This window comes from Camellia sinensis, chromosome 14 (assembly GCF_055761805.1).
Source record: "Camellia sinensis isolate YWXY chromosome 14, ASM5576180v1, whole genome shotgun sequence".
Lineage (NCBI taxonomy): Eukaryota > Viridiplantae > Streptophyta > Magnoliopsida > Ericales > Theaceae > Camellia > Camellia sinensis.
In genome coordinates, this window is record NC_138974.1 from 1,704,924 (window position 1) to 1,849,102 (window position 144,179).

Below are 144,179 nucleotides of genomic sequence, written 5' to 3' on the forward strand. Positions count from 1 at the left end.
AGTGCATGAACTGACTTACCATGCTGACTGCAAAGGCAATATCAGGCCGCGTATGAGACAAGTAAATCAATTTCCCTACAAGTCGCTGATATTGTTCCCTCTCTTTGACTTCTTCAGCCTTAGCAGCTTGTAACTTCAAGTTAGGCTCGATCGGAGTCTCCACCGTCTTACAACCAAGCATACCTGTTTCTCCAAGGAGATCAACAACATATTTTCTCTGATTAATGAATATACATTCCTTGGATCTTGCAAATTCCATTCCGAGGAAATACTTGAGGGCTCCCAGATCCTTAATGTGAAATTCTTTTGCGAGTTTCTCTTTGAGGGCTGCTAACTCTGCTTCATCATTACCAGTTAAAATGATGTCATCAACATAAACAATCAAAATTGCAATTTTACTGTTTTTTGAATGTTTATAAAATATTGTGTGATCTGCTTGACTCTGCGAGAAGCCACAACTGATAACTGCCTTCCCAAAGCGTTCAAACCACGCTCTAGGTGATTGTTTGAGTCCGTATAATGACTTATTCAATCTGCATACTCTATCGCTTCCAAGTCTCTGCTCAAATCCCGGCGGTAGGCTCATGAACACCTCCTCTTCAAGATCACCATTGAGAAATGCATTTTTAATGTCAAGTTGATGTAGAGGCCAATCTGAATTTACTGCAAGAGATAACAGTACTCTGATGGAATTTATTTTAGCAACAGGAGCAAACGTCTCCTGATAGTCGATCCCATAAGTTTGAGTGAAGCCTTTAGCCACCAGTCTCGCCTTGTATCTCTCAACGCTTCCATCTGCGTTACATTTTATTGTAAACACCCATTTACACCCAACTGTTTTCTTGTCTTTGGGTAGATCAACTATCTCCCAAGTACCACTTCTCCTTAAAGCATTCATCTCCTCCATGACTGCTAATTTTCAATTCGGATCATCCAATGCTTCCTGTATATTCCTTGGGACAAACAAGTGTGAAATCCTAGATGTGAAAGCTCTATGGTTTTTAGACAGTCTTTGATAGGAGAGGTAATTTGCAATAGGATGTTTAATGCAATTTCGGACACCTTTCCTAATTGCTATAGGAACATCAAGGTCGGAAATAGAAGGAATAAGATTACCTAAAATTTCGATGCCAGAACTCGGGTGGACATTCGGGTCATTAGGATGGACATTCGGGTCATTATTCCTCAGATGAAATCGCTTCCTAGTATAAACCTGAAGCTCAGGATTTAGATCATTTTGTAGTACTTCTTCCCCTAAACAAGAATCTTCTTGACTAGGCACCATAGAACTTGGTTCTCCTAAGTGATCATTATCAGACAGATGTGGTTTTTGTGTAGGATAAATGACATTGGGGAGCGGGATAGAAATATCCCAAAAACGGTCTTCTACTCCACTTGTCTCCCCCTGAAGAGAAGTGTTAGGGAAATAGGATTTGTTTCCACAAATGACACATCCATACTCACATGAAATTTCTTGGTTTGAGGATCGAAACACTTATACCCCTTTTTGTTTGAGGAATAACCCAAAAAAACACATTTTATAGCACGGGGGTCAAGTTTTGAACGAAATTGACTGGGAACATGAACATAGGCAGTACATCCAAAAACTTTGGCGGGTAAATCAGAAAACAACCTCGTGTCAGGAAAAAAAGTTTTGAAACAATCAAAAGGTGTTTTTGTATGTTAACACCTTTGTAGGCATCCTGTTTATCAAATAAGAGGCTGTTAAAATTGCTTCACCCCATAAATATTTAGGAACATGCATGTAAAACATTATAGCACGTGCTACTTCAAGTAGATGTTTATTTTTTCGTTCTGCAATGCCATTTTGTTGAGGGGTATCCCGACATGTAGATTGATGAAAAATCCCCTTTTTTTCCAAAAACTCACCCAACTGCTCATTGAAATATTCTGTTTCATTATCAGAATGTAAAATACCAATTTTGGTTTGAAATTGGTTTTCAATCATATTGTAAAAATTTGTGAATAAATTTTTCACGTCAGATTTTTTATTCATCAAATAAATCCAACATAAGCGGGTATGGTCATCAATAAATGTAACAAACCATCTTTTACCAGAAAGAGTAGTGATTTTAGAAGGGCCCCAAACATCACTATGAATCAAATAAAAAGGTTTGGAAGCCTGGTAAGGTTTTGGCAAATAAGTAGAGCGATGAAATTTTGCAAAAATGCAACTTTCACAATAAAAAGAAGAACAATCAATCCCTTTAAATAATTCTGGAAATAAATGTTTCAGATAAAGAAAACTAGGATGTCCTAGCCTATAGTGCCATAGCATTATTTTTTCTCGAACAGAGATTGAACTAGTACTATTAAAGCTCTGAGCTTTTTTATTACTAACAGGTACTTCATCAAAGTAGTAAAGACCTTCAAGCATCCTAGCACACCCAATCATCATCCCCGAGTTCTGGTCCTGAAATTCACAATGGGATTCAAAAAATGTAACACGACAATTAGAATCCTTAGATAGTTTACTGACAGACAAAAGGTTACAGGTTAAGTTGGGGACGTGAAGAACAGCATTGAGATTAATTTTCTCAGTTAGTTTAATAAATCCTTTTCCTGCAATAGGTGAAAAACTACCATCGGCTATTCTGATTTTGTCATGACCAGAACAAGGGAAATAGGTACTAAATAAATGGGAAAAACTAGTCATGTGATCGGAGGCACCGGAATCTATGATCCACGGAGAGAAGTTTAGGCAAGAGAAGGCTTTAGGATTTCTACTTGTTTGTGCCAACAAAACACTAGGAGTACCGGATGAGGAGTTGGATTTTATCAGCTTTAAGAGTTGATCAATCTGCTCTTTGTTGAAGGGACCTGAATCGGCTTCATTAGCGGTAGGAAAGCCACGATTCTTCTCTCCTTGTTTGCTGCTTTTCCAGTTGACAGGTTTGCCATGGATCTTCCAACACGTTTCGCGTGTATGGCGAGGCTTGTTGCAAAAATCACACCAGACCCGTGGCTTATCATCAAACCTGCGCTGGTAATTTGCAGCCTTGTTGGCCGCAGCATCGCTAATTAAAGCAGAAATTTCAATTGATTCACCAGTACCTTTTTTCTTAAGCATGACGCTCCTTCGGCTCTCTTCCCTTCTGACTTCGGCAAATACTTCGCCAATGGGTGGGAGAGGAGGTCTGCCAATAATTCTTCCTCGCACTTCATCGAACTCAATGTTGAGGCCGGCAAGAAACTTGTAAATACGGCTGTCTTCCACAGTTTTCTTGTGGTGGTTGCAGTTGTCAACCGATTTCCATTCATATGTGTTGAAGATGTCAAGATCCTGCCACAACCTTTTCAACGAATTGAAATATTTGGTGACGGAATCATCTCCTTGACGAATCTCTCCCAATTTCAAAGTTAATTCGAAAACTTGAGATTGATTTCCTAGGTCAGAATACATCTGACTAACATTATCCCACAATTCTTGTGCAGTAGTATAGCACATGTAATTAGAGCTTATATCCTCCTCCATGGAATTGACCAACCATGTCATAACCATGGAGTTTTCAGCGTCCCAACTGTCGAACAGCGGATCATTAACAGCAGGAGCCTTCTTGTCACCAGTGATGTAACCGATCTTTCCTTGCCCACGGATATACATCCGGACAGATTGTGACCAGCGGAGAAAATTATCACCATTTAGGCGGATGGTGGTGATTTGGACAGAGTGAGAGTTGGACGTTTTCACCGGAATGGCAGCGGCAGGGGTTGAAGTGGTTTCGGACGTGACTTCCGACATGGCTATGACGGTTTTAGGGCTGCTGTGTTTTTTGTGGCTCTGATACCAACTTAGAAAATATGAGGAAGAAGAACTCCGAAAAATATGAGGAGGAAGGAATATATTGCTGTTATATTCAAAATTTCTTATCTTACAAGACCAAATGACACTCCTTATATAGGAGATATTACAAACATCATTATAACCCATTATATGCCACTTACATATTATATATTACCACTATCTACCACTATCATATTATATACATGCCACCAACACCACTATCATATTCTATACATGCCACCAACACCACTATCATATTCTATACATGCCACTATCTTATTATATACATTAACACAAATTTTCAGCAATAATTTAAGTTTGCTTTATAGCAAAACTAGTGGAGCCCACATTGAAGTGCATGTTCGGTCACACAATGCGAAACAATTTACATAACTTCGGTGTTGTAACACCGGAATAAATTGGTTTGTCCAGCGTTTTGTTGCTATACATTTACAGAGCCACTTCCTTCCAAATAATGTGGTAATAATTTCTGCTGGGCCTGTTCGATAATAAATGGCTAATGAATTTCAATTATTCCAGTGTTGTGTTACCAGACAAATTATTTTTCCCAACATTATGTTGTCGTACAATTGGATAATTTCAATTTGCTCCACAACAAAGTCAGTGGAGCCCACTGTGAAGTGTTTGTTCGGTCACACGGTATTAGACAATATACATTTTTCTGGTGTTATGTTGCTGGAAAAAATAGGTTTGTCTAGCGTTTTCCGCAGATAATCTGCCAACAAATTGTTGGCATATTATAATCACCGAAAGTCACTTAGTATTTTATTAGCCGAAAGGCACTAGGGTCTGTAATCATTGTTATGCCCTCAGGGATCATCTTGTAATTGTCTTGTTTGTAAACCCTAATCTTCATTTATAAATAAGGGGTGATATCTCATCATACCCTAAGCTGATTATTCGAGCTTCATGGTATCAGAGCTGAACCTATAGGGTTTCGGCTCACCCTCGTTGGTAGACCTTTTCACCAACAACACTCTAGGGTTCGAAGCTTACCTGGGTGGATCTTCCTCAGCCGTCTTCCTCAGTCGATCTTCCTCAGTCGATCTCCTCAGCCATCTTCCTCAGTCGATCTCCTCATCCCCTCAGCTCGTCTTCCTCAGCCGTCTTCCTCGTCGACCTCCTCTGTCGATCGTCACTCGGCCGACAGCACCGCAGCTCGGCGACCTCCTCCAGCCATTTCGTCGCTCGTCTTCTTCGTCGTCCTCAGCCTCTGATCTCACTGTGGTATATAAATATATATATATACCTATATATCCTGATATATATATATATATATATATAAATAGAGACGGATATATATATAGTTATATATAAAGACATGTATAAATAAATCAACTTAGAATAAAAAAAAATAAAAATAAAAATAAAAAATAAATAAATAAATAAATAAATAAATAAAATAAAATGAAATAAAAAAATATATATATATATATATATATATATTCAAAAAAAAAAATCATTTCTTAATTTTTGTTATGTCTTTATAGTGGTCATTGTGCCTGTTATCTCACTACCACCTTCCGGGTTTGTGATTTCTACTAGTTTGTTGTGGGTTTGGTAGTATTGTATCCATGACAGATTCCACTAGTGTGTCCTCTTCGTCTCAAACACCAAAGAGTGAGAGTCTCATTCTACCTACTACCATGACTGAGAATCCCAACCCTAGTCTGAAAATCACCACCTCTCTATTTAATGGTCAGAACTACCTAGCATGGTCTCAAAGTTTGACTTTGTTTTTGAAAAACAGAGGAAAAATGGGGTATGTTGATGGCAGGATACAGGCACCTAGTACCACTGACTCAGGTTATGACCAATGGGAGATTACCAACTCTTTGATTATGAGTTGGCTTATCCATTCGATGGTTCCAGAACTTGGTGAGGGCTACTTGTCTATGGAGACTGCCCAGGACATTTGGGAGGCTGTGGCTGTTACCTATTCCCGCAAAGGAAATTTTTCACAGGCCTTTGAGTTGCGTCGCTCTATTGAGAGCACACTTCAGGGGGAGCAGACTGTTCTTCAGTACTTCACTTTCCTCACCAACGGCTGGAAACGCCTTGACCACCTGGAAGACTATAAGCCCGTTTGCCCTACTGATTCTGTCGGGTACAAGAAGTTCATTGCTCGGGAACGGGTCTTTAAATTTTTGGTCGGCCTAAATATGGAGTATGATCCAGTTAGGGGTCGAGTTCTGAGTATGGACACCCTTCCTTCACTACATGAGGCATTTGCCTATGTACAAAATGAGGAGAGTCGTCGGTCAGCTATGATGTCCCCTGTCTCTACTGACCGTTCCGCATTACTGTCTACTCCTCGAGATGGCCTCAGCCTGCCTCCTCCGTCTGCTGCTAAGGAGTCTGTATTCTGTGATTATTGCAAGAAGCCGCGGCATACTCGTGAGACATGTTGGAAGCTTCATGGGACTCCATCTGGGGGTCGAGGTGATCGGTCAGGTTCTCGAGGAGGTCGGTCAGGCCACTCTCGAGGACGTGGTTCCTATTCCCGGGCTCATCAGACTAGTGCCGTTGATACCCTTGATTCTAATTCTACTTCTGTTACCCAAGCTTCTGATACTGAGCTGGAGGATGCTTTGCGCCAATTGTTGGACCGCCGATCTTCTACTACTCTCAGTACCGCTTCCTCGTCCTTTGCCCGCTCAGGTAACTTAGCATCTGTTCCTTGTGCTTTCCTGTGTCATACATCTTTGCCTTGGATTATTGATTCTGGTGCCTCAGATCATATGTCTGGCTCCACTGATCTTTTCTCTGCCTATAAGCCCTCTTCAGGTCAGGACAAAGTTAGGATTGCCGATGGAACTGTTTCTTCCATTTCTGGAAAAGGTTTAGTCCAAGTCACTCCTACCATGCATCTATCTTCTGTTCTCCATGTTCCCAAGTTTTCTGTTAATCTGTTATCCTTAAGTCGTCTTACCCAGGATTTGAATTGTTGTGTGACGTTTTTTCCTGATCATTGTCTTTTTCAGGACCTTGTCACGGGGAGGACGATTGGCAGTGGTAGTGCAGAAAATGGTCTCTACTTCCTAGATCAACCGGACAAACTTGCTTATTCTTCCACCACGTCTTCTACTACCCCCGCTGATGTATGGTTGTGGCATCGGCGTCTTGGGCATCCCTCATTTCATTTACTTAAGCATTTATTTCCTTCTAGTTTCGCAAATCATCATGTGTCTGACTTTCTTTGTGAGTCTTGTCAACTTGGAAAACAACATAGAGCTTCTTTTGCTCCCAGTTTGAATAAAAGCTTAGTTCCTTTTTCATTAATACATTCTGATGTTTGGGGTCCCTCTCGTGTTCTGTCTGTGAAAGGTCATCGCTGGTTTGTTACATTTATTGATGATTTTTCTCGTGCTACTTGGGTGTATCTCATGAAAGATAAGAGTGAAGTTTTTTCTGTGTTTCGCACTTTTCATAAGATGATTTGTACTCAGTTTGGGGTCACTATCAAAATATTTCGTTCTGATAATGGCGGGGAATACATAGATTCTGGGTTAGGACAATATTTCTCTACTCATGGCATTATCCATCAGACCTCTTGCACCAATACCCCTCAACAAAATGGGGTGGCCGAACGCAAGAATCGGCATCTTCTTGACATGGCTCGGTGCATGTGTTTTTTTATGAACGTGCCTCAACCCTATTGGGGCGACGCTGTTCTCACCGCTGCCCATCTTATTAATCGTCTCCCTACCCAGGTCTTGGACAAACAGGCTCCGCTTCACGTCCTCCTCGGTTCTCAGTCCTTGTTTTCTATTCCTCCCAAAATATTTGGTTGTGTCTGTTTTGTCCATAATCACTCTCCCTCTCGTGGTAAGTTGGACCCTCGCTCCCTCAAGTGTGTTTTCCTTGGTTATTCTCCTACTCAAAAGGGGTATAAATGTTACCACCCTTCTTCTCGTAAGTGGTTTGTGTCCATGGATGTCACTTTCTTTGAGTCCCAGTCCTATTTCTTGTCCTCTCCGGTGTCACCGTCCTTATTTCTGGGGGAGCCTTGGTGTGAAGTGAGTCCTGTGTCTCCTATGGTAGAAGTGAGTCCTGTGCCTCCTATGGTCGAACCAGTTGTTCTTGCACCCCCCTCTTCTACTGGAACTATAGAACCCACTGTCATCCAGAATAAGGATGGGCATGTTTATGTCCGAGACATCGACAGAAAACAAGTTAACTGGATACAAGGGACCGTTTCTGCTACTCCACTGCCATCTCCTGCTTCTGATGAGAATCTAGGTAACTTTGAATCTCGTGAGTCCATTGATCTTGATGTTCCTATTGCCAAAAGGAAGGGTGTGAGATCTTGTACTCAACATCCTATCTCCCAGTTTGTATCATACTCTCATTTGTCATCCTCATATAGAGCGTTTGTGTCCAATATTTCCTCTGTTAGCATTCCTAACCATTTTCAGGATGCTCTTGCTATCTCTGAGTGGAAACTAGCCATGATTGAGGAAATGAAAGCACTTAGGAAGAATGGCACTTGGGAATTGACTGAGTTACCTACGGGCAAACGACCTGTGGGCTGTAAATGGGTATATACTGTGAAACACAAAGCAGATGGGTCTATTGAGCGTTACAAGGCAAGACTTGTGGCAAAAGGGTTTACTCAGACATATGGCATTGATTATCAGGAGACCTTCGCACCCGTGGCTAAAATGAATTCAGTCAGAGTACTTCTCTCTCTAGCAGCTAATCTAGATTGGCCGCTTTATCAGTTTGATGTCAAGAATGCTTTTGTCCATGGTGACCTCGAAGAAGAAGTATATATGGACATTCCTCCGGGTTTTGAGGATCATCAAACAGAAGGGAAAGTATGCAAACTTCGGAAGTCATTATATGGTCTCAAACAGTCTCCAAGGGCTTGGTTTGAAAGATTCACTCGGGCTATGTTTAAATATGGTTTCAAACAAAGTCAGGCAGATCACACATTGTTTGTGAAACATTCCTCATGCGGTAAGACTACAACACTTATTGTTTATGTAGATGACATAGTTCTTACAGGCAATGATAGTGGGGAAATACCTCTGTTGAAGAAATACTTAGCCAAAGAGTTTGAAATCAAAGACTTGGGAAGCTTGAAGTATTTTCTGGGAATTGAAGTTGCTCGCTCTAAGGATGGGATATTGTTAAAATTTACCATCACCTACCACCAATTTACCATCACCTACCACCACCTACTCCTCACCTACTCCTCACCTACTACACTCACCCTCTCCTATATAATGAGCCACTCACCATTTGTAATATATACAACAATCAATACATCAATCAATAATATACATCAATTTTAACATGGTATCAGAGCGGGTTTAGAACCTAGTATTTTCGCTTCACCGGCGGGCGGCAACCCGCCCGCCGGACCTCAACCTATTCCGCTGTCATCTCTATCAACCTATTACGCAAGGAATTACTTAGCCGATCTACTCGAGACCTGTGTTCGCAGAGTTATATACTGACTCTGATCTCGTAGTCGTCGACGATATCTGAAAGCTCTGGAGTACAAGCTTGGGAGGTAAGACCATCGGAGCTCCGGAGTACTGTCACGCCAACTTCAGCAAGTATTACGGCGAGTTTTTGGTCTGACAATCGGTTTTCCGGCACGTTCGCCGGCCAGAGCCCTTGCTACTTCAACACTGGAGTGATGGTGATGGATCTGGAGAAGTGGAGGCGGTTCGGGTACACGAAGCGGATCGAGAGGTGGATGCAGATCCAGAAGAGTGGTCGGATCTACGAGCTCGGCTCGCTCCCGCCGTTCCTGCTAGTCTTCGCTGGACACGTGGCGGCCATCGAGCACCGGTGGAATCAACACGGCTTGGGCGGAGATAACTTGAGAGGTAGTTGTCGTGACCTACACGCCGGTCCGGTGAGCCTCCTTCACTGGAGCGGGAGTGGCAAGCCATGGCTCAGGCTCGACTCCAAACAATCGTGCCTATTGGTCCTCTTTACTCTCTTCCGATTTCTCCCAATTCCCCCTCACTCTCTCTCTCTCTCGGGTTAGGGAGGGAGAGGGCCATACACACCCATTTTCAGAGACATCCATCCACACCACACCACAGACTCATTATTACGCATCACACTATCCCTTTTATTTATTTTATTTTATCTTTCTTCTTTCGTACCAAAAAAAAAAAAAAAAAAAAAAGCACCGCCCATTTCAGCAATCATGCTGTCCTTATCTCCTTTCACTTTCTTTATTTATTTGTTTTTTTAACAGCACCTTTTGCCCACACCATTTCACACTTTTCTTTTATTTTTCTATATTACCATCATGCACCCTACAATCAACACCATGTGCTGGTTCCACCCACTTTCCTTTTATTATTATTATTATTATTATTATTATTATTATTATTATTATTATTATTCTTATTAAAACAAAAAAAAAATAAAAATAAAAATAAAAAAAAAATACCAAACCCCATTGCACCCATTTTACAAATTTGCCCAACCAACCATATTTTATTCATCTCAGGGATCAACCCTGATTACACTTTTACACAAAAAAAAAAAAAAAACAACAACAACAACAACAACAAACAAACACATCCACAGGCGGGATTTGTTTTTCTTATCTACTCTGCCGCCGGTCTCTTCTTCTTGCCTCCGTCCTGGGTGGCCCTTGACGGTGCTGCCTCCGTGTTTCCTACGCCGCCGAGCACGTTCACTCCTCCATACTCCTCCACTGCAGCATATGGAGGACCTCCGAATCGGAACATCACGGTGGCCTTCCGCTTCAGCTCCTTGTTTTCTGCCTTTAGCACACTTATCTCTGCTCGCGCATCCTTATACATGCGTTGGAGCAGAGCCAGCTGGGAGTTTAACTGTTGCACCTCATTTGTCCTGCTCTGCAGCCGGTGCGACAAATTTGTGACCGCAGTCATGGTTTCCACGCATGACTTCAGAGTATACTGATTGGCCTCAATATCAGTTTGCACCGCCATTTTTTGCTCCACCGACCGCATCGGAAAGTTCAACGGAGCAAACACAGAGGTGTTTGGTTGAGGTTCACTGGCCACCGCACCAGTTATTTCTCTTGTGGACTCGTTAAGGTCTAGAAAGAGAGTGAGCAGACCACGGGAAGATGAAGCCATTTTCTGGACAACAGAGTGTTACAGAGTGTCTCTCTCAGGAATCTCTCTCAGAAAACAGAGTGTTACAGAGTATCTCTCTCAGAAATCTCTCTCAGAAAATGAAGAGTTTTTCAGAGTTTTTCTAGCAGGTTTTTTGTCTCTGCTTCCAAGCCTCAGCCTCCGCTTCGGTTTATAAAGACCATGACAAAGAGGCCGACACGCGTTCTGTCGATCACGTGCATCGCCGCGTGTCTGGCGCACCTTTTGATGGCACGCCTTTTGATGGAACGCCTTTTTATGGATTGGGCACACCTTTTGAGGGTGCGACTTTTTAGGGGTCCGACAAGACTCTGTAAACTGTCCCGACATTGATTCCGGTTAGCTCCTTCAAGGGTCCGACAAGACTCAGTAAACTGTCCCGACATTGATTCCGGTTCGCTCCTTCAAAGGGTCCAACAAGACTCTGTAAACTGTCCCGACATTGATTCCGGTTAGTTTCTACAAGGGTCCAGCAAGACTCCGTAAACTGTCACAACAGTGTCTGTTACAACGGTCCGACATGACCCCGTAAACTGTCTTCTACATCGGTCCGACATGACCCCATAAACTGTCTTCTACATCGGTCTAACACGATCACACAGTGTCTGCTACAACGGTCCGACATGACCCCATAAACTGTCTTCTACATCGGTCTGACACCGCCATCCAGTGTCCTCTACAACGTTATGACACCCCCATACAGTGTCCTCTACAACGTTAGGACACCACCATCCAGTGTCTTCACCAATGGTCTGACACGACCATACAGTGTCTCCTATCCTCTTTTATTTTTATGTATTTTCTTGTTTTGTTACTCTCTCCAAACTCAAGTTGGTTAGTTTCTATCCTCCTTGAGTTTGCGGGGGGCTGTTAAAATTTACCATCACCTACCACCAATTTACCATCACCTACCACCACCTACTCCTCATCTACTCCTCACCTACTACACTCACCCTCTCCTATATAATGAGCCACTCACCATTTGTAATATATACAACAATCAATACATCAATCAATAATATACATCAATTTTAACAGATATTTATCTCACAGAGAAAATATGTGCTTGACCTGTTGAAGGAAACTGGGATGCTTGGCTGCAAGGCATGTGCCACCCTACTGGAACCCAATCAAAAATTGGGAGATGATGAAGGAGGAGAAGTTGTGGATAGGGGGAGCTATCAACGATTAGTGGGTAAGCTCATTTACCTATCTCACTCCCGTCCTGATATTGCTGTTGCTGTCAGTGTAGTTAGTCAGTTTATGCATGCTCCTCATCAGATTCACTTTGAGGCTGTCATGAGAATCTTGAGGTATTTGAAGTCTGCTCCTGGTAAGGGTCTGTATTTTTCAAAGTATGATCATCTTCGTGTAGAAGCCTATACAGATGCTGACTGGGCTGGGTCAATAACTGATAAGAGATCAACTTCAGGGTATTGCACATTTGTCGGCGGCAACCTAGTTACTTAGAGGAGTAAGAAACAAAATGTGGTTGCCAGGTCAAGTGCAGAAGCTGAGTTTAGAGCTATGGCACAAGGTGTGTGTGAACTTTTATGGATCAAATTATTGTTGAGTGATCTAGGTATTGCTCAGACGGACTCCATGCGGTTATATTGTGATAATAAGGCCGCCATCAACATTGCTCACTATCTAGTTCAACATGACAGGACAAAACATGTTGAGATTGATCGCCACTTCATTAAGGAGAAACTCACTAGTGGTACCATTTGTACTCCTTTTGTTCAGTCTGGTGAACAACTTGCTGACATTCTCACCAAGGGAATTGGGAATAAACCGTTTCATGACATATTAGGCAAGCTGGGCATGAGAGATATCTTCGCACCAGCTTGAGGGGGAGTGTTAGCATATTATAATCACCGAAAGTCACTTAGTATTTTATTAGCCGAAAGGCACTAGGGTCTGTAATCATTGTTATGCCCTCAGGGATCATCTTGTAATTGTCTTGTTTGTAAACCCTAATCTTCATTTATAAATAAGGGGTGATATCTCATCATACCCTAAGCTGATTATTCGAGCTTCACAAATGAGTGCACTTCAAGATGTTCAACAAATGGATGATTGTGCACTCCACATAAGACATGCAACATCCACTCAGCATTTGTATGTAATTTTTCCCCCCTTAATAGAAATGGACATCCACACTTTTTAGAACCTATCAACCTCAATCGTTCCCTCTTGATCTTCCTATTGTCTCTATAGTAACCACTTCTTTTAGAAGCAAGGGTAAGTCTTGGTTTTCTATCATTACCTCTCGCATTTGATGTCTTTATAACAATAACAAATCTAGTCTTCTTCCCAACGTCAGAAGCCCATTTAATTTATGCTTAACGAGTACTAAAAATCTAAACATAATAAATATATTTATACGTCAAATTATTAATAAAATCAATACAAATTAAAAATAAAAAAATTTGTATTCGTAAAAGTCTGTAATGAATTCATGACTAGAGTGCACTAATAATGTAGTACTTGCATTGTTGCAATGAGTATAAGTATAATCCTTCCAAGAAAAAAAATAAAAAATATAAAAAAAAAAAAAACTAAAAATACATGGTAATGAGTAGTCGAAAAAATTTAAAAAATCCGGCCTTATATTACCGAAAATGCATCTTTTATTCGGCAGCTACTAGAGTTATATTTTTTGTTCGGCATTGTGATGTCGGGCTATGTTATTTTGTTCGATTTCGAAACACCGAACAAAAGTCAAAGACCAGCCCAGAAAATTGAAACAAAAACCTACCAAACAAATAAAAATACTCACCATTTCACTTTTTTTATGGTTCTTCACCACCGTTTCTTCATCCATTGCTTTCTTTGATGATCAAAACACTATGATTCTCACTTTTTAAAAAGAGATGTGTAAGAGAAAAGAAAAGTTGAGAAAGGAAAAAGAGGAGTAGAGAGTGAAGACCCAAGGAGTGTAAGGAGATAATAAAATATATTTAATTTTAATGTTTTGTCCTTAAAAGTAATTTCACACATGGACAAAATTGGAAGGAAAAAAAAAAAGAGTGATTCTACTTATACCACTATTTAACCTCTTTACATCCTCCATATGAGTGTATTTTTTTTTTCCCAATTTTATCCGTGTATGAAATTACCTTTAAGGACAAAACACTAAAATTAAATATATTTTGTTATCTCCTTACACCACTTGTTCTTCAATCCCCACTCCTCTTTTTCCTTTCTTAATTTTTCTTTTCTCTTACACATCTCTTTTCAAAAAGTGAGAATCATAGTGTTTTGATCATTAAAGAAAGCAATGGATGAAGAAACAATGGTGAAGAACCATCAAAAAAGAGAAATGGTGAGTTTTTTTATTTATTTAGTAGGTTTTTGTTTCGTTTTTTTAGATTGGTGTTCAACTTTCGTTTGGTGGTTCGAAATCGAACAAAATAAAATAGTCTGGCATCACATTGCCGAACAAAAAATATAAGTCTGGTAACCAACTATCAAATAAAAGATAAATTTTCGGTAACCCCAAACCGAATTTTTTTAATTTGTTCAACTTCTCATTACCATGTATTTTCAGTTTCACTTTTTTATATTTTTGCCTGGAAGGATTATACTTATACTCATTATAACAACGCAAGTACTACAATATTAGTGGATTCTAGTCATGAATTCATTACAGATGAGGTTTGTTAAGTTTTTTCTTATGAATATGATTTTTTCTTATTTTTAATTTGTATTGAGTTTTATTAATAATTTGACATATAAATGTATTTATTATCTTTAGATTTGTAGTAGTCATGAAGCATTAATTAAATGGATTTCTGATGTTGGGAAGAAGACTAGATTTGTCATTGTTATAAAGACATCAGATGCAAGAGGCAATGGCAGAAAACCAAGACTTACACTTGCTTGTGAAAGAAGTGGTTACTATAGAGACAACAAAAAGATCAATGGGAAACGATTGAGGTTGACAAGTTCTAAAAAGTGTGGATGTCTATTTCTATTAAGGGAGGAAAAATTACGTACAAATTACCCAAACAAATTGTGATAACATGTTTAATTGATAGATGCAAACAATAACATATTTTATGGATATTTTTTATGTATGATTTTATGGATGTGTATTTGATTTATGAATTTTTTTTTTTTTTTATGGATGCTTCAAGGAAAAAATAAATCTTTCAATGTATAGCAACGGAGGCCTAAACAATTCTATTGTAGTTTGGCAACATGACACTAGAGTAATCACATTTGTATAACAATGTATCATTGAACAGGCATTTCACAAATGACTCAAATTAATTTATTGTTATCATCCAATTGGACGGCAACATAATGCTGAGAAAAAAATATTGTCTGGTAACATAGCACTGGAGTAATTCAAATTAATTAGCGTTATATTACTGAACATGCCCACCACAAATTAAAAAATCATTGTTTTTAAGAAAGTGGCTCTGTAAATGTATAGCAACAAGATGCTGGGGGATCTATTTTTTTCGATAGCATAACACCGGAATAATGTAAATTGTTCAGCACTGTGTTACCAAAATTAGTGGTGTAGAGAGATGAAATAGTTAATTTAAGGTTAGTTTTGGTAATATATTAGAGGTGTAATGAGAATTACATTTTTTTTAATGGTGTAATGAGATGGAGGGTGTAAAGAGGTTAAATAGTGGTGTAAGTAGAATCACCCAAAAAAAATCTCATATAGATGGTGTAATTAGATAAAGTAGTGGTGTAAGTAGAATCACCCTAGTTTAGTGAGAAATCCTTTTATTGGTTTTAAGAACATTTTGTTTTCAATTTTTCCCTTCACTTTTTTTATCTGTTTGACTTTTTTTTGACTAACTGTTCAAATTTATATCTATCTCTTTAAATTTTTTTTATCTGTTCAAATTTTTTAATTATCTGTTCAAATTTATATCTATTTGTTTAAAAAATTTTCCCCTATCTGTTCAATATATATATATATATATATATTTGTTCAAATTTTTTGACTATCTGTTTAATTTTTTTTCCCTTTATATGTCCAAATTTTATTATCTATTGAATTTTTGCATTTATCTGTTTAAATCTATTTATTCCAATTTTATTATCTGTTCAACAACAATAACAAATCTATTTGTTGAAAATCTAACAACAATAAAAAAATCTATATTGAAAACTATATCCCTTCCTATTATCTATTTGTTCAAAATCAACAATTCTAGTCGGTCTTTCCTCGCGGAAACACCACCTGTTGTCTGTTCAAAACAAATATATGGATCTACAATAAGTTTTATCATCACCAACAACAACAACTGCTACACATCATCATCAACAACAACTACCAATAAAAAATAAAAAATAAAAAAAAGAGAGGAGGATCTGGATGATTATTGTACACACACGGAGATTATCCTTTACCAAATTTGAACTCAAATCTTTAAAAGAAAAGGAAAAAAAAAAAAAAAGATCTGAAAAAATCATATTCATATGTATATATATATAAGCATATATATATATATATATATATATTTCTCATATCTGATTTCGAAAAGTATATATAAACACAAATCTCAAGGATGATGAAACAAATCTATTTTTGAGCTTTGAAGATGATGATGATGACTCATATAGATCTGTTTTTGAGCTTTGAAGATGGTGATTGTCACACCCCAAATCCGGGCATGACCGGCCGTGGCCCACAGGGACTTAGCCCAAGGCACACGTAAGCCTAAACACGAATCCAATCACATTGAACAACTGAACAATAGTCCAATAATAAATAACCAAAACTCAATCCAGACATGCCACAATTATGAACGGCAAAATCAACCGTAATCAAAAGCCATCCAAACTTATGGGATATAAACAACCCACATATCAAAAATAATCCTAAATGAACTTCGATAAGAATAAATATAAATATGCACAAACTTGACATAACACTCTAAACTAAAGGAATGCCCTAGAGGTCCATGCAATTGAGTCCCCGCTACGCCATGAGTTCACTCTAAGTCCTTCTAACACCTGGAAATGGTAAACAACTAAGTCAGCTGATAGCTCAGTGAGTAGCAACATGGATAGTAAATACAGTTTTGAAAACAGGGTTCAATTCCAAAATAAGATATATATCACAGAAACTAGATTGGCATACAGTTTGGTAAATACAATCTGTTTCAAAAAGAAGGTTCCACAATTCAACACTTGAAATACTCATGTCTCGCAAGAACATGATAAACGACATTTTTCACTTAAAACAGATTATGAAATGAACACCAATAATTTTCTGGGTACCAATAAAAACAAATAATCTGCCACACATTTCTCAGGCTATAAGCCCCGTTGGATCCAATACTGAACTAAGAGTCATCCTCAGGGTGGCACCTGGGCCTTTTCTCAAAGACGATCCGATTGAAGGTCACCTAGTTGTTTTTAAAGGTCTGTTCCTTACAATCGTTGAGCACTAGAGTCATCACGGCCCAACCCGGATCTGTTCCCTAGTGGCCAGAGTCACCACACACAGTGGAATAATTTCCCTGGACTAAATACACACATGGTCCCAATAATCAATACACATCAGTTTCGCAAAACATGGTAGTTCATCATTATAAACATGAGACCAAAACAAATAGTTTACAGTATGCCAAGTTCACACATGTTTCAGAAATAATTTGATTCAATTGAGAATATAATAATTTATCAAAACAGTTTAATCATGAAACAACAATTTAATTTTTCCAACAGTTCAGGGTAGGGGAACATTTATAAAAATATGTAGCATGAAACTACTCACCTGAAACGCAATAATATAATCCTCAAATAGAGTGTAAAAGTCCAACTAGTGGCCTGAACCAAGTATAAAAACTACGCGTCACAACTAATTTAAAAATACTAAAAAAAAAATAGGAACTAAGTAACCTCAAACTAAAGCGCACTAACACGGCTCAACCCAACTCACCTTTACTCTTAAATATTACCTAAGTTCATATTCTTCAAGGTCTAAATTCACCCAAGACATAGATTCCGATCGAAACTTAACTAAAAATAACTTTAAGATGAAACAGTGTTTTAAACAAGTTTTCCCAATCAATTCGCTAACTTTGAAAATTACAAAACCCACTCCACGCTATTCGAAAAATTCCAATAACATCCAGATATGATCTAATATATCCAAAGTTTCAAACCCAATTGGTTTCACTTGATTTGCTTATCAAAATAATTTTCTACAATTCATTGTATCTAAACAGGTTGTTTTCTGCAGCACTTTAAAGAAATTGACGGTTCTCTTAATATACACGAGCAATCAATGCAAGGACAAAAACATACGAAACTAGTCTCGTAACCGGTTCTAATGACACTAATTTGATAATTTTTGGATTTATACCCAAAGAGAACAACAATCCCGAATTTACTATTTCGGACTGGTTTCCTGGACAGATTTGAATACCTCAATTTATATGGATTTCGACTCCCAAAAATTATGAAAAAATTCAGATATGCAATTCAATGTGTAATTGATCTACTGTAAAAATTTCAGATTAAAATTCATCCGTTTGATATGGTTTCTTGATTTTTAAAGTTAGCGATTATGTGCAGAATTTTTTTGGACTAAGATTCACACCGATTCTTTATACATGAATTTAACTCCTTAGATTTCTTAACAGCATATATATATATACACAAAATACATACACCTACAATCTCTCCATCAATGAATTAAATAACAATATTATTAGGATAAAGAACAAAGAAAGAAGAGAAGAAAACCTAGGAAGCCACACAGCACAACACACCCAAAGCTCTCCTTCTTGGCTATAACAATAATCTTGATGATTGAAAAACCCCTCTCTTTTCTTCATAAACCCACTGCTGCTAGGGCTGCTAGTGTTGTGGAAAACAATTATAACAAGAGTTAGGGTTTGTGTTTATTTTATTTTATACTAGTGGTGGGCACACTTAGGTCAAATAGATAGATAAATATACAAAATACATATATAAGTTACATGCAATTCAAATGGTAAGAGTCTAACTTATTAATTTTGTGGTCTAGAGTTCAAGTCACGCCCTCTTCTCTATTTTTTTTTTTTAATAATAAATCTTGCTTCTCAATCAATGACTTTCACCATAAATTTATTTTAGGTTTAAAATTAATTAAGAGATCCTCCAATAATATTTAATTTGCACTTAAAGATTCATAATAAAATATTTGAGATTTGTAAAATTATTATGTAATTATTTACTTAATTTTTATATTCGGGTTCTCACATTGATGATGACTTATAGCACTCTTTGACTGCACGATGACGAAATAGAGAGGCGGTGAGAGGATTTGAGAGCTGATAGGCGCAATGGCACCGTTGTTTCAGCCGCAGCAAAAGGACCGTGGACGGCGGCAAGATATACGGTTGGCGAGATCATCATGGAGCGTATCTTGAGTCCCGACTAGCTACTTCGGCCGTGGCAAGAGGATGGTGGACGGCGGCGATATTGTCGTCAGAGAGATCTGAGTGAGAGAGGGTTTGGGACTGTCAATGGATAAGAGACAGAGAGAGAGAGCTGTGAGAGATGGTTTGGGAGTTTGGGAGTTTGGGACTGTGGTGTATACTATATATAAGAAAGGGTATTTGAGTCATTTCGTTTGAACTGGTCCTTTTGGACAAAGTGTTTCAGCGCCTGGACCTTTGGGCGAATAAAATTGAAATTTGGACTTTTGAACCAAATGCCCTTAAAATAAAATAAAATAATAAAAATAAATTTGATAATAAGTATTAAAGACAAAAGTAATATTTCTCCATGGTGCACCCACGTTTGGCATCACAATCAGGTATAGTGAATCACTTTATATGATCCAGCATTTTGAAACGCTTGGGTAGATAAGGTATTTTGAGGTCTTGAAAATATGCAAAACTTGGAATTAATTTGATTGCCACATTGACCCCTGAATCAAATGGTATGGATGTTGAAGCCCCTCTCTAAGGGATACGGATGTTGAAACTGGAGTAAAGAAATGAAACAGGTAGAAGAAAGGGGAAAAAAAAGCTCTCTTAGAGATTTAATTCCCTGTTATTGGTGTACAGTGTCTTGTTCCTTCCCCTTCAAAATGTTGCTGACCTGCAAATTTCTGCGTGGGTGCCATAAAACCCACCATTTACGGATGAACCGTGAATAAATTAATCTCTTCTAGGAAATGGTCACATAGCATGCTTCAATTCAGTTGGTGTTGGAGAAGGGTTAGGAAAAGATTTTGGTCAAGCAATGCTGCCTCATGCTTCCCATAAATCCTTACTAAGAAGCTATTTGGGCACGTAATGCTCGACATCTTTCCTCCACAACTCTTTGGAGTTCGGCATTATATTGATCAATTAGGTATCGGACTTCACAAATCATGTTTTTAATAGGCTAATGAAACACTTTTTATATAATATTTTTTAATTACATTAAAAACCATGAAACTTCATTTTTATCCTTGGTAAGTAGTATGAAGCATATATGCAAATAAAGTGGCTTATTGCCAAAAGGCTTCTATGAAAAGTGGCAGTTAATTCTCCCAACCTGTGCATGTATTACTATATCTATATGAACTTGATGCATTAAGATGTGCAGAAATATAATTTATCAAAAAAAAAAAAAAAAAGATGTGCAGAAATATAAATACATAGATACACATTTACCTAATGATAGCTGTTCAGCCACAACCTGGTTTTTTCTTCTTTCAAAATGTGCGGTCTCCCCAGTTCCATTAATTGGTGCAGAATTTCTTTAAATCACTTTATTAATTAGCTCATATAATAGTATTCTTATAGCCACATAAGTCTATACATGCTTGTTGGGAGTTTGCTTTCAATATATGGAGACTGTTGCTAACATTGAGGTTGTGTGAGGTTTAATGTCACCCGCTAGCAGACATTCATATGTGTGCATACTCGTGTGGATGAAATATCTTTCCCTAGGATATAGGATCATGGTATTTAGGTTTTGTAAAGGTTCAATCTGTCTTCCAGCCCGATCCACATGCTGTAAAATTGACAGGAGGATACTCTTGATCACTGAACTAGAATTATCAGCCAAGGAAGCTGCTTCAAAGCACTAAAGCATAAAAGAAGTCATGCTCAAGACCCAAGCTTTGAAATCCCAATCCTAGAAGAGCACAGGCGCATAAAATCTGGATTTTCTGTTTAAGAGGATCGCATATCCCTGAACAAGGTGCAATAACAACAAAATGTAAGATAATGTACCTAAAATTTCATAATTTCATGGAAACCATTAGATGTTAATTGGATGCTAGAATTTCATACTTTTGCTAGAAATTAGTGTTAATTGAACGTTGCTTGCGAAACAGTTAACTTAGTTTTGTGGTAAAAACATATAGTAGGGAGAAAAAAAAGACATAGAGAATCAGTTAAGTGAGCTTCAGAATTCTCACCTGTGCTCTTTGTTTTTCCTTGTGATTGAAAAATGGACATTGCAAGATCCACTTGATTTGCTTTGTCCACTTGCAAACTTTGGTGTTGCAACTTCCCAGCTTCAGAGTATTGAGAAGAGACATGCACTTCTTCCTCTTCACTGTCTTTACCAATTTCAGTGGGTACCTTTTGATGAGGTGATTTTAGCTCTGATCTTGAGATGGAAACACCAAAATCTTCTATTACATCAGTGATACTTCCACTGGCATCTGATGCAGAATGAGTGCTGGCCCAACTGTTTTTTAACATCAGAGCCTCTGAAGATTGTTTTTCATATGCTATCAGTTCCATTGTCATTCTGTTAACTTCACGTTCACCTTTTTTCTTCTTAACAACACACCACGTATCAGGTGGTGTAAAAATACTACAAACATATTCCTCAATTGAAAAGTCATCTACCTCACGTTCTGCTTGTATCATTAATATGCCATCAATTGTGTGAATTGGAGAATTAGAGTTGGATGTAGAGTATTTATTGCTGAAATCTTTGAGCACTGTCGGCATAAAATCAGCCACCTCTTTTGATCTGGACCTTCCAACAGCTCCGTCAGTCAGTTTCTTCAGTTCATCATGCTTGATCTTTTCTTTGAAAGATTGTAATCATATACCTCATCATGTAATTGTTCCAGTAGTCTTTGTTGATAACTCTTATTGTTCTTCTCTGGTTTAGGGATTGCTAGAACTGGCTTATTCCATTGAGTGTAACTACTAGTACCATATGCATTCTTATGTAAATTGAGGAAATTTTCAACATTAATTAATTTTGGGAAATTAAATTGGTGCGAAAATGACCTTTTTTATATCAAATTCAGATTTGACTTGGCTGCCTTCTGTTTCATTGTCTGAACCACATTTCAATTTTGAACCAACCAGGCAGCTAGTTCTGGAAATACTGCTCTCTGAGTTGTATTCTGTCATACCTGTTATAGGTAAAGCAACAAATCTTCTCATTCTTGCAGGCACTCGGTCTGTTTCTTCTGAAGTTTGGTGATCTACTCCAGATTTTCTTGTTCTGCAAATGGTGGACCTCATAAATCTTGGTAACGTTGATGAGGGAGCCACTGTGACATTTCCGATCTTTTTTCCAATTTCTTAGATTGTGGTGTACTTCAAGTTCAAAAGATAGATGGGAATCCTCCAGTTTCTTGCTGGAAGATGGTGGTATCCTCGTAAGATCTTCTAATTTTCATTTAACTTATTAATTTCTTGTATAGCTTTATGATGCTTATCTTCAATGCATTTCATGCTGTGCTGCAGACTGGTCATTTCAACTTCTTTTTGCACCTTTGTCTCCTGCTTTTCAGCAGTTCATCTCATTGTCAGTATTGTGTATAAGTTATAAGGAGTGATGGAAAAAAATGGAAAATATAATTGAGGGAAGCAATGACGCACGGACACGGACAAGATATGGATACGCGGACACGCAAATTTTCAAAAAACAGGGGGATCCGACACGCTGAGGATACGTTCAATATAAAGAATTTTATTTATTTAATATATGTATAAAAAAAATTTAAAAAATTAATATATGTTTAAAATTAATAAAAACAGTACCCACAAGATTTTAATAAAATTTGATTTTTTTTATAAAAAAAAAAATAAGCATACCAAAAAAATAGAAAGGAAAAAAAAAGGCTACTAAAATAAAAAGAAAGGAAAAAAAAAAAAAGAAGAGAGAGAAACTAAATCAGAAATATAAAAGAAGAAAAGAAAAAGGGAAAGAAGAGAAAAACAAAAGAGAAGAAGAAAAGAAGAAAATGAAGAGAAGAAGAATAAAAGAAGAAAACGAAGAATAGAAGAGAAGAAGAGAAGAAGAAATGAAGAAGAGAGTTTCTGCTTCTTTTTTTTTATTTTCTCAGGATGTTTCTGCTTTCTGGTATCGACATCACCTCTTCCTGGTGTCGTCGACACCGCTTGACCTGAGTGTTTTGGGTGCAACACTGTTTTCTAGTGTCGACACCTGGGCTTTGTGGTGTCGACACCCCTCCTTGAGATGTCGACACTTGACAGAAACTTAGAAATTTCAGCTGCGTTTTTGGCCTAAATTTTTTGGATTTTTTACTTCTATTTTAATTGACTTTTGGGGCTAATAACCACTATTGTCCTAGGACTATAAATAGACCCTCAAACACTCTCTTTCCTCACTTTTTCTTTCTCTCTCCCTCTTTCTCTCTCTCTTTTCTTCCTTTACTTCGTAACCCACCTTTTCTCTCTCTCAAACTCTAGCTTTTCGCACAAAACTCTCTGATCTACTCACTCCAAATCATCCCCTCACCTTGCTCCTTTGAGTTAGATTGTAGAGCTTGTTGAGGGCCATTCTAATCTAAGCAGATCGTTGTTTTGCCACAGTCGACTTTTGGGGTTTTTCCCTCCTCTAGTTGAGGTAGGGATTTATATTACTCTAGTGTGTTCATATTCTCATGGATATGTGGTATTTTGTAGCTATGGATTTTGGGATTCATTAGGGCTTTGGTAAAGCTATATAGTATTAAACCTAGGGCTTGTTCTCCTTGTTTTAAAATATTGAAGTTCATATTCTAATTAGCGAATGGTATCTTGATTTCAAAGGTTTGACTTGTAAAATGAGAAAACCCTAAATTTTGTGAAAACCCGAAAAATGGGAAATTTGGGTTTTTGGTTGTATATTGAAATTTGGTTTGAGAAATGTGAATTTGTATTGGAAATGGAGAATCTTCATGGAAAACGGAATATTGTTGAGTTATTGAAACTGTTTGAAATTCATGAATTGTTGGGAGTTGTTGATATGTATTGATGAAAATGATTTTGTTTTTGTCATTTATGAAATACTTCGATAAGATAACTATTTTTGGCAATCGGCGGAGGATTGCATGATTGTTGTAGAAATGAATTGGAAACTAGGAAAAGTTGAAACTGTTACAACTCATACATCACATTGGCATTGCATATTTTTCTCATGTGTTTTTGTTGGACATCTTTTGAGAAATCGTCTTTGGGACTCTCTCGGGAGACAATTGGAAAATGTTCATTAATTGAAGTAAATAACTTGGTTAAATCCAAAATGTGTAGAAAATGTTTGTAAATTGATTAAGTTGGCTTGAGGTCCTCGGTGGAAGTCCGGAAACCAACACAGAGTCGAGTGTCCAATTGCCCTTCTGGTTAATAGCTAGTAAATGTGAATTTTTGGTAGTTCTGAATAGACTATTTGCAGACACATCGCCTAGGGATTTCCATAATGTTATTTGTGATTTAATAATTGGTTTATGAATTGTTCAGAACTTGATTTATTTTGGAGGGAATGCATTATCGCATTTACGAGCAAGGAAAACATTTTGACATGAAATGACATCACTTGCATTCATGATCATATACATGCTAAGCTCAAGAAGGCTCCTGTTTTGTTGTTCATTTTTTGTAAAGAATTTGAGCTAAACTGTATGGGTTGAGACCCTCTTTTTGTAACAAGGTTTCAACCTTAAAAGATGTAAGCCAATAGGGCATTTTACTTGCTATTTACATTGTTGTATTAGCTATTCACATGGAATAGAATCAAGATAAGAATATTTTGAATGTATTAATGCATGTGAATCTTTTGGAAATTATCATATTTCAAATGATGAAATGTAATGGAAAGGGAGTTTGTTTTGGATTATGATGAGAGTGTTGAGCAATTAGGTATTACATTGTTTTTGGCACATATATATAATGGGTATCTACTAAAGGAGTGATTAGGAATTTAATTAATGTTATTCAAGGTTATGAACTTTTGGGGTGTTTCAATATGAGTGTTGCTATTAGCATCCCATTTATTAGTTTGGACCCCTTATTTTTTGATTTTTTTTTATTACAATAATAATCTTAAATGAAATTACTAAAGAGGACATTAATCATTTTGGGACACCCTATCTCACAATTGGGCCTACACACCCACTAAATCATGAGATAAGGTTTATGAGAGCACCCACCTCCATCACCACCCATCCATCTTTCCAAATCCTACCCTCAAAACGTTGAAAACTCTCCGGCAGTGACATTCCGGCGACAACGATGGAAACCATTCGACTACACACACTTCTCTAGCAGTGGCAATGAGTGAAAATTTTTCCAGCAATCACAACTTCATGGGACGAGAGGAGTACAACAATGTAAGTTTGGAAGAGGTTCATAGGTTTGATAGTGTTCTCAGCTCGAAGGAGGTTGGCCTTGTAAGGATAAGTTTCTTGAAAAACACATCAACAGTTGTAAAACTGTTCTTGTTTTTTTGGTACTGAACTCCTGAATATATGACCAAAATTCAGGAACACAAACCTGAACATTGGTTATTTGTTCGGGAACACAAGTTCGAACATGGAAATTTGATACACTTTGAAGGGTTAAAATTGTTCATATTTGTAGGAGTTTTTGTTTTATCAAGTTTGGGAACACAAGCCCAAACATTAGTTATTTGTTCAGGAGCACATGCCCGAACATAGCTTATTTATTCAGAAACACAGGTCCGAACATTCTCAGTGAAAGAGAGAGGAGAGAGACTTCGGAGGATAGGGGAGGAGCGAGAACTATACATACACATATATATATATATATATGTATTTATATCCATTGTTTTTAGGGTTTAGGGTTGATCAAAGAAATGGATGGATTTGGAGGAAGACATATGCACCCAATGCAAAGAAAAAGTGAAGATCATAGAGAACACATTCCTTTCACCGATCAATTCACTTTAGAAATAATTTTCTTCCACCTTCTTGAGAGAGAGAATGGGTTTTGGGGAGGTTTTTTTTTTTTTTCTTTGGGGGGGGGGGGGATGTTTAAGAGATAATGGTTTTTAGGGGTGTGGGGTTGTGCATTTGAGGGGAGATGAAATGTTCACAAAGATAATTTGGTATTATTTGGGGTTCATGATGATGGTAGATCTAGTCATGTGGTTTTGCTGGGTAATTGTCGATCTCCATGGAAATCGATATCTCACATTTTTCCTCTTTTGGCTAGATTTATCTCACTAAGGGTGCAAATTGGGGAGTCTATTCGATTTTGGAAGGATATTTGGGCTAGAAATTCTTCTTTTGCTACAGATTTCCCGGGTCATTATAGGGTTGCAGATTCTCATGGTTTCTCCATTTCATCGTTGGCTTACTCTAGTTTGGCTCCAATTGCATGGAATCTAAGATTTGCTAGAAATCTCACTGATAGAGATTTTGGGGATTTAACCTCCTTGTTGTCTCACATTGATCATTTGTCTTTGGATTCTTCCTCGAGAGATAAATTGGGGATTTAACCTTCTTGTTTTAAGATTTCCCAAGCGTCTCAAGAATATTTTGCACCAATTATCCTAGGAAAAATAGTTTTGCTTACCCCTTGTTGTATGTTGAGTGACGTCTTTGCATCTTTCTTGTTATTCTCTTTGTACTCCTTTGTTTGCCTTGTGTCCACGATGCTAATGTTTCATGATCTCCTAGAACAAGGAAATCTTTCTCCACTATCTCTCATAGATCTTGAGAAATAAAGAGAGTCTTCATTTGAATACTCCAATAACGATAATTTTCCCCATCAAAAATGGGTATTTGATTGGAAGTATAGTTGAAGGTAGTGGTGTTTGAGTTTGATGCCATGGACAAGGTTTAAAGTAGAGTATGAACAAAAAAGGGTTTGGCTTTGATACCAAAAATATGGTGGGTGCAAAGTGTATTGTGTGAATTATGGCGGGACCACAAATCTAGAGAGAGATATTGCAAGACCTGAAAATATAAAGAGAGATTTTTAGAGTTAGAGAGAGACAGAGAAAGAGAGAGAGAGAGAGAGCTTTGTATTGCTTGCTCTGTTGGTGTGATTTCAAACAATGCATACATGCCTTTATATAGGCTTGGTTGCCAACCAATGAAACACAGCCACATAACGGGTAGGCTTATACATGAATCTGATACAGAAGCATGTACAGAGGCAAGTTGGGCCATGCAAGTTGGGCAACTTGCAAACATATTTACAAATTAACCCAAAACAAAAACTTTATTACATATTAGTTTTTATTTTTTATTTTTATAACAGTTTTTCTCTCATTTTATTTCTCTTTTAAAATTCTCTTTTCCTTTGCATGTTGCCCTTCTTCATGATCTTCTGGCTCAGCATTTTCAGTTGCCATGAAAGAAAAAATGTGGTCTTTGATTGGGGTTCATTGTTCTGGAAAAAATATTCTTGCTTCTCCTCAAAATTCAAGAGAACCATGCATGGCACCTTCGTGCCTTCGTCCGGTGCTTTCATTCTTATGTTACAACTGAATCTGTTGGTAACATCTTACAGCTTAAAAATGAAGTTGAGATATTGTTTCAACGGCTTAATACATTTGACATCTGTGATAGAATTTGGTTAATTACTAAGTATCAGCTGTTGCAGTTGCTTGTGTAGTATTAGAGGATAGTACAAAGGAATTTGCTAAGGCAGGTTCATGACCTCCTTGATAGATATGAGGGTGGATTATTTGATTTTCCTTCAGACAGTGGATCATCATAGGTTTGTTGTTATGTACCTACGTACTTGTGCCTATTTTATGGATAACTGTATCTTTTGGTAGAGGACATGTTATAGCTACAACACTTTTCACTTCCTTGAATAATGCTTTATTTTATTATTTATTCTATATTTTTCAGCAATTGATTTATTTTATTTATTGTAAACAAGATTGGAAGATTTTTTCACAACCTAAATGTTTATTGTCACGAGTTTTGATTGGCAAATGTTGTCAATCTTCACCTTTTCACTATGTTAACCCTTCTAGTAATGCCTCGTGGGGATGGAAAAGCATTTTGTGGGGTAGAGATCTTACTTGTTCTAGTTTACGTTGGGTGGTGGGTGATGGCCAATCCATAAATCCCTTAGAAGCCAGTGGATTCCTTCGATGTCAACCCCTATAAGTGGACGTAATCTGTCCACCTTGTTTCCTTCTCTATATCCCTATCTCATTTTATCGATCATTATTCCCACTATTGGTGATTGAGTTTTCCTTCGGAATGTGATAATACCCATATGGGGTTTTACCCGCAATGGGAAATATTCTGGCAAGTCCGGCTATATTCGTGCTTTAGAGCTGGGTCGTATGGAAGGGGCCCCAACTGTTGTCGTTGTTCCACATAATGTGTGGATTTGGCCTCGGAAATTAAACATCCCTTCAAAATGTTTTTTTTTTTTTTTCTTTGGAAATGTCTTCATAATATTCTTCCGGTTAAATGAAATTCGCTGCAAAGGGTAATTGATTTGGATCGTTGTTGTTCATAGTGCTCAAAGGACGCTGAAATGCTAGAACACATTTTCTTTCAATGTCCTGATTCTCAAAGAATCTGGCGTGCTAGCCCTCTGGGCTTAGATTTTACATGTGATAATCCAGTCAGCTTCATTGATTGGTTTAGAAAGTGAGTTGAGATTGTTCCTGATAAGGAGGTGATCATTCATTCCATTGCTTCGTTGTGGGTGATTTGGAAGTAGAGGAATAGTGTGTTATTCCAAAACCTTAAGATTCCTACCTGTCTTGCTGTGAGTCATGCACAAGAATTAATTGCTTCAACATAATCCAAAAACATGGACGACACTGGCTTGGTGGTTCAGGCAAGAGTTGACTCTATTGCTGTGTTATTTTCAATTCTTTGCATAAAATTGATGATTTTCAGGTATGAACGTTCTTTGTCGCTGGTTCTTCGCGAATGGAGGGTCACAAGGCAGGTTCTGCGTGGGTTTGCTACAATCACAACCAGGAGCAGATTGCCCAGAGTGAAAAACCACTTCACCTTCCATCCCCCTTCCTTTCCGAAGCTAGAGCATGTTTGGATGCCTTACAGTGGGCTTGGGAACAGGGGATGCGGTGCATATCTATCTTTACAAACTCAAAAAGTGTCCGTCAATGTTCTTAATGGCATATCTTATCCGAATTGGACTGTTGCGACTGTTATCATGGATATAAAGAATTGTGGTAGTTCATTTCTTTTTGTAGATATATCCAAGGTGCACAGGTCTATTGTCCAACCTGCACACAAAACCTGCTAAAAAAAAAGAAAAGGTTCCCTAATTTCTAATACATCTGTTTATCTTTGTTCTCAAAAAAATAAAAAATATAAAAAGATTTTGTTTCCTGTCAAATAAGATTTGTTCAATAATTTTTTTTTTCTTTGTAAAATTAAAATTTATTTAATCCGCCAACCCTATTCGTATCGACCAGCCAATCCACCGCTCAATCCACAGAGTCAATTTCGAAACCTCAGCAGATTGGCTATGAATGGAATTTTTCTCAACCTAAACCCCATTCCATCGGGTGACATGATTTGGAATCATGTCACCCACACGAACCCTCCTTATTTTTTATTAAGATATTGTTGTTCAGTAAAAATGCTTTTAATTCATATTATACTATTGCCCAGTTAGAGCATTCGGGCTTCAAATGATTTTTATTTGGACTGGAAGTTTAAGTATCAAGCTCATCTGTTAATGTATTTCTCAAGCACAGTGGCTAGCAATAAGCAACCTTAGTTAGGCCAACCAAACTTATCCATAAAAAATCTTCACTAATCCAAATGCAACATAATATGTCAAAAAACGTCTTTAGAACTAAAAGACGAGTATTTCATTTATTTTGTATGCATATTACAAGAACAAAATTCATACAAACGAAACACTTGTGCAGAGCCATTGATAATGGAAAAGTAAACTGACAGAAAAAAAATCAAACAGGTATGCCTAATTCTGAAATCTTCATTATCCTTTTGTTTATAGCAATCCTCTGTTGTTGGAGAAGTGATGCCGTAGAAGCAACCTGATCACACACACACAAACACTGTTGAATACAATGAAGTCAAGAATATATATGTGTGTGAGAATGGCATTGTTGTACTTGCCTCTGCTCGAAGCCTCAAAGCCTCCCTACCAGGAATTTCTCGCAATCCTTCCATCAATTCTACAGGAAAAAAAATTAAAAAAAAAGAAAAAAGAAAAGAAGTGACACGAGATCAATTTTGTACCAATTGGGAATAAAAATTTAAAAAAAAAAGATGCAAATGATATTCAATGATAATTGAGAGGGGTAAAGTGTTAATTAAACCTAATGCAAATCAACCCCACCCCTTGGAAAAACTAGAAAAAATGAAATCAAATGACAATGACAAGCATGCACAAGTAAAATAAAATATACATTAGAAACAAAACAATCAAACATTATGAACAAGGAAAGATTAGGAGATATGTACCTTACATTCGTGATTAGGCCATACCAATAACATGCTGCAACAGAGTTTCTCCCACATCTCTGCCTTTGTTTATGAACGTGCATTTGTGTGTGCATACATTTCTTCACCCCCCCCCCCCCCCCCCCCCCCCTTTTTCTCTTTCTGCGTAAACTATCAATTAGTCCCTCTCTCAACCAACTTTGTTATAATTTTCAATGTCCCTCAAACTTTTTTTTTATTTATTTAAGCCCTCCCTTTTACTTTTCAATGCAACCTTTGAACATTTTAATGTAAACCTCAGACTACTATTTTTTTTTTTTTTTTTTTAATTTTATTTAAGCCTTCCAACTTTCATAATTAAGTCAATGTAGTCCAATCCACTATTTGGATTAAAAAAAATATATCATTTTATAGCACATGCTTCCTATGACCTAATTTTAGGGTTTACACTAAGAAAATGATAAATAAATGAGAAAAAGATTAATCAAAATTATGGAGGCAAAATCGCAAACAAATGAGTTCCCTATTTAGGGTAAATTATAATTCTGTCCTGAAATATAAATAATTTAATCCAAAACTGTTAATAGTTTCCACTGCATGTTTTTTTCTCCTCACATTTAAACTATCATATTCTTAATTTAAATCTTATCTTAAAATTAAACAAATTAGGAAGCAAACAATAGTTTTTCCACACTAGGTTTTAAAAACCAAACCGGACCGGACTGGCCAATTCAATTAGTTGAATTTGTGATTAGTCTAAGTTCCGGTCCAAATAACCCATAAAAACCGTTCTAGATTGAAAACCAGAGTATTTTTGCAAAACTGTTCAAACTACAGGTTTAATCGGTAAACCTACTGAACCAATACTGGGTCATCTTAACTAGCCAATATGATGTCCCCTACAATTTTTTTCCAAAATTAGAGCTCTCATCTCACTTTTACATTTCTATCTCTCCTCTCATTCTATCATTGGCAAACAACGTGAAGGTTCAATCTCTCATCTTGTAGCTGTCAGGCTCTCTTCTCTCAGTCTCATCCACAACCAGCAGCGGCGACACAATCCCAACATTCGGCAAGCAAAGCGCTCTCTCTCTCTCTCTCCCCAGTGATCGAGGCTCTCTTGCGATCATCTCCTGCTGTCTTGTGTCTCTGGTCGTCAAGTCCAGCTCCAGCCTCCACCATGGTACCCACTCTCCTCTCACCCTCCCCCTCACCCTCCCCCTCCCCCTCCCCCTCCCATCCTCCTCTTCCCCATTGTCTCTGGTTCCCCTATCCTTCTACCTCTGTATTTCATGTTTCAGAGATAACATATAACAAATCTATATTTTTTATGTATTATTCTAAATTTTAAGTAGGTATATAAATGGGATTAAGGTTTGTTTAAAACAGGTCCATGGTGTTGGACTGGATCTCTTTATGTGTCATTACATTTGTCCAATTTGTAAGAAGGAAAGTTTACACTACTTTACGTTTGGCCTGACAGCATCAACCGTCATTCTTTACTTCTTTCATGTTTCTCCAATACATGAATTTGTTGGTTTGACATGTAAGGCTGGTCCGAACTCAAGGTTGTTAATATTGATACAAAATCTCGGAGCTGCTTTTAAAGTTCTTAAAATCCAAGAGTTGCATTCTGATGTGCTAAATAGATTAGTTTTATTTTAAATTTATAAATGAATATATACTGTAAAAGTGCAAATCCGATGCTACTTGTATTTAATTTGATTTTGTTATAAAATTGTATAATGGTTGAAGCAAATAAACTTATTAACCAATGTGGTTACCTACTTTAGCTTTAAAAATTGTTACCAATATCTTAGGCTATGAAGCACGGTTACTCCGAAAATATTGTCGTACTTCTGTGGCACTTGGGTACTTCGTGGGTACGGGTTGGGTACATCAAGGGTACACCAAGCTATGAGACATTGGTGAAGACATGTTTAATTTATTAAAGAATTCTTATTTATTTTAAATTGCAAATCCTTTACTTAATGTGCTAGAGATGAAAAATGTATTTTTTTTTTTTTTTGATACATCGGAAATAAATAAATAAAAAATGTATTATTCAATGATGATATTAATGGAAGTGAAAATTAAAATTTCAAGTTTCTAAATTTTGCTTAACTTGCTTTTGAAATGAAACTTTATTTTGTAATTTCTCCTATTTAATGGCCATTAAAATAGCTTATAGACTTTGTTTTGGTATTCATATTGTTAAACTATAATTTCTCTTTTAATTTTGTAATTTCTTCTTTTAGTTTTGGTATTACACTTTGATTTGTAGGTTGAATCCCAAACTATAAATTATAAAAAAATAAAAAATTTATTGAAGTACTCCAGTCGTGCCCGTATCTTATTTTTTTTTAGGTCTTGCTGTATTAGTGTACCCATACTAATATCCGTACCAGCACTCATGCTTCATAGATCATAGGAAATGTTTTACATATTTTATATTTATATATAATTTTTAAATATGTATTATGTAATTTCAAAGTCGTGATTCAATTGCGGTCTGACTCCGGTTGACCTAACAATTGAACTATTAACCCATGACACGGTCACATTTCCAGTTCTCTTAATGAACAGGAACTTACAACATTGTTCCCACATCTATCAATAGACTAGATTATTAAAATTGGAGGTCACATAGAAAAATTAAGAGTTTAAGGGGGTCCAATGAATCTCGAGCAAAGTTGGAGGGCTTAAATGGAAAAATTAAACATTTGAGGGTCATATCAAAAACTAGACCAAAGTTGGTGGGATAAATTGATAGTTTACCCTTTTTCTTGTTTTTATTCTTTTTGTTGTTTATTTATTTTTTTTTAGGGATGGTGACACAATCTTTCATGCAACACAAGCTCCAATAGATTTTAATTGTTTCCTTTTAATTTTCTTCTATCTTTTTGCTAAATAAAAAAATTGAACTTCATAATGCTACAATAGACAAAGAAAACCTTTGCAATCTCCTATGTTATCGTAGTTGGCAACAGAACATCTAGTTTTAATATTCTTCATTCTCCTATTGTACAACATCCTCCATTTTGATACTAACACAAGTATAAGAAGTCCATTGAATTATGATTAGGCTTGACAATACTCCACAGAGCAAACCACAGCACAAACCACTGCCTATGGCAAAAGGAATGGCCCAAAGACCAAGTAAAGACCCTAACATCATCATACCAGCCAGCAAAAATGTTATTAAAAGAAAGATATACATACCAGAAGTATGGACTTCAACGTTGGTAACAGATTTCGCAAGACGTTGGATCTGAGTTCCAGCATTCCTATCAATATTACAAAAAACAATCAGGTACAAATAATTGTACAAATATGGCTACACGTGCATTAAATATGATCAGAAACAATTTCTACATTAGATCAGATTGGCCATGTTTCATATCCTTTTCAGCAAGGGCAGCCCTTTCAAGCAGTTTTCTACTCTCTTTCTTCATTAAATCAACTGAAAGGTTCAACTCTTTCACATTCTTCTCAGCTCTAAGAAACCGCGCCTGCAATATATTTGTAGCTTTAATTTGTGAGCTGAATGCTTAATTGGATTATGACAATATGACCCAATTTATCAATGCACATAAAGCCAAGAAGCTGAATACTTGTTCTTGTGCAACATACAAGTGTCGATGAAAACTGAATTCCTAAAACTAAGAGCATCAATTTCTTAATTTCACTAACAAAACTTCAAGACAATTGAGGAGAATACCTCATCACTTTGAAGTCGACCAAATGTATGACGAAACAGAAACCTTCTTGAGCCTACAGACAAAACGGGTCTGAGATATCAGGAATTAAGAATAATTTTGTAGAAAGACAATCAACAGCATTAGTAGATGTGTGCTTGATTCTCGATTAAATGCTTGACAAAGAGGATAACAAAGTCTAACTGATCAAAATAAAGATGTACATAACAAAGTCTAACCGATAAAAAGATGTACATAAGACATGAACTACAAGAAGATGCTGAAACCAAATTATGAATGGGTTCCACAACCAACACCCCATGCAAAACTAGCTATTCTGAACAATTTAATATTGACTACGTAACTTTACCCTTTTTTTATGTTAACCAAATATATTATTAAAAAAAGGCACAAGGGGGTTCACAACCCATGTACAAAAGAAGACCTATAACAGGACATCAAAAACCTTATCAAAAGCTCTCTGCAAGAACCAAAAATCGGTCTGCGGATGGGTTAACCTCCCCCGTGGACCAACTATGAGCATTGCTATTTAAGCCCAAAAATTAGACCCATTTTTCAAGCCCAATAACATGGCAATCAATTAGGATTATCTAAGGCAACACACTCTCTCATACATTCCCTAACCATCAACCAATCATATCACTTACACATTATTGGGTCTAGAAAATAGGTCTAGAAAGTGGGCTTATATATATCATTTTCTGACCAACTGTACAAGAAAGACAAGACTCGACTCTTAATTTTAATAATAGGTCCCTGAACACAATTGAAAGATTTTATGTTACACTTGCACCAAACCCCAAACCTTCCTCCGTTTACCCACCCGACCTACACTCCAACGAAAAAAAAATCCTTCACCTTTGTTGGAAACACCCAAGTAACACCAAACAAAAGGAGGACCAACAACCACAATTCCCAAGCCACCTCACAATAAAGAAGCAAGTGCTCTACCGTCTCTGATCATGCTTGCACATGCAACACTAGTTCACATGTGCTTGCCTTCTAATAAAAAAAGGTGAGCATTTTATGATAAACCACACACCAAACCAAAACAAAAAGGCATTTTTGATCGAGCCTTAATACCCCACACCACTCTCCCAGGGAAAGTAGAACCACAATGGCCCAAAAACACCTCATAATAGGACTTCACACTAAAAAGGCCTGAATTGTTCCTCATCCATTGGGCATCACCCCCATCTACAGTACGGATGGCATATAAACGCCACTTCAGATCCAAAAGCTCCCCCAATGCAACACCCCAAAGGATGCCACGTGCTATAATTATATTATTACCTATCCTTGAATACCCTAAGTCAAATTTACCATCTTACCACACAAATATTTAAGGAAAAGCTTAAAAATGAGTAGTTAGGTAACTTTGAACATGAGAATCCCACTATCAACTGTTAAGACTTAGGAACTAATCACCCTTTTGAGCATAGCAAGCTTACATCAAAAGTATTTTTACATGACATAACCAAATACTTACCTTAATTTAATCACCTTACTATACCCTAGAGATAGATATATGAATTGATAAGATGAAACCTTAGAAGATGAATACAATTGGCCAGAAATTTAAAAGTGAAAAACATGCCTTGATGAGACAAACTTAAGAATAGAAACACTTGAAGATTATTAAGAGTTAGGGGATACCTTAAGTTTAGAATTTGTGCCTACTAGGATGTGCCTATGCACTAATCGAGGAGCTTAAAGATCTTAGACTAATGTACTTGTCATTTTAATACTATACGTCATTTTGCTAATCAGGAGCAGTGTTAATTAAGTAGGATTAGTGAACCCTAATTGAGATTAATTAAGCTAAGAAAGATTAAGTTGAATCTTAATTAACTAAAGACTAATTATAACCAAAATTGATTAACTAAGCTGAGCAAGTGAAATTAGAAAAATTGGTGAAGCATACACATAGGTGAAACACTCATCTCTTCTTTTGTACAAATGTCCAACTTTGTCCTACCTAGCTTTTGTCTTACCTTTAAATAAGCCAAATGCGGGGAGTGAAATCAGATTTCACTAGAAAGAGGGAGAAGAAAAGATAAAAATAGAAGAGAAGAGAAGAGAAGGAAGAAGAAAGAAGAGGAGAAAGAAAGAGGGGAGAAGAAACCTTGAAGAATCAACCAAAAATCCATCTTTTAATCATCCTAAGGTAAGATTTCAAGCCTAATTCTTGTAGTAATCCTACCTATTGTCGAAGATTGAAAAGAAACTAAGATTTAATTAAGTTATTAGTGAAGAAATAAGGAAAAGAACGAAGAGAAGTAGGACAGGTTGAAGAACAAGCTACATAGTCACAGTGTTGTGAAAAGCGCGCCTAGGCACAAGGCGCAGCGAGGCGCAAGGAGTGCACCTGAAGGGGACCAAGGCGAGGCGCATTTGATGAGTCGTGCACCTTCGACGCCACTTGGACCAAGCACAACGAAGCTCAAGGCGCGAGCCTAAGGGGTTTTATTCTGATCTAACGGTTGTGATCTGTGTGGGAGAGGCTCCAACCACATAGGATTACAACTCATATAATACAACACAACCCAACCCAAATCAGTATACGACTCAAATCCCTAATCTATCGAAGAAGAAATCTGTGTCGTCTCTTCCTCTGGGCTCATCTCTCGACTTCGACTTCGATTCATCAGGTCAGCGCTTCTTCATCTTCTTCTTCGCTGGTTGCTTTTTTTTTTTTTTCTGCTTCACTATCAACTTGCTCTCTTTTTTCTTTTTTTGTTTGACTTTGGCTTTGACTCTCTCTGCTTCTTCTTCTTCTTCTTCTTTCCTCTCTCTCTTTGAGTTGAGTCTCTATTAGAAGAAAAATAAATAAATAAATAAAACTTATATTAGTCTCTGTTAGTATTTTTTTTTTTTTGTTTTTTTTTTTTCCCTTTGCTGTGATGTTGGTCAGTTATTTTTCCTTTCTTTGTTTGGGAAAAAAAATTACAAATAATTAATTAATCACACATTACAATACACTGAAATTATTTTCCATTTATTAAATTTGTTGTGTAGAAAATAACATCTGAAAGTAATAGAAAAGATTCGGTGTGGCAACATGCCCATTTGGTAGAGCCTAATAATTTAAACTAGTTTTGAGCGTAATTTTTGTGGTAAAGTATCAAATAGAGGTGTTTATCGGGTGAAACAACACCTCGTGGGAGGTTATAAGAATGTCACTGCTTGCCCGGAGTGTCCAGCTCATGTAAGAGAAGAGATTAGAGAGTTCATGTCAAAAAAGAAGACGCAAAAAGAAGAAATAAACATGTTGCTTGATTTCGATGACATGGACATAGAAGATGAGGATGAAGATGATGTTGTTGAGATCAATGTCAATCAACGCCGTAAGTTGACAAGTAGCAGCCAAGGTTCATCCAAATCCAAATCCAAATAAAAAATGGCAAAGAGAAAAAGGCCTATGGATGTTTACTTCACACCCAATCCTGAATCAGTGGTAAAAAATCAAAGAGTCCAAGCAAAAGGGAAGCAAACACAAATTGATGAGAATGATCCTTGCAGAAAAGAAATGAGAGCTCAGGCAATACAAAGATTTGCAAGGTGGATGTATGATGCTGGTATCCCTTTCAATGTTGTAAGTTATAAGAGTTTTGGACCAATGATTGAAGCCATTGGGCAATATGGTCCTGGTATGAAGCCACCAACTTATCATGAAGTGCGGGTTACCCAACTCAAAAAAGAGGTGAAACATACTGAAGATTTGATGAAGAATCATAAAGAGGATTGTGCAAAATACAGGTGTTCCGTAATGGCTGATGGCTAGACTGATTAGAGAGGGAGGACATTGATTAACTTTTTGGTAAATTGTCCAAGAGGAACAATGTTTGTTGAGTCAGTTGATACTTCGAGCTATTCAAAGGATGGGCAGAAAGCTATTTGAGTTACTAGACAAGTTTATGGAAAAAGTTGGAAAAGAGAATGTAGTGCAAGTTATCACTAATAGTGTTACAGCTAATGTGTTGGTAGGTAAGAATCTTTCCTCCTTCCTTACTTCAAAATTGTTTACTCATAATTTGTTTTGTAGTTAAAATTTAAAAACTTGAAAATAATAATTCTTTTTAATTGTTACATTATAGAGAGGTTTTTTAAAGCCAAGTATGAACACTTGTATTGGACACCATGTGCTGCTCATTGCTTGGACTAAATGTTAGAAGACATTTTCAAGATACCCCGACTGAAAAAGACATTTGAAAGGGGTATTGCAGTACATGGTTACATTTACAATCGGCCTACGTTGCTAGACATGATGAGGCACTATACAAATATGAAGAATTTGATCAAGCCTGCAAAAACTAGATTTGCAACCGCCTTTCTGACTTTGTCTAGGATGCATTAACAAAAAAACAATTTGAGAAAGATGATCACCTCCGAAGATTAGACCTCAAGCAAATGGGCAAAGGAGCCACAAGGTAAAGGAATGGCACATACTTTGTTGATGCCTTCATTTTGGAATAATGTTGTGTTGGCCCATAAGGTCTCAGGTCCTCTCGTCCAAGCGCTTAGATTGGTTGATACCGAGAAGAAACCTCTCATGAGATACATTTATGAGGCAATGGATAGGGCAAAAGAATGCACTGCAAGTTCGTTTAATCATAAAGAAGAGAAATATGATGAATCTTCGAAATCATCGACAAAAGGTGCGATATCCAATTGCATCGGCCTTTACATTCAGCTGCACACTTTCTTAACCAAAGATTCTTTTACCTAAAAGCGTAGAGGTGCAAAAAGATCATGAAGTGATGAATGGATTTTATGAATGCATGCAAAGGTTTGTCCCGGATGTCACTATTCAAGATTTGATCACTAATGAGATGAGTATTTATACGAGGGCAGAGAGCCTTTTTGGCAAGCCTGTTGCGATTAGGCAAAGAAATACAAAGGCACCAGGTAAAATATTATAGACTCGTAGAGTTTATTCTTAGTAATACTTTTAGTAAAACTCAATATTTGGCAAAAATTATTTCTAACTAGTGATTATTGTAGTTGATTGGTGGGCATCATATGGTTCAAAAACCCCAAACTTGTGATTAAAAAAATATTGTCTTAATACTATAAATGATTAGTCTATGTTAATTTATCTATTTTTTACTAAGACCCGCACCTCGCCTTGCGCCTAGGCCCCGAGAGACCTTTAGCGCCTTGAGCCTTTAAAAACACTTGGTAGTCATGATTCCCACCATTTTCGATCTTGATTTTGGTGTTCTTGATGCATAAGAAGCTTCATCTTCATGTTTTCATATGATTTCTATGAGCCTTGCAAGCTTAATTTCTGTTTTCAAAAGGTAGAAGAGAAGGGTTTGAATAAAGAATTGAACTTAATAAAATCTCATGTCTAGATCCATGAACCTCCAAATTAAACCATGTTTTGATGTTATTGTTTTGAAAGGAGTCTTGTCTCTGTGTTTTTCTATGAGTTTTGCATGTTGTTCAATAAGTTTTCAAAGTCCCAAGTCAAGGAAATGAGAAGAGGAAAGCAAGAACAAAAGGGAAATTTCGAACTGCACTGGAACAGCCATACCCGCACGACGTGCGGTTGTGGCTCCTGCACGGCCCAATTTTTTGAGCACCAAAAACCATTCTGAAATAACCCCACATGCGGCCCCTAAGCCCCGCACGCGCAGGACCCCTGCATAAACCCATTTCAATGTTTTTCAAGCCTTGTTTGCTTATTAGGACATTCCCATGCTTGCATTTGACATTTGTTATGCACTTGTTTAGAACTTGAATTAAGCTTAGGTAAGCCTTGAATAGTCTAAGGGATTAAGAAAAACTAAATTAAGTTAGAGCATTCAAATTGATTTAAGTACTTACAAGTAAAGTTGCTTTCAATGCTTTATTCATGTTTTGTGTAGGACAAGCACGTTTGAGAAGACACGCTTATAATGTACATGCTTGCAAGTTAAGCTTTGTTTTGTCTTAACAAAATTATATTATGTTTGAAACATGATCTTGTGCTTGGTTTTATTAAAAATCATTCATTTACCACTTTATTGCATTACTATTCACTGGGCAATGGCTCACTCCTCTCACACCACTTATGTCTCCAAAACTTCACATACTCCCCACTGTCCACCATAAACTGAATGTGACGGGAAAAGCAATCACATCCCCTCCGAATGGCTTTCCATAACACCTATACTCACACTCCCATCTCTTTCCTCCAATACCTCTCCCTTTCACAAACCTCCACAACCAATTCCCTAATGGCGCCTAATTAAAAATGGGAAGTTAAGAACACCTAAGACCCTTTCCACGAACGGCGTGCACACAATATCCCAATCTACCAAATGATTACTTGAACTCTTCCCCGATCCCTCCCCAAGGGAAGTCTCATTGTGATTCTCCAACCTCTTTCACAACTAAAATTGGGATAATGAACAAGGACATAAATTAAGTGGGGAGGTTGGACAAGGTACTTTTAATCAAATTCAATATTGCATCTTTAGATAATTAGTGCACTTCCAACCTGCCAAAAGTCTCTAAAATCTCTATCATCGAATCCCAAACTAACCTTGCTTTAAAAGAGAAATCTAGCATACAACCAAAATAGGAAGAAGGAAAGAAATCAACCTTGTAACCAAGAATATCACCCAAAGCTTCCACGTGAGCCACCTCCCCAGACGGAATAAGAATAGATTCCACCAAATTCACTTTTAAGCATTAAATTGCCTCAAAACAAGCAACACATTGCAAAGATACCCCAAAATCAACATAGAGAAGATGGGAGACCACGATAGGGAAGCTCTCAAGTTGATTGACCTCAACGCCTCTCTCCACAATTTTGCAAAGAACCTCTATAATCAAAATAAACAGCAAAGGAGATAAAAAGGTCACCTTGACATATACCTCTCGATTGCCAAAAGAAACCCAGCCAGAGAACATACACCAAAACCGATAACCTAACAAAGGAAATGCAAAATCTTATTCAATCTCTCCATTTTTGCCCAAACCCCATTTGCTCCAAACAATGATGGAGGAAATCCCAACTGACATGGTCATGCACTTTCTCAATATCGTACTTATAAATAATCCCTAGCTGACAACTCCTCAATCTAGAATCTAGCACCTCATTAGCAACCAAGACCATATCCAAAATCTCCTTCCCCCCAATTGCTTCCCTCCCACCCACAAAAGCATTATGAGACTCTACACCACTGAAGACAACAAATCTTTGAGACATGTGGCTCAGGCTTTAGCTAGCAACTTTTAAACCTCACCAAGCAAGTTGATGGGCCTTAAATCTTCAATATCCTACACAAGCCCTTTCTTAGGAATCACAGCGATAAATGGACCATTAAGGCTCTTCTCAAAAATGGCCAATGTAATAAATACTTTGACCATTCCCATAACCACCTCCTTGACTACATCCCGACAGTGCTAAAAGGAGTCATCCCATCAGGTCCCGAAACTTTTTTCACCACTCAAATAAATTTTGAAGCACAAAACACCTCAGAAAAAGGTCTCTCCAACCGACATGGCTCAACACCAAAAAATTGGAAAAGCCAGAACCCATCACAAGAGTACAACAATATCCCTGATTATCCTGACCATCTAACCTAGAGGGTTAATATTAACCAATGAGGCAATGCAACCAGCTCAGATGATTCCTTTGAAACTGACTGATGCCCATTGCGCAAGTGTGGTACCCAGAATAAAGGAGTAGTAGTATTTCATAAGCTTAGGTGTAAGGCTGGATGTGATGTCTTATGCTTGTACTTAAAAAAGCAACAGAATGTTTGTACGTGAAATAAGATATTATGTTTGCTTATAATAATTAGAGGGCCTATATAAGAAGTTCTGGGGCTAGAGGAGAAGACATTTCTCCCTATAACTTGTATACATGTATTCCATGTGTTCTAACTACAAGACTCCTCAAAAATATGCTCATAAAAACTCACAATGCCCCCTCTAACCTCCTATGAAGAGAAATTGTTATTTCTGATAGAAAATTTTCCAATTAAGTTTCCCCTCAGTATTAGCCATGCGAAAAGTTTTCTCGTCCCCCTCTTTAAGCCACAGTTGTCTCAATCTCTATGTGACAACTCAGGTCTAACCCGACCCTTAAACATTGAATAATTAGAGGTGATTAATCATTCAGGAACTTAGAACGTTGCTTAATTAATTGAATTGAAAGATTTGATATTGTGAATTTACGTTGCACACTAGTGAAAAACAGGGGGAAAGTTTGCATTTTCTGGGAGTGTGACCGATTGCACTTCCTTGGGCAATCAATCGCTTTGCAAAGATAAATTGTTGGGTTTTGAACAGTGCATATCAATCGAAAGGCAATCGATCGCAAATCTATTGCTTCAATTTGAAATTTTGAGCAGAATGTACCGATCAATAAGGGATTGCTCCCATCTGAGTGTGATTGATCACTCAGTCATTGTGATTGATCGCCAGTCCAAAAATTTGTTTAGTGTGCTTTTCTCTTTCTTTTTTTTTTTCTTTTTTTCTTTTTTTCTTTTTTTCCTTTCCTTCTCCGATTCTCTCCTTCCTCTATTTACATTTTCTCTCTCTAAAAATACATTCAAGCCAACCTGCCCTCTAGCTGTAAAAGCTTTTCGGCCTATCGAAATCACAAGTTCGAACCAGCCATGGCAGTCCTATTCCAGCCCTCAATAGTTCTTAACCCCAATCTACCTTCATCCTTCGGCCTACATTGGACCAGCGATTTGATCTACTTCGAGGTGGAGTTTGGCAAAAACTCAAATACAAAGGTTGTAGAGCATACTAAGGGCTACATTCTCTTCAGAGTATATTTTCATTTGGACCACTTCGAGATCCTAGCGTTTTCTTCTCTTCATTGAGGTAGGAATTTTCTTGCTTTTGTTTAATATGTATGGTATAATCTTTATGAAAGATTTGCATGTCTTGCATGAAGAGTTGAGTATTGTTCAAATCTTTTTCTTGATATATCCTCTTAGAACTATGATTTGAACTATTAATACCTTGTTTACTTGTATTGGATGTGAAAAGCCCTAATTCTTGGAGAAGCCCTAAATTACATGAATTTCTACAAATTTGAGGAAATTGGAAATAAAACCTTTAAATGAGAAATTGGGGATGAATATTCTGAGTTGAACCTATTTTGGGAATTTGAAAATTGAAACATAAGAATGTAACTATGTTTATGAAAGCTTTGAGGCAATTCCTTATATTGTGAAATGTTGAGCTTGATAGAGATTTTTTGTGCACATGTTGGCAATCAGTGGAGGATTGCATGGTTGTGAACTTGAACTATTGTTAAACCATATTATTATGATTGGTATGAGTAATGAATCCAAGTAGTATATTTTGGTGAATTAAGCTGGCGAAAGTATCCATAATGAAAGACCGGAAACCTACGCAGAAGTACGTACCGCTTTCCTTCCGACTAATAACCGATAAAGTGGGAGTATTATTGGTGGTTCATGTATTTTAGAACCACTGACAGATATTGACCTAGGGATTCATTGTTGTGGCGTCTCAATTTGAACTTGATTACGAAAATTATTTTGATTATTTATTATGGTATTGTGAAGTTGAAAATGACAAGGTTTTAAAAATTTACATATTATATCACATTGCATCATGATTATAGCCCATTTCTCTACTGGACTTTGGTTCAGCCCTTCATGGTTAATATTTTTTTCCGCCACCCTAATGATGAGGCTAGCGGATTACTGAACATGAATGTCTTTTTTGTTTGTTTTGTGTAGGGCCTAGGCCATATGTGTATTCTTGTAAGGGTAAATTACACTGACACCCCCTGAGATTTATATTTATTACAGTTCCCCCCTCACATTTGGAAAATTACACTGAGCCCCCTTGTCAGTGTAATTATTTGACGGTGTTAACTTTTAAGTTAAAATGACATATTTACCCTTAACCTTTAGATATGCTTTAAAGGGTAAATTACATTGACACCCCCTAAGGTTTCAATTTAATACGGATCCTCCCCCCCGACATTTAAAAAAAAAAAAAAAAAAACTAATTTAATAAAAATAAATATGAAGAGAAATATTAAATTTGTAAAAAATTATTTCTAACCACTCGAAAGATAAAAATTATATAAAAATGATAATTATTTTTTTATTTTTTATTCCTTAACCAAATAAATTTTTAATTTTTTTAAAAAAAAATTCTAAAAATCAAACCATACATAGCTTAAGATTTTTTTGATAAGTCATTTCTTACGTTGGTAACTTATTTAATTATTTGTTAATTTTACGACATTTTTACCGTCTTATGCCTGTTTGGTAACCATTTCGTTTTCAGTTTTCAATTTATATTTACAAAAATTAAAAAAACTGTGATAAAAACTTACTTGATAATTTTTTTGGTTTATAAATGGTTGTCTCAGTTTGTAAATTTGAGGAAAAAATATAAATTCAAAAAATGAGTTTAAATTGGTTTTTAAAAAGAAATTTAAAAATTTGAATAACAATTTTTTTTCAATTAATTTTTTTCCCAATTAATTTTTTTTTTTCAATGAATTTTTTTTTCAACTAACACTAACCGAGGGGGCAATTGGTAATGCTACTTTAAACCTTGGGGAGGGGATTGTAATTCTAAAATGTGAGGGGTGTCAATGTAATTTACCTAGTGAGGGAAAAATTGGTATTTAAAAAAATTAAATTGCTGACATCAACAAAATCTGTTAGTTAATAAAACTTTAAACCACAGGGAGGGGATGTAATTTCCAAAAGGTGAGGGGGGGAACTGTAATAAATATAAATCTCAGGAGGCGTCAATGTAATTTACCCTTCTTATAATTAGCCAAGCACTCATATTTGATAGAGGGAATGCCCTCTTTTACTTGTGTAAGACATAAGGCAAGATAATGTTGCTTTATTTAGATGATAGAAATACACACACGTGCCACATATTCATGCCATTGAGAATGATGAATATAGGTTAAATGTGTCTTTGTAAAGTCATGTTTTGTATGGAATACTTGGAAATTTCGAAGAGCAAGTTATTTATTCCATCAATATTGATCTTGTACCTTATCTGTCTTCGAACCCGTGACATTGTTAAATTGCTGTTATTGTTATCCTCAATCTAGGTTCTTCACTCTTTTCCACCTGGATCTGAGTTTTATTATTTCGGGTCATCACACTTCGCCTCCAACTAACCTCTTCCGTTTTAGCTATCCTTCTAATTCTTCCTTCACAGTAGATTTAATAGCAAAATCCTCCACCTGTTAACCCTTCTTTTTCATCCAAGTCATGAATCTTTGATAACACTTGCACTTCCAGACTCCTAAATTACTAAACACCTACACATTCCAAATCTTTGAGCATATTTGGTACGATGAAATGGAATGAAGTGGGAATGAAATACGAGTGAGAATGGAATACAAAGTTGAATGGAATGGAATGGAATGTCCATTCCCATTCCATTGTTTGGTTGCCAACATGGATTCACATAGGAATAGAATGATAATTCTCATTCTCATATTTGGTTATACCTATTAAACTAATAGAATGAAATAAGTTTTTATTTATTTTTTTATTAAGTTAAAAATTCATATAGATCATAATAATGTTGATAGTTGTAGAAGTGATGGTGTAAGTCATGGTAGTGGTGGTGGCAATGGTGGCGGTGAGAGCAATGGTAGTAGGATGGTGGTGGCGGTGGTAGGTCGTGGTGGCGGTGGTGGGTAACGGTAGTAGAGTGGTGGTTTTCTTGATGGTGGTGGTGGTGGTGTTGTGATTTTGTGAAAGTGATGGTAGTAGTGGTAAGGTATTGGTGTGGTGGTGACAGCAGTGGTGATAATGGTGGCAATAGGTGGTGGTCATGGCATTGGCGATGGTAGTGGCGGTGTGGTGGAAAGAGGTTGTACCAAAAGGGAATGGTGGTGGTAGCTAATTGATAATCTTTTATGGTGATTCTATGATAGAAAATGGAATGACTATTCCTTAGGTTGAAGGAAGGAATAGGCACTCCTACATTTTGTTGGAAACTGTAGCAAACATGGGAAAGGGAATGTAAAGCTAGAATGGGCATTCCATTCCAGCCCATTCCATCATACCAAACGCGCTCTTAAAGTTGTTCTTTAGCAATTCAACTTTTTTTTAGAACCCAACTAGAGAATCCATCTATTGAATAGCCATCCCATAAACCCGAAACTGTCCCTGAAGTCATCTAACTCAAGCCACATATTCTCAAATCTGAAAAGACTTCACCCCCACCTAATACATGCACAATCAAGCTAGATCAACCAATGATCTTAAACAGTTCTAGGAAGAACTGATTGCACAACCTAGGAGAAATGCTCCTCCCAATATGGAGAAACCAGAACTGTCAATCTGAAACATGGTTGGTTCCTCCTGACTACCAAATCACATAAAGGTATCCCCATAAGAGGTATCATCAATAAAATTAAAAAACTCCCTCATCCTAAGAAGCACAGACACTTCTAGAAAGGTGACGTATCCGTGTCGAGTACGTGTCGGACACCGACACTCTTTGGACACTCTCAGGACACGTGTCCGACACTCTTCAAAACGTGTTCTATTGTTTGAAGACTTGGACACTCTTTGGACACTTGAAGGACACACGTGTCAATCGTTTAAACACACGTGTCTAACGATTAGACATACGTAAAACTAATTATAAGTTTGAACAAAATAACTTAAGATACAATAATAAAATAAAAACCATATAAATTTATAAGAATTAGTGTCATATTACATTTTTTATTATCTTTGAATGATATATTCATGTATATATAACATATAATAAATATATAAAATTATATATTTCATACGTGTCCTCCTCGTGTCGTGTCCTGCATTTTTTGAAAATTAACGTGTCGGCGTGTCCGTGTCGTACTCGTGTCGTGTCACGTGTCCGTGTCCATGCTTCTTAGCCCTCATCAATCTGACCTACTAGGCACAACCCAACATTTTAGAAGGATATTGCACCATATTAAAATCACCACCCGCACACCATGGGTCCTCCAATCTAAAAATTGAGTCAGAAAGCTACAACCACATCTCCTTCCCACCAGCACTATCCACTTGGCCATATAACCCCGTAAAGGTCCACCCCGTAAAGCAACCCTTCTCACAATCAAACTTCTCCACCAATATTTGGTCGCCCCAAAACAAACAAAACATCCCCACCACCCCCAAAGATTGCCAATCCACGAACCTGCAACCCCAAAGGCTCCTAATCTCTATTATTTAGAATATCACAATTCGATACAAACAGGTTGCATGAATTACAAATAGCTAAGAATCGTAAAAGAATTGGTGAATTACAAAACTAAATTATTGAATCGTGAATCAATACATTCACTTTTGATTTGTTGAATTCGATTTTTGGACTTTTTGTTTGCCAGAAAGGGGTCTTTAAGGTCATTGTATTCCATCATGTGCATTTTTCTCTCCATATTTACTTTCAAAGACTCAAAACATTGAAAAAGTAAGGTTTTTTCTGTGTCTACAATATTGAATATTTTACTACCCCCCCCCCCCCCTTTCTTTGAGGTGAGCTTTTTTTATTACTTTTGTTGTAAAAACTGTCATTGAGTTATTTGTTGTGTAGAAATTGAGAGTTCGAATTTGTTAGCTTCCTTTATTAAGAATCGTTGATAAAAATAAAAAATAAAAATCTAATAGGGGAAAGGTAAGGTGTCGATCGTACATAGGACCATTGTACCTTATGTAACTTCTTAACTAATGAATCTTGAATTCTTTCCTTCTAATTCGTATATATACATGAATGACATGGATTGCCATAAAACATAGCATAATCGAATATACAATCATCATTCAAACATAGCATAATCGACTATAACACCCTATTAGATACATTTTTCCTACGTAGCTCCACCCCCAACAACCACAAGACCACCCCTCTCAGGAGGCAAAAGAGATACCAGTTTCCTGCGTAGCTCCACCCTCAACAACCACAAGCCCACCCCTTTTAGGAGGCAAAAGAGCAATATGGTGGCCAAATAGGTACAACATACCCTCCGAAGTCGATTATCCAATACTATTGACCCCTTCTGAGTTCTAATAAGTATATTAGTTGCCCCTACCCCCCACCAAACCAGGTCATAGATCAGATCAGATCATATGACAATTCAACAGCACCTACAATGTCAACATAACTACAAACAATCGCCATAGAACCCTCGCCACCAATGTCCAAAAAACACAGGCCATATTGAGCAACCACCCCACAATCCTCATCAAAGCCCTCCCTAAAACCTAGAGGAGACGAGTAACAAACCTCCTTAGATTTTGAGGTCGATGCACCACCTTCAATTGAAAGAAGTCATGATTGAACCCATACCCAAGAAAGGCACCATTGTAGAAAAAATGGGTGCCAATGAAGGCAAATAGGATTGCTGCCAACTTCAAGAAATACTTGAAGCTTAAAGCACTTCAACCCATCACCCCTCTATTCTTTAAGCATGAATTGTTCCAATGAAACCCCATTACCAACAACCCTTTTGTCCTTGTCCATTCCAGCTCTCAAAGAATATTGAATCCCCTACAAGCTCATAGTCCAAATCATTTCCAAAAAGAGAGAGAGCTCCACTTGTCTCAGTAAACAGTGTTGGGCTCTGCGCAAAACCCAAGTTAGCCTTCAGCCTAAATAAAAAACTCCTTGAACTGGGCTTTTCCCCCACCCACACCTTCAGTACTACTAGGGCCCTACATTAAACTCAAAGTCCTTCAAGATGGGCCTAGTATCAAAGCCTGGTGTTCCAATCAAGTGGGATTGGCTACAAGAATTCTTTTCTACAATTTTGCTCTGTCAAGGATATATGGTCAATGAAATCAAATAAATTCATATCTTTTCGTACTACCGCCTCCCATGTTAGTTTTAGGTCTTTTCCTACTAACATTTCCATTTATGGTAATCATATTGTACAAGACCAAACCATCTTAGCATGTTCTCTCTCAATTTATCTTTAATTGCCACAACTCAAATCATTTGACCAATATAATCATTCTAATTTTGTCTTTGTTAGTTTTACCACACATCCAAGTATCCTTACATCAATCTCAACTACACTAGTTTTATAAGTATGTCATTTCTCAGACACTAACATCCTATCCTACAAAGTATCATTGTCCTTGTAAATATATATTATAAATAAATAAATTTTGTTGGTATTCATTGATCACCTCCAACGCCCTAATCAATTGCAAATCACCTCCAAAGTACCATATATACTATGTTCTTGGTCCCAACTCCTACCATAATGGTAGAACATATCTGCATCCAACCCCATCCAACCCCTTTTTTTTTTATCAGTCCCCACCCAACCCTTACAACAGCTGGAACCCTTCACCTGTCTCCTCTAACCCTGATATGAGCCAACCTGTAGTGTCCCTATCAAGTAATATCGTCATCTACCATCAAGAAACCTACCCAAAACTCTCCAATAGACTTGAATACTTCATTATCCCACAAATGAGCCAGAATAGACATCATCCTATAACCCAAAAGTAATCAGCCTAGCAACTGACCTATAACAGCTACCCACTGGCTTTCTCTTTCCAAAGCTCCATTCTCCTTCCAAGATTCATTGGTCCAACCTCTTCGAAGGGAACACAAATAAGTGAAAGGCTCCACTCCACTCCAATCCAATCCAAAACCTCTCACTCCTATCAACCCTTTCCAGAGCTTTGAAACTCAACTACTCAAAGGTTCAGCCTTTGGCACCGAGCCTTCAATTTTCCACAACCTACTTACATGGCATCTATCCAAACAAATCATTTGCTAAAGAGAAGGCCACCTCTGCATAGCAATCACTCTGCTTCCTCTACGACTTCACTTTTATCACCTTGTACGGCCATTGACGAACTTTTGCTACTTGAAGAAACGCCATGGTTGACTTTTCTTCTGTCGTTCTCCTCCTATGCTAAAATCCATCAAGACCTTTGGGAAACCTAGTGATCCATCCCATAAATCAAACTCAAGTACGAACAACACATCAACTTTACACAAACTACAAGCCCTAACCTACAAGAGCTCCCATCTTCATTTTTCAAACTAAAACACTCTAGCTTCCTAGATCCACCTTGCAGACTTCCGAGAAAACCCTTACCCTGTAAAAAGCTTTAAGACATCCGCCATTATATGAAAAGCCAAGGAACCTCAAAACCTAGAAAGGTTAGGGATCTCTGAAAGCCACACTACGTCCACGTTCCACAACCAAAACTTATGTCTGGTCATTAGGAGCCTCACAATCATCAAAAGTCTCGTTCACGAGCTGAAGAATCATCCTCTTCAGCATTCATAAATAACATTGGATTACTACTGAACATCACATAGTAGATACATTTTAAAATAGGAAAAACTTACATTTTTTATCATTAATAAAAAAAAGGGCACAAAGGAATGTCTTTTGTATACAAAAAGGAAAGGGAACAACTCCCAAAATCTCAAGGCCAAAAACCCCAGACTTGTAATACTTGACTCAATTTTGAGGACCACCAATAGAGAATGGCCTTTTTTTAGTTCTTAGCAATCTGTCATCAGTCATTCTTCTCATTTCTAAGTTGAAGCAACAAGCTCCCCCTCGAACTTAAAAGCCAAAATTTCTCTATTGTGACTTGCACTAATGCAATCCTTTATGCAATTGCCTTCTATAAATGGAATCAAAACACATGGTTCAATTTTGAGGACTAGCAATGGAGAATGGGCTTTTTTTTTCTGATTGCCAACAAAAGAATGAGAATATTATTAATAAATAAATAAAGAGTACAAGAAACCAAAGAACAAGAAGTCCTCCAAGAAGAAAAATAAAAAATAAAAAGCAAACAAAGCCTCTAGCCTACACATCATACAATAGCCTCTAAACAAACAAAAGTCAACATGGCCTTTTTTGGTTCCTAGGAGGAATTCATCCACTTTTCATCTCTAAGTTAAGTTGAAGCCACAAGCTACGGCTTGAACTAAAAGCTAAAATTTCTATTGTGGCTCTTGCACTAATGCAATTGCCTTCTATAAATGTGATAAAAACTCCCTTTCATTCTCTTCTTGAACATTTTCTTTGTTTTCATCCAAAAGAAAGAAGAGAAGTTTGTGCAGAGACATACACATCAACTCAACCCAATAAAACCTTGATCAGTATTAGTTGGCATTGGCTATATGGATCTACAAATTGTTTTATATCTTCATTGCCCCATATTGAGATTAGAAACACATTATTGGATTTATTGCAAAATGCCATACAATGAAACACGTAGGTGTAAAACATTTGGGGGAAAAATTCAACATCAGCTACCACCATTTGGCTGAATTTTTCTTTTTGTTTTCGAATAACAAAAGGTGCTTCATCCTCCCACTATTGGTAGGAGTTTGAATTTCATGAGATGGGAGCTTTAATTAATTGTTCTCTGACAAGTATTAGATGCATAATCAAATTAAGAGGTCAATGGGTAAAAATATAAAATAAAAAAAAATGCATCAGATCTAATCCATACCTTGCATAAGAAGAAGGCTAGCTATAAGAGCAACTCCCCCTGCCACAAATGGATGTTCTCTTGCATCGATCAATTCATCTATAAAAAGAGATAGAACAGTGTAAAAACAAACTAAAAAAGACCAAACCCAATAATCAAAACTAACTCATATGCCAAAAAATTTGGCCAAGACATTAATTATTCCAAACTAATGATCCTTTAAGCATATCCTTGATGCATTGTCCACATTTCAAACCAACCACAAGACACTAGTAACTAAATATTGAAGTGATAAACTCCTGAGGTATGTCTGTATTTTGAGCCTTTAGCATATAGGAAGAATGAAAAGATTAACAATCCAATGAAATACCGAGACGAAAATGAATTCTCACAGATGAACCCCAAAACCAGCAGTGGACTATATGGCAAAGTTATTTATTATCAAGCCATCCATAAAAACTTCGTCAACCAGGTCTTTGAAAGAGAAGAAAAAACACATTGTGTGAGTCCATGGGGGTGCTTATTGCTCATTACAAGTTATAGCGAGTTACCTTTGACCTTGTTGAAGAAAACATCTTCAAAAGATTTGTAACGGGATTTAATTTGTGGAATGAAATCCTGCAAGACAACTTTAGAACAGGTTTGAGAAGCTTGAAGGACAAACGGGAAAATGCAAAATGAGCAAGATAGAAAAAGAAAGTGAAATACTTGACCACTCTTCTACAGATTATAAGATATTAACAATCCAAAAAGAAGAACAAGTACTGCACCATAATGAACAAAAGCAACACCACTGTCACTTAAAATTTTAATCTATTTTCATAAACTTCTCAAAACTGAACTACATATTAGCAAATATGACATGGAAAAAGATTGCTCATCATCTAAAACAAGATAGCATCCAAAGAAAATCTCAAGGATCAAGATCCCACATCATTCAAAAACTTGTGAGGACTATAGTATTCATGTCAAATAAACCACACTGTTTGTCATAGCAAACTTTATGAACAACATGGGGAATAATGGTAAATTCATTACAAAAGTCAGTTGTCAGAGCTATAAATTTTTTTCATTCGCTTGATATGGCTACATAACCAGTACTTCAATGCATAAACATTGCCATGGCATCAAGAGCATCCACATCATCAACCATAATGTGGGAAATGTGGACCTTCAACACGAGGACATTTGTGCCTCCACCACTTGCTCCCTCTATAATTAAGCTGATTTGGTCTGAAGTTATAGACCAAAGCACTAGATGCCTTAGCCTCAAAAGCAGAGACAAGAGGTCACAAGACACTTCAAAACAGCTGTTACAAAAATAGATTATTGGCTTGTAACAGCTGTTACAACACACTGATAACTCATCCATATATGATCTAGTATACAAAGGATTAGAGGATGCCTGGCAGATGGGTAGCAAGTGAGCACTTGATATAGGATTACAATAGCCTAATATATTGATATGTAACAATAAGAAACATTTGGATATCAATAGTTATGGTGTTATGTAACAGCATCACCTATCTTTACAGCCATGGTAAATAGTACTCTTAAGAGGATCACCTATCTTTACAGCATCACCTATCATTAGTTATGGTGTTATGTAACAGCATCACCTATCTTCACCACATATGTGCATCACATACAGAAGTGAAGTACTCCTGCTAATTTTTCAATCGAAACTCACCATTGCTTAGTTTGGCTACATATAAATATTACTGTAATGTAATGTAGACAAGTGCAAAAGATTACTCTCTTACTAGCTCGGAAAATAAACTTAAAGCAAGAAACCAAAAATGACTCATTGCCCTTGATTATCTACCAAAATAGGTAATGTAGAGTTCATAAAATTAGGATTTTAAGAGTGGGTCAAATAAGAGTGAAAAATATTATTTTCTTGTAAGAAAAATAGACCGCTTAATAGGAAAATCTTTGTAAAAGAGGCACACAAAAAAGGAAGAAAAAAAACGTTTGCATGCACCTGATGCTAAGTCACTTCTTTTTTTTTTATGACCGGGTGTCCGGACCAGCTTACGCGCATCTCGGGCAGAGCCTGCGGTAGTGGCCTCTAAGCCTTGTTTGGGTTAAACTATGTAAGTGCACTTTTTTGCATAAGTGCACTTATTTGGGTCGCATCAACCAATATCTCCTCTCTACTTTTCTACACATCTTTTCCTAAAAGTCAAAAAATATACTTATTTAGAACATCCCAAACAAGTCACACTTTTTGACCACTATCAAGGGAATAAATTGGTCAAACATTCACTTTGGATCCCTTAGGTTGTGGGCACCCACACTTCCTATAATATACCTTAACTCAAGAAGGCTTATCTTTAAGATGTTTAACTACAATTATTCCTACACCATTATATATTTGTCATTTCCACTACAGTAAATAAAAGTTTATATCCAGTATTTTCTATTTCTTTTGCTGTCGCACCTACGCATTTAGCTTCTTATAAGCTTACTATACGAACTTTCTTCTAATCACAATATCTACAAATTCATGGTTTAACCTTCTTTTTTTCTTTTTCTTTTTTGATAAATAAATTTATTGCCAAAAGCATCAAGAAGATGCTAAAAAAACAAAACTAACACCCCATGAAAAAGGGGGGGAAACACCTAACCAATCAAATCATCTACAAAGTCCAAATAAGTAAACAAATCTAGATCTACCCTTCCCGATATCCAACTATGTGGAACACCAAAGAACCGATTCTCTAACAAAGGTAACGTCTGAGCAACCCCCTCAAATGTGTGTCGATTCCGCTCTAACCAAAGCAACCACATTAAACATGATGGGGCCAAAGCCCAAGCCTTCTTTTGCCTCTTTCCAACCCGACCCCATCCTTAACTACAGTGAACCTCCAACACCCCTTTCTGTTAAACCCACACCACTCCAAAAGTAGAAAAAATAAGCGCCCATAACCGAGAAGTCACGAAACAATGAATGAGCAAATGATCCACTGACTTTGCTTCAGCATAACACATACAACACCAATTGACTAAAACACAAAGATAGTGAACCAGATTGTCAATATGGTTTTCCCTAGTAGTATGCCTATATACTAAGTCGCTATTCTAAATCCACAGTTTACCCACACTTGTCCAAAAAAGCACAGGGACCGTTGCAAATTTTTCACCGCATCTAAGTGTTGATGTAGCGCCCTTAGTAGCAGAAAACTCTTACTTGGGTGACGTTTCTTACTAAGAAACAAGTTTATGCGCTACCAAGTAAGAAACTTGTAAAAAACTCGCTCTCGTCAAAAAAGAAACTTGCTCCCAACTAAGATAGAAACTTTTAACTATTTAAACTTCAAACAAACAAAAGAAAAACAACTTAAACATATTGTAGTACTTTCTATTTACATAATTTGTACTTATACTTGACAAAGACAATTTGTAATTGACATCAGTCTCAAATATTTATTCATATTTTAACACATGCATTACAACTAAGTAGAAAAAATAATTGTTAAAATATATTTATATATTAAATATATAAAATATAAATACACTACCAACCTTAGAAACTTGTATATGTCCCCGTCCCCGTCCCCTGCCCCCACTTCATCCAACTAAGGTGGCGTCCTTTGCCCATTTTTTGAAGCATGTAAAGGAAAGCAATGCATCGCTTACTGGGAACACCCTAGCCCATACTTGCATAGTCCTATTAAAATTCACGTTCACAAGGGATTTAACAAAGATTTTTACGTGTTGACTGTGAGGCCACTTGACACAACCCTCCTTTTCTAAGCATGGGCGTTGTGTCCATGTTCGACACTTGTCAAACACCAACACGGCGCGAACACATGTGCATGTGTTGAACACACCACGTGGCATGTCAATTTTTGAATTATTATTTTTACAAGACACGTTAGGGACAATTCATGGGCATGTGTGTCATGTGTCAAGACCCATGATATGTTTGTGGGCTTGTTTATAATTTTATAGAACTAGTTTGGTTCAAAGTAAATATATAAAAACAAAAATAGAAACAAAGTGAGAAAGAACAAAAATGCATCAACATATACATTGACTCCTCCCATATCACTATGCCCTAGATTTATATTTGTATACATAACAAATAAAAATATATAAATTTAATTTGTTTTAAAATTATTTTTAAAAAAAATTTGCTATATCCACGCAGTGTTTGTAATCCTAATTTGTTTTAAATTGATGAGTCTCGTATCTATACAAATGTCTGTGTTCCTTCACATGCTAATGTTCATGCTTCAAGATAAATAAATAAGAATATCCTAGCTCCACCACTATGACCACCAAGGCATTTGGTAAACCTATGAACTAGTGGTGTTCACAAGTCAGTGGGCTCAGGTTCACAGCTAGAACCGTCAATTTGACACTTCCAGCAACCGGCATCGACTGAAGTATTGCACGAACTTGACCGTACTTTGATTCGGTTTTGTCGGTCGATTTCATCGGTTTCCTACAAAGAACATAGAAGAAGCCTCATCAGTCACATATGCAGATCTAAGAACCCACAACCATGAGAAGAAAGAGATATGAAAGAGAGGAGATCTACTAGAGTGAAGAAAAGAACTTAGCGACCTTCGAATCCGCTATTGCTATATCGATCTGATAGAGTGAATAAAACATCTGCACCATGGCCATCGCCACCGTGAGACCATCACTGCTACATCGATCACTGCCGTCACCACCACGAGTTCAAACGGGTGAGGTGAGCTTGTAGAGGAGACTCCCATCGTTAATGTCCCAGAATGAGAGAAACCAGCTATGCCGAGAGAGAGAGAGAGAGAGGGGTTTGGTTCCCTAAGTTGTCTTTCTGAATTCTACAAACTATTTTTAGTTCTTCAAGTTATATTTTTTTTAATAACTGCATTAAGAGAGAGGATGGATTTAGGTTCCTTAGGTAGTCTTTTGGATTGCATAGCTATCTTTTGAGTTCTTCAAAGTTATTTTCAAACAATACATTATGAGAATCTGACAAGAGTAATCTAGATACCATAAATATCTATACATGTGAGGACTGAATGGTTTTCTAAAGATTATCAGTCGGATCGGATTGATCGAGTTTGAGCATGACCTACCCGTGAAGGACCGCCAAGTCGCAAAAATTTAAGCCTCACACTTGAAGTGCACCAAGCTTACACGTGAAACTGTTCACAACCCATCGGTTTGGGTCAGGTCGGACAGTTTGCTCAAGCCTACGGGTTTCGTCAACACCCTTACTATGAACAATTGTATCAAAATTCTATGAAGTAATGGTAACTCTTTATGGTCGCGACTTGTGATAACACTTACTCATGTACCTCTCCAAGTACTAACCACCACAAACCACCTATACACTTCTAGTTCTAGTCCCTAAGAGTGAGAATGCAACAAACTCATAAACTTTTAGGGCTATAGGCCAATTTGATGGAGATTTCTTGTAAACTTCCATTAGAGCCCTAGAGAAAATAACTTTAAGAGTCGATCTTCTTTGCATAAAACCAAAATACTTATGTAATACTAGCAGTACATGTCTTGCTAAACTACTACGACTGACAGCTACAGGACAACCTCATAAGTTTTTTTTTTTTTTTAATCAACAAGAAAAGGAATAATAATAAAAATAAAGAAGGCATACATAATGAGGACCATGAGTCCTCTCGAAATGACGACAACAAAAAAAAACCAAAAGAAAAACAACAAGAAGCCTTAAAAAAAACAAACTATGCATCACAAATAGCTCTCCAATCTCTAGATATAAAAAATCGAGGAATCCTTTAAACATGAAAAAATGAAGGCCTAAAATCTATGAAGACAGACACCTCTCCGAATACGACATACAGGTGTCCAAAACGAGTCGAACACGGACACAGACACGTTGTGGACACATGTTGAACACGATAAAGAGAGTCAAACACGTTGGGACATGCTGAGGACACACTAAGGAAACCCTACAGACATGTTGAGGACCATTTTTTTCAAACAATATTAAATTTTTTTTTTTTTACTAAAATAGCATACTTATAAATTTAATAAAATTAAATATTTAACATAAAATAAATAATAAATACTTAAAAATGACATACAATAAATATATAAAATTATATGTTTTGAACGCGTTCCCAACGTATCTTATCCTGTATTTTTTGAAAATTTACATGTCCTCATGTCTATATCCGTGCTTCACAGCCTAAAATGATACCAACAAACATACTCTATCTGACATTGACTCCATATTGGCAAACTTTTCATCAAAGATCCTTTCATTCCTTTCCAAACAAATAACCCAAAAAATTGCAGAAGCCACACAAAACCACAGCACCTTTGTGCTCTTATTACCTCTGAATAAGTTTAAAGACACAATTGCAGGGTTCATCCACAAACATCACTTCCTTGTGGGTGAAAAGTTTTAGAGCGCTAGAGTCTATGAATCATGTTTCTTGTGGATCACATTTTCATGCAACCAAATCTTGTGGAAAACCAGTTTCTAGACAAGTTTGCACAAATGGATATTGAAATCAAACAGCAAATCAGCATAATATTGTCCAACAACCAACTGAACCTTTAGTTAACTCCTATCTAAGTAGATAGCCTACATCTATGAAGCATAGGTACTCTAAAAATATTGGCAAGTATGGAAGAAAGCGTAATGCATACGTGAAATAAGTATCCAGTAGGTGAAATACTTTGAGTACAGCATCTACATGGGACTGGTACAATATGGGTACCAGTGTTTTAAAAAGCTCCAAGCACACTGTTGTGATAAGGTTTCCTATAGCATAAGCATAAGGCGCAAGTTGTAGAAGATAAGCACAATTTTAAAATAGGCAAAGTTTTCAACATAAACAAATATATATATTGAATTCCAAAAATCATAAAACAAGTTTCACCATTTCAAATAATTCTAAACATAACATTCAATCTTCTCAAAACCAAAAATATAATATTCAACAAAAGATATAAAGTATCACACTCACATACAACAAAAACCTCAAATTTTAAGATCATCCAACAAAAAAAAGGTAAATAGAAAAAACAGAGGAAAAGAAGAAAAGGTTAATAACAAGCCACCTTTCTTGCATGCACAAGCATAACAGAGAAGAGAGAACACAACGAAAGAAAGAAAAAAGGAGGACCCAACAAAGAAGAAGAAGAAGAAGAAGAAGAAGAAGAAGAAGAACAGAACCCATCGAAGAAAAGAACAAAACACAACGAAGAACTTGAAGAAGAAACCAACATCTTTTCACTTTTTGATCGATTTTTTTAATCGTTCTCCACCTAGGGGTTTTTTTTTCACTTTCTAATCCCTTTTCAACACGTTTGGTCATCTTATATTGAAAGCTTTTAATTCCCTATATGCACACAGAAATATCATTTAATCAACAGTTGAAGTAAAAAAATACATAAAACGCATGAAGCCCGCGCCTCGCAATAACGCCCTCACCTTAGCGCCTAAGCTACGCCTTGCACATGTCGTCTCGCCTCGATCTATTCGAAGCGTAGGGCAGTACCTCATTCCGCCTTGGGCTAAGGCGTGTGCCTAAGTGCACTTTTTAAAACACTGATCGGTACAGCTCGGGTACCTTGCGGGTACTTCGAGACATCAATGTAATTTTTTTTTAAATATAGGAGTATCAGAAAAATTATATTGTGCGTATTTGAAGTAACTATAAAATATAAAATACTTTTGCAATTATCAAAGATATAAAATGTACTTTGGTTATTTTTACCATTACAAAAATACTTTAATTATTTGTTGAATTTAATTTTTTAATTGTTATATATCATATCCCACAATAATATACCAATCAATGTACATGTGATGTACAGGTGCCAGCATCCGTACCCACACACATGCTTCTTATAGCCTACATACATGCTGATACAATCTAATGGGCTAGTCCACATTTTGTTGTCAGTAATATTCAGCTCTTAACGCCTCCAGGGTTGTTTAACAACTCCGCTGGTCCCAAGTCCTGGTAAAGGAGGAGGGTTGTGTGTTAGGTAGCTGAGAGCCAACACATAAAAAAGTCGCTCGGATCCTTTATGAAAATAGATCCTTTATGAAAATAAATCCTACTTTGAATCAATTAAATGCTAGGTCGTTTCCCTTAAGTGACGTTGCCTCGACGCCTGAGTGTGGTAAACAATGGGCAAAAGTTTTCGCGCTTTTCTAGATGAGCGCGGATAAAGAAACTAGTCCAAGACTGTAGGTTTAAGGTAACCACATGGAATGTAGGAACTTTAACTGGCGAGACTATGGAATTGGTAGAGGTCATGATCAGGAGGAGAGTTAGTACAGCTTACGTACAAGAAACTAAGTGGACGGGTAAGAAAGCTAGGGAAATAGAGGATACCGATTTTAAATTATATTATAGTGGCAAGGATAGACATAAGAATGGGGTAGAAATAATAGTTGCCAAGGGCCTTGTAGAAAATGTAGTTGCAGTCATTAGAAAATGTGATAGAATTATGTTAGTTAAACCAGTTATTAGAGAGAATATAGTAAACGTTATTAATGCATATGCCCCCTAAGTAAGATTAGATGATCAGACTAAAAGAGATTTTTTGAACCAAATGGATGAGGTATTACAAGAAATACTCGTAGAAGAAAACCTAGTTATAGGTGGAGATTTCAACGACCATGTAGGAATAGATAAACTAAGTTATGAGAGGGTGCATGATGAGTATGGCTTTGGTGATAGAAATGAAGTTGTGGAGAGTATTTTAGATTTTGCGTTGGCTTCTGACTCAGTGGTGGCCAATACTATGTATAAAAAGAGATAAGAGCATTTGATAACCTTTAAGAGTGAGTCAATTATGAGCCAAATAGATTACTTTCTAGTAAGAAAAACAGACCGTCTAAAATGCAGCGGCTGTAAGGTGATTCTTGGAGAGAGTCTGACGTCTCAACATAGGATTTTGGTACTAGATTTATGTTTTAAAGAGCAATACCAAGTTAGGAAGAATAGTGGGCGTCATAGGACGAGATGGTGGGACCTAAAAGGAGATAAATTAGAAATATTTAAGAATAGAATAGATAAAGAAGGTAATTGGAACACGGAAGATAATGCTAACATTATGTGAAACTCAATGACCAATTATATGAGGAGAATCTCAAGGGAAGTCTTTGAAGAGTCAAAAGAAAAAAGACCCAACTTTAAGGAAACTTGGTGGCGAAGAGAGGAGATTCAAGCGGTAATAAAGACGAAAAAAGTGCTTTAAGAAGTGACAGAAGGATAGAACTAAGGCAAACCTTAAGAGCTGCAGATTGGCTAATAAGGAGGCTAAAAAATTAGTGAGAGAGGCTAAGTTCAAAGCCTATGATGACCTATACAATAGACTAAATAGTAAGGCGGGAAAGAAGAGAATATACAAACTTGCTAGGATGAAAGAGGAAAATAAGAGATTTTAATCAAGTTAAGTGCATCAAGAGTGAGGACTCTTAAAGTGTTGGTGAAGGATGAAGAGATTAAGAAGAAGTAGAAGAACTATTATGAGAAGTTGTTAAATGAAGAACATGGAGAAAGGTCAAAAGGGGAAAATGTAGCCAGTAATAAGAAAAACCAAGACTACAAGTTCTATCGTAGGATTAGAAACTTTAAAATGAATATTGTACTTAAGAAAATGAAATCGAATAAGCCTTTAAGACCCGATGATATCCCTATTAAAGCTTGGAAATATTTAGGTAAGAAAGGAGTTACTTGGTTGACTAGGTTATTTAGCAAGATTTTGTTGACTAATGCCAAAGGAGTGAAGGAAGAATATTTTAGTATTAATCTATAAGAATAAAGAAGATGTCTAGAATTGCAACAATTATAGAGGTACCAAGCTGATGTGTCATATAATGAAAGTGTGGGAGAGAGTGATGGAACGTCAATTGCAAGATATAACATAGGTGTCAGAGAATTAATTTGAATTTATGCCTGGTAGGTGAAGAATGGAAGCAATCTATCTTTTGAGGAGAGTAATAAAAAAATATAGAAAAAAGAAGGTTTGGTGATGTCAGAGAAAAAAAGGATGTCAGAGAAAAAAAGGATGACAGTTACATTGATGTGATTATGGACATGTATGAAGGTTTGGTGACCAGTATTAGATCGCCTACTGGAGAGACAAGTAAATTTCCAACTTTAAGTCGTTATCTTTTTGCTTTAGTTATAGATGAGTTGACGAGAACTATTCAAGATGATGCACCATGGTGCATGCTTTTTGCAAATTATATCGTGTTAATGGATGAGACTAGAGATGAAGTTAACATTAAGTTGGAGACTATGAAAGAAGCGCTTGAATCTAAAGGATTTAGGATAAGCAGAACTAAGACAGAGTACATAAAGTGTAATTAGTAACAGTAACAATGGAAGCAGATAAGAAGTGAAAATTGAGAACCAAGAACTACCTAAGAGTGAACATTTTCGTAATTCAGGATTGATTATCACAACGGTTGAAGAGATTGGAGTGGATGTGGTTCATAGAATTAAGGCAGATGGCTTTAAGTGGAGGAGTACGTCTTGGGTACCGTACAATAAATGAATACCCACTAGACTAAAAGGAAAGTTCTATACAACGGCTATTAGACCAATGATGTTATATATGACAGGATGTTGAGCAATTAAGAAATAACATATAGATAAAATGAGTGTTGCTAAGATGAGGATGCTAAAATTGAAGTGTAACAAGACTAGAAAAGACAAAATTAGAAATGAGTATATTTGTAAATGAATAAGAGTAGTACCAATAGAAGATAAATTGAGAAAGAATAGATTAAGATGGTTTGGTCATATACAATGGAGATCAACAGAGGTAGTAGTGAACAAATGTGATACAGTAATAATAGATGGAAGTGTTAGGAAAAGGGATAGACCTAAATTGACGTGGACTAGTGTAGTAAATATGAATCTCCTTAATTTAACTAATCAAATGCCCGTTGATAAAGGCGAGTGAAGAATAAGAATTCATGTAGCCGATCCCATTTGGTGGGACTTAAAGGTTTGGTTTGATTTAATATTCAGCTCTTGCACAAATACTAGGTTGGATATCTCATGAAATTCTTATGCCTATCATCAACCCGCCAAGAAATAGGCATTAACACATGGTTAATATATATATATAGATAGATAGATAGATATATTAAAAGTCGAGTGGAGAACAAGAATTCATATAGACGATCCCATTTGGTGGGATATTCAGCTCTTGCACAAATACTGGGTTGGATATCTCATGAAATTCTTATGCCTATCATCAATCCGCCAAGAAATTTAGGGGTTGTTTGGGGTGTCCTAAATAAGTATACTTTTTTCTTTTTGGACTAAAAAGTTAAGGGAAAAAATATAAATGTTTGGGTTAACTTTTTTGACTTTTTATGGAAAAATGTGTAATAAAAAATTGTAAAAATTAGTTTGTAGAGGAAAATTAAGATCGAGAGTTGTACAGTCGTAATTGTTGACTTTTGGTGAATAGCGTTAACTTTTTAACTTTTTGACTTTTTTTAAGTATCCCAAACTTTGCCTTAGACATTAACACATGGTATAAAAAATATATAGATATAGATATATTAAAAAGCAAGCAACCCAAAAACGATACAACCATAGAGATCTAGGATCAGCTAAGTCCTCATGCAAATAAACAGGAGAAGCATGTCGCGAACAAAATTTACAGGGGAAAAAAGAAACACAGAATACGATAATATGAAAACAAAGAAACTCATATTAGATTTTAATTAAACTAAAACTCAATTGCCTTGAGAAATTACTATGAAATTATAAATAAATAAAGAAAAGCAAAGGAGTAGACCTGTAGGGTGCGAAAATGAGTGGTGGAGTTGTGGTGGAGAGAACGGGCGGAGCGAATGGCCGAATCCGTGGACTGGACGACAGTCCGTGGGAGATCCTCCGAGATGTACGAATGCCATGATGATGCCGACGATGATGATGATTTCTCTTGCTCCTGCTTCGCTGTTGCTTCTCCAGTAGTCGGAGAACCAGATGCTTCCCCCATTTTCCTCAAACTCCCCCTCTCTCTCCGATCTTCTCTTCTTCCTCGAGTACGGTACGCAATTTATTTGTTTATTCTTTGTTATTAATTGATTAATTAATGCTAGGTAGGGTTGTTCAAAAAAGAACGGCCCATCTCCAGAATAGGGTATCTTTCAGCTCTACCTTTAATTTACATCGTTTTAACGGTTAATTACAGTTTAAATTTTAAATTTTAAAATTTATAATTTATCTTCTAAATCGTTCCTTTTTGCTATAATTAATATATATATATATATATTAACCTCTAATAAAATATTAAAACAAAAATGAGTATAAGAAAGATTTAAAATATGAAATTTATTACAAATTAAAAGTTATATACATAAAATAAATTATGTAAAATTACTTTGTGTTATATATATAAAAAAATATTATATAAATTAGTATTATATATTATGCAAATGTATGATAATTAATTAGAATATTCTTCAATTTGCCAAAACCTTCCAAACCGTAATTTGTCAATCCCCGAATCTGTCATTCGATTTATAATTTTACTTTTAAACCGTCTGAATCATATCGTGCACACCCCTACCCACAATATAGACAATAGGATAGCATAAGCTTTCTTAACCAATTTCTCACTTACAACTTTATTTTCATACTAGCGTAAATTTTTTCTTTATTCTCGAACAAAGGATTAAGCCAATTTTGAAAAGGAAATTGTTTGAGATCTTCAAAAAAATATTTATAAGAATATAATAGAATATGAGTCAATTTTTTATTTGTTATGGCATTTCCAATGGTGTATCAAATATTTCATTAAATTTGGTAAAAATTTGAGGAATTTCTCGATCTGATATCCAGTTCTCCAACGGTGAATTTTTGGCTGTCAGCAAAACGCCAGTCGACCGAGCGGACGATTAGCCGGAAGTCCAACCAGTCGACTGGCAACTGCAATACGAAAAATTTGTTTCCCTCCAAACCATTGGGTGTCAATGTTTCTAAATTCTCAACATCCTAAAGTCTTATTTGGATGCCTTGCATAACCATTTCAATTCCTCAGAGAGCATCTCAGAGGTAATCTGTACATTATTATCTTCAAGGGCTTGAAAAATAATGTATTTTACAACTTATAAGCCACCAAATGCATGAAGAAAGCAAGGAAGATAAATAGCATCTAACACAACTGAGGCAAAGAAATAGAACCTTTACAAACCTTGGACTTATGCTGACATTTAAATTTGCAAGAGCACCAAAATGTTAAAAGGAATTTGCAGAGATATCTTCTGGAGGGAAAAGTATCTCCTTTACAAAATTCAGACATGCCTGACAGTAGCAATATGAGTATAATGTGTTATAGAGCAGCCAGTCAAAAGCTAAAATAAAATGGAATCAACAAAATCTGTAATATAATCAAAAAAATAATTAGAGAAACATGCACTAGCAAATAGAACTTACAATGAGAGTACATAAAGAAAAGAGAATCAAAGAAAGAACCAAAACCACACTTTGGCAGAATACAACAAAACAACCGGTGAATCAGTTTCAATAGTAATTTTGAATAAAAAATTGGGTTCCAATAAAATGCCACCCATTTACCATTCAGTGAAATTTTCAACTACGAGGATGACTAGGTAGATGTTCGACCGATCATCCGATAGGTCCACAACTCAATGGCTATGCACAGTAGAATGTTGAAAGGTGCCAAATATCCTCAGTTTGGTTAAACATTTTGTATATTCTTAATTTGATATATGTTTGATGAAACCATTAGAGTAGGAAAAAATGATATTTTTCACCAAATTTTAATTTGGTGATGGATTTGGTACAACGTTGGAGATTGCCTTACATATATAATGATGGTTGGCTCAACTTTCATATCACATCATTGTGGGTGAACATAAGTATTTTCAAAATAAGTTTTTTTTTTTTTTTAATTTCAATATTAATTAAAATCTACTACTATTATAAAAGTGTAAAGAGTCGGCATGTTTTTATTTTTTTAAATCTCAATTTTACCCTCTCAAATATACTATTATAAAAGTGTAAAGAGTCGGCACCGTTTAAACGTTAACCCTAAATGCAAGCCGATTATTCAGAAAAGCCGGCGGTCAGCCACAGAACACACTGCTGCCATTGTTGAGGAAGTTGACCAGCTGCTTGATGTGGGGGCAATCCGGGAAGTTACCTATTCTACATGGCTGTCAAACATTGTGGTTGTCAAGAAGAAAAATGGGACTTGGCGTGTTTGTGTGGATTTCACGGACTTGAATAAAGCTTGTCCCAAGAATTTTTTTCCTCTCCCCAGAATAGACCAACTCATGGACGCCACGGCGCATCATCAACGTATGAGCTTCCTCGATGCCTATAGAGGCTACCATCAAATTGCCATGCATCCGGAAGACCAAGACAAAACTGCATTTCTCACCCTAAGAGGGACTTATTGCTATAAGGTAATGCCTTTTAGGCTGAAAAATGCAGGGGCAACTGTAGACACCCCATTTTTGACCGACCTTAAGACTCAGACATCACCAGTTGAGCGCTCGGTGATACTGCATATTATGCTCGTTCAGAAGTTTCAGAGTCGTGGCCGTGAGCCCTGCCTCCAGATTTCCGAACCCTCTTCTATTCCCTGCCTCGGTTTGCGAACCAGGCTCGGTTTTCTCTGTTTCTTTTCCTGAGGGGAGGGAGAGGTCCCGTAGACCATCTCTCAGTGGCCGTGGGCTACATTTGGTGGGCGTAGGCCATTTTGTCCATTTCGGAGTCCGATTTCCGGTTTTTCGGGACCGTTGGCCGTGTGCCTCGGTTCGGGACCGCCTAACCATCTCCGTTCGCTCTGAATTTCGGCATACTTTTTATTTACTCCCTTTTAAGGGACACTGGGGTCTCAGAAACCCACTTCGTGGCCGAATGCCACTTTCGGTGCTTGACGACTCATTTTTGGGATCCCGAACTGCGTGTTTTGGTTCCCGAACATTCGTTTTGCATCGGTTTTTGTTCATTTTTGGCAGGTACCTCTGTTTTATCACCGGGAAGGTCACTAAAGGGTGGGAGGCCAGTAATTGTTACAGCAACCAGTTATATATCCTCCGACGCCCTCCGACGCTCGTTTTTCACACTTTCGGGCTAATGTTGAACACCTTGGGGCCACTTTCTTGAACTTTGAACCACATATCTGTGATGTACACACTTGGGAGGATCCTAAAAGTTGGTGGCCGGCCAGTAATGTTGCCTGACCCTTTTGAGCCCCTCCTTCCGGGCTAATGTTGAACAACCTGGGCCCTTTTTCTTGAACTTTGAACCGCATATCTGTGATGTACACACATGGGAGGACCCTAAAAAGTGGTGGCCGGCCATTAATTCAACTTAACCTTTTTGACCCCTAGCCGGCCGGCTAGGGGAGGTGGCCGGCCGGCCACCTGGAGCTCCAAAAAGGGGCCGGCCATGTTCCTCTCAACATCCACTTTACAGCTGTATAGCTGTTTCCCCCAGAAAATATCCCAATCCGGGGGATATTTTGTGGGGGAAAGCTTGCCTAATTTTCCCCCACCTTTGCCCCTCCTCTACTCCCCCTTTTTTGTCCTTATAACCAGCAGGTGATATCACATTTAGGGGTTAGAAAATTTGCTCTTCAAGCTTGAATACAAGAATCCCTCTTCATCTCTCTCATTTCCTTGAAAACCTCCAAGTCCAACACCACCATTTCTTCTACACCACCAACCCCCACCCTTCCATCCTCCATTCTAGAAGTTTGAAGGTGTTCTCTAAGGCCTAAGGGTGCTGCAAACTCAAGCCAAGAAGCATCCAAGACTTGTCTTCAAAGGTAAGTCCTATTTCCCCTCTTTTGAGCTTAATTTTGCAACATTTCTTAGCCATACATGCTTATTGATTTGAGCTCCGACCAAAACTGAAAAGGTCATTTTTTTGAGCTCATTTTCTTGTTTCATTAAGGGCTCAACCCTGTTTGAGGCCCCCATATTGCACTTGCTTCAATATCTCCTTGAATGCTATTTTCTTGCATGCTTTGGCAGCCCATTATGCTTCCATTTTTGGGCATTTTACAGAACTAAAAATAGGCTTATTTTGAGCCCCTCTTCAACATTGAAGAAGGTCTCAACACTGTTTAGGACCTCCATGCTATACTTGCCTTTATATCCCCTCTTTGGTCCCCATTTTTGCATGTTTTGGTAACCTATTATGCTTTGGTTTTTGGCCATTTTACAGAGCTATAAGAAGTCTTATTTTGACCTTATTAACATGTTTTATTAAGGGTCTTTGCTCATTTGGCGAATGTTTTGTATACCTCATGTTATAGTCACTTTTGAGCCTTATTTTGCATTGCATTCCTAGCATGTTTGTATACTGTTTTGGGGTTTTTACAGTTCTGTAAATAGTCATATCTTTGGTCCCTCTTCAATGTTGTAGAAGGGAATTTTTCAGTTTGGGCTTTGCATATACCACTTGCCTCTTTGGCCACCTTTTGGCCCTTTTTCTATGTTTGTTTTTAGGATTTTTATAGTTTTGTAAAGTGGCTTATTTTTGGCCCCTCTTCAATGTTGTTGAAGGGCCCTAACCTGTTTAGAGCCCGCAGCTGTGAGCTGCTTCATAACCTCATATTTAGGGCCATTTTTGCATGCCATTGTTGCCCTATCTTTGCTTGCTGTTTGACCATGATTTGTACTGTAAAAATGCTTATTTTGAGGCTGCCTTGCTTCTGTCTTTTCATCTCATGTACCAATTATGCGTGCTTTGTATAGCTATAGTTCATTCTATGTGCCTAATTTTGCATTTCGGGAGAGATTCCATGCATCGGGTGTGTTTTCGCCTCATTACGGGGCTGTTTTCCCCCACATTTCATTGCTGAAAATCCATTAGCATGTTTGCATGCCATTTTAGCCATATTGCATTGCGTATGCCATTGCCTCGATTTGTGTGCCCGTGTGCACGCGTTTCGAGGCACTTCATTTTCATCCATCGGCATCCTATGTGAGTGTGGCTGAGGCTCTCTCATGTTGGTATAAGCCCATATCATATTTTCATGTCATTTGCATTGCGTATGCCATTACCTCAGTTTGCGTGCCCGTGTGCACGCATTTCGAGGCACTTTATTTTCATCTATCGGCCTCTTATGTGAGTGTGGCTGAGGCTCTCTCATGTTAGTATAAGTCTATGTTGCATTCTCTATGCCATTTTAGCCATATTGCATTGCGTATGCCATTGCCTCGATTTGTGTGCCCGTGTGCACGCGTTTCGAGGCACTTCATTTTCATCCATCGGCCTCTTATGTGAGCGTGGCTGAGACTCTCTCATGTTAGTTTAAGCCCATATCATATTTCCATGTCATTTGCATTGCGTATGTCATTTTCTCAGTTTGCGTGCCCGTGTGCACGCATTTCGAGGCATCTCATTTTTACAGCATAGTGCATACTAGGTTGTATCTTAGATCGCATTCAGTCATTTTTCTCGGTTTGCGTGCCCGTGTGTACGCATTTCGAGACATCTCATTTTCATAGCATTGTGCATGCTAGGCTGTATCTTAGTTGCATTCATGCATATCATGCATATTGCATCGTGTTCAGGATAGGAGTTAGCCCGGGCACGGGAAACGAGGTATGTTCCGTACTCCGAGTGACGGAACGTATCGTAATTCCCCAGTCACCGACACTCTGGGTCATCCATGATGGAGTTAGGTCTTGTTGTGTTTTCATGTGCATTCATCCCATATTAAATTGTGCAATTCGACTCCTCGGCCATCATGCCTCGATATGCGTGATCGGTGGCACGAGGATCGAGGTATGCATATATTTGTGAAAATACATTGCTATGCCCCTTTCCTGCTCTCTGTTGCAGCAAAATGAAGAATCAGCAACTTTTCAGAGTTTGCGCGCATTTCAAGGAAAGGTGTAAACAGAGGCTAATTGGGGCATCTCAGTGGATTTCCGCGCAAGGCAGCCCAAACATACATCATTCATCAGAAGCAAGGCAGTCCCTGGCTTGCACGCCAGTTTTACAGCTTTCTTAGTTAATTTGATTAATTAATTAGGAATTTGTATATTATTTGGACTGTAATATTCTTTTATTCGGGACTGTATATTTATTCGGACCCCTTACGCGAGGGCAATGTTGTAATAAGTGTGGGTGAGTGTGATGTATGTTTTCCAACCCCACGTCTTTCTTCCCTTTTTATTTACCAGCTTATGATGGTTAGATTAGGGCATATTTAAATTAGCATACAGTATGACAGCATGTTTGCATCATTCATCTGTTTTGCATGCACCGGGCTCGGCGCATCATACTAACTGCATCGTACTTTCAATTCCAAATTGAATACATGTTAGTTGTAGCATTTCATGTGTCGTGTTTAGAATAGCCGAGCCTGTTATAGTTGCATTTTTGCATGTGTTGCATTAGGCATTTCTGTATATTTAGGATCATGCATGATTTCTAATAAACTTTTTTTTTTTAGCTTGGAGTACTCGGTGAGTTTTATGCTTTAGCATCCTTGCATGCGTGTGAGTGGCTGCCATAAATAGCATGCTTACCATGAGGCTAGATGCTTATGTGATATATCTGCCTGAATGCCTGTGGGTGAAGGTTGGGTTATTTGAATTGGAATAATTCATCAAATATTTGTTTTAAGCCCACTAGATAGTGGCAAAACCATCTTTTCTAAGCCCACCCGAGGGTGGCAAATTCACGTTTTAGCCTACTTGCGGGTAGCACCATCAAACCACTTTCAAATAAACAAACATGAAATGTTTTGTTCCAATTCAGGCAACTCAGTCTATACTTGTATGCTGTGCGCATCACATAGTAACCTAGGCTAATAACCGGAATAAGAACATACAATGTTTTCAAAAATAGATATCATGGTTAGTAGAGGCCGATCTTTGATCGGGCGAGCGGGGGTGCTCACGAAGTGACCTTCCCCAATCGTACCCAAGTTCCCGAGCCGAGGCAACTTTGGTGATGACGGACACGTGGCCTTAGGCAACGAGTCAGGGTTTCCTAAATTTCCCAAAATAAAATATTTAGGTGGCGACTCTGTATCTGGCAAAGCAGTCCATGTTTGGCACTTCTTTCAAAAAAATCTGTTTTCTCAAAACGATTTGCCGGATTTGGACTCTTTGGTTCAGACTTAGAACCGTGACAAATTTGAGAGTCCTGAGCTGTAGTGACCCCATATGAACAGAACGGGAGCTCATTCCTCCCGGGGCGTTCGGGGACGTCTACAGCAACGTACCAAAGACTAGTCACTGCCATGTTCAAGGAGTAACTCGGCCGAACTATGGAAGTGTACATTGATGACATGGTGGTCAAATCCAAAGAAAAGAAAACCCACCTGGCCGATCTGGAAGAGACATTCGGCATTCTACGCAAGTGCAAAATGAAGTTGAACGCCTCTAAATGTGCATTCGGGATTGGATCTGGCAAATTCCTTGGCTTTATTATTAACCACCGCGGAATCGAAGCCAACCTGAGGCAAATCACTGCAATCCTTGAACTCAGTTCTCCTCGGTCGGTCAAAGAGGTTAAAAAACTGATGGAGATGGTTGTCGTGCTCAACAGGTTCATCAGTCGTTCCATAGATCGCTGCCGATAATTCTTTTATACCATTCGGCAGGGTAAAGCTTTCGAATGGACCTCCGAGTGCAAAGCTGCCTTGAACGGTTTGAAGACTTACCTCCGATCAGTTCCACTCTTGACAACTCCTTCAGCAAGGGATCCACTCATTTTATATCTGGCAGTCTCCGACCGGGCCGTCAACGCCGTACTGTTAAAGAAAGAGCTTAGGGAGCAACGAGCAGTGTATTATGTGAGTAAGGCAACGGTTGACGTCGAAACACGTTACCTTCCGTTGGAAAAACTCACCCTAGCCCTCGTCATGGCAGCAAAAAAACTGATGCATTACTTTCAGGGGCATACCATCAGGGTACTAATGGACTACCATCTCCGGGCAGTACTCCGCAGTGCAGAAGCATCAGGGCGCGTTTCAAAGTGGGCTCTTGAACTTAGCTAGTACGATATTTAGTTTCTTCCTAGAACCTCAATCAAGGGGCAAGTGCTTGCTGACTTTGTGGCCGAATTCACTGGGGGTCTTACCGACTTGAAGTCCGATCAAATTCAGCCGAAGCCGAACTGGAGAATTTATGTTAGGGACATTTGGCAGTTGTACTATGATGGATCGTCCAATCAATGCGGCAGCGAAGCCGGAGTAGTGATCATGGCTCCCGACGGAGCAATAATTGAGCAGGCTATCAAACTCGGCTTCGAAGCATCGAACAATGAGGCCGAATACGAAGCCCTGCTAACCAGCTTGCGGAATGCACATCTCTTGGGTGCTCGGCGTTTACTTATATTTTGTGATTCAAAACTTGTAATCAATCAACTAAAGGGGGAGTACGCGGCCAAAAACGACCGCATGGTCACTTATATGAAAACGGCAAATTCCTCACTGGCAAAATTTGATCATCATGAATTGATCCAAATAACTCGTGATCAGAACACACATGCAGACACCCTGGCTTGACTAGCCTCCGCCATTAACTTGGAGATTAAACGGACAATTGAAGTGGGTTTCATCCCTAAGCCGAGCATTAGCCCTTTAGAGGAAGTCCAGATCAATGTCATAGAGTCAGGTCCGAGTTGGATGGACTCCATTGCTGCATTCCTATCTTCCGAACAGCTCCCGTCGGATAAGAAAGAAGCACACAAGCTGCGAAACAAAGCCCTACGATACTACTTGGATCTGTAAAGAAAGCTTTACAAAAAATCCCTTTCTGGCCCATACCTAGAATGCATTCATCCGAATAAAGTCGAGGAACTCCTGACTGAAATACATAAAGGTAGCTATGGTGTCCATTCTAGCGGGCGCTCTTTGGCCCATCGAGCTATGACACAGGGGTATTATTGGCTGACAATGAGAATTGATGCCGAATGTTACGTGAAAAAATGTGAACAGTGCCAAAAATTTTCTCCCTTAACCCATCTGCCTGCTGAAAAGTTAAGCTCTATAACCAGTCCTTGGCCATTTGCCCAATGGGGACTTGACATCGTCGGACCATTGCCTCGTGTCCCGGGCAACAAGCGATTTTTGATTGTCACAACAGATTATTTCACAAAATGGGTAGAAGCGGAGGCACTAACGCACATTCGAGATACTGATGTGAAACGTTTTGTATGGAGAAATATCATAACGCGATTCGGCATTCCAAGAACACTTATTTCGGACAATGACACCTAGTTTGATTGTGGTGTCTACCGGGAACTGTGCAACAAGTATGGTATTCGGCCCTATTATTTCACCCCGGCTTATCCGCAGAGTAATGGCCAAGTTGAAGCCTCCAACAAATCTATTTTGGACGGCATCAAGAAGAGGCTGGAGAAAGCTAAAGGCAGATGGGTCGAAGAATTGCTGAGTGTGTTATGGGCTCATCGCACTACTTCGAGGCGGTCCACTGGGGAGACAATGTTCGCTTTGTGCTTCGGAACGCAGACAATTATCCCCTTGGAGATCAGCCTCCCAACCTTGAAATCAAAAGTTTTTGATTTTGACCGAAACGACATGATGCTGGCCTTGGATTCAATTCTGATTAAAGAACGAAGAGACCGTGCCCTTGCATCCATGGCACGGTACCAACAGCAGCTTGCTAAGTCATATAATCAACATGTTCAACTACGCCGATATACACCAGGAGAGTTGGTCCTGAAGAAAGTGCTTCTAGCTGCCAAGAATCCGACTGATGGAAAACTGGGTCCTAACTGGGACGGCCCTTATCAGATCGACTCAATCGTGGGAGTAGGGGCATATCAGTTCAAAAACATGTCTGGGAGGAGTCTGCCACGGCCTTGGAATTCTACGCATTTGCGTAAATTCTATCATTAACCCGACTTGTGGGGCATGATACTTGTTTTGAATGTTTGCCGTGTACAAGTTCCATTTTTGCAATACAAAGTTTGTTATTTCCTCACTGAAATTCAGCTTATTAAAACAAGTCTTCCGATTAAGCCTCCGGATTTGGAGCGCCCTTCGTGGATATCACGATTGGCCAAGTTATAAGTCTCCGAATTCGGAGCCCCATCAGTGCATGACACTTTTGGGCCCATTAAGCCTCCGGATTCAGAGCGCCCTTCGTGAATATCACGATTGGCCAAGTTAAGTCTCCGAATTCAAAGCCCCATCAGTGCATGACACTTTTGAGCCCATTAAGCCTCCGGATTCGAAACGCCCTTCGTGGATATTACGATTGGCCAAGTCTCCGAATTCGGAGCCCCATCAGTGCATGACACTTTTGGGTCGATTAAGCCTCCAGATTCGGAACGTCCTTCGTGGATATCACGATTGGCCTAGTTAAATCTCCGAATTCGGAGTCCCATCAGTGCATGACACTTTTGGGCCAATTAAGCCTCCGAATTCGGAGCGCCCTTTTTTGGATATCATGATTGGCCAAGTTAAGTCTCCGAATTCGGAGCCCCATCAGTGTATGACACTTTTAGACCGATTAAGCCTCCAGATTCGGAGCGCCCTTCGTGGATATCACAATTGGCCAAGTTAAGTCTCCGAATTCGGAGCCCCATCAGTGCATGACACTTTTGGGCCAATTAAGCCTCCGGATTCGGAGCGCCCTTCGTGGATATCACGATTGGCCAAGTTAAGTCTCTGAATTTTGAGCCCCATCAGTGCATAACACTTTTGGGCTGATTAAGCCTCCAGATTCAGAGCGCCCTTCATGGATATCACGATTGGCCAAGTTATAAGTCTCCGAATTTGGAGCCCCATCAGTGCATGACACTTTTGGGCCGATTCAGCCTCCGGATTTGGAGCGCCCTTCGTGGATATCACGATTGGCCAAGTTAAGTCTCCAAATTTGGAGCCCCATCAGTGTATGACACTTTTGAGCCCATTAAGCCTTCGGATTCGGAGCGCCCTTCGTGGATATCACGATTGGCCAAGTTAAGTGTAATAACCCACATTTATGTCGTAGTCATGTTCATGAACATTGGTATGATTATGACCCGTTAAGCTTGCATTTGCATAATTATGACTTGTTTTGCCTAAGTAAGATCCATGCCTTGTTTTGATGTCTATGTGAATTGTCTAAGTGTTGTGTGCTTGCTTTGTTCCTTCCTTGGTACCCCGAGCCAAAGTTATGTTACGCCGAAGTCATTCCAAGCCTAGGTTACGTTACGCCTAGAACATCCCAAGCCGAGGTCATCTCAAGTCTAGAAGTATCTTGGAACCCCTTTGTTTGACCTCCACCTTCGCCCTGACATATTGGCCGAGATGTCATTATCTAAGCTGAGGTGTGAATCACCAAGGCCGAGATGTGTATTATCTAGGCTGAGATGTTACCTTTGCACCTGAGTGACCTTGTCCTGGAGTGGTATGACCTAGACCGAGGTGTGGCACATCTAGGCCAAGGTGTGGCACAGCTTAGTCAAGTGTCGTCCTTCCTAGCCGGGGGCATTGTCACCTTAGTTGCTGAAGTCTTGTTGTTAGCCGATGTCACCACTTGCTGGAGTGTCATTCCGAATAGCTTGTTAGATACGCTTTGTCATAGCCTTGTCTTGTCAATCTATCACCTTTTTGAAGAGAACCAACCAGTCGTTGCCACGTGTCCGAGCTGAGAACTAAGTCAGCCGATAGAGAGAGAGAACCCATCATTTTGTTGTATGCTTGTTTTGAAGAAGAGAGAGAAGCTCTAGGAGAGGAAGAAGAGTTCTTGAGAGAGAGTGGATTCCTAAGCTTGATCCCTTGAGATCGAACCGTTAGATCCGTGTTCTAAGGTTAGATTCTTAATCTCCTCTTGTCGTTCTTTATGTTTATGTTATTGCATTGCATGATTGAATATGATTTGTAAGTCATGCATTGCTTTGAAGTTCGGTTTTAGAAAGAGAAAATAACATTCATGTGTTTTTCAAGGAAAGTCATGTTTTGGTCCGAAGGCTCATGCTTAGATCCATGTTTTTGTGTTTGTTTTCACATGATTTTCAAGTATGGGTGCCCAGGTCCATGTTTTCGAACTCATAGCATGAAATCCCAGATTTTGCAAATAAAGAAGTTATGATTCTGGCATCCATGTTCTTCATGATCTTCATGTTCATATTCTTCATGTTTTTCACGGGTGGAAACCCAGATCTCCAGACCTCACTTCCCGAGGTGTAGTCGCCGAGATCACTCTTACCTAGACCTCACACTTAGGCCAAGCATCGTATCTCACCTTGGCCTACCTTGCATGATCACTTACACCTTTAGTTGTCTTGTGCGCACCTCGGCATGCAGCCGCATACCGGAGCCTAGGTAGCCACACCTCGGCCAGGAGGTGTGGGACCTCGGCAAAGACCTGGTTGGTACCCAGCATGTCTTCCTGACATGTAAAACAGTGTTTTGACTTCCAACATGTTTTCCCAAGATCATTTGCATGCATGTGAGACCTGTTTTGAGAAGTATGTTCAGTATGCTTTGCCATGTGTTGTAGGACTTGGACCTTTGCCTTGACCCCGACGTCCCAAGAACTATGTGAGTGGTATTTTTAATAAAGTTATGTTCTTAAGGTTTTGATAAAGCTTTGCCTTGTTTTGATAAAAGTATTTGTTAAGCATGAATGATATCCCTATTTTATGTATTAAGTATAAGCTTTGTTTTGAATGACATTCTTGGAACCGTCCTCTCGTGTTAGGGGACGTTAAGCCTATGTAACATAGTCTTTCCGTGCTAGGGGACTTTAAGCCTATGTAGCATAGTCCTTCCGTGCTAGGGGACTTTAAGCCTAGGTAGCACCGTCCTTTCGTGCTAGGGGACGTTAAGCCTAAGTAGCACCCTTGTTAAGATATCGGCCGTCGACGGACTATGAACGGGTGTGCTCGATGCCGAGGTTATGCTTTTGTTTTGCCCGGAATGTCATCACCCCATGTTTTAAGATTTGACGTATGTTAAGTAAGTAAGCAAGTTTTGAAAGACCAAGATTCGGATGATGTTTTATTTCAAGCCAGCTAAGTTATGTTATGTATGGTTTTGACAAGATATACTATGTATTGTTTTGAAAGGATCTCGGGTATCATTCATTTAACCCCTTTATTACTTGTACCATTCACTGAGTATCCAAGCTCACCCTCTATATATATATATGTAGGTAACAAGCAAGAAGTCGGCTACGCCGAGATGTGTGTTTTGCAAGATGTTTTGGATGCATGTTATGTCGGCAATATTTACGTCGGCAAACCTTGAGGCTTATGTATTTTGAACATGTCGGCTTGAAAAGCCTTTTAGTCAAGATGTAATATGCATTTTATTTTGATTATATTCAAGTTGTAAAGCTATGTAAAGATGCATGCCATTTCATTTGACTTATGCACAGCTCTTATGGACTAATTAGATTTGTATATATTGCTTTCGCATATGTTAGCCCCATATGTAATACTCTGATTGTGTGTGAATTTTTGAAAGTTGGCCTTCGGTAATCTCGGATTACTGGCCATCACGGCACCATTCTACTAGGGGCGGAATGGGGTCATGACATTAAGTCTCTGAATTCGGACCCCCATTAGTGCATGACACTTTTGGGCTGATTAAGCCTCCCGATTCGAAGCGCCTTGTTGTGGATATCACGATTAGCCAAGTTATAAGTCTCCGAATCTAGAGCCCCATTAGTGCATGACACTTTTAGGCTGATTAAGCCTCCGGATTCGAAGCGCCCTTCGTGGATATCACGATTGGCCTAGTTAAGTCTCCGAATTTGGAGCCCTATCACTGCATGACACTTTTTGGCCCATTAAGCCTCCGGATTCGGAGCGCCCTTCGTGGATATCATGATTGGCCAAGTTATAAGTCTCCAAATTCGGAGTCCCATCAATACATAACACTTTTGGGCCTATTAAACCTCCGGACTCGGAGCGCCCGTCGTGGATATCATGATTGGCCAAGTTAAGTCTCCGAATTTAGAGCCCCATCAGTGCGTGACACTTTTGGGCCAATTAATCCTTTGGATTCAGAGCACCCTTCGTGGATATCACGATTGGCCAAGTTATAAGTCTCCGAATTCGGAGTCCAATCAGTGTATGACACTTTTGGGCCGATTAAGCCTCTGAATTTGGAGCGCCCATCGTGGATATCCTGATTGGCCGTCTCCGAATTCAGAGCCCCATCAGTGCACGACACTTTGGGACCAATTAAGCCTCTGGATTCGGAGCACCCATCGTGGATATCCCAATTGGCCGTCTCAGAATTCGGAGCCCCATCAGTGCTTGACACTTTTGGGCTGATTAAGTAATAGACGGAAAATGGCAAATAGCAGAAACAACTTTATAGCATTTAAAATGACAGGTTTTATTAATTAGATCAAGATTACATAATTTACATTCAACCTTGCGTTAAAAATGCTACAGTAGAATCATATTTATTCGGCGTCCCCTTCGTCGTCGTTCTTTTCGACTTCGTAAGCCGCAAAAGGAAAATCGTTACTCTGGTATAACGGCGACGCCGAATCAATGCCTGCAGCTCGGAGAGCCTCCGCGGTACGGAGGGCCTTGACCCACCCGTGCTTGAATCCATGATTCTCGTACCAACAAACTTCCTCGGCGAGTTTTTCTCTCGTTTTGTCTATCCCAACTTTTCGTCCGTCATGGAAGCCTCGTTCATAGGCCATGGCCTTCGCATTCTCTATCACAAACATACTTGTCGTATCTCGATCGGCAATTGCATGACTTATCAGCCATTGCGTCACCCTTTCATCCACAATTGGGTTACCTAGGGCGGCTGAGTGTGTCTCGGCAGTCTTGGCCTTCAGTTCACGCTCAGCCTTCTCCGCGCAAGCTTCTAAGTTCCAAATGCGCTCATCCTTCTGCTCTATCTCCCGTCGCGCGACACGTAGGCGCATGCCGATTTCATAGGTGGTGTACAGCCCTCTCACCGCTCCATGGATGTCTTTCCGAAACACTTCGAAATCCTATCGACTGACCATCGACTATTGGACTTATGGTGGAAAAATTTGTCAAGCGAACTCGGTTGCCACAGTTGGGTCGTGCACAATTGAATCCACCTCCGTCATCGGTTTGTTCCCCACAAAAATCGCAAAACTCAGAGGTCGCGGCGTCGTACCGGATTCTCCCCTTGAGCGCGGTTGAGGAGAGCTGTCCCGTTACTGTTTCTCCCTTCTGAGCGACCTACTTCGACGACGTGGGGACTGGTGTCTCCTCTGCTTCCTCGAGGTCCTACTACCTGTGCGCATAGGCTCGCCACTACGATTCATCTTTGCGTCAAGCTCAGCCAATGTCCTCCCCTTTCCTCTGCTGTTAAAGAATAGTCTATTTGACATTCACACTTATCTAACATTCCTCACAGACTGGTTGAGTCGAGTTTGAACACATAAATGGGACCTATGCACATGAAGCACTTATCCCACTTATTCCCTACGGGTGCACCACCCCCAAGGTGATTTCATTAATGCCAAACTCCAAAAGCCCGGCACCGATTGAATCATGTGCCCCAGCCGCTCCATGGGCTAATATCATTCGGCTTTAGAGTTTATGCACCTACTGCGGTAAGGGCAGATTCATCAATCTAATCGGCCACAAGGCAAGTCCTTACGCCGACCAAGTTGAGTGCCCCTGCCGCTCCATAGGCCAATATCATTTGGCGCCAGAGTTCATGCACCTGCTGGGGCAAGGGCAGATTCATCAATCTAATCGGCCACAAGGCAAGCCCTTACGTCGACCAAGTTGAGTTCCCTAGCCGCTTTATGGGCCAATATCATTCGGCGTCAAAGTTCATGCACCTGTTGGAGCAAGGGCAGATTCATCAATCTAATCGGCCACAAGGCAAGCCCTTACGCCAACCAAGTTGAGTTCCCCAGCCGCTTCATGGGCCAATATCTTTTGGCGTCAGAGTTCATGCACCTGCTGGGGCAAGGGCATATTCATCAATCTAAGGGCCAATAAAGGGAATTTCATTAATGTCAAACTCCAAAAGCCCGGCCGATTGAATCACGTGCCCCAGCCGCTCCATGGGCCAATATCATTCGGCTTCAGAGTTCATGCACCTACTAGGGCAAGGGCAGATTCATCAATCTAATCGGCCACAAGGCAAGCCCTTATGCTGACCAGGTTGAGTGCCCCTGCCGCTCCATGGGCCAATATCATTCGGCGTCAGAGTTCATGCACCTGCTAGGGTAAGGGCAAATTCATCAATCTAATCGGCCACAAGGCAAGTCCTTACGTCGACCAAGTTGAGTTCCCCAACCGCTCCATGGGCCAATATCATTCGACGTCAGAGTTCATGCACCTGCTGCGGCAAGGGCAGATTCATCAATCTAAGGGCCAATAAAGGCAATTTTATTAATGCCTGAACAAGGACGGATTCAATAATATAATCGGCCAGACGCCGAATCCTTAAGCCATTTTATTTGTTAGTCTATCGAATTTTCATGCACCTTTACAAATTGTTAACTGCTGATTCTTTTAGTTATTTGGCTAAAGAGCAAAGAGCCAGAGGATGTTTAATTGATTCGGTTAGTCTACCAGATATACTACTTACTCATATAATAAACAGAGAAGCATAAAGAATTATCATTAACAAATTAAAGACAAACAATACATGCAATAAAATGGAAAGCATGGAAAATTTTCATTAATAAATTGAGCGCTAACAACGGTCATTTTACACATGAAAATTAGCTTACATTTAAAGAAACGAAAATCTACTAACAAAAACCTATGAGAGTTGTGCATCTAAGATGTCTACCAAAAATCAAAATATCCCTTAAATTAATCTTCAGGGTCAGACGCCAGCGATTCAACGTCCACCTGCTCATATGGAATCGGCTGCACCAATGTCACATTCGCAGCAGTGAGGGCTTTGATCCAGCCGTGTTTGAAGCCCCGATTCTCGAACTTCAGCACTTCTTCCACGTAGCTTTCCAAGGCGGCATCCTTCCCAACTTGGAACGCCTTGGAAATCTCGGAGTCGGCTATTTCCTTTGCCTTCTTCGATTCTTCCAAGTCGGCTTCCAGCTTGGCGATTACCTCATTGGCCAATAGGAGCGCATCTTCGCTAGCCTTTGCCCTCTCCTCAGTGGCAAGCCTCAATTGGTCGGAATTCCTCGCTCGCTCGGCCTTATAGTCGGCTCTCGCTCGTTCTTCTGCCGCCTGCGTTGCTGTAACAAGCTCGCGGGGGACCTCGCTACAGCTCGGACTCGACTTTTGTCAGTCACGGTTCTAAGTCTGAACCAAAGAGTCCAAATCCGGCAAATCGTTTTGAGAAAAAACAGATTTTTTGAAAGAAGTGCCAAACATGGACTGCTTTGCCAGATACAGAGTCGCCACCTAAATATTTTATTTTGGGAAATTTAGGAAACCCTGACTCGGTGCCAAAAGGCCACGTGTCCGTCATCACCAAAGTTGCCTCGGCTCGAGAACTTGGGTACGATTGGGGAAGGTCACTTCGTGAGCACCCCCGCTCGCCCGGTCATAGACCGGCCTCTACTAACCATGATATCTATTTTTGAAAACATTGTATGTTCTTATTCCGGTTATTAGCCTAGGTTACTATGTGATGCTCACAGCATACAAGTATAGACTGGATCGCCTGAATTGGAACAAAACATTTCATGTTTGTTTTTGAAAGAGGTTTTGCTACTTGCAGGTAGGCTTGAAACATTTGATGATTTATTCCAATTCAGATAACTCAACCTTCACCCACAGGCATTCAGGCAGTTATATCATATAAGCACATAGCCTCATGGTAAGCATGCTATTCATGGCAGTCACTCACACGCATGCAAGGATGCTAAAGCATAAAGCTCACCGGGTACTCCAAGCCAAAAAAGAGACTACATTAGAAATCATGCATGACCCTAAGTATACAGAAATGCCTAATGCAACACATGCAAAAATGCAACTATAGCAAGCTCGGCTGTTCTAAACATGGCATATGGAGTGCTACAACTAACATGTATTCAATTTGGAATTGAAAGTACAATGCAGTTAGTATGATGCGCCGAGCCCGGTGCATGCAATACAGATGAATGATGCAAACATGCTGTCATACTGTATGCTAATTTAAATATGCCCTAATCTAACCATCATAAGCAGGTAAATAAAAGGGAGAAAGACGTGGGGTTGGAAGACATACAACACACACACGCACACTTATTACAATTATGCCCTCGCGCAGAGGGTCCGAATAAATAATACAGTCCAAATATTACAGTCCCGAATAAAAGAATATTACAGTCCGAAAAATATACAAATTCCTAATTAATTAATGAATTAACTAAGAAAGCAAATAAAACTGGCAAGCAAGCCAGGGACTGCCTTGCTTCTGATGGATGATGCATGTCCGGGTTGTCTTGCGTGGAAATCCACCGGAATGCCCCAATTAGCCTCTGTTTACACCTGTTCTTGAAATGCGTGCCAAGCCCCAAAAAGTTACTGATTCCTGGTTTTGCTGCAACAGAGAGCAGGAAAGGGGCATAGCAATGTATTTGCACAGATATATGCATGTCTCGAACCTCGTGCCACCAATCACGCATACCGAGGCATGATGGCCGAGGAGTCGAAATGCACAACTCAATATAGGATGAATGCACATGAAACTACAGCTAAAACCTAACTCCATCATGGATAATCCGGAGTGTCGGTGACTGGGGAATTGAGACACATTCCGTCACTCAGAGTACGAAATGTTCCTCGTTTCCCGTGCCCGGGCTAACTCCTATTCCGGACACGATGCAATATGCATGATATGCATGAAATGCAACTAAGATATAATCCTAACATACACAATGCTATGGAAGTGAAATGCCTCGAAATACGTGTACACGGGCACGCAAACCGAGAAAATAACAGAATGTAATCTAAGATACAACCTAGTATGCACAATGCTACGAAAATGAGATGTCTCAAAATGCGTGCACACGGGCACGCAAACCGAGAAAATGACAGAATGCAATCTAAGATACAACCTAGTATGCACAATGCTATGAAAATAAGATGTCTCGAAATGCGTGCACACAGACACGCAAACCGAGACGACGGTATATGCAATGCAAGTGACTAAAATGGCATGGAAAAGGCAACATGGACTTATACTAACATGAGAGAGCCTCAGCCACACTCACATAAGAAGCCGGTTGATGAAAATGAAGTGCCTCGAGATGCGTGCACGCAGGCACGCAAACCGAGGCAATGACGTACGCAATGCAAATGACATGGAAACATGATATGGGCTTATACCAATATGAGTGAGCCTCAGCCACACTCACATAGGGTGCCGGTGAATGAAAATGAAGTGCCTCGAAATGCGTGCACACGGGCACGCAAACCGAGGCGATGGCGGAATGCAATGTAATGACATGAAAACATGATATGGGCTTATACCAACATGAGTGAGCCTCAGCCACACTCACATAGGATGCCGGCGGATAAAAATGAGGTGCCTCGAAATGCGTGCACACGGGCACGCAAACCGAGGCAATGACGGAATGTGATGTAATGACATGAAAACATGATATGGGCTTATACCAACATGAGTGAGCCTCAGCCACACTCACACAGGATGCCGGCGGATAAAAATGAGGTGCCTCGAAATGCGTGCACACGGGCACGCAAACCGAGGCAATGACGGAATGTGATGTAATGACATGAAAACATGATATGGGCTTATACCAACATGAGTGAGCCTCAGCCACACTCACACAGGATGCCGGCGGATAAAAATGAGGTGCCTCGAAATGCGTGCACACGGGCACGCAAACTGAGGCAATGGCGGAATGTGATGTAATGACATGGAAATGATAGCAATCATTCTAATGGAATTTCAGCACTAAAATATGGGGGAAAACAGTCCCGAAATGAGGCGAAATGACACGAAATGCATGGAATCGTCCCGAAATGCGAATTTAGGCACCCGAAATGGCCTATAGCTATGCCAAACATGCACAATATGGACATGCAATGCAAAGACAGAAGCTAGACAGTCCCAAAAAAGGCACTTTTACAGTTATAAACATGGCCAAACAGCAAGCATAGGTATGGAAAAAATGGCATGCAAGAATATGGGCCAAGAGAGGGGTAATGAAGCAAGTGATATAAGAAAAACCCAAACTGAAAATTTTCCTTCTACAACATTGAAGAGGGACCAAAAATATGAATATTTACAGTATATGGCAGCCCCAAAATCAGTATAAAAATATGCTAAAAAATGAGCACAAGATTGAGGCTCAAAAGGTGCTATAACATGAAGTATACAAAATAATCACCAAACAGAAAAAAAATGTTAATGAAACATGAATTATAGGCCAAAATAAGGCCACTTTCAGTTCGGACCAAGGTCCAAAAACAGAAGCAAAGGGGGCTGCCGATTTATGCAAAAATGGGACCAAATAAGGGATATAACTACAAGTGACACATGGAGGCACCAAATGGTGTTGAGCCCTTCTTAAATGTTGAAGAGGGGCTCAAAATAAGCCTAATATCAGTTTACAACATGCTCAAAAACAGATTAATCATGGGCCAAAAATAGCATGCAAGATCATGACATATAAGAGGGTCAATGAAGCAAGTGTATCATGGAGGGCTCAAACAGGGTTGAGCCCTTAATGAAAAGTGAAAATGAGCTCAAAAGAGGGCCCCTTTTAGTTAGGGCCGGAGCTTGAAACAAAAAGCAAAGGGGGCTTACCAATGGATCAAGAAAAAGGGTCAAAGTGAAGAAATGTTACTCACCCTTGAAGACTAAGACTTTTGTTGCTTCTTGGATCAATTTGCAGCGTCTTTGGCCTTTGAGAAGCCTTCCTTGTTTCTGGAAATGAGGTGGTGGTGGTAGAGCTTGGTGGTGTAGAAGAAATGGTGATTAGGGACTTAGGGTTTTTTAGGAAAATGAGAAGGATAAAGATGGAGTTGTGTATGGAGGCTTGAACAACAATTTTTCTGACCCCCAAATGTGATTCCACCAGTTGGTTATATGGACAAAAAGAGGGTGTAAAGGTGGGGCAAAAAGGAGGTAAGTTTTCCCCCACAAAATATCCCCCGGATTGGGATATTTTCTGGGGGAAACAGCTGCACAACTGTAAAGTGCAAGTTGAGAGGAAGCAGGCCGGCCTTTTACTTTTTCTGCAGGTGGCCGGCCAGCCACCCCCCCTAGCCGGCCAGCTAGGGGTCAAAAGGGTCAAGTATAATTAGTGGCCGGCCACCACATATTGGTGGCCTCCCAGGTCTCCTCTTCACAACCCCGTGGTTCGAATTTGGAAATTCTAAAACAGGAGAGAGAACAAGCCAATTTTAGGAGGGGTTCAAAAGGGTCAAAAGGAATTAATGGCCGGCCATAAACTTTTAGGGTCCTCCCATGTGTGTACATCACAAATATGTGGTTCAAAGTTCAAGAAAATGGCCCCAAGGTGTTCAACATTAGCCCGGAAGAAGGGGTTCAAAAGAGTCAAATTGAATTAATGGCCGGCCACCACTTTTTAGGATCCTCCCAAGTGTGTACATCACAAATATGTGGTTTGGGTTTGAAGAAAATGGCTCCAAGGTGTTCAACATTGGCCCAGAAGTGCGAAAAACGGGTGTCGGAGGGCGAAAATGGAACATAACTGGTTGCCAAGATAATTGCTGGCCTCCCACCCTCCAGTGACCTCCATGGTGATGAAACAGAGGCACCTGCCAAAAATGAATGAAAACCGATGCAAAACGAATGCTCGGGGGCCAAAACACGCAGTTCGGGGTCCCGAAAATGGGTTGTTAAGCACCGAAAGTGGCATTCGGCCACGAAGTGGGTTTCTCAGACCCCAGTGTCCCTTGAAAGGGAGAAAATAAGATGTATGCCAAAATTTAGAGTAAACGGAGATGGTTAAGCGGTCCCGAACCGAGGCACACGGCCAACGGTCCCGAAAAACCAGAAATCGGACTCCGAAATGGGCAAAATGGCCTGCGGCCACAAAATGTAGCCCACGGCCACTGAGAGATGGTCTACAGGACCTCTCCCTCCCCTCAGGAAAAGAAACAGAGAAAACCGAGTCTGGTTCGCAAACTGAGGCAAGGCACAGAAGAGGGTTCGGAAGTCCGGAGGCAGGGCTCGCAGCCAAGACTCTGAAACTTCTGAACGAGCACAACATGCAATATCACCAAGTGCTCAACTGGTGACGTCTGAGTCTCAAGGTCGGTCAAAAATGGGGTGTCTACAGTTGCCTCAAAATCAGTTCTTTGAGAGGCCATCACAACCTTGTTCTTTTCATTATCAATTTCGGCTTTCAAGAAGCCGATCTGTTCTATCACATCATGTTGACGGCGGTCGATCTTAGCTATCCTGCCCACCGTCTACACAACAAGGAACTAGAGCTACAACAAACAAATAAAGAGAAAATATTTATACATATATATATGTATTAAGATGGGAGGATGCAGATAAGGCAAGTAATATACCGATAAGGCCGATTGAGCGGCCAAAACAATTAACATTAGATCGGGCTCCGCACGGAATGTGGCTCTGTCAATCGGCAAGGATATTGAAGAGGCCATACTTAGGGCCACTACCGGATCCTTAAACGCCGACGCATCAGAGGCAGTTGTCATGTTCCTTATCCTTGGTTGAACAGTGAACGAAACAACCAAGTCCGATTCCTCAATACGTGGGTCCTCGTCCTGCACATCTTCTTGCTTGGCCGGGCGCTTTTCCCCCCTTTGTTCAGCCTCGTACGTCCGTTCCACCTGCTCCATCTCGGTGGTTTCGGTTTGAGCTGTTTCTTCTGCAATAACAGGTGTTGACTCAATGACCGTAGCGGGTGGAGTTTTCGATCGGACGGCCTCGGCTCTCCTCCTAGTAGCCATCCTTTTGGCATTCTTCCTCCGAGCAAGTTGCGTGAGCGATTCCCCAGCCATATCCTCAGGATAAGCGCCGGGAAGGTCTTCCAAGTTGTAGAAATATCTTCAAAGGAGACGTTCCCACAGCTTGATGTAGAGGGAAGGTCAGACGAATTGAGTCTGGCTTCCTTAAAGGCCGAGTTAAGAGCTTTGTCTACCTCAGTTGCCAACGGGTTCGGGTCCTCGGCGATCAGTTTGGCTGCTTATTCTTCCATGTGTTCCAAATCGGAGGCTTCTAAACCAATCTGTCTTAAGTTTTTAAAGCTGGAGAAGAAGGGCTGTAAGATGATTGTCGCCTCTCGGGATTGAAATGTTGTCTACCGCCGAAAATGTCGCATAAGTCGGCTCGTACCGCAAGAGAATGTGGGCCGTCCTTCCTTATTTTTGAAGGTTTGGACGGCTGGAAAATTGTAGTGCGATTTTAATTTCTACAAGTACAACGTCGTCGGTTGAAACCAACACTCTCTTCAAGTCGTTGCCCGCATAAACAAAACGATAAATAGATGGATGGAGAGCAGAATACAGATATGGTTATAAAAGAAACAAAAATGAGCTATACGGCCACCTGGTTTGCCTTTTTGCATTGGCACATGATCTAGGCGATCTTCACTCTCGCCGAATTCCTAGTTGCTCGGACAACGACCATCACGTCATCAACATGCTTGCCAGAGTTGGCAAGCATAGTCACTAAGTGATGATCGGTATCCTTGGCCCTAAGAAAGTAGCGTCCCAGTCGGCCAGTAGACTTGGCTAGGGTATAACAATACCGAATAGCAGATATACCTAGGTTTATCCTAAGACGCCGGTTCAGCGCTATAATCCCCATTATGATGTGGAAAAAATTCACGTTAGGCTGGGAAGGGATTAGACCCCAGTGTCAAAGGACTGCCCTTAAAAATAGGTGGAGGGGAAAGTGGACTCCGCCCTCAGTAATTGACAAGAGAGGAAAGACGATTGTGCTCTCATCAGTCCTCTCCATATCAGTGGTGCTATTTGCCAAAAGTGACAGATGGACGTTATCGGGAATGGAAAAATGGCGTCGGAAGTCGGAGATTCAATCCGCTGAAAGGAGCTCCTTCAAATGTTTTGCCATCCTAGCCAGCCTAAGGATTATGAAAAACTAAAAGCAAACAAGGAAACGGGATTGGAAGTGAAGGAAAAGAAAACTTACAGGAGGCAGAGGGGAAAATGAGAAACAAGGAGTTGCAGAAGCCACGAAGTGAAGGAGTTGCACTAGAAGGCGAACCAGAGACTTTTGAGTATTCAAAACATACATTCAAAAAGACAAAATTTTAAATCACATTAAATGGAGGCAGCGTACGAAGGGGCGAGAAATCGCAATGATGACCAAAACGTGTGTGCGTTCTGACACACATTGGGGTTAGGATTAACCGCCGAATTTTTGACTTTCGAAGTTCAAAACCAAACACGCCGACTGACTAGTGCTAGTGGGGTGTTTGGGGGGTAATTGTAAGAGCCGAATAATTGGAGGTCAATAGGGCCGGATGTAGATATGAGATCAGTCAGGAACATAACTTTTATTCGGCATTGATCCTAGTCGATTGAGGAGCCGAATAAAAGAATCGACATTCCAACTAGTAGAATAAATGCCGAGTAGATGTACATGCAATGGATTGAGAGTGGGCCCGACCCTAAGGCCCAAGGGGAATAATAGAAATAGAGGATCATCAGTCAGAGAAAGGTATGTGAGAACTAGCACGCTTAACTTAAGATATAAGCAATCGAGAGAGTACATACTGACTTATCCGTCAGAGTGCTAATTCCGGCACCCCTGACCGGAGTTTTCATTCATTTTCAGGTTACTAGCTGAGGATCTCGAGTGCCCTATTGGATCAAAAGAGTATTTCCAGAACCACTTCCCCACAACTAATATACATAATATTTATAATTATCCATTATAGATCAAATTACTGTGAATAATTTTGGTTGAATCATGAAGTTGTATGCATTCGTTTGAATCTAAACAGAGGAAAGCGCATGGTTTATTTTCAAACACTTTCTTTTTGCTTAAATTATATTTTATGAACTATAATATTTTACATGGTACTTTAATAACCAAGGCAAAATGTCAAAATTCTAAATAGGAATCACTTTCGTTGGTTTTATTTTTTAAATTTGTTTTTCAGTTTTTGATTTTTCATATTTTCTTAGTTTTGATGATTAAAAATACTAAAATTTCTTCATATTTCATATTTAAATTGTACTTTTACATGAAAATCTAATATCTAATAATTTAAATAGAATTTAAAAGTAAAATATTGGTAAAAAGTTTATAAATTCAAACATTTATTATTTTTTATTATATATATATTGTTATTATTATTATTGTTTAATATTAATAAAAAAAATTTCCAAAAAGAATACACAACAAATTATTTTCTAATGTATTTAGATTAAGTGAATCTAAAAAGAAAATAAAAGGGTTATTAAAAAAAAAAGCGTCAAAGACAAAAAAACATGAAAATCAAAAAATTCAAAACAAAAGTTTGAAAAAACAAACCAAACCAAACACTATAAACTTCTCTTTTTGTAAATCTTTCTTCACTAATCTCTAATTTTACACAAATTATTCACAAATTCCTTTCAATTTTTATGTGAATTTAATAATCTAATTAAAAAGTTGTGCATACACACAAAAATGTACACTAAACATCTACAATATGGCCAACTATGTAATTATGAATAATTAACTTCTTATTGTTACTTATATTATATTGTTACAAAAGATTTCACATATTACTTTTGTGATATCTTATATATGTCGATGTCTACATATATAAATATATAAAAAAAATATAAATATAAATTTAAATATGTTACTATATTTATGCATTGTCAATTTGTAATGTTATATTAATATCAGATACTTTAATTTTCTAATGTGGATCGCTTTAGTAATATAGCTATATTTGCTAGGAAAAAATCGCAGAATTATATATTATTCTCCTATCAACTTGTGTTCAATACATATATACATACATGTTATACAAACAAGTGTCCACAACAAACACTTTCAATAACAAGTCAAGACTTTGCAAAATGCCTCCATCACAATAATAATTGTATTTTTTTTTCCTCATAGAAAAAATCACATTATTGAGGGAAAATAGATTTTAAAATTCATAACAATATGATATCACCTCAAACTTCTACTCATCAAAATATTTTTATTACAATGAGCTATAATGATAAGTAAGAAGAAAAACATGAAGATGGTGAAATAAAAACTATAGAAGATCTATTGCAACTCCAAGCAAAATTAGACGAGCTGAAGTAGGAATTATTCCATATGTTATGAAGTTCAAGAAAAATAATGCACCTCATGTACACATTTTAGTCAAATTATAAGGAAAAGAAATCAAATGATATCCAAACATTATCGCAGCAACTCAATGATGTAGAAAATAAATACATCAAATAAAAAATTTTGATTAATTTTTGTCATATGCTGATTGCTTATAGATGACATAGTAGATTATGTAACTTGACATTTTCATGAAAGTGACCATACAAACACTTATAAACATGGATCTCTATAAACATCGTGAAAATAATTATGAAATTCCTATATTGATCGAAATATTAAGCTACAATATCATTCCATTTTCTTAAAAAAACTATTTCATATTTTCTACATAAATGAAAATATACTAATAATTAATGTTATATTTTTCATCATACAAAATATTCATGGCACATAAAACGAGACTCAATATCTCTTGATATATAAAAATATACTGTATTGATATTAATGCATTCTTACACCAATAGTGTGAAAATAATATGTAATAGTTGGTTCAATGAATTTGTATTATGAAATGAACTATTAAACAAAATTGTGTAATTGTGCAATTAATTTCACACATTCAATTGTCTTATAGGTACGGATTATGAAAAATTGAAGTGGAAAGTTAATAGAAAAATATTTTTGTAATATTATATATTTAAAAGACCTATTTATTGTTTATTGTTTAAGATTAAAAAAAAAAAAAAGATTGTGATCTCAACAATCTAGTTACAAATTAATGTTTATATTTATAAAATTTCTTATTTATCATTTAAATTCTTCAGTCGAGTATATATTCATTTCTTACTTAGTTGTATTTTAGATATAGATCAATTTATCTATACAGGTCTCCATACTTTGTATACATATCACATACCAATTTAAAAGACAAGTATAATTATAGTATTAATAATTGATGAAAAAACACTTGTCACGTGTAACGCACGTATCCAACCACTAATAATAATAAAAATATCTCATAAGAAGCGTGTTTTCAAGTATTTAATTAAGTCCGTTTTTAATTAGCTTTAGAAACTTAATTAATCAAAAATGGATACTCTTAACTCTCACTTCTCTCACACAGACACTGACATTGCACACACTCATACCTCTCTCTCTCTCTCTCTCTCTCTCTCTCTCTATCCCTCTCTCATTGCCACACATTAGGAGTGTTCAAATTACCCAATGAACTGAAAAACCAAATCAAATCGACTTCTTTAAGTTGGATTGTTTTGATTTTTGAGTACATTGGTTTGATTCTGGATCTTCAAATCATCAAACCGTTAGTTATTGGTTTAAGCTTGGCCTAAGTTGAACCAACCCAATAACCAAACCTATTTATATACATATATAGATATATATTAAAATTTATTGACATGTCTTCACCTTATTGGTCTATTACAATGGACTTTATTATACCTAATAATTTTTCATATACAACAATTATTAAGTAAAAGAATAAAATATTAGAAGTTTGAGTAAAGTTTCGCACTTAATTTAATTAAAGAATAAAATATTAGAAGTTTGAGTAAAGTTTCGCACTTAATTTAATTAAAGAATAAAATATTAGAAGTTTGAGTAAAGTTTCGCACTTAATTTAATTTTTATTGGTTGTATTAGTGGATTTAATTTGTATTGATTATATTTAAGCTTTAGTTGGGTTTAATTTGTATTCGGCTGCATTAAACAATACATTGCTCTTTGTTTGTTCATTGTTAGCTTTTTGGCTTTTGAAGGTTAATAGTGTAAATTTAAGCATGCCAATAAGGATCAATCAGTCTTTAGGGAATTTTTATTGCCAATCAATTATCAGACGATTGTGTTAAAGTTCTTGCAGCCTCAATGAACATGAATTTTACTGGTGGCTTGTTTTAGGAGAAATTTATAAGAAATAATAAGTACAGAACAATTCAGAAACTGAATTTCATTGAGTGAATATGAACTTACAATGAAATGACCCAGCCTTGAAAAGGTTTATAACAACGACTACTTGAAAACTCCTCCTAGGAAATGAAGTGCAATACATGAATTGAAGTGCTAAAAATATAAAGAACTAGAAATGTAAAAACTGGAAAGAAAAAATGAAGTAAATAAACTGGTTTTTGGATCTGAGTCTGGGTCCCTGGATTCTGGGGCCTTCTCCTCTATTTATATTTCTCAAAGGTAACTGTCAAAATGGGCTTCCAACCGTCAAAATGCATTTCCACGATCTCTGGTCATGGCTTCGCACAATCAGCTTCCACTACGTCATTCCTTCAATTAGGCTTCCCTTTTGTATTTGAATTCGAACTTTTGAATAACCGTTGGACCATATTACCCTGCGCCTTCTCACTGCTTCCATGTAACTAGGGATGGCAATTTGAACCTGGCCCGACGAGGACCCGCCTCCCTAACCCCGATTAGAGTGATTTTTTTCCAAAAAATATCCCCCACAGGCTTGGGATGGTATTTAAAAATAAATCCCCGATGATTTTCGGGCCGAGGACAGTGATATATTTTCCAACCTTGGCCCCGGTCCCGACCCCGTCCCTGTTACCCCCCGAAGTAAACTAACTATATATAATATACCCCAGTAAACTAACTATATATAATATACCCCTCTGTTCTGTCTCTCTCATTCTCTCTCTCTCTCACTCTCTCTTTTCCCTCTACTCTCTCACTGTCGCACCTCTCCTTTCATCCTCTCACTCTCGCACATCTTCTCTCCTCCTCTCGCTCTCGCACATCTCTTCTCCCCCTCCTCAGCGCCATCGCCGAAGTCACCGTCCACCTCGCACCGCACCTCCTCCATCCCCTCCTCTCATCTTCGCCGTCCTCCTCAGTCATCGATCGTAGTCACCGTCATCGTAGTCACACAGAGATCTCAGATCTGTGTTGATCTCCTTCGTCGTGTTACCGATCTTCGACGATCTCCATCTTTGTTGATCTCCTCCATTGTCGCCGCTGATCTCCGCCGATCTCCTCTATCGTCCTCTCTCTGTGTGTATGTATACATGTATGTGTGTGTGTCTGTGTGTATGTATACATGTTGTTGATGATGTTGTTGTCGTTGATGATGATGTTGAAAGTTGTTGTTCATGACGTTGTTGAAACAGATTTGGGCGGGAAATTTTCGGGGTTGGGGAAACTCGATCCCCATTGGGGGCGGGGACGGGGATGGTAATAGGTCTCCCATCGGGGATCGAGGCCGGGATGGGAAAATTTTTGCCATCGGTGATCGGGGACGGGGAGTGTGATTTCTGGCCCTGCCCAGGCCCGTTGCCATTCCTACATGTAACGCAGACCCACCATTACCAATATGAACTGCCACGTGTCCATTACTGATTGGAGACTTGCATTAATTCCCCAAAACACCTTTTACGAGCTACGTGTTAAGCTGCGACTAGCCTGTACAAAATATATAGCCAACAATTTTGTTTAAATGTGAAAGATTTGTTTGTTTTAATTATTTATTACTAATTGATTTGATTATTTTTAATATAGTGGAACTGTGGTTCTAACCCAAACTAACTCGAGTTACATTCAGTTGAGTTGGATTGGTTATAGTGCATGATTGGTTTGGTTCTAGATCCAAAAATTTTAAATTGATCATGTTGGAGCATTTTAATATCTTTTATTTATTTATTTATTTATATTTTTTAATATGTCATTTTGTCTTGTTCATGAATCTCATTTTGTTTGGTGAACGGAGACTCGTTTTGTTTGGTGAACGGAGACTCATTTGTTTTTGGTGACCTTTTGTTTTGTTTATGAATGGAGATTAATTGGAAGGTCATAGGGTTGGTGGTGAGTTAATGGTCATTATTATTATTATTATTATTATTTTTTATTTTTTATTTTGTATTTTGTATTTTGTAAAGTCCTAGTGGCTTATAAATTATTCCTCTCCTCTACTCTTCTCTATACCAACTATTTTTTATACTTGAGAGATTACTAGCCAAAGAATGGTGTTTTTTTCTTGGTGGAGCTTTGGGTTCACCATCTTGTACAAAGTTGGCCTGAACCATACGACAAGTGGTCGGACTGTTATATCTTGGAAAGGACAAGTCATAGTTTAGTGACTGCTACATCGGTATTTGTATTCTTCCCACTACAGTGGGGTTGATATCCTTAAAGAAAACGAAATATCCGTGCCTCAGCCTGATCTAGTTGTATCTCATTTTCTTGCATTATTTATCAATAAAATATAATTATTCTGGTATTTTCACCAACAATTTTAAGGAGATCAAAATGGAACAAGTACTAGAAAAAATCAATGACGGAATTAGAGATCTCAACAAACCTTTCAAGTTCAAGGGAGTTCATTTTAAGAGGTAAGAAGGAAAAGTTCTTTTTTACCTCAACCTTTTGAAAGTTGCTTATGTTCTTACCGAGAAGAACCCAAAGAAAATCCCATTCGAGGATATGAATGATAAAGACTACGAGGCACATGAAGCAAAAGTGGCTTCATACAATACAGATGAGTATAAATGTCATTTTTATCTCTTAAATTGCCTTGCTGATCAATTTTATGATTATTATGGCACCATTTACACTTCCGCAAAGAAAATTTAGAAAGCTTTACAAACTAAGTATGATAATGAAAAGGCAGAAACAAAAAAGTATGTAGCTAGCAGATTTTTTCGCTTCCAAATGGTGGATGGAAAATCTGTTGTGATGCAAGCACAAGATTTCCAAATGATAGTTGCAGAAGTAAGATCTGAAAGCATCAAAATTGGTGACAACTTGGTAGTTGCAGGACTTGTTGACAAGTTACCGCCATCTTGAAGAGAATTCCAAAAGAGCATGCGCCACAAACAAAAGGTGACTTCCTTAGAGGCGTTGATCACTCGTATCCGAGTCGAAGAGGAAGCTAGAGGGCAAGATGCATTAATAACACAAGAGGGTAATGACAATTCCACTACAAAGGTAAACTTTGTTTCATTTATATGTTGTCTTCTATTAATTTTTGGCATGCTCGCTTGTGTCATATTAATGGTAAATATATGGGAATAATGAGTAGTTTAGGATTAATTCCTAAAGTGAATTTTTTTTTTTGAAAAATGTGAAGTTTGTAGTAAAGCAAAAATTACCAAGAGTCCTCATAAAAGTGTTGAGAAAAATACCGAATTGCTAGAACTATTTCACACTGATTTGTGTGAGTTTGAAAGAATTTTAACTCATGGTGGTAACCGATATTTTATCACTTTTATTGATGATTTTTCAAAATACACAAACGTATATTTATTAAAAAATAAAAATGGTGCTTTTGAGAAATTTAAAGAATTCCTTCTTGAAGTAAAAAATCAATTCAGTAAAAAGATTAAAAGAATTAGAAGTGATAAAGGCTGGGAGTATGAATCTCTTGGATTCAACTCTTTGTTCAGTCATTGAGAATTATTCATGAGACTACTCCTCTATATTCACCTTCATCTAATGGTGTAGCTAAAAGAAAAAATAGAACGTTAATTGACTTGATGAATGCTATACTTATTGATTTAGGTGCTTCCTCAAATCTTTAGGGCGAGGCTATTTTGATAGCTTGCCACGTGTTAAATAGAGTGCCACGTAATAAATAGAGTGCCACACAAAAAGACTAAAATTGTACCTTATGAGTTGTGGCGTGGGACATAAACCAAATCTAGGTTATTTGAGGGTTTGGGGTTGTTTAGCTTTTGTGAGGCTTGCAGATCCTAAACGACCTAAATTGGGTGAACAAGCTACCACTTGTACTTTTCTTGGGTGTGCGTTGCATAGTACAACTTATAGATTTTTGGATAAAGAAAATAATATTATTTTTGAATCAGGTGATGCTATTTTCATGAAAATAAATTTTCTTTCAAATCTAGAAATAATGGGGGTCAAATAATTTCTAAAAGTATTTTATCCATGCCTAGCCCTTCTATTCCATCTCAAGTTTTTCAAAAACAAGAAAATTTTCAAATCCAACTAAGAAAGAATAAACAAGCTAGAGTTGAAAAAGATTTTGACCTTGACTATTATCTTTATAATATGGAAAAAATTCCTCTTAGGGTGCAAGAAACTTTATCATCACTTGATGCTATTTTCTGGAGAAAGGCTGTAAATGATGAGATAGGTTCACTAATTTCAAATAAAACATAGAAGCTAGTAGATTACCTCCAAATTGTAAAACTATTTGGTGTAAATGGGTCCTTCGTAAAAAAATTTAACCAGATAGAATTATAGATAAATATAAAGTGAGGTTTGTCGTTAAAGGTTTTAAGCAACAAGTTGATCTTGATTTCTTTGATACTTTTTCTCCGATTACTAGAGTTACATCCATTAGACTGTTGATAGTAGTGGCTGCAATCATGATTTAAAAATTCATCAAATGGATGTGAAAACAACATTTGTAAATGCAAATCTAGATGAGGAGATTTACATGGACCAACCCGAGGGCTCTGTGGAGCCTTGCCAAGAATGCAAGGTGTGTAAGCTAACTAAATCCTTTTATGGTTTAAAATAGGCTCCTAAACAGTGGCACGAGAAATTTGATTCCTGCATATTTGAGAATGGCTATAAGACTAATGAATGTGATAAGTGCATATATTATAAAACTTATGAGAATGCACATGTGATTATTAGCCTATATGTGGATAATTTACTTATCTTTGGCTCTAATTTGCATATTATAAATGAGACTAAAAATATGCCTAATAGCCACTTGATATGAAAGATCTTGGTGAAACCAATTTTATTTTGGGAATTAAAATTACCAAGACTAATGATGGCATTTTTCTTGATCAATCGCATTATGTTGAGAAATTTTTAAAAAAATATAACTTTTTAGGCTGTAAACATATTGCTACTCCTTTTGGTGCAAGCATATATTTATTTGTTGTAACAAATGAAAGCGAAGTGATTAATCAAAAGGAATATGCTAGCATGATTGGTAGTTTGAGATATGCTACTGATTGTACTAGACCTGACATTGCATATGTTGTTGGAGTACTTAGCAGATTTACTAGCAAGCCAAGTCGAGATCATTGGCTAGCCATGAGAAGAATTATGAGATATTTATCTGGTATAAAAAATTATGGTTTGTTTTATAACAAGTATCATGTGGTACTTGAGGGATATAGTGATGCCGATTGGAACACTTTGTCAGGTGATTCTCTCTCTACCTCGGATTTTATTTTTACCTTGGGTGGTGGTGCTATATCTTGGAAGTCTAAAAAACATATTATAATTGCTATGTCTATAATAGAAGCTGAGCTTATAGCATTAGCTTCAGCATGTAAGGAAGCGTATTGGTTAAGAGATTTGTTACATGAAATCCTTTTTGGGAAAAATCAATTCATCCTATGTTAATTCGTTGTGGTAGCATTGTTGCTATTGGTAGAGTGAATAATCATTTTTATCATGGTAAATCCAAACCTATTCGAAGAAAACACATTTATGTGAGATCCTATTTGAGTAATGGCATCATAACTGTGAATTATGTAAAATCTTGTGATAATATTGTGAATCCGTTAACCAAGGCCTTGGCGAGAGATAGGGTTTGGAATACATTGAGGAGGGATGGGTTTAAAGCCTATAAAATCATAAACTATGTATGAGGATACCCAACCTGGAGACCAGAGATCCTGTAACTAGGTTCAATGGGAAGAATGAATCATATGGTGGTGTTAAAAAATGCACTCCTTAATATTTTGTTGTCAATCCCTATGATGTAAATGCATTTGTCTTGTAATGTTGGAGGGATGAGTTTTTATACTCTTAATGAAATTCTGTAACTCTTGTTGAGTGGGGTTGTAGATACCCCATTTTTGACCGTTCTCAAGACTTGGACGTCATTGTTTGAACACTCGATGATCATCTATGTTCGTGTTCGTTTTGAGTTCTCGAAAGTCTCGGATGCGCGCCTTGCCTTAGGATCTCTCAACTTGACTGTTTTGTACTTGGTTGTGGACCAAGGACTTGTGGTTTTTGCACTTAAGGGTAGGAAGTGGCCTGTTAGCTATCCTCTCAACCCACCGGCCCTGTTTTATTTCCATCGGCCAAGTGTATTGGCCGATCGGCACTGTTTTTGGTCGGCCGGCCATTGTGTTGGTCGATCGGCCATTTTTGCCGGCCGAACCCTGTTTATCTGCTTTATGCAGATATTTTGTGCCAGCTGTGCCATTATTAACCCCCTCCATACACGTGTATGGAGGGATTTGCCCCTTGCTTAGCTTCTCTTAGAAGCTTTAGAATTTGGAATTCTATGAGAGGGGAGGCCCTCCTCCCTTCTCAGAGGTTCTGGAATTTAGGGTTAGAAGTTCTACATCTATCTATCTTTATATTTCCTCTCTCTTTATATTTGTGTGTGTTATTATGCTCTAAAGTGTGTTTTGTTCATACTATTGCACACAAACACCTAGCAATACACCATCTTTGGTTGCTGAGGCATTAGGGAGTTGGTGTTAGGGTTCTTGAGGTGGTTTTGATTAGAGAAAGGTGCTAGAGCCTTCTTGAAGGTGTTCTACAAGGGTGAGCTTCTTACCTTTAGATACTCCATTCTTGTCTAGGCTTTTAGCCCTTCTTGCTTATTGTTTTAAGCTTAGCTATTAACTGATAAAAGTTTTGCTTTTACTTGCTTTAGAAGTTTGTTTAAGGTCATTTTGAGGTTTGGGGTTGTTTACCCCCTCCAAGGCCATCCCTTTTGGCCCTTATTTTAAGCTTTGCATGGCCTCTCTACCACTAAAATCTAGAGGATTTTTAGTGGTGGAGAGGTGGTTTTGGTGTCCAAAATAGGAGAGGGTCATCCCCTCTTCTTATTGTCTTGAATGCTAGCATAAGTGGCTTATGTTGGTGGCTTGTATGCTTAGCTTGTTTTAGCTTTATTTCAGTGTGTATTAGGCTTTTGTTTGCCATAATATACCTATGTTTCAAGTTGGTTTGATGGCTTTTTATATGCTTCATATACTTGCCTTACAATCCTCTTGTTTGCCTCAACATGCATCATGTTGTAACATGTCATTTTAGCATGATTTTGGCTCAACTTCATGAAACTTTTAGCCTTGTTTGATCATGCTAAAGCTCTGTTTTTCATTGTTTTGGTCATGCTTGCATTGTTTTGTATAGCTACCATGCAATCTAGCTTGTTAGCTTTGGGTGTCTAAGTCACTAGCATACTTTACTTGGGTCATTTCAATGGTTTTGCATCACTTGCTATGTTATTTCAGTCTATGTATTATGCTTGTACACTTGCACTTATCACTCTTTTAATGTTTTAAAGAGTTTGTGTTTTATGCCTCATGATTGGATCATTGTGTATGCTTCCATGCTTAGGTCATTTGGATGCCATCTAAGTGATTTTTTTGGGCTCATTCTAACATGCCATAACTCTGATTTTAGTTGCTTAAGTCATGTCATGTTTGGTTTGGATAGGTGTAGTGTAACACCTCTTTTGTAGCTTTGCATGCCTCATGTTTTTGGTGTTGTGTTCTAGCATGTTTTGGCTTCATTCCTTGCATGTTTTAGACTCACTTTGACTTGCCTTAGGACTATTTTGAGTGCCCTTGGCCCTTAGGGGCTTGCCTTGCATAGCCTTGGTTTGAACCCTTTGGCTAGCTTTAAACTTTAAGCTTTCTTGCATGTTTTGCTTGTGTACTTTGGTTGGTTTGGCACCTCCCCTTGCGTGATTTCAGAGTTTATCATGTTCGTCACATGTTCATATTTGTCTCTTTTAAGTGTGCTTAAGAGTTGCCCTTTATGCCTTAATCCTTAGGCTAATTAGCATGTATGTGTGTATGTGTTTTTGTCCATCATTTCATCACTTTGGCCACCGATTTGGACCTATTTAAGAGCTGTCCATTTTGGTTTAAGTCCATCCCCGTATGTTGTTGCATGCTTGCCTTGCATGTTGTCGCATGCTTGTTGCATATTTGGTAAGTTGCATGTTGTAACATGCTAGTTCAATTGTGCCTTGTTGCATACTTAGTCCATAACATGTTGTTGCATGTTTAAGTGGTATTGCATTTGGCATGCTTTTGTTAAGTAGCTTTGCATGTTTGCATATCTTGCCCCTTTACATATTGTCACATGTTTGCCTTGCATGCTCGAATGTCCATGTTGCATTTTGCATGCTTGTCTAAGTTGCATTGCATTTGGCATGCTTATTACCATTAGCCTTGTATGGCATTGTCCTTCACATGCTTCATGTTGCATTAGTTTTGCTTGCATGCATGCACCCCTTACCTCTTGATCAATCATAATAGAAGTTTGGGGCCCCTTGTGCGTTTTTGTGCATTTTATTCCATATTGAATTGTACATTTGGCTCCTTTGGCCATCATGCATTGAAATGCGTGATTGATGGCCCGAGGGTCGAGAACCATACTCCTTTGAGTCTTAAACATGATAAGGAGGGTGGTGGTGCACACATTGCCTTGAAAATGCATTGCCATGCTCTGTTTGTCCTCTGCTGCAGCAAAACAGCATTTTGCAGGAGTATATTGCCGGTCGGCCATCTCCAGTGCCGGCCGGCTATGCATTGTTGGCCGAGATTCTTACATTTGGTCGATGGCACCTTCCCATTGGCCGATGACCATCCCTCTTGGCCAATGGCCTCTCACAGTGTACAGGAAGTGATTCTACAGCATCATAAAGACTTGTGTAGTTTTTTTAGAGGTGTCGAGCAATGCAAACAGCGGCAACATGTAGCATGGCAATGGATTTCCGAGCGAAGCCGTCTGAGCATGCATGCATCCCTCTTCTCGAGGCCTCTTTACTGCTTTTGTAGCTTAATTAATTTGGTTAATTAGTTAAGTGTTTTGTAATAATTAATTAGTTAGTTAATTAGTTAATTTGTATTATTTTTTCAGACCCTTCGTCGAGAGGGCGAATTTTGTAATAAGTGTGCGTGAGTATGTGAATGTCTTTCAACCCCACGTCTTTCTCTCTTTTACTTACCTGCTTTCAGTGGTTAGGTTTAGGTTATGTTTCAATTAGCATTCCTATGTTTGCATGTTTGCATTCATTCATTTGTACTGCATGCACTGGGCTCGGTGCATCATACTAACTGCATTGTATTTCAATTCCTACTTGAATACATGATTATCAAGTTGCATCTCATATGCCATCTTAGAATAGCCGAGCCTATTTCTAGTTGCATTTTGCATGTGTTGCATTAGCCATCTTAACATGAACTAGGATCATGTATGATTTCTAACTAGTTCTTTATTTTGGCTCGGAGTACTAGGTAAGTGTTTATGCTTTAGCATTTTGCATGAGTGTAAGTGTTGCCATGATAGCATGCTTGCCATGAGGCTAATTGCTTATGTGATATAACTGCCTGAATGCCTGTGGGTGAAGGTTGGATTGTTTGAATTGGAATAATTCATCGAAATCCGTGTTTTAGCCTACTTGCGAGTAGCAAAATTCAAAACCATTTTCAAACAAACGGATATGCGATGCTTTGTTCCAAATTAGGCGATCTAGTCTATACTTGTGTGTTGTGCGCATCACATAGTAATTCTAGCTAATTAATCGGAATAAGAACACATATGTTTTCAAAACAAAATATCATGTTTAGTAGTGGCCGATCTTTGATCGGGCGAGCGGGGGTGCTCATAGATGACCTTCCCCAATCGTACCCAAGTTCTCGAGCCGAGGCAACTTTGGTGATGACGGACACGTTGCCTTAGGCACGAGTCAGGGTTTCCTAAATTCTCCCAAAATAAAATATTTAGGTGGCGACTCTGTATCTAGCAAAGCAGTCCATGTTTGACACTTCTTTCTTAAAAATCAGTTTTTCAAAATGATTTGCTGGATTTGGACTCTTTGGTGATTTATCGGTCTCGCATTGCACTTTGCGGGATTAGATTCAGAACCGTGACATTTGAGTCCGAACTATAGCATGAGGCCTTCGGGGCGCGTCTACAGGGGTGTGTAAATTATAGGAACATCCTTGACAAATTTCACCTATGTGAGCATAAAAGTGGGGCCGCCTTCTATGAGAACAAGGTTTATTCTCAAATATGCTCATGAAAACTAGGACAAGCACAAGGCCGTAATGTGCTGGCTATTAAAAACTCATGTCAACATCTGAATTATTATGTGTGAGCAGTAATACTTTATTTCTCTTAAGTAGTCATAGTTCAAGTCTGAGACCACTACTGACTCTGGAGTAGAGGTTGTTGTTTCACTAATGAAGGTTCAATACAGAGTATACCTTCATGATGCATATTAATCTATCTTTGTTTGGTAATCTCTTCTCCTTGTTGATATTAAATTGAGTGGGGGATTGTTGGACCATTTTAATATCTTTTATTTATTTATTTATATTTTTTTAATATGTCCTTTCGTCTTGTTCATGAATCTTATTTTGTCTTATTTATGAATCTCATTTTGCTTGGTGAATGGAGATTCATTTGTTTTTGATGACCTTTTGTTTTGTTCATGAATGGAGATTAATTGGAAGGTTATGGAGTTGGTGGTGAGTTAATGGTCATTATTATTATTATTATTATTATTATTATTATTATTACTATTATTATTTTATTTTTTTTTGGGTATATTTTGTAAGATCCTAGTGGCTTATAAATTGTTCCTCTTATCTACTCTTTTCTACACCAACTATTTTTTATACTTGAGAGATTACTAGCCAAAGAATGGTGTTTTTTCTTGGTGGAGCTTTGGGTTCATCATTTCGTATAGAGTTGGCCTGAATCACACGACTAGTGGTCAGGTTGTTGTATCTTGGAGGGGACAAGTCATAGTTTAGTGATTGCTGCATCAGTATTTGGGTTCTTCTTACTGCAATAGGCTTGATCTTGTTTTCTTTAACGAGATCTCGTTAAAGAAAACGAGATATGCAGGCCTCAGCTTGATCTAATTGCATCTCACATATAATTATTATGGTATTTTCACCAACCGATCATGATTAAGTTAATTCCAAATTTAATATCAAACTGAACCAAACAAACCCATAAATATCGCTGCCACACATCACGTCACTCATACAATACAATCAACTACATCACGTCATACACACACACACACACTACAACACACCTCTTGCTAAAAAAATTCAATCTAAAGAAGGTATATGACATTAGATCCAGTAAATATTTTTTATTAGTAAGAGGTCCAACTTTTGTGAAATAATTTGGTGAGAAATCGATTTTGTTATTTTTAATAACATTTTGTTTCTAATTTTATCTCTTAATTTTTCTGTTTAAACTTTTTATCTGTTTAATTTTTTTAACTATCTGTTCAAATATATATCTATCTATTCAAATGATTTTCTATTTGTTCAAATTTATAGGGATCTATTCAATTTTTTTGACTATCTATTCAATTTTTTCCCTTTATCTATTCAAATATCTGTCCAAAATTTATTATTTGTTCAGTTTTACCCTGAATTGTATTTGATCATTTTTAAATTTTTTTTTTTTTCAATCTATTGAAATACTGAGCCAAACCAAATTATGTCTGTTCAATTTTGTCACTGTCTCTTCAAATCCATCCAAATTTTTTTTATCTGTTCAATTTTTTAATTGGTTGAAATAGATCTGAACATATATGATCTTTTATTTTATCTATTAAAAATCAACTATTTAACATATCTGTTGAAAATCAACTATTCAACAGATCTGTTCAAACCTACTACTTAGAAAAAGAATCAAGTAGTGTTTGTGTTACTCAACTATTTCAGTGCTAAAAGAGATCAATTTACCGAATACAAAAGTTAAACCATCCACCAACCCCAACCAAAACCTAAACATTCATAATCAATTACAAAATTATTTTTCTTATACGTTAGATTTTTTTATAAGATTCACACACAGATTTGTTCAACTTTGGGTTTTCAATACAGATCTGTGATATATACATATATCTGATATTTATAAAACAACAAATCAAGGTATACACACACATATATAAAGAGAGGGGGGGGAGAGAGAGAGATGTGAGAAATTGAGCACTGCAGTGGTGTCTTGATCGAAATGAGGTAGCATATGGCGATTTCGTGGCCGGTGCCGTGGCGGTGGGTTCGATGGCAGTGCTGCTCCATCGACGATGGCTCCACCAAACATGACTATCCCCTCATTCTCAAGCTCGCCGTGTCCACGCTATCTCTGCCACCAATCTCCGCTGTCTTCAACAACCCTAATCTTATCTCCATTTTGTACCTCTCCAAATTCGAACGCTGAATAACTTGTAACTCCTGAAACCCAAAGTGTAGTGCCATTGATGTATCAGAGAGAGAGAGAGAGAACGAGATGAGATCTTATGGTCGGCAGTGGTGGTGGATCTAGATTTCAATCTGGATTGAAGGCGGAGGATCTGGATCTGCACCGAAGGCGGTGGTGTAGGAAGAGAGAGAGAGAGAGAGAGAGAGAGATAGATCACATCGCAGCCGCTATTGTCGCTGTTTTCCGTTGTCGCCACGTAGCCTTGTTCTTCTTCTACTTCTGTAAGGCCCCGTTTATTTTCAGAGATAGAATGGAAGGGATTGATAGTGAGGGATTAATAGTGTGGGGATTGATAGTGAGGAGATTAAGTAAAATTGTGTTTATTTTGATGATAGTTGTTAGTGTAGGGATTGTCAAATTATTTTTTATAAAAAATAAATATAAAATAATAAAAAAATACAAAAAAAATTAAACATTAATGTTTTAATAAAAATACCCAACATGTAAAAAAATTAAAAAAAATAAAAATAAAATAAAAAATTTCCAGCAAAAAATAAAACAAATAAAATAATGATTTTTACTTAACAAAAAATACAAAAAATTAAACATTAATGTTTTAAAAAAAAAATGCCCGACATATAAAAAATAAAATAAAAAATAAATAAAAATAAAAATTTCTAGTCCGCTGGACTATTTTTCTAATACAAAGTCCTGGAGACCCATCCGAATCCCCTTAAGGAGGCCCATCCTAATCCGGAGCTCACTACCAATCCCCTCCTCAGTTCTCAAAACAAACACAATATTAGTGGGTCCCACCTCACTACCAATCCCAATCCGCCCTCTAACTCTCTAGACAAACGGGGCCTAAGGGTTTTGAGAAAGAGGGAGGACAGAGCAGATGTAGAGAGAGAGGCGGAGAGAAAGAGAGATGTGATACTATGGCTATTTTGGAAAGATGGTAAAATATAATTTTTTGGCTTTTAATTAAGTTTTTGGTTTTTTTAGACAAATGATTTGAGAAGTTGGTAAAAAGTTAGTTTTGACTTTTTTGATTAATATTTGTTTATGATGTCAAATCACAATTAAATAACCAAACACCATTCAATTTAAAATATTTACAACTTTATCCATGTAGCACATTTTGACCTATGAGGGTAGAATTATAATTTCACTAATGACTAAAAACTAACTTCCCAAATGAAAAAAAGGGTCATGTTTAAGTGTGCAACCCCCTTAAGGTTGCACACCATATGCAACCCAATTGTTAGCCGTTAGATTACAATAATTGATCAAGACCATTGAATTGTTTAATCGTGAAAAAGTTGAAACCGGGGCAACCGGTTAATGCTTGTATTTGTATTTGCATGATTGCATCCCACTCACTCTCTGTATTTCGTCTCTATCTCTCTCTATGTAAGATTGAGTCAGTGTAACCCTTGATTTCCATTAACAGCGAGAAGCCCCTGCTGGGTTGGTTCCATTAACGAAGCTCTATAGGGAACAGTATAACGGGCGATTTCCAACAACAACGGAACTACAAGGCTGTGTTGGTTCGATTGCTAAAGTGAAGCCCTTCTCTCCAACTAGATATAAGGTATGAAGCTGTCTCACTCTCTCTATATCCCTCTCTGTCTCTCTGGCCTCTTCACTTCAGCTATTTTCCCTCAACTAAACCCCCATCCTAACCTCAACCACTCTACGCTTCGCTCAAACGGAAACCCCTCCATTGGCAACTAACCTTTCTCTTTCTCAATCAAGTGTTTGTATTTGCACAAACAACTAAACCGTGTGAAAATGTCATGTTTGTGTTTGTGTTAACATTTTTCGATCATCAAGTAATTGTTTGTACTAATGTCATGTGCAGTATGGCCCCAGCGGAAGTTAAAAGGAAAGGTGATGATTATGACATTCCAAATGAAGCAGATGACATTCGTTTGATGAATGAAAGTCAGGCGGAACTTTATCATGGTTGCGAAGCTGGTCCGAGCAATGAAGAAGCAACTAACATGAACATTGAAGATGACAGAGTCGATGTGAAAAAAGAAATGGTTGACGATGCTTATCGCAATGACATGATTGGTGATGTTGAACGTGCTATTCTGGAGTAGAAATTTGATTCGGTCGAAGATGGAGAAGCTTTCTACAATGCATATGCTAAAGCCAAGGGATTTAGTATACGAAAATCCAGATTTAACACAAATAAAGAGGGAAAGGTCGTTAGTAGGCTGTGGTTGTGTTCACGGGAAGGTCAGAGATTACCAAAATACTTGGACCGTGCTGCTGAGAAGAGTAGAGCTCCCAAGGCACTAACAAGAGTAGGTTGCAAAGCCCAATTTCGCATACGGTACGATGCAGATGCTGGTGAAGGGGGAAAGTATGTTGTGACTCACTTCGTCGTAGACCACAACCATGAATTGGCGGAACAACACTGTGTGATATATCTGAGGTCACATCGCACTTTAAACAGCGCTGACAAAGCTCAAGCAATGGCTATGCGCAACGTCAGTTTGAAGACTAGCCAAATCATGGACTATATGGTAAATCAATCCGGTCTTATGAGAATGTTGGTTCATCCGTACAGATCTGCACAACCATATTCAAGCCGAATGTAGAGCAGAAGTTGAGGATGGTGATGCGCAGGATGCGTTGGTTTAACTATGTGCAAAACTTGATGTTGATGCACGTTTTTTTTACAAGTATGATGTGTGTAACGATAACAAGTTAAAAAATCTGTTCTGGGCAGATTTGAAATCGCGGGCCGACTGCGCAAAGTTTGGTGATGTGTTGATATTTGACTCAACTTACAGAACCAATGCATACAAGAAACCTTTTGTCATGTTGGCTGGTGTGACTAGCCACTTTAGGACCACGATATTTGCATGTGTTTTGCTAGCTAATGAGACAAGGGAGACATACACATGGGTTTTGGAAACATTTATGGAGGCGATGGGCAATAAAGCACCTGTGTCCGTACTGACAGATGGGGATAAGGCGATGCGAGAGGCAATCAGAAGAGTATTTCCAGACGCAAGACATCGATTATGTAATTGGCATCCTGAGAAAAATGCTGTTTCAAATGTTCACATAAGTGGCTTTGCACATGCTTTCAAGCAGTGCATGGACATGGAAACAGATGAGACAAAGTTTGAGTATGGCTGGACGACAATGGTTGAAAAATTTGGACTTCAAACCAACAGTTGGGTGTTGGAGACATACGAGAAACGTCATATGTGGGCTAAGGCATATATGCGTGGACATTTCTTTGCTGGGATGAAGAGCACTTAGCGCTCGGAGTGTATGAATGCTTATTTCAATCCCTTTCTCCAACACAAATTGAAGCTATATGAATTTGTTAGGCACTATGATCGGGCTCTTGCAAGGATAAGGTATAACGAGGCTGGAGATGATGCTGAAACAAATAACACTTTTCCGGTATTGATTACTCCTTTGCGAGATATAGAGAGACATGGAGTTGAGCTATTCACCCGAAATATATTTAGAATGTTCCGTGATGAAATCTTAGAAGAGGGGAAGTTGAATGTCAAAGACGTGTTCCATTTGCCGGATGGTCAGAAATGCTACTATATTCATAAGTACAAATTGAAGGATGGATCATGGATAGTAACACACAGTCCAGCGAATGCTGCAATGAGATATTCTTGCATGAAGTTTGAGTCGTTGGGGCTACCTTGCTGTCACATGATATGTGTTATGAAAGCCGAAAATTTAACGCAAATTCCCCTAACTTGTGTGCTGCATAGATGGACAAGGGCTGCAAGCAAGGATGGCCAGCAATGGCCTCAACCCTCAATTGATAGCACTACAACACAGACGGCCCGGTATGGGATATTGAGTTCTTCCTACAATAAAATGTGTTTCTATGCCTCGCAATCAACGGAAGGTTTCAAAGAGGCTAGGGATGCATGCCTTCCGATGACGAGCCGGATGAAGGAGTTATATGAGAGGAATCTGAACGATGGGAATGGAGACAAAGGGAAACATTCATTCCCTCAACAATTTGGAGTAGAAGATCCTGATGTTGTGAAGACAAAAGGGAACCCGGGACGGGCCTCGTCCAACTGTCGAAGACCAAGAAAATGTGGGAATTGCAAATGCATTGGGTACACAAAGCGAATGTGTCCTAAGGTTCGGTTTAGCCGAACAGTGGGTAGTAACTCAGATGCAGATACAACCCACATAACTGACCGTGAGTACAATGCGGAGTCACTGCCCTTTCGTTGCAAAACTGGGTTGGTGGATCCAAGTACACCGCACATTAAGCAACGTATTTTTCGATGCTTCTTCTGATTCCAAGCAGCCCGTTGGCCAATACGTTAGTGTTGAAGCAATAGTGTGCAAAAATGATTCGACCACAATTGATGAGGTGAATCAGGTAATTGTATAATTTGTATGATTTACTTATTCCCTTAATTTATTAGATAGACAGTACTAGCTATTGAAAACACATGTAAATAATGTATGTAGTTTTCATTTTGCACAGATTGCTTTGCGTAACATGTAAATAATTGGTTACGTACAATGCCAGGAAATGGCACAACGTTACTTATGTATAAGGCCATGAGTTGTAAATTTCGCATATTGTTTAGAGTGATGTTGTCATTTGTGTTTGCAGTGACTTGTGATATTGAAAACTAATTGAAGGTGAGATATATACGGGTTGTCTGTGTATTGTTTTGGGTGAGAAATTGGCTTATGTCTGTATTCCAAGATTTCTATTGCGGGTTGCTTGTTTCTGTTCCATATTTGGTTGGATCTAACTGAAGGGTTTTTTGCGGTGTGGTTTATCAACTAACGATGTGTTTGGCTTCGTATTAATTTGTTATGACTTGTTTCAGAAAATTAGTATTATATTTCGAGTAAAATACGAATTTTGTCCATGTGGGTTTGCAAAATTACATACCAGCACATGCATTTTGTATATAATCCAAATGACAGTTAATTTTGGGTGTTACTTGGAGAAAGTAACACAACGAACTCGTTACTTTATCTCCATGCCAATTGCTATATGAATTACGAGTAACGAACAGGAGTTGTGAGATTATTTCATGTTAACTATGAAAGTGATGGGTTTATTGTTAGTAAAATTATGGCCGGCCTATATCGACAGCAATGAAGCAGTAATTTAAAGTTGACAAGTTAAAGAAGAAAATCAAGCAATTGTGGTATTGGTTCGAATGCCTGAAAAGGATGAAGACTTCTTTCGATGAACTGATGGTAACAAAGTAGAAAGTAACAAAGTAAAAAGTAGAAAGTAGAAAGTAGAAAGTAAGTTGTTGTCCCGTTGTGTTGTTTGTAACAAAGTAGAAAGTAGAAGGGAAAAAACTACTCAAAAGTTACAATGTAGAAAGTAAGTTGTTGTGTTGTTTTTCATGTCCTCTCTCATTGCAAACATTCTGCCCTTTATAGCTATTATTTCCCACGACCCCATGATCTGCTGATTCTGCAACTGCTTCTGTGCAACTTTTGTAACTGCACAGTCATTTCCGTGTCTTGAAACCACATAAAACCTTCACTTGTACCTGTCGAAGTGCATATAATTGAAGTTGCCACCTATGCCTAAGTCCTTTTAGCCTTTCCTCGATAGATACAGACTCCCAATTCGTTCATGTTTCCTCTTGGAGGCTGGCCACTAAATCCATGAGCACTGCCACTAACTGCTTCAATGTGTAAGTCAGGTGGCATGCAAGATTCAATGTTAGTTGATAACCCTTGTCTTCAGGTGGACTTGCCATGTGTCCTCAATTGAATGGAGCAGCTGTTGGCAGGATGTGGGAAAAATAGGTGCAAAGAGGAATTTTTTAAAAATAACCAATCATAATTTAGCTGAAAATATGAGTGAACTTTTAAAAAAAAAAAGTAGTTTCCATTTTTTTTGATTATAAACCCGAGATGTATATTTTGTTTTTGATATAAATAAGTTGTGTATGTTGGTTACGTAAAATGTAGGACAATAATTGTGTTTAAGTCATTACAATACAGAAAAAGGTTATTTCAAACATATTTTCAAGTTTACCGACATTGAATATATTTTGATTAAATTACAGGGAAAATTCAATATTTGCCAGAGTTTGATGATTCAAAGTCGGGCAGTAACAGTGAGTGGCCAAGTGTTGTGGTTCAGTGGCCCAGTTTGCAAGGATTGTGGTTGTGTTTAGTGGACAATATTCTGTCAATTTTTGTCTCATAATGATGAGGGACATGCCCCACAATGGTGAAAAGGAAGGTCGACAGGGAAGAGTCAATATTTGGCATAGTGGACTTGAAGATTCGAAGTCAAGGGGCAGTTATAGTGGCAGTTATGGTGTAGACGTGTGGGATCATGCAATGATGGGCCACAAAAACAGTATACGGATATCGAAGCCAACGATCTCCCTTCTAGGCTTTCCAAGTATACTAAACCTCCACTTCTATCTGTCGATCTCCCTTTTCTTGTGTTTATTTCATGGCCACAAACTATTTTAAGCTTCTGTCGGCAGAGCAAGGCTCCTGCTTTGTCTCATGCTTCCTCCTGAAAGTGTGCCCACTAACTCATAATGATGAAGGACATGCCCCACAATGGTGAAAAGGAAGGTCGACAGGGAAGAGTCAATATTTGGCAGAGGGGACTTGAAGATTCGAAGTCAGGGGGCAGTTACAGCGGCAGTTATGGTGTAAACGTATGGGATCATGCAATGATGGGCCACAAAAATAGTATATGGATATCGAAACCAACGATCTCCCTTCTAAGCTTTCCAAGTATATTAAATCTCCACTTCTATCTGTCGATCTCCCTTTTCTTGTGTTTACTTCATGGCCACCAACTATTTGAAACTTCTGTCGACGGAGCAATGCTCCTACTTTGTCTTATGCTTCCTCCTGAAAGTGTGCCCACTAACTCCATGACTGGTGCTAAAAACTTCCCCCATCAATTCTAGGTGACCCACATGCAGAGAGCCCACTTTCAAGTGTTGGACATTCCTTCAGACTTGGCCACGTGTCCTTGATTAAGTGGACCATCTGTCGACAGAGACTGGCAAAACTTGGTGCAAACAATGGCCCCCTTGTTCAAGTTAAATACCATATGAATTAACCTTGCGGAAGTTATTGAGACCCCCTCCAATAACCACCTGCACCACCACCCCACCCCCCACCCCCCCCACACACACGTGGGGGCTGGTGATTGAGTGAGAAGGAAAAAAAAAATAAGAATTTTTTTTTTTTTAAAACTGGTCAATCAGAGAGAGAGGAGGTCATGGGGGTGCCCCCCTTGTGGGGGTCCAAGTCATATGATATTGAACTTCAACAAGGGGGCTCAATAGCAAATTTCTTAATACGGGCCTAAAACAAACATAAACTACAGCCCAATATAAGAGCATTTAAATATACTGGCCCCATCATAAGCTATAAAAGACCCACCTTTTCAACTTCAAACCACTTTATTTCCCTCTTATTCGAACTCCCAAGACTGTACTCCTTCTTGTCAAGCATTGCCGTTCAAAACTAGAGCACCACAAAACCCTAAGCCATGGCGCCGAAAAAATCTCAACCATCTCCATCTGAGGAGAGCAATGAAGACTTACTCTGCTTCCCAGACCTTATCAGAGCACGTATCGCTCCTCTAAGATTTGGTGCAACCCTATTGCCCAACACAAGCTCTGTCGCTAAGGCTACTCTAGGCCCTACCTTCGCGTCTTACTTCCTAGACGAGCTAGCTCCATACTATCCCCTTGGTAATGGTGAGAACCTTCTTCTCAACCAACCTGGACTTAAGTGGACTAACTGGAATGTCAGCAAAAACCCACTCAGATCGTAGAGGTCACCAGACTCTGTTTGGCGAAGCTGGGCCAGGAGAATTGAAGGTCGCGACGGTGAAGTATGGAAGCACCAGGGCATTAGTGAAGCAATTAGACTATTGACTAAAAATTATGACATGGACAAAGGGCTGATTGCTGCTGCTGCATGCTTTTTCGCAATCTTGTAACTCCCTACTCTTCAATTTTGGTATGATTTCCCCTACCATCTTAGATGTAGCTCACTTGACTAGTCTCCCAATCTTGGGCAATCTAATTCATGCTCTCATTGAGCCTCCAAAAGTGACCTTTACTTTAAACACTGACATGTGCTATATAGATTTCGCCAAAAAAATACAAAGGCGAGCCTGGCTCCCCTGTCCAGGACAAAGAAAGAACCGTTTTTTACTTACTTTGGCTTTGTGAGTTTGTTTTTTGTGTGCCTGGGTACAAGATCACGAAGGAATACCTCCCCTTTGCCTTGTGTATGCAAGATGATCAACTTATGGCTTTAGCCCCTTATCTTCTTGCCACCCTTTACAAGGCCCTATTTTCCTTTGTTGACAAGAAGATTTTTGGCAACTGTGGTGGCCCCTCTTAGCTCTTCCAGGCCTGGTTGTATGCCTATTTCCCTGAGGCACGACCCCGACCAACTAACACCTTGAAACCAGTTTTCCACTCGTATGCTGAGCAATTGCTCACTTATAACAGCCAACCCATCCTCACTTTCAGAAATCATCTTATCATGTTTTACAACCTTCCTTTGAAGAGACCTTCCAACTTGTACATGCCATTTCAAAACTTTGAATTCTCCTCCAGTAGACTTTGCTTCCTCGTCACAGACCTTTCTAATTTGCACAATGACCAAGTCCAAGAACAAAATGAGACTTGGAGACACATTCTCACATCTAGACATGTCTTGGTAGGCTGTTCCATATCCTCCAGCAAGATGTCCAACTGCAGTTTTGAGACATACTGTCCCAATCAATGGTCCAGGCAATTAGGTCTTTCCCAGGGTATCCCTTATCCTTATTTCCACCCAACCATCCATGAGGAGATTGGGTCCAGAATCTACTTTAAAGATCCTAGGCAAGCTGAATCCATTCTGACAGAGAACACCAAAATTTTCCAAGATTTTGGCCCCTTCTTTTTCAAACCGGTTTCGGACTGCTCCATTGCTTTTGACCATTGGTGGGGACTTATGATTGCCATTATTTTCTGCAAGCCACTTGAAACTTGCCTTCACGATACTTGTCTTCATAATTAGGGCCTCATATCCTTGCCTTCCAAGCTTAAGGCTACAGGTATCCTTCCTTCATATACTTCATATCCCTGACTGTGTCATGCATTTTTGTTTTTTTTCTCTACAACACGAACTTGTTTGACGTTTGACAGCCAAAATTGGGCCTGCTGCTGAACCATTGGTTAGGGACCAACATAAAGGCAAGGCTCCAATGGATCCAACTACTCAGACAAACACCCCCCAGTTCCGAAATTAATGGCAGATTCTTTCGCAGCCTCGCAGAGACAAGCACAGAGAGGAACTACCACCTGTACCCCTGCCGAGACAGAGGTCACGACGAAGAAGAGAGAAGAGCCTTCCACTGCCCTTTCTCTAAATACAAACCTAATTGATTGGGATATCCCTCTCAGCCAAATGGTTGACCAAACAACATCAAATCCTTCAGGGCAGCTCTACCAAGTATGCCTTCACTTCACATATTTACATCATCTCAATTTCCATTCACGCTCGATTGATCACTTATTTTTGTGAAGAGAAAAAGAAGGAGATTACTCCTTACTGCTGCTGATGATGAGGATCCTTCCACTTCTCCTTAACACATTCATCCAATTCCTAGTCCCATCAGCAATGTACCCAGAGAACCCACTGTACAACCAACTCCACCACCACCTGAAGTATCTCAACAAACTTTCTTACAACCTGCTTCACAGTCTTTGCCATAGCAATCTACACAATCTGCAGCACAACATCCTTCCACTTCTCCTCAACACATTGATCCAATTCCTAGTCCCATCACCATCACCAATGTACCCAGAGAACCCACTGTAGAACTAACTCCACCACCACCTGAAGCATCTCAACAAACTTCCTTACAACCTCTTTCATAGTCTTTGCCACAGCAATCTACATAATCTACATCACACAATCCTTCACAGCTAGAACCTCCTCCTATTGCTTTCAGGGATGTCATAGTTGGGGCTGTCCCGATGGAGGTTGATTACCCAGGGGGCACTAAGCCTGTTATTGTCCCTTCTGTCTTTAGCCCTCAACCATCACCATCCAACCCCTCCAATTCCCAAACTTCAAACGAAGAATCAGTGAGGATTGATTTTGACATTTCAATCAACAGCCAATCCTCTCCAACAGATGACAATACAAATTCCCCTCAACCAGAAGTTCATAACAACCAAGGTAAATAGAAATACAAATGTGACTGTTCGTTTGAAAAAAAATAAACTTCTCTTTAAGTAATTGGTATTGTTCTCCAATTTACAGGGATGGATATAATACACGACTCATCTCGACAACCAATGTCTGAGAAAGAACTTGAAGGTCCTCATGACTTTCCCCTGTTAGCAGAACCAGAAAAAGAGCCTGAAGGCGCTGATGCTGCCATTTCATCAGTACCCGAAACAACTCCTCCTGCTGCCACAACCACAGCCGAACAAGGCCAACCGTCTGCGCGCACGTTATCAGGACATGTACTACCATTTCCAACCTCATCCTATTTAATCCTTATTACTTGCAAGCATATATTCTCACCAAACTATTAATGTTCACAGGCCATCGTTCCATGTCAGGATATTTGGGCTGAACTTTCTATTCTTCAACAACATCTAGACGAAATATCCCCATTGCCTCAAAGGCTACATGTCTTTCATGCTGAAACTTAATAAACCTTAACCACCTTCATCAACCATATTAACACCCCAGTTGAAGAAATCATTCTCCATAAACCTGATGAAACCTTGGCCTGTCTTTCTGCTGTTCTAAACCTCTCCCCTAATCCTTTCAACCCCATTCAACTAAAGCAATTGGCCAAGATCATCACGGAATGGCCAACCCTTTCAGAGATGGTTCAGACTTGCTCGAAGGATATTCAAACCAAAAAAGATTTCCTAAACGAAGCCCACACCATATCTACTTCACTCAAACTCAGCCAGCAAACCTCTGCAGCCATTCTTCAGTAACACTCAACACTTGAACTTGAGGAAACCAAACTCATGGCAGAACTTGCCTCTGTTCGGCAAAGAAAGGCTCATCTATAGCAGCAACATGACCAGCTTAATCAAGAAGCAAGGATGATGCTCTCCCAAATTAGACATCGTTCTGCATCAATTCAGACAACTAAAGCTGAGTTGGACCAAGCCCAAGCCATGCTGGCAGATGCTCAATCAAAATGGGGTGTTCTAGCCATTCTCTTTCCTAAATCCTAGGCTAGTTTATATATGTATTCTTTTGTATTGCACAGCTAGGAATGATTTGGAAAGCTAGGAATGATTGCCTTTTTAATGATAAGATTGTTGATGGGCCTGAATTGGCTGAGATGGTGAAAGTGAAGGTTGCACTTTGGTGTAAGCAAAGTTATAGAGGCCTACAATATTCAGTGGAGGACATTGTCAATAATCTGGATAGGATCAAAGTCTGATTGAGGGGGTGGTGTTTGGTGTTTTTTGTTGCAAGGGTGTAGGATTTTGGTCAATCTGTGGTATGCTGATGGAAGCAAGGGGAAGTGGGTGTATACCTGGTATTAGCAGGTCTTCTTGGTGGCTAATTTTGTTCTGCTGTGCTTCAATTTTGATATGCTTTGCCTTATTTTTGGGTTGTTGCTTTGCCTTAGTTTATGGGGTCAAGCATGCTCATTTCTGGTTGCTGCTCTGCTGTGTTTCAACTCTGCTCTACTATATATGTACTCTGCTGCTACTATATGGGATCAACGAATAGGCTTAAGTCTACTGCTGCATATTGGCCTTTTTGCAATTGTTGGAATGATGTTTTGGTGTACTGTATTGGAGGTCTGCTGCTGGCCTTGTTGTAATTGTTGGTCTGCTGCTGTAGTTATTTTTTTGTTTTGGAGGTTGAAGGATCAGGCTCAAGTCTGAATGGTGGCTGCTGTTGTGAGGTTTGGATCAGGTCTAATAGATCAGGCTCCTAGCTGGTGTCTGCGGTGATCTGTGTGAATTCAGACTCAAATGGGGTGATACTTGGTAGTGTGATGCAGCAGTATGTTTTTAGGTGATTTCCTGGTTTGGTTATATCCATTCAGTGCAGAAGTGTAGGATCTGGGTTGTGTAGCTTGAGTTGTAGGGCTGCCGTGCATGTATGGTCTGAAGTTTGTTCATGCTGCTTTGGAGTTTCATTTGGTTGCCCTGCTATGCGTTTTTGTGAGGATGGGCTTGGAGTTACATTCTTATTGTTTTCCTTCTGGTTTTGTTTCTCTTCGTTGGTCTCTCACCAACTAGGAGGTTGGAGCTTTTTTAGCTCCAAGCTCCTCTTTATTGATGTATCATTCACACCTTGTATGTGCTTTGTCATGAATAAAGTTTTTTCTTTTGGCGATAAAAAAAAAAGAATATCAATACTCTGTTTTTTAATGGTCTGTTGTATGGTTTTTTTTTATTTTTTGTGCAATTTTTCTCCATTTGTGCATTGTTATGAAGTAATCAACTCACCTTCAAAGTTTCCCACATGGTTGGATAATACTTCTTCACATATCTTCCGTTTATATATCTTCTATGTGGTTGCCCTTCCAAGGATTCGTTTATGTAAAGGATGTTATACTTCTTCGCACCAGTATGTTTGTCATGTACAGATGTTTAGTAGTTTTGATTTAGTATCAAAGTCTGCATGTTTAGTGTGTAAAGTCAGTCAGCCAAATATTTCTGAAAATATGTCATCTACAATACACAACTGACGTAAAACACTTACTTACCGACCGATATACTAGAAATAACCAGGCAGTATGCAACATGACATTGTTTGCAGTTTAAAATTTGTGGCACGTTTGCAGTTTAAAATTTGTACTTGTTTGTGCCTGTTTATACGTGGATCAACCACAACATGCCATGTGCGAAAGTCAGCGTCAGAGTCCATCAGTTACACATATGAAAGGGGTTTAGTTTAACTGCACGTGAGGGCCCACATGGTGCAGCAGTTACGAGGATATTGCATGGACTAACTGGGTGGATTGCAGAAACGGTCATTGGCAGAATACAGAGGTTGACCTGAAGATGTGAAGTCCACAATGTGCAGGGATAGTTGGAAACATAATAGTAAGGTGGGTCGACAGGAGAATTACTGCAGTTTGTTTACCACATGAATTCCTGTGGACAGGTGGACCCCTGTTGGTGCATTATAGTCACTGCTATTTGTTTGTTCTGTGGGATTTTTTTTGCTTTGTTTTGGACAAAATTATGGCATTCAAAAAAATCGAACAAACATAATTCATGTGGTAAAAGCGAACAAACATTACTACTTTCAACTTGCATTGTTTGTTGGACACATATCACATTGCATTGGACAAACATTACTATATTCATTTGGGCAAATATCACATTGCATTGTTTATTCTGTACCCATAACATTGGAATTATGTGTATCATATTACGTACAGGCCACGATAAAAGCAAACAAACATTACTACTTTCCCTCGTTTGTTCCAGTCCCAAACATTGGAATTATGTGTACAATCAATACGCGTGGGAAATTAGTATTATCATAGCTATGACCTAAAAAGTTATCACGTCAAGCTGATGCAGTAATCCAGTTGTGGTTGGGCATGGAAATTACCGTCGTACTGGAAGGCCATGATAAAATCGCTGCCCTATTTGTTGTAATTGCAATCAATCACATGCATAAAGGATACTCGCCCATCTTTGAATTATTCACATCCATAACGAAGTCAAGCACCAACTTCCGATGCACAGAAGGATGAAACTATGTAGAGAAAGCGAATAACACAAATCAGGTACAGTTACAGTGGTAGGAAATAAACGGATTTATTTCGCAATTGGAAATGAAGCGGTAGAATGTACCTTGTGTGGACCGCTGGGTATATCAGGTCGCTACATGTACTTGATCACAAACATCCCATAGTCGAAAGTGCTGCAAATGAAATGTAACATTCAGTTTCTCGTAAATATAAGCAGGTTCGTCAAATGAGTGATTCAGGAGTGAAGTCAATGTGATGCAGGGTTTGTAGATTACTTGTCCAGCTGTTGTAATGGCCTTCTTTCTAACATGTGGACGTCAAAGGTACGCACGTCTACAACATATTCATTTCCAAACTGTAGTTGTAGTAAGGCATGCATTGTTTGAACCTGTTGTAGAATGAGACGGTTAGTTTATGTAAAGGATGTGACAGTGTGGACGTAGATTTGTGAAATTCAGCACGACATACCAACATTTTTGCCGCATTCAGCTTGTTGGTGTCCAGTGTGGCGGATGCCAATGAGTCAAATAGGTACGCCACACCCTCTACCATATCTATTTTTAGGCACAACCAATGTACTCCTCTGTAATTGAAAGGCATGTAAATCTACACATAAACACAAGTGAAGACATTGTTTAGAGGGCATGCGAACATGTACGCACTTTCATATTTACATTGACATTCATGTAAATGGGATTGACATTCATATTACCGACGTTCATATTAAATCTACTCGCTTCAATAGGATGGACATTCATATTACCTTCTGACAAGCATCAAGCACCCCAGAATATCTGTCATGTCCAAAATATGATTTGACGATATTTTCGTGGTTCAGAGGTTGAGTTTTTTGATTTAGTATCAAAGTCTGCATGTTTGGTGTGTAAAGTTCAGTCAGCCAAAGTTTTCTGAAAATATGTCTTCTACAATACACAACCGACCTAAAACACTTACTTACCGACAGATATACTGGAAAGAACCACGCAGTATGCCTCCCGTCTTTGTGTACTTGCCGCTGTCCGTTAGTCAATTGAACCGCAACCAAGTTGATTGGCTGGAACATTGTAACAGACGAGGCAACTTGCGAAATAAGGCGTGTAATTTGTTTAAATATAATACAAAATAACAATGTCTCAACATGGAAATGTCCATCATGCAAATATAATGGAAATAACATTGTCAGATGCCACGACTTACAGTGTCAGATAACCATGCCCCTGGTTTGAGCGTGCGCATGTCACATCGCTATAGACACCCCATTTTTGACCGTCCTCAAGACTTGGACGTCACCGCTTGAACACTCGATGATCATCCATGTTTGTGTTCGTCTTGAGTTCCCGAGGTCTCGGCTACGCGCCTTGCCTCAGGATTTCTCGACTCGACTGTTTTGTGTCTGGTTTTGCACCAAACACTTGTGCTTTGCCTTGGAGGGGCAGGGAATGGCTTGTGGGCCATCCCCACACATCACCGGCCAGGGCTTGAGGCCACCGGCTGTGTTTTGCTTCCACCGGCCAAATGTTTGGCCGGCCGGCATTATATATGGTCGGCCGGCTATCTTTTTTTGGTCAATTGTATTTTTGGCCGGCCGATTACTGTGCATCTACTTTTGCAGATATTTTTGTGCAGCTGGCATACACTTTCACCCCCTCCATACATGTGTATGGAGGGATTGCCCTCTTGTTAGCTTCCTTTGGAAGCTTTACAAGACCATTTGGTCTACAAGAGTCTTCTCTCTTGTTGAAGGGTTAGACAAATTAGACAAGTTAGGCATTATTTTTCAGAGCTTTAAGTTCTAGGGTTAGGGTTTGTATATATCCTATCTCTATATCTCTCTTTCTTGGTGTATTTGTGTGTGTTTTAGGCCTTAGTATTGCACACAAACACCTACTACTACACCTTTCTCTTGGAACTGAGGTTCTAGAGGGTTGTTTTTGAAGTTTTAAAGCTGGTTTGGACCTAAGGAGACTGCTGGTCCACCATTTGTGAAGAGGGTCTACAAGGGTAAGACTTTTGTCCCTTTTTACCCCATTTTTGCAAAGCTTTTTAGACTATCTTGCATCTGTATTTGAGCTTAGTGTATAACATATAAAAGTTGTGTTTTTACTTGCTCTAAGTAGTTGCTTAAGGGTGTTTCAAGCTTTGGGGTTGTTTGACCCCTCTTAAGCCTTGAAAGGCTCTATTTTGTGCCATTTTGGTTGAGCTCCGGGATCATTGTGTTTGGGCCTCCTCACCACTGAAATCTTGAGGGATTTCAGAGGTGAGGATGGTGCCTTGAGGTTCCAAGAAGGAGAGGGCCCCTCTCCTTGTTGTCCTTGAAAGGGGCCATTTTTAGCCTCTTGAATGAGCATATAGTTTGAGTATGTATTGACCATGCCTTGACTGATTTTCAAGCTCATTATGTCATAATATAGCATTGTTGTATGTTGGTTTTGGTACACTATGCTTGCTTAGCATACATGCCTTGTAATGCCATTTTGTTGCCTTAACATGCCTTAGGTTGTAAACCATTGTTCTAGCATGCTTTAGGCTTGGCTTTGTGAATCTTTCATGTTTATTTTGCCATGTTTAAGGTCTATCCTTGGTTGTTTGGGTCGACTTTAGCATGCATTGCATAGCCCCTTTGCATTTTAGCTTGTAGGCTTCAAGTATGTGAGTGTATAGCATGCATTACTTGCTTTGATTTAGTGAGTTGGGACTATTTTCCATGTCATTTCAGTCCACTTAGCATGCTTGTATACTTGCATTTCATGGCTCTTTGATGTTTCAAGAGTTTGTGTTTCATGCTCCTTGAAAGTGCATTTGTGCATGCTTCCATGTGTAAGTCATTTAGATGTCATCTAAGTGGTTTTTGGGGTTCATTTTGACATGCTAAAACTCTGATTTTAGTTGCTTAAATCATGCCATGTTTGGTCTTGATAAGTGTAGTCCAATGCCTCTTTGGTGAGCCTTAGGCGTTGGGCTTGGTTGCATGATATGCTTGCTTTGTTTAGTTGGTTTGGCACCTCCTATAGCATGATTTTCAGAGCTTCATTTGCATGTTAATTTTCCATGCTATGCCTCTTTTAAAGTGCGCTTAAAAGTTGCCTTTATGTGCTTAAATGTTGGTCCATGTTGTCATGTATTCTTGCATGTGCATTTGGCCTAATTTCCTTGGTTGATGGCCATTGTTTTGGGCTTCCTTAAGGGCTGCCCAAATGAGCTTAAGTCCATCCTTTGCTTGTTTGCATGCTTACCTTGCATGTTTGCTTGCATACTTGCATAAATGCATTGTATACCCATGTTGCATGCTAGTTCACATGCCTAGGTTGCACTCCATCTAGCATGCATGCCTTGTTCCTTGATTTAGTGATGGGAGTTGGGCCTTTGTTTGTTGGTTTGCATTGCATTTGAAATCAACATGCATAACTTGGTCTCTTGGGCCATCACGCATTGAAATGCGCGATTGATGGTCCGAGAACCAAGGACCATGTCCATTTGAGTCATAAACATGATAAGGGATATGGTTGGTGCATACATTGCTTGAATTGCATTGCCATGCAAAACTCTATCCTCTACTGCTGTCAAACAGATTCTGCAGGAACTTTTTGCCGATCGACTGCACAGAGTGCCGACCGGCAATCCATCGGTGGCCGATGGATTCATTTTTGGCCGATCGACACCAAATCATAGCCGATGATGAGTCCCTCCAGCCGGTGGCATTCCCCAACATCCAGTGAGCACATCCTGAGACTTTGGCAGTCTTTAGAGGAGCAGAGCAGGGAAAACAGAGGCAGCTTGTGCATGGCAGTGGACTTCCGGGTAAGACCGAGCATGCATTACATTAGGCTCTTTTCCCGAGGCCGTTAATCGCTTTCTTAGATTAGTTGATTTGCTCATCTAATTTAGTTGGTCTGTAATAATTAATTAGCTAGGATAGTTGGTTTGTTATTCAGACTGTATTATTCTTTCGAACCCTCCAAGCGAGGGCAATTATGTAATAAGTGTGGGTGTGTGTGTGCATGTCTTCCAACCCCCGCTTCTTTCTCCCTTTTACTTACCTGCTTTGATGGCTAGTATTAGGACATGTTTACTTTAGCATACCTCATGCTATGCATGCGTGCATCATTCATCAGTATTGCATGCATCGGGCTCGGCGCATCATGCTAACTGCATCGTATTTCAAATCTGACTTGAACATACGCTACTTGCCGCACTTTACATGCCATTTTAGGATTAGCCGAGCCTATCCTAATTGCATTCTGTATGCGTTGCATTAGCCATTTTAACATGAACTAGGATCATGCATATGATTACTAACTAGTTTCTGTTTTGGCTCGGAGTAAGCATTTATGCTTTAGCATACCGCATGCGTGTGAGTGTTGCCATAATAGCATGATTACCATGAGGCTAGATGCTTATGTGATATAAACTGCTTGAATGCCTGTGGGTGAAGGTTAGATTGTTTGAGTTGGAACAACTCGTTAAAATCCGTGCTTTTGCCTACTTGCGAGTAGCAAATTTCAAACTGTTTTTTAAACAAACAGATATGCAATGCTTCATTCCAATTCAGGCGATTTGGTCTATACTTGTTTGCTGTGCGCATAACATAGTAATTCTAGGCTAATAAATGGAATAGGAACACATAACGTTTTCAAAAACGGATATCACGGTTAGTAGAGGCCGATCTTCAGATCGGGCGAGAGGGGGTGCTCATAGCTGACCTTCCCTAATCGTACCCTAGCTCCCGAGCCGAGGCAACTTTGGTGATGACGGACATGTGGCCTTTGGCATCGAGTCAAGGTTTCTTAAATTCTCCCTTAAAAAACAATATTTAGGTGGCGACTCTGTATCTGGCAAAGCAGTCCATGTTTGGCACTTCTTTTCTAAAAATCTGTTTTCTTAAAACGATATGCTGGATTTAGACTCTTTGGTTCAGATTAAGAACCGTGACACAAATTGAGTCCGAACTGTAGCACGAAGGCCTCACGCGGGCGCGTCTACAGTCGCGTAGCACATTCACAAGGCATTTCATGAAGATTCATAGACACGACAATGTCCCTACATTAAACGTATACATGAACCAGTAAGAAGCAACCTACAGCCTAGTAAAACTTAAACGTATCTAGCTTAACTCTACAACATAAGATTAGCTTTTTTTGTTGTACAACTATGGCATATATTCCTGATTCTACTACTCTCCAATCCAATTAAGATTAGTTTTAAGTTTTTAAAAAACTAAATTAAAAGAAAAAACTTTAGATGTTACAACTTATGACATGTCCAATAGTATTTGCTAAAATAATATGTGACAATTTAAATGCTCATTTACAGGTGAGTGTAGACACCCCATTTTTTACCGTCCTCAAGACTTGGGCGTCACCGTTTGAACACTCGGTGATCATCCTTGTTTGTGTTCGTCTTGAGTTCCCGGAGGTCTCGGCTACGCGCCTTGCCTCAGGATCTCTCGACTCGACTGTTTTGTGTTTGGTTTTACACCAAACACTTGTGTTTTGCCTTTGAGGGGTAGGGAGTGGCTTGATGGCCATCCCCACATATCACCGACCATGTCTTGAGGCCACCGGCTGTGTTTTGTTGCCATCGGCCAAATGTTTGGCCGGTCGGCACTCTGTTTGGTCGGCCGGCCACTGATTTTGGTCAATCGGCCACTTTTTCTGGCCGAGCCATTTTCTTGAGAGGGTTTGAACCTTTTGAACCCCTATTTTAACTTCTTGAGGAAGCTTAAACCCTTTGAACCCTTGGTTCCAGCTTCTTGAGGAAGCTTGAACCTTTTGAACATTTGGTTCTAGCTTCTTGGGGAAGCTTGAACCTTTTGGACCCTTGGTTTTAGCTTCTTGGGGAAGCTTGAACCTTTTGAACCTTTTTTCTAGCTTCTCCAAGAAGCTTGAACCCTTCTAAGCTTCCAAGAGAAGCTTGCACCTTTTGCACCTTTTCCTCAAGCTTCTAAGAGAAGCTTGACCCCTTTGCCTAGCTTCTCCAAGAAGCTTGGCCCTTTTGCTCTAAGCTTCTAAGAGAAGCTTGACCCCCTTGACCCTTTTACTCAACTTCCCTTAGAAGTTTCAAGCCTTTATCTTCTCTATAAATAGAGGGCCTCTCCTCCCATTTCAAGGGTTGAAAAAAATCTGATATATAAGATATATATATCACTCTCTCTTTATATCTCCCTCTCTCTCTACATTTGGGTGTGTTAGAGGGTTCAAAAGGGTCTTGTTCTTGGCCTATTGCACACCACTTCATAGCCACACACTTCCATCATCACTTGGAGGTTCTTGGAGCTTGTTTTCAGAGGTTGAGGGTTGCATTTTTGGGTCTAAAGGCTGCTGGTTCTTGCTGGTCTTCAAGGGTAACACTTCTTACCCTCTTTATTCCCCATTTTTGCACACACTTTTAGCCTTACTTGAAAGCATATTTGGGCTTTGTCATAAACTGAAAAAAGTCTTATTTTGAGCTCCTTTTGAAGTTTGTTTAAGATCACTTTTGTGTTTGGGGTCGTTTACCCCCTCTTAGGCCTTGTTTGGCCCTATTTTGTGTTATTTTTGGTGAGCTTTGGGACCACCTTTCAGTGGTGAGGATGGTGTCTTAAGGTCCTAAGAAGGAGAGGGCCATCCCCTCTCCTTGTTGTCTTCAAAATGTGCCATTTTAGCCTCATGTGTGAGCACCATTCTTGAGTTCATGTTGGCCATGTCTTAAGTGTTATTTGTGCTTATTTTGCCATGATATAGCACTGTTTTTACTTGGTTTAGACACACCATGCTTGCTTTGCATATTTGTCTTGTAATGCCATGATTTGCCTTAACATGCTTTATGCTTTGAGCCTTGTTTCTAGCATGTTTTTGGCTTAGCTTTGTGAAGCTTTTATGCTTGTTTTGATGTGCTTGAGGATTGTTTTTGGTCATTTGAGTCATCCATGCTTCGCTTTGTATAGCTACCATGCAAACTCTCTTGTATGCCTTGAGCATTGACCCCTCTAGCATGCCATCTTTGCATCATTTCAGTAGTTTGGAACCACTTGTCATGTTATTTCAGTCCTTGTGGCATGCCTATATGCTTGCATTTGATATCCCTTTAATGTGTTAAAAGTAGGGGTGGGCGCGGGTCGGTTGCGGCCACGGAACCTCAATCCACCATTCGTCTGCCAGATTGGCGGATTGGAGAAAATCAATCCGCATCCATCTGCCAATTCGGTGGATGTGGATTGAGCGGATTGGCGGTTTGGCGGATGGATGTGAATCGGTTTGGCGGTTTAAAATTTTATAAATTTTTAACATAATTCAACTTATGCACTTCCTCAAAAAAAAAAAAAAGTATTACAGTTAATGACTTAAAAAAGTATTACAATCACTGTATGCCTTATCTAAAGAAAGAAAGTTTAAAACTTTAGAATATCACGATCACTGCATACCTCATCCACATATTACAATCACAGTATGATTCATTCACATAAAGTATCATAATCTGTGGTTCTTAAAATATAATAACAATTCAAACCACCAAAACCATGAACAGAGTAGTAGTTGAGATTGTATGTCTCTGTATTGTTACATCTATATATGTTTTTGAAAATAAAAACCAACCAGCATATATCATATTTTCTATTTATTATTTTTAGAGTTAGATTTAAAAACCATAAAATATAAATAAATAATACGTTTATTTTTTTTAATTCAAAAAATATATTCAAGTTGAAAACTTTTTTTCAACAGAATATTTAAACTCTTTTTCAATTGAAAACACAAACATAATATTTAAATAAATTGAAAACACAAAATCTTATAAATTACTAAGGGTGCTCGTGGTTTGGCGGTTTGGCGGTTCGGTTGCGGCCAAAGAAATCTCAAATCCGCCATCCGTCCGCCAAATTGGCGGATTAGAGAAAATCAATCCGCAGCCGTCCGCTCGTCATCACGCATCCGTCCAAAATGCGGCGGATCGGTTCGGTTCGGTCGGTTTTGGCGGATCGGTATATCCGCTGCTCACCCCTAGTTAAAAGGTTGTTGTCTTATGCTCCTTGTTTGGGCCCTTGTGCATGCTTCCATACTTAAGCCATTTAGATGCCATTTAGGTGGGTTTTGAGGCTCATTTTAGCATGTCACATCTCTGTTTTTAGTCACTTAATTCATGCCATGTGTGGTTGCACTAAGTGTAGTTCAATGCTTCTTTGGTGAGCCATAGGCTTTAGATCATTTGTTGTATGCTATGCTTGTCTTGTTTGCTTGTTTTGGCACCATCATTAACATGATTTTCAGAGCTTACATTGCATGCCATATGCCCATGTTGTTCCTTTTTTAAGTGTGTTTAAAAGTTGTCTCTATGTGCCTAAGTGTTGGACCTTGCATGCATGCCTATTTGTATGTGTTTTGGCTTCCATTCTTGAGCATGTTGGCCACTGTTTTGGACCTAGTAGAGGGCTGTCCAAATTAGTTTAAGACCATCCCTTTGGCATGTTGTTGCATGCTATACATGTTTGTATTTTTAGGTACTTAGCCTATTAACATGTTGCATGTTTAAGTGTCATTGCATTTGGCATGCTTTTTGTGTGAAGTCGCTTTGCATATTTACATGTGTTATGCCTTTTATGTCGTTGCATGTGTGTCATTAACATTGATGTTATATGCCTTGCATGTTTACTTGTTTAGTTCATATGCCTATTGCACATGGTTTTGTTGTTTGCATGATCATGTTGCACACTTAGCTCACATGCCTAGGTTGCATTACATTGGCATGCATGCTTTGCCTCTTGAATTGAGTATGATAGAGGTTGAGTTCATTGTGTGTTTGTGTGCATTATATTTGACATTAAAATGAACAACTTGGTTTCTTGGGCCATCACGCATTGAAATGCGCGATTGGTGGTCCGAGAATCGAGTACCATACCCCTTTGAGTCATAAACATGATAAGGGGTGTGTTGGTGCACACATTTGCTTGAAATGCATTGCCATGCCTCGTTTTGCCCTCTGTTGCTGTCAAAACAGGTTCTGCAGGAAGAATTGGCCGGTCGACTACATACAGTGCCGACCGACCATGTATTGCTGGCCGAGAGTCACACCAGTGGCCGATGACCACATCCCCTTAGCCGGTGATCATTTACCTTGGCCGGTGGCACTCCATAGTGTGCAGAGAGCATACCTTGGGACTTGTGTAGTCTTCAGAGGTGCCAAACAGTGAAAACAGAGGCAACATGTGTCATGGCAATGGATTTCCGAGCGAAGCCAATCCGAGCATGCATTCATCCCTCTTCCCGAGGATATTTTACTGTTTTAGTAGCTTAGTTAATTTGTTTAATTAATTAAGGGTTTGTAATATTTAATTAGCTAGAGTAGTTAATTACTTATTCGGTTTGTATTATTCTTTTGGTCCCTCCGAGCGAGGGTGAATTTGTAATAAGTGTGGGTGCGTGTGTGCATGTCTTCCAACCCCCACTTCTTTCTCCCTTTTACTTACCTGCTTTTGATGGTTAGTATGAGGTCATATTTAAATTAGCATATCTTATGCTATGCATGCGTGCATCCATACATTTGTCTTGTATGCACCGGGCTCGGCTCATCATACTAACTGCATTGTATTTCAATTCCAAGTTGAATACGTGTTAGTTGTAGCATCATCATATGCCATCCATAGATTAGTCGAGCCTATTGTAGCTGCATCTTGCATGTGTTGCATTAGCCATCTTAAACATGAACTAGGATCATGCATGATTACTAACTAGTTTCTTGTTTTGGCTCGGAGTACACTGTGAGTGTTTATGCTTTAGCATCTTGCATGTATGTGAATATTAACATGACAGCATGCTTGCATGTGGCTATGTGCTTATGTGATATAACTACCTGAATGCCTGTGGGTGAAGGTTGAGTTACTTAAATTGGAACAACGCATTGAATATGAGTTTTAAGCCCACTTGAGAGTGGCAAAATTATATTTTCTAAGCCCACTTGAGGGTGGCAAAATTCATGTCTTAGCCTACTTACGGGTAGCACCATCAAACCATTTTCAAATAAACAAACATGACATGTTTCGTTCCAATTTAGGCGACTTAGTCTATACTTGTTTGATGTATGCATTACGTAGTAAATCTAGGCTAATAACCGGAATAAGAACGCATAATGTTTTCAAAACTAGATATCATAGTTAGTAGAGGCTGATCTTTGATCGGGCGAGCGGGGGTGCTCATAGCTGACCTTCCCCAATCGTACCCAAGTTCCCGAGCCGAGGCAACTTTGGTGATGACAGACGCGTGGCCTTAGGCAAACGAGTCAGGGTTTCCTAAATTCCCCCATAAAACTATTTAGGTGGCGACTCTGTATCTGGCAAAGCAGTCCATGTTTGGCACTTCTTTTCTAAAAATCTGTTTTTTCTCAAAACGATTTACCGGATTTGGACTCTTTGGTTCATATTAAGAACCGTGACAATTTGAGAGTCCGGACTGTAGTGGGCCCAAATGAACAGAACGGGGGTTCTCCCTCCCGGGACGTTCGGGGACGTCCGGGGACGTCTACAGTGAGCAAGTTAAAAAAAAAAAACACATGTATTTTACAAACTGGAGGCAACAATATCCCAAAATGATCAAAATGGAAAATGTAAGCAGACTAGAAGAAAATAGCTACGGAAAATTGCACTTCAGTATAAGTTTTCAAAAAAATTTGCAAATCATTGGTAAACTTTATTAAGTTTCATAATTAAAATTATAAAGTTTTCCATGAATTTATAAATATTTTGTGAAAACATCAGTGATTTGCAATTTTCCCAATAGCTACATGTGTGCAGGATAAGACCAAGAGAAGAAAACTTCAGACAGGAAATTTAGCCAGTGATCTTTCCCTACGCCACTGCATTCAATTCAAAGAAAATCCTATATACGACATGGATAAACCCATCATAAACCCATCAAAATCATACACAATCAAAAATTGTGGAATTCAAACTTATTTCACAAATACTACGGAACAGGTTAATTGCGAGTACTAAACTCATCCGTACCTTTCATTTTTTCTGTCGTCAAGTATAGAGTCAACAACTTTGTGTTCGGCCGTTGATAAAACCTCTCTGCTCTCCAGTGTCATCAAGTCCTTCTATCAATATAAACAATCAAGTAACATCAACTCCTCCTATTAATATAAACAATTAAGTAACTGAACATTGTTCAGAAAATTAATTTACAAAATACATAACGCATTGTTATGTATCTAAAATTGGTGAAGCGATGTCTAACCTCTGAACGAAACCGCTTGTCCAACCTGTGCAGTTTGGACAGGACTTTGTCCGAAATCTGTAAAACAATTGTACAACATTTGTTAGTGCAAACTTGCACTAGAATGACAAGTATTAAAATACAACACAAATAATGGTTCAATTATGATCAGTAATGCTGTCGGCATCAATTGGAAATAAAACATACGAAAGGTGAAGTGATGTGGTGACTTGGGAATTTTTCTGCAGTAACTCGAGTACTTATTTTGCTATTGTTGCACGAATACGTATCCCCTACGTTTGTGGCTTCAACACCTTTTCATCTTCCTCTTCCTCTTCCCTTTCGTCTGCCTATTACAATTTGTCCCGCTCCCAATGTTTGGGCAAGCTTACCAGTAGAAGGATGCACATTGTCTGCTTCTCCTCGCATTGGTGGAAAGGTTTGCAAATCATCAAAGGAAGATAAACTCTCTTTTGCAACGTTCTTGATGGCCAGAAACTGAATCGAAAGAGATTTGCTTTCTTCACTTGCATATGTTTCCTCCAAGGCAAGGGCACGGTTGTTGTGCGTGTCCCCAACTTCTTGGACGGTACACAATTGTCTAACGTGCATATCAATTATCTCATTGGACAACATTCCATTCACATTATTGTCCTCCCAATCGACCCCCTGTAATTCTTGAAGATTACCCTCATTTGAGCTACCATAATAATTTGGGAAGACCACGCTGCCATCATGCAACTCGACTCCCACGCTAGGGTCAACACCCTTTTCCTCTGCGTGAGGCAATTATGCTGTTTCCGATAAACCTTCCAGCACTTGTTGCATCATTTGTTTCATTTCAGCAATATGTGTCTGTTCATTAAACGGTTGTTTCCCAGACAATATAGTTACAACCAGTTCGTTCAGCATTCCTTTGAGTTCACCAATGCTGGAGGATATGTTAATGTTATAATTTCTTACAGTCGACTCCACCTATTCACACAAACACATACATTAACTTACTACGATATTTCATTTTCAAGTAACCTCTGTGAACTGTGTGAAGCATGTGTACTGATTGCTTTTGCTTACCTTTGCATTGTCTACAGCTTCCTTCCCTCGGAAATTGAGCAACATGTCTCTTATTTCCGCATTGCTGTGAAGCACTTGCTTCATGGTTTCCTTCAGTTCACCAATGTCAGACTCAACCTTGCTCAAACGAACTTCATCAATCCGTGGTTTCTGTTTGTTATTGACATGGTGTGCGTCGATTGCCTCATCAATGTCATTGCTTTCTTCTATTGTTGGATGAAACTCCACCTAACATAGTTGTCAAATTGGGATTCAAATCATGAATGAAAATGGTAATGTACTGAATCGTTAATCTTCATCAACCAAAATCTTCAAGCTTTTCCAACAAATCTGACTTTAGGGCTTAACCAAAATTCATTTGATAATGGAAGTAGTACATAAAATTGAATTTGTAAGGCTACAATATTGTCCAGATGGAAACTTCATATTTTTCCCTCAAAAGTTCGAGTATTTGAGAGTAAATAGGGAGGGACAAAGTTAAAATATGGCATACGCTAACGAGTGGGTCACTGTTTTTCACTACTTGTCACCTAGTCATAGGAACACAAATTCAGTCAGTCACTGTTTCCATAACATGGTGGGGCAACGCTGTCAAATGTGCACAATGAATGGGTTGATTACCTCATGTTGCTCCAACATTTGCTTTCTTCCCATATGTCGCCGCATCTCCCGTATTTCAGCATCACCCCAATCATGTAGCCGAGGGATGGAGCGTGTAGTAGCCGACGTACTCTGACAGGGAAGGGCAAAACGATCCAAGTAAAACAGCTGCATTATAAGAGGGAAAAGATATTTAGTATACAATTTCGAGGAAAATAATCCGTATTCCTTAACAATGCGTACAACTTATAACACAATCATATCTATGTGTTTATGTGTGTCGATGGTAGAATCCCCATGCAGCTTTCCGGTTAAAAAAATAAGCTCTTTCTGGTTACAAAAATGTGGCCCGTACAAGTATATTTGTCATGCTGTTCAATAACAGGTAAGTTTGTATTTCGCAACGACTGTTATTTTATTGAACCATATGCACAACAATGGATGAAATATGTAATCGGCATGGTACAAACAAACAACGGTCGAATACGTTACCATTAGAAGGAAAACACATCCAGTTGCCTCGCGTTGACCTTTCATCTTATACTTCTGAACACCTTTGACAAGGAATTGCAGTGTCAACTTTGCCCAATTACATGCCGGCATACCGGTCACGTCCTTCACGGCATGAACAAACGACAGATTCAAGGCGGTCATTGTGGTAGGACACAACATGGCCCCCAACACGTACAGCGCAAACTTCTGCCGAAACTCGTCGTCTGCACCATCACTCTCAGTCAGATAAACTCTTAACTGGTTCAAAGGAATCATTCCCTTAACAGCTCCAACCTCTTCGTAGATATTGGGATATGCGTCTATTGAACCAGTGAACTACACGTCATTGCCTTCTGACTGTATACCCAATAAGACATGCACTTCCTCACAAGTGAGCCTTAGGTGACGACCATGAACAGTCAATGAACACATGTCGGGATCGAAGTTCTGTACCAACCATTGGCACAAGTTGTGATCCATATGGCTACACTTTAACCCGAGAAGGCCACTGAACCCAATATCAATGACTGCCTGCTTCTGTGCTTCGTTACACCGGTTCACGATATCAACAATTGCATTCAATGATATGCGGACTTGCATTTTACTCTGCAATGTTATTAACGTCAACATTAATACACAAATTTAACCAACATTGTGTCGATAGCAGGTTCTCTCCAAATGCAGTTACGAAAACATTAAGTACGTAAGTACCTTTGCAGATTTCTTTGCAACTTCTTCGCCCAGTTCCTTCGCACTTGCCTTAGCCATGTCCTGAAACCTCTTCTTCTCATCACAGGGGAGTTCCTTCCACCTTTCCCCAATATCCTTTCGCCTCTGTAAGTGTTACACCAATGTGACGCACATACAGGACAAATAAGAACTGTAAGTCCAAAATAATTGTCAGCACAAGTTGTATCACTCGCAATGTGTGCACATTTTGTGGTATTTATATATGATTGCACATACAAATTACTATTTCACACACATTTGAAATAAAAACGGACATGGACTTTTACAAATAATCGGAGTTTATAAGAACATGCAATATGGTATCTATGACTGCTAGAAATTGCTGAATGTGACACAATAGAAGCACATGACTGGTGTGCGCATGGAATAGAAGTCCATACTTTGCTATCACAACAGTCATGTGTTTCCAACACTGTACCCTACTTAGTACATGTCTGCACACTAACCATTTTCTGTCCTGGGTTGTCTGCTTCTCGTCTTTTCTTGAATTGTTGCTGGCTGCAACCATTGTGAATTTCGGCGTAAGTCTATGTTACGTATTGATGGATATATATACATTTATGTACACAAATCGCAACCATTGACATTTAGGGACTAATTTGTGACACAAACAAATTTGGTCCTAACTACATAATAATGCATCAGTAATGTCCAATTTTTGTTGCTAAAAATATAATAACCACATGATTTCTGCAACAATAATTAGGTTTGTAAGAAATTATTTTGGCCCTTATTTATGGTCTCTAAAATCTTAATTTATTGTCAGTACAAAGTGAAATTTGCACAGGCACAAACTATGAGTACAAAATATGTAATGCACAATTGTGCAAAAATACTGTCAGCCGTTTCTGACGAGAGGGATTCATACTGTAAGCCGCTTTCAAGTACACGGATCGAACCTGTAAAAAATAAATGCACCAACTGGCCGCTTTCAACCGGGGGGAGGGGGGCTCGGTAATGTCAACCGTTTTGATTCGTGAACCTTCGCCAGTTGGCTTGAATGTTTTCCTTTGCCTGTAACAAATATCGGCGTAAATGAAATTTTATTGAAGGCCAAATTACATCGGTGGTATGTACGTTTTATGCATTCTATCATCTTCGTCGGTTAACTTTAAAGGCAATCAATCTTGCCTTGTCATTTCAAAAGTTTTGCCATTTTCGTGAAATTGGTAATGTCGTTTTCCATTGTGACTGAAAATTATTAACTGAAGTGGTTTAGTATAACTCAGTCAATTATGGATTTCACAATTTCTCTCCACAGAATACACGACATGTGTTGTATATACACATATTCTGCTAAGAAATGGACAGAATTTTAATCCATTACACGAAATTGATGGTGCAATTTGAGGCTATCGCAAATGTGTGAAACTCAAATCGCACAACCTCTTGATGATAGTACATACCGCCACAATATGTCCTACACGAACAGACCGTGGAATTTAGTACGTATAGGGAACATATCCTTACAAACCTAATTGTATGAAATAGTGAACGACATAAACTCACAGTTGCTTCGCATTGTCTGATATATCGCCCATATCCATTTACGATAAAGAATTTATAAACTATGGTAAGGATGCACAAAGAACGTTACTCCCAAATTGTAACAAAACGAAATTCACTGTTAACAACTTACAATGAACGAACCATTCAGTCGTACGTACATTGTACGAGTGGTACTTTTCGTTTATTGTTCAAGTGTGATATGTTGTCGTTAATTTATGCACCTATGGCATGCCACTGTTTTACGAAAAGTAATTGGCCATATGTTGTACTCGTTTTATAGTATTGGCGACTTTCAACCCAGAAACAACAACCAATACGCACACTTCAAACATGGCCACATGGGATGGGACATTCAACCCAAGAGCACCCATACGCAACTTACATTCATGCAGAGAAATAAAAAACCGGCTACACTGCTCAACGAAGACCGTTTGTCACTATGGAACTCCTCAATGGCAATATAAGTTTGTCACCCGTGTAGTTTGTATACCTAATCATACGCATGGTTTCAATGACCTAACGAGGAATAGTTTAATAGTTGAGAAATGGTAATGTCGTACGAGTGGAACACAACAGGTCATAATAATAATGTACTCCAAAAGAAAAAATAGACAGACTCACACATGCCCGAGAAAATGGTGAGTGTTACCGTCGACGAGCTGGCACAGTCGAAATGGAGAGATAGAGAGACAGAGAGAGAGAGAGTGTGTGTTACTGGAGATGGACATCAAAACCGAAATGTAGAGAGAAGGAGGGACAACAAAGTTGCCGAAATTGTATGTGGGAAATGGAAATGAGTTGGTAAGATTAGAAAGGCTACGACACGTGGTTCATCATGAAAAGTACTGCCTCTGTTGGATTTCATAGGCTTTGTCTGCCAACTTTGGTTTTTGTTCCAAATTTGGGAGGGAAACGGAAACGTACGTGACATTATCCATTAAGGCCAAGTTTGGCATGTGCCCAAAAAGTTAAAAAGTAAAAAATTTACTCAAAAAGTTAAAAAGTTATCATTATTTATCAAAAGTCAAAAAGTACGGCTGCATAACTTCCAATCCTAATTTTTTCCTACACACTAATTTATACAATTTTTTAATACACATTTTTTCATAAAAAGTCAAAAAGTTAACCCAAACAATCATATTTTTGTCCTCAACTTGTTAGTCTAAAAAGTCAAAAAATGCACTTATTTAGGACATCACAAACAACCCCTAAATATTTGGGATAATCTAAAAGTGTACTTTTTGATTTTTTCTGAAATATGGGTTCCGTTTGGGTTGGGGTTGAATTGATGTGTGTGAGAGGTGATGTGACTTAAATAAGATGATGTGATTTAAATAAGATGATGTGACTTAAATTTGCACTGATTATAGGTTTGACGTGCCATTTTATCTTATTAATTTTATTTGCTGTTTTTTTGGTTTTTGTTTATTTTTCACAAACGAGGCGTACCATAAGGTAGGGTAATGTTAAATTAAATTTTCGCCCTATAAATTAAAAATTAAATTTCGTATGACCCTATGAATTTAATTTTTTTGTGTTGTTCAGTTATGAATTATGGATTTCACAAATTTAGTATTATGAATTAAATATAAATTTGTAATTTATCCTTATCCAGTCCGTCGAACCAAACATTTGATTCACTACAAATATTTCAATTTTCACATCTAATCCGATGAGTAAACAAACATACGATACAAATACACCCGAACTGACTGGTCGACGAACACTGTATCGCACGACTAACAGCTTGGTGGATTACAATCCCCGCTTATGCAGTCCAAAGAAAGAGGGCAAACTGTGTGAATGATGATACAATGGAGGGATTAAAGGGTGTATTAAGATCTGTGTTTGACAGAATTTGTCAATATATATATATATATATGTAATAAACAAATGTGAAGGGTATACATATATATGTAATACCATCTCTAATGGGGGACTACTAATCCCATCTATGTAGGGTATCATAATCCTAACGTATTCCGAATACACAAATATTGGGCATTGCATTAGACAGTGCTATTCGGCCCGTGGGGGCCATCACGGGACCTGTTTTGATAATCTGAATTATTAAATGTGTATAGCTCGTCGAGTACTACATGCCTATGAAAAATCACGTTGATCGGATATCGATAGCTATCTGATCGGAGTAGTTTTCTTTCAACCGTTAACTATAACACCATCCTTTATTTTGATACAAAACTGATTTGATCATATAGTTAGCGATATCCGATGAACATGATTTTTAATAGACATAGGGTGTGTTTGTTTTGAAGGATTAGGGAGTGGGATTGGACTATTAGTCCCATCGGACTAATAGTCCGTAATGTCGTTTCATTTTTTTTGCTCCAGACTAATAGTCTCCTCGGACTATTAGTCCCACAAATATGGGACTATCTTATCCTATGGGGGGAGGTGGGATAGAAACCATGGGATTGGTATCCCATGAGATTATTTTGTGAAATGTCCATTTTACCCTCCATGCTATTACTTAGCAAACAATTAGACAATGATAAAATAGTCATTTGAGCATTTATCCTTCTCCATAATATTTCAAACAAACATTATATAACTAAAAATAGTCCAATCTAGACATCTAATTCTATGACTAAACAAACATAAGATACCAGTTTAGTCCAACAAAATAATCCCAAGACAATGTATCCCAGGACTAATAGTCCGATAGATTACAATCTAGCATGCGTCATGACTAAAGTGGAGACTGGGCTCGTTTGGGAACAGGCTGATTTACAATTTTTTTGGCTTTTTGGCTAAAATATGAGCTAGAAAAAACTAGTATGTTTGGAACGACTTTTTGGTTTTTTACAAAAAGATGTGCAAAAAGTAGAGAAAAAAAATAAAATCTTTAATTTCTATGAGTTGTTGGCTTTTTCAAGTTTTTAGTGAATTTTTGGCTTTTTCACTAAAAATTAAAATAAAGAAATACAAATTTTCGTTTTCCCGCTTTGCTATACAGGTTATACAGAGTATACACCTCAATCTCACTCTTACTCCCCCTCACTCTCACACTCACTCCTCCTCCACCGAACCCAGCCTGACCGGCGACCACTCTCGACGGTGACCCATTCGTAAACCCAACCTACCGTTGTACCCCTCATTTTCTCTGCTTCGCGAACCATAGCTCCACCGCGACCACCATCGGCTGTAGCGAAGGAATTTGTTGAGGAGAACGTGGGCTTTCAGGCCATAGATGAACCAGGTTCATCCTCCAAACACTGAAATGAAAAAGTTAGGGTTGTGATTGACAAAAAAGATTTGAAATTTGGAAATTAGGGCTTCCAAAATTAGGGCTTTCAAAATTACTCATTCAAAATTAGGGCTTTGAAATTTAGGGCTTTGAAAATTACTGTTATGCAGATAGATAAATGGTATGATTGATAAATGTGAAACATATTGTGAGGAACATATATGCATTTACCTTTTAGAGTTAAAGTATAAATTTTGCAGAACGTAGTACGATTATGCAGAAAGTGATCGAACATAAAATGGAAGGATCACATCTTTGCAGAACATAGTATGATTATGCAGATTGATAATTAGTTGAACAAATGCATATAGTTGTGTAATTTTCAATGTGTGATTGATAATTGAATTTTGGTGTATTTGTTGTCAATCACACATGATTTGTTGTAATGAATTGCTATCAACTCATATGTTAGCTGCGTGAATTGAATTAACTATTATCAACATTGATAACTATTATCAAACTGAACTGAAATGTTCATAACTATTACTGATTTGTTGATAAGTATTCACTGTGCTTTGTTGAAAATCACGTGTGATTTGTTGATAACTATTTCAGTTTGATAACTATTAGTTGAATCACACTCTCCAACAATCTGCCCATAATCATTTCACTTTAGTATGATTTGTTGATAATAGTTGTGTAACATGTGTGATCGATAATTGAATTGACATTGAACTGATATGTTTGTAAAACTGCCATGTTTGTTCAGTTTGAAAATGCTATGTGTGTTACATGTGTGTAATTAATCAGAAATGTTATGTTTGAAACTGAAGAAAATGACTGACATTGAACTGCGATGTTTGTTCAAATGCTATTAACAGTTTAGTCGGTGTAACCTCTGTTCAAATGTTATTAAACATGGCAGTTTAAACAAATAGATGTTTTTAGTAAAGACACACTCTATCCCTCAAATTCAAATAGCACTGCTATTAACCCCATCAAACACAAGCATAGCAGAGCACTACAAATTTCTCATGTATGCAGATTTAAAAAATGGCTTCTTCTTCTAACATTAGCAACATAAGATTACAACCGAGGATGTGTAATTGTGGAAGAACCGCTGCCATACATATTGTAAGAACCAATGAGAATGGCAATGAAGGGCGTTTGTTCTTTGTTTGCCCATCAAAATATGTAAGTATGTATTGGAAATTTTAATCTTTTACTAGTCACATTAATATTTGTTGTATTCAACTAACTGATTGTCATGCATTGTAGAGTACCACTCCTACTCCCCATTGCAATTACTTTAAGTTCGTGGCTGAAGATGATGAAGACGTTACGTCCACAATTCGTTCCAACACTAGAGCTTGTGATGCTATAACAGTAGAAGACTTTAATGATGTAAGGACGAGGCTTGATGACTTGCAAAATGACCATGGTCGAAGGCTTAAAAGGATAGAAAATAATATCAAAGCGATGGTGTATTTCATTATATTTTTTTATCATTTTTTACTTGATAATGTAACTTTTGTAATTTTTTGTATTTTAGGAAATTGAATGGAAGTTTGTACCAGTTTTGGTTGTATTGTACTTCATGATGTAACTAATGTTTATGGAATGAATTTTATTATGATATAACTTATGTAACTTACTTAATAGCTTTGTGGAATGAATTTTATTATGGAATGAATGTACGGAATGAATTTTATAAGTTATTATGATGTAACTTATAATTTTATTATCAAATGAATTTTGGGAAACATTGGTCTCATTGTTAGAGCTTTGTGGATGCTATTTGGCAGATCTGTGGATGAATTATGTGGATGCTATGTGGATTCATTTTTGTGGATGTTATGTGGCTGAATTTTGTGGATGCTTTGTGGATGACTGAATTTTGTGGGTGCTTTGTCACTTATCTGTGGCCTGTTATCTGTTGCAGGTTCTGTTATCTGAGTGCATGAATTTTGGTTGTAATGAACAACTTCTGTTAGCTGTTGCAGGTTTGTTTGTAATGAACAGATTTGGCAGATCTGTTATCTGTCAACTAGTATCTGTTTGTCACTTATCTGTGGCCTCAACTATTATCTGTTAGCAAGTTTAAAGTAGATTTGGCAAATCTGGTTTTTGATGCTTTGGTTCTGTAGCTGCTCAAGCCCAAGCTATGCTCGCAGCTGCTCAATCAGAATGGGGTCCTCTAGTTTCTAGCCATTCCCTTCTCCATATCTTAAACTAGTGTATTTTGTAATTTCTTTTGTATGGCATAGAATGCGTGGTACATTTCTTCACCATTGTGCTGACTTCTTCATTAATGAATATCAATACCCTGTTTCTGAATGGACTATTGTATATTTTTTTGTTTGAGGGGAGTTGATTAGTTCATAACAATGCACAATGGGAGAAAAATTGCTAATGCACAGGTTGACCCCACGGGGTATGCTTCCATACAACCGTTGTGTTTGAAAAAACAAAACATTTGTGCCCATATTGATGTTAGAGTGTACGAGACCATTGGCCGGTCGTGCACAAATTTTTTTTACAATTACAGCTTGTGATTCCATTCAATGATTCTGACACTTAAACCTTATTGTTTATATTCAACGATTCACAAAACATGAAATAATCAACAAAACATAGGTTAATGATAGCTTCTAATATCGGTCAATGACATTACATCATACCAACAAAAATCATAAGACAGCTTTCAGTCGATGACGGTGACCCAAAAAAATACCTTCAACAAAGCGAAAATGATGAAGACATTAACGCATGCACCGTTGAAATGGTTAGCAGAGTTTGACGGTTTGTTAGTTTCTAAGTCGTATTTTTTTGCACCACGATGGCATCTTACAACACTACGCTTACTATGTCGTACACATGTTGAGGTCTCCTAATCCTCGCTCAAATCAACAACCTCGGAGTCAGAGTAATCTGAAAGGTTAAGGTCCGACACCAGTGCAGGATCCTCCATTATAGCCTTGATCGCATATGCTGGGTTCGATCCATGTATCTTCGACTCTGCCTTTGTGTCCTCTATGCGTGAGTGCCTAATGAGTCGACCAGCCATTTGATCAATCTCCCTTTGTAAACAATGCCTAAGTTGGGACTCGCTGACATGAGGGAATTGCCGCTACATTTCAACCGATCGGGCTTTAGTAACCTTGACAAAAACACATCGACAGTGGTGTTCACACTGAACTCGTTTGGCAAACAGTGAAACTGGAATTCTAAAATACTTCCCCAGGCTAGCATCTTGTAATGGGGTGCAATTGTAATCCCGTAGAGGTTCAAAACTCCACAGTGGGAACCCTGTTTCAAAGAAACGTCGATCACCGAAGGAATCGATATACCCACCTGTATAATCCAATTTTGGTGACTTTGGTTGGGAGCTGTCAGCCCTTGCAAGTGATTGTCCATGACCGCATTTACCGTGGTGTGCATCCATAGGTGTGACTGTTGTTGATTGAGTCCGACTTTGTTTTCGCAGGTTGACGAAGAACATATGGATGCAAAAACAAACCCAAATGCAAAAGAAACAACATTGGTTGCAAACTTTTTTTGTGGTTGGTTGTAAATGTTAAATTACCTTAAACCCGTAGTCATTAATACGTTGGTGGTAGGTTTAAAGATGTGGACACAGTTATTGTTGTTTGGTGGCAACACCTACCCAAACTGAGTAAAAGAAAATTAATTATTTTGAATATTTCATTTAATAGGTTCGGTGTAGTTGGAAAGGCATATGTATCTGATAAGAGGAATTTTGCTAAGCTTTATGGATGAGTAGACATGTAATTAGGTTAGGGTAGACCAAAAGTTGGGTTGGGGCACAAATACAAATGACGAATGTGAATGTATGATAAACTGTGGGTGTGGAAATCAATGACAATGGGATATTACTGATGGAAGGTACAATGCATGTGTGTTGGAAATGCCAAATAATAAACGATCAGGGGTACTGAGCGGATGACTTGGTGTATGCTAGAAGGAACGAATTTCTGCAAGATGAATTCAGCTAGTTTGAGAAATTAGTACAATGTATGTCACAATGCATGAGATTTTCTGAAAACATACAAGTCATGTACCATATCTTACAAATACTTACAGCATTGTGTTGTGTAATATTATGAATCTGTACATTTCTTTAAAAAAGTAAAAAGTAAAATAAACCATACACATATTCCTACAAAATGTCTGATTCGAACAAAGATTGAAGCTATTGTTGAAGCTCATGTTGCTTCTGTATTGCAGCAGTTGCAAGATATCTACTAAAGGCTGAATGAAGTGGACACACGGTTGTCAAGTTTGGAGCGGCAAGTCGGCGCTATGAAGCAGAACATTGAGAAATTGGCGGCGGACGAAGCAAAGTCTGATAAGACAATGGATGAGGATAGTCAATTAGATAGTACGGACAACTCTTCAGAAGACGCTGCTGATGATGCAGCAGATATGTTGTTTTGTTTTTTTTTTTTAACCTTTCCTGTAAGACGTTGCATGTTTTGTTTTGGGTGGAGTCATATATGCTAATGGGCTGATATATAACTTACGTACAAAGAGTTGAGTTTTCATTCATAATGTGGTTGGTTTCATTTCTGAAAATTAATTTTTTGTTTTTTGTAATTAAATTATAAATTCATTTCGGTAACAAATTAAAAATACAACTAAGACAGTAGCCAGTAACAAAATTTCATTATAAATTCAATTTGTAATTATATTAGTTTTTATTTATTTTGAAAAATTTCAAATTGTTTTTTTATTACAGTTGCGACATCAAAGTTATCTGACAAATTGGGCAGCAAGTACATTACTCCAAATATGAGTAAAAAAAACAGCGGTAAAATATATTTGTTTCAGTCGCATTCATTCGAACAAGAAACATGCGTAAACAAAATAGTACTTTGCAGTTAGTCCATCTTTACATCGTCTAGCAAAAACAATATTGGGGAGCCATAATTAACATCCATATTGAAATCAAAGAATAAAAAGTTAGTCAAGTCCTGTTGCCACCCAAATTACTGGCGTACTGGCAGCTTATTCCCATCACTGGCCTAGCTTGTGGCATTGCTCATATGAAGGCACTCCTAGTACTCTGCGATCTTTGCATTATTGACATCCATAACGATGTCAGCCAACAACTTATGACACACAAAGGGATGAAACTTTGTACAGAAAGATCATAAGACAAATGAGTTAAAATTGCAGGACGTACAAGGAAGGATTTGATTGACAAATGGAAATGAAGCGGTAGAATGTACCTTGTGTGGACCGGGGCTTAAATCAGGTTGCTACATGAATTTGATGACGAACATCCCACAGTCAAACGTGCAACAAAAATAATTTCACATTAAATTTGTCATCAATGTCAGTAGGTTCGTTAAGTCAGTCATGCAGCATACATATTAATGTGAGGGAGGGATTGTGGATTACTCGTCCAGTTGTTATACTGGCCTCTCATCTAACATGCGGAGGTGGAAGCTATGCACGTCTGTAGCATCAACATTTCCAAAGTGTAGTTGCAGAAAGTCGTGCATAGTTTGAACCTGTTCCACAAGGTTGAAGTTGGTTAATGTAAAGGATGTTCAAGTTTGTTGTAGTGTTGAGAAATGCACCAGGACATACCAAAATTTTTGCCGCATTTAGCCTCTTTTTGTTCGGTTGGTTGGATGGGAACGAGTCAAATAGGTAGGCTACACGGTCCACCATATCAATTTTAGCGCACAACCAATGCACTCCTCTGTAATTGAAAGGCATGTAAATCTACACGCAAACGCAAGGGCAGACCTTGTTTTGAGGCCATGTAAACTTGTAATGGCTTTCATATTTTCGTTTTAATATAACGGGATTAACATTGATATTACCCTCTGGCATGCATCAATCGCACCAGTGTATCTGTCATGTCCGAAAAATGATGTGACGATATTTTCATGGTGCAGAGGTTGCATATCTTTATTTAGAATCAAAGTCTGCATGTGTAATGCATAAAGGTCATTGACAGAAACATTTTACAAAATATGTCATACACAAAACACAACGTAGCTTTAAACACTTACTTACCGACAGATATACGGGAAAGAACCAATCAGTATGCCTCCCATCATTGTGTAAATCCCTCTGTCGATTAGTCAATTGCACCACCACCAAGTTGATTGGCTGGAACATTGTATGTAAGACACAAGGTAAGTTGATTAGAAAGGTTTCTGAGTCAGGGGTACTGAAAAACGCAGATTCATATGTGCGCAGCCAACACTTACAGTGTCAGATAGCCACAACCCTGGTTTGAGCGTGCGCATGTCACGCTGGGTACCAAATTCACATGCCCGTCCATGAAGATTCATGGAAACAACAATGTCCCTACAAGCAATAATGATTCTTAGAATGATAGTTATTTCACAGTGGACTGTCATTTAAAATTTGCAAGTATTAAATGAAACAATACATTTCATTTTTGCTATCATCAAATACATAGTCGAGAAGTTTTTGTTCCTCTGCCGATAACAACCCTTCGCTGTCCAATATCCTCAACGAGTCTTACAAAAATAAACAGCCAACTAACATTACACATTTCATAAAAAAAAAAAATTGAAGCTTACATTGCAAGGTCGGTAGTCATAAAAAATAACGTGAAATGATGTATAAACTGTGAACCTTAGAGTTTTCCCAACTTGTGATGTTTGGTGCGGAGTTTGTTACAAATGTGTACAAACATATGCCATCAGTCATAGCTGCATACATGTAATTGTTTGACAACTAGTACAATACAACATAGATGCTTGTAAAATTAGTGATTCACATTATTGATGTGGGCATGAATTGGGTATTCAGAACTTGTGGGGCATTAAAGGCAGTATTTGTACCTTGTTCACCTTATTCACACCATCAACATCCACAGGTGAACTGATGTCGTCAACCCCACTATTTGTTTTTCTATCGATGCACAATTGCACATCCCCAACCTCAGTGGCTTGAACTCCACTTCCGTGCATTTTTCCTTTTCCTTTTCCTTTTCCTTTTCCTCTTCCTCTTTCCTTTGCACTTCCTCTAACGATTCCAGTTGCTCCCAATGGTTGGCCAAGCTTAGTAGGAGAAGTATGCACATCGCACACCACGTTCTTCACGCCCACTGACTGAAGGTCAGGACTGTATTTATCTTCAGGGTTGGTTTGGGATGTTCTAAAAAGTGCACATTTTGACTTATTGGCTTATATGGGTTGGGTTTGATGTGATGTGTTAGAGAGGTGATGTGATTTAAATAAGATGATGTGACTTAAATAGGATAGTGACTTTTTGACTTTTTGTATTATTTAGTTTATACCAAACCAACCCTCAGTTTCATATGTTTCCCCCGACTGAAGGCCTCCCTTCTTCTGGTTGTCCCCACCTTCTTCGATGTTCAGCTTGTGCCCATCATGGAAATGACTTTTGTCCCTTGCCAAGGTTCCCTTCAAATTCTGTTGTTGGTGATCCACCCCTTGTACATCTGAAATATTACACTCCACTGGGTTAACTTCGTCAAATGGTTTGACCACGCCATCATCATGTGCCTTGACTCCAACAGTAGGGTCCACACCCTGTTGGTCCACACCTGCCGGTTGTGGTCTACAGAATATACCTTCAATGAGGTGGTGTAGCATTTGCTTCAGTTCACCTAAATTGGTTTGTTCAGTGAACGGTTCGTTGCAGCCCAA

General features: G+C 38.5%; 1 protein-coding gene, 1 long non-coding RNA gene and 1 pseudogene across 2 annotated transcripts; 2 read left to right on the forward strand and 1 right to left on the reverse strand.

Moving 5' to 3' along the window:
• The first annotated feature begins 8,783 nt into the window (after window positions 1–8,783).
• On the forward strand, window positions 8,784–10,200 carry LOC145807880 (putative galacturonosyltransferase-like 7 pseudogene; annotated as a pseudogene).
• Window positions 10,201–23,466: 13,266 nt separating this feature from the next.
• LOC114313383 (uncharacterized) lies at window positions 23,467–29,468 on the forward strand. Its single transcript, XR_003647169.2, has 2 exons — window positions 23,467–23,751; window positions 29,003–29,468. It is a non-coding gene; the product is annotated as an uncharacterized LOC114313383 (long non-coding RNA).
• A 444-nt stretch (window positions 29,469–29,912) lies between these two features.
• Window positions 29,913–63,889, reverse strand: LOC145807478 (RGS1-HXK1-interacting protein 1-like). Its single transcript, XM_082905768.1, has 8 exons — window positions 63,474–63,889; window positions 52,259–52,325; window positions 51,729–51,806; window positions 34,269–34,321; window positions 33,923–34,059; window positions 33,770–33,834; window positions 30,221–30,279; window positions 29,913–30,138 (listed from the first exon to the last, which is right to left on the reverse strand). Exons 1-8 carry the CDS (start codon window positions 63,675–63,677, stop codon window positions 30,049–30,051), a joined length of 753 nt encoding a protein of 250 aa, XP_082761894.1. The 5' UTR covers window positions 63,678–63,889; the 3' UTR covers window positions 29,913–30,048.
• Window positions 63,890–144,179: the final 80,290 nt, after the last annotated feature.

Excerpts from the sequence above, each read along its gene's own strand:
- LOC145807478 (XM_082905768.1), bottom strand. The coding sequence starts at position 63,677 with ATGGGGGAAGCATCTGGTTCTCCGACTACTGGAGAAGCAACAGCGAAG. Across the intron at positions 34,322-51,728 it reads TAGCCTTCTTCTTATGCAAG|GCTCAAGAAGGTTTCTGTTT; the intron begins GTATGGATTAGA and ends TTTTGTCTGTAG. Across the intron at positions 33,835-33,922 it reads CATGGCCAATCTGATCTAAT|GAATGCTGGAACTCAGATCC; the intron begins GTAGAAATTGTT and ends TAATATTGATAG.